Source organism: Sander vitreus, chromosome 1, assembly GCF_031162955.1.
Source record: "Sander vitreus isolate 19-12246 chromosome 1, sanVit1, whole genome shotgun sequence".
In the NCBI taxonomy this organism is placed as follows: Eukaryota; Metazoa; Chordata; class Actinopteri; order Perciformes; family Percidae; genus Sander; species Sander vitreus.
Window position 1 is genome coordinate 16,106,783 of NC_135855.1, and position 106,893 is coordinate 16,213,675.

The 106,893-nt window shown below is 39.1% G+C and overlaps 8 protein-coding genes across 11 annotated transcripts in view; 5 read left to right on the forward strand and 3 right to left on the reverse strand.

The window, feature by feature from the left end:
• nhsb (Nance-Horan syndrome b (congenital cataracts and dental anomalies)) overlaps positions 1-2,533 on the reverse strand; it is a 61,579-nt gene extending 59,046 nt beyond the window's left edge. The window contains exon 1 of the mRNA XM_078257084.1: positions 2,254-2,533. Coding sequence (XP_078113210.1) covers positions 2,254-2,533 — 280 coding nt within the window. The remainder of the gene's footprint in view (positions 1-2,253) is intronic.
• An 8,058-nt stretch (positions 2,534-10,591) lies between these two features.
• ace2 (angiotensin I converting enzyme 2) lies at positions 10,592-29,898 on the forward strand. The gene is made up of 18 exons (XM_078245554.1): positions 10,592-10,780; positions 10,872-11,030; positions 11,188-11,281; positions 12,946-13,089; positions 14,120-14,235; positions 14,364-14,469; positions 15,064-15,161; positions 15,314-15,486; positions 16,217-16,443; positions 18,221-18,365; positions 18,605-18,703; positions 19,381-19,503; positions 19,769-19,947; positions 20,866-20,924; positions 27,598-27,695; positions 27,798-27,914; positions 28,712-28,906; positions 28,999-29,898. The coding sequence occupies exons 1-18, from the start codon at positions 10,592-10,594 to the stop codon at positions 29,102-29,104; spliced, it is 2,427 nt and encodes an 808-aa protein (XP_078101680.1). The 3' UTR covers positions 29,105-29,898.
• On the reverse strand, positions 29,895-35,950 carry LOC144514661 (uncharacterized). The gene is made up of 7 exons (XM_078245620.1): positions 35,843-35,950; positions 35,612-35,730; positions 34,369-34,465; positions 32,901-33,279; positions 32,267-32,392; positions 32,010-32,149; positions 29,895-30,445 (listed from the first exon to the last, which is right to left on the reverse strand). The coding sequence occupies exons 1-7, from the start codon at positions 35,852-35,854 to the stop codon at positions 30,224-30,226; spliced, it is 1,095 nt and encodes a 364-aa protein (XP_078101746.1). The 5' UTR covers positions 35,855-35,950; the 3' UTR covers positions 29,895-30,223.
• A 1,500-nt stretch (positions 35,951-37,450) lies between these two features.
• On the forward strand, positions 37,451-42,929 carry LOC144514534 (uncharacterized). The gene is made up of 10 exons (XM_078245588.1): positions 37,451-37,792; positions 38,380-38,587; positions 40,054-40,247; positions 40,346-40,558; positions 41,038-41,425; positions 41,687-41,820; positions 41,923-42,162; positions 42,281-42,442; positions 42,543-42,632; positions 42,714-42,929. The coding sequence occupies exons 2-10, from the start codon at positions 38,380-38,382 to the stop codon at positions 42,882-42,884; spliced, it is 1,800 nt and encodes a 599-aa protein (XP_078101714.1). The 5' UTR covers positions 37,451-37,792; the 3' UTR covers positions 42,885-42,929.
• A 486-nt stretch (positions 42,930-43,415) lies between these two features.
• Positions 43,416-57,595, forward strand: pir (pirin). 3 transcript variants are annotated; one of them, XM_078245711.1, is made up of 10 exons: positions 43,416-43,576; positions 44,688-44,815; positions 44,922-45,014; positions 47,851-47,931; positions 50,607-50,813; positions 52,346-52,430; positions 54,421-54,465; positions 56,343-56,425; positions 56,779-56,845; positions 56,992-57,595. In XM_078245711.1, the coding sequence occupies exons 2-10, from the start codon at positions 44,696-44,698 to the stop codon at positions 57,108-57,110; spliced, it is 900 nt and encodes a 299-aa protein (XP_078101837.1). In that variant the 5' UTR covers positions 43,416-43,576; positions 44,688-44,695; the 3' UTR covers positions 57,111-57,595. The 3 variants fall into 3 exon arrangements, with proteins under 3 accessions (XP_078101837.1, XP_078101819.1, XP_078101853.1); XM_078245693.1 differs by having other exon boundaries at positions 43,416-43,572; XM_078245727.1 differs by lacking the exon at positions 43,416-43,576 and adding an exon at positions 43,826-44,007.
• A 178-nt stretch (positions 57,596-57,773) lies between these two features.
• On the forward strand, positions 57,774-64,891 carry vegfd (vascular endothelial growth factor D). The gene is made up of 8 exons (XM_078245650.1): positions 57,774-58,808; positions 61,039-61,240; positions 61,327-61,447; positions 61,858-61,927; positions 62,136-62,263; positions 62,353-62,468; positions 62,883-63,048; positions 64,607-64,891. Exons 1-8 carry the CDS (start codon positions 58,698-58,700, stop codon positions 64,623-64,625), a joined length of 933 nt encoding a protein of 310 aa, XP_078101776.1. The 5' UTR covers positions 57,774-58,697; the 3' UTR covers positions 64,626-64,891.
• A 12,663-nt stretch (positions 64,892-77,554) lies between these two features.
• grpr (gastrin-releasing peptide receptor) lies at positions 77,555-90,761 on the reverse strand. The gene is made up of 5 exons (XM_078258430.1): positions 90,739-90,761; positions 85,971-86,339; positions 81,306-81,657; positions 78,336-78,449; positions 77,555-77,836 (listed from the first exon to the last, which is right to left on the reverse strand). The coding sequence occupies exons 1-5, from the start codon at positions 90,759-90,761 to the stop codon at positions 77,555-77,557; spliced, it is 1,140 nt and encodes a 379-aa protein (XP_078114556.1).
• A 4,301-nt stretch (positions 90,762-95,062) lies between these two features.
• On the forward strand, positions 95,063-104,273 carry LOC144515150 (cell surface A33 antigen-like). Of its 2 annotated transcripts, none has more exons than XM_078245749.1 (7): positions 95,063-95,257; positions 96,676-96,845; positions 96,963-97,131; positions 98,006-98,170; positions 100,411-100,527; positions 100,664-100,790; positions 103,007-104,273. In XM_078245749.1, exons 1-7 carry the CDS (start codon positions 95,218-95,220, stop codon positions 103,428-103,430), a joined length of 1,212 nt encoding a protein of 403 aa, XP_078101875.1. In that variant the 5' UTR covers positions 95,063-95,217; the 3' UTR covers positions 103,431-104,273. The 2 variants fall into 2 exon arrangements, with proteins under 2 accessions (XP_078101875.1, XP_078101866.1); XM_078245740.1 differs by having other exon boundaries at positions 95,064-95,257; positions 96,963-97,179.
• Positions 104,274-106,893: the final 2,620 nt, after the last annotated feature.

Below are 106,893 nucleotides of genomic sequence, written 5' to 3' on the forward strand. Positions count from 1 at the left end.
TAGAAGAGGGCAACATAAAATTGCTATTTTTCTAAGGGAGTTTATGGTAAATGTTTAGTAGTAGCGTTTATTCTGAATGGTGTGTCTGTAGATATCTGTCATAGCAGCGGTCACATTGTGAGTTCTAATTTCTGACACTGCCCAGGTTTTTGGTTAGCTGTTGTGTCAACAAAGCTTTAAATTGGCCAATAGTGGACGTGTATGATCTAAGAGCACTTTTTTGACTGACAAGTCTCTCAAGGTTTGTCAACTTTTGTCTAGGACAGCCCAAAATCGCAGTGTAAAGGGTCATTTTTTAAACTGTGATTGTGTCATTGGAATAATATTTAGAGGCCTGAAGGGGAAAAACTGCAGCATTTCACAAAAAAAGAAGTAACAAGTAGAGAAAAATTCTGAAGAATAGACATCATTTTATGTATAAGAAATGTATTTCATTTTCTAATTTCCTATCTGGGAAACCCACTAAAATTATCTCACACGCTCTTGTAAGGGTCCTAACTCCCAGTTTGAGAACCACTGGTCTAGAGGAAAGCGCTCAATCAAAAGGACTCTAAATTGATTGCATGAGCTGCGTGGCATTCTTGGATTTGAGAGTCACAAAACTCTTGGAAAAGCATGTGCTAAGTAATACTTATCGTGTATGTCTTGGCTGGCTGCAGGGATATAGAAGCACAATCAACTCACTCAACAAATCAATATTTCAGAGCACAACAGGTGAAACAGACAGATTTCTGAGTTTAGCGTTGCTAGCAGGTGTAAGGAGTTTAGAATAGAGAGATGTGAGTGTAGTGTTGTGTGTTTGAGACTTTTGGTAGTGTTGTACTGTAGAGCTTCAGCATAGAAATTCAAATGTCTGTCCCTTTCTGCTAGACAGCAATCTTTCTCACACAATTTAATTCCACGAGACTACGTATAGTCTTCGACATCAGAGATCATTCATCCAGATCCACACCAAACAACAGTAAACAGATCAACACAATAAGACTGTTTTATGTAATAAAGACATACTCACTGACACATATGCTCTGATGTGTGTGTGTGTGTGTGTGTGTGTGTGTGTGTGTGTGTGTGTGTGTGTGTGTGTGTGTGTGTGGGGTTAGGAGTTGGTGGAGGGGGGGTAAATCTAAAGAGGGAGTTCATGAGCCTACAGTATCTTTAGGCCCTAAAATGCTCTTTGGTTGTCCCAGATTATGATAACCTACAGTGATGAATCCCACTGCACAGAACTGGAGTCAAACCAATGAACGGATCGTCTAAAATCAAAAGCTTTATAGCTTACTGAAGGGACTGCAGAGGACATAAATAAGCTGCTGTACAGAACACGCTGTTACATTGAATTGCAGAGTTTCTCATTGATGCCAATCAGGCTTTTTTAAGGCTATATGTGATCCATCAACAGCTGAAAACCTGACTATCTATTCATGAACAGTTCATGTTTACCCTGTAACATGGACAACTGGGTTCATTATTGATGCTGTGTTGGTGCCTGCATGTGGAAAGGGTGGGTTTAGCGCACGGGGAGTCGCCTCTGAAAACCCCAACACACACACACACACACACACACACACACACACACACACACACACACACACACACACACACACACACGCACACACACCTCAAACCCCTTTTAACAGATTCTAGACTCTGAACTTGATGTATTTACATCCTGACTGAACGAGGCTTTTTTGTCCCCCAAAACACCGCCAGAACATGCTTCAGGTGTGCGCAACCCGCAGTAACGAGACTGCGATACTGAGCCAATGCAGCGGCAACACACGCCCCTCCGCTCCGTTCCGCGCTGCTTGCCTGTGAACACACACACTCACACACACACACACACACACACACACACACACACACACACACACACACACACACACACACACACACACACACACACACACACACGCCGTCCACCCCCCCTTCCCTTCCTCGTCGACGAACACACGCATCCGCGTCTGGACCGCCAAATGAATGAGCAGTCAACACATACGCTGTGAAAATGCATCTCGATCTTACTGGATGGTCAAATGTGCAAACGCAACCGTGTGACACATTTCAATGGGGGGATGAGAGCGCGGCCGCGGCGGGCGTGCGTGCAGCTGGGTAAAAATATTTTGAGGTGGGCGCCCTTCGAAACATGAAGGCACGCATGTAAGATATGAATGAATAAAATCACACATTGTTTAGGTGTATATCATGAGCTGATTTTTTTTTTTTCAAATAAGCTATACTTGGTGGTTTACTTACGCACTGCCTCCTTTTTAGGGTCTAGGGCACTGGCAGTCTGCTGTATCTGGCCTATTTTGTTCTGGAGGACCCAGACCCGCTGGTTGGTGCTAATGATGTCGTTTTCCAGCTCCTGAAATAAGGAGCAGGCGTGCCGGGCCAGGTCGGACAGCTGTCGCAAGGTCCGGGACAGAACCACGTTACTGATGGCACACAGGTCCTCGAAAAGCAGAGCTTCATCGTTGGGGATCTGGTGCCTGCACAGAAGCTGCGGCTCCACAATCCTTTTGGCGAATGGCATTTTGCACGACAAAAATAATAGTTGTAAGCCAAGTATAAATTCCCAGCGCCTAGAAGAAAAAGGGAAAAGGGGGAAACAGACAACATCCAAATATATAAATCCAAGAGAAACCCGATGAGGTTCAGGCCGACCGCGCGTTATCCCCGGGCGTCAATCCAAAGTTCCCAGATTCTCCTTGAGATCCTCCATCCTGCTGCTGGTTTCTGGGGATCACTCACACTCCCGCTCACGCATGCACACACACACATGCACACACATGCAGGACACAGCTAAGCCCAGGTCAGTGGTGTGAGGATGCGTGTTGAGTCTGCAATCATGGGTTGCCTACGTGCAGCGTCAAATCAGCCAGATTGAAAAGGAAACACCGTTTAAAACTTTCAAAATAAGAACCTGAGTCAAGTAGAATTATAAACAATGATGGAGGAGACTGGGGAGAGCTGAAAAGTTGATAGAAAATACAGAAAACATAGGCGTTGATGAAACATAAAACAACAACATACAGAATATCTTGAAAAAGACCGTCTTTTTATTACACAATAATATATAGTTTCATTCTCAGTCTGCACACCTTAAGCTTTTATTTTTTTAGGTCCGTCCTCGCTTTTCCGGTCTTATTGTGGTTACTTTTCCGGGAATTGATGCAGCCTGTCTCTGTGGCCTGAACAGTGTGCAGGCAGGCTGAGAGGATGAGAGAGAAGACTTAGGTAAAACCCGGAGATGTGGATGTGTGTGGACAGGGAGCGGTCAGGAAAATCAAAATCAAATCAAAATCTACAAGTTTCTCATCGTGACAGGACACAATGACAGAGCAGCATTTAATAACAAGATCTGAGTTTATTCAGACTTTGCTATTTGATCCTGTGGGTGATCCGGTAACACTGGACTAAATATATGAGACAAATGTTCATTATCTTTTTCATTATCAAACCTTTGTACATGATCATTGATCATGATGATGAACAACCTGAATCAATGGGTGTTCAGAACTGTACACAATAGTTGATCTATGGATATAATTTGCTCATAACAGCAGACAAACAAGCTCAACTTCAATGTATGAAATTAAGGTAATTAATAATGAAATGTCCACTATATGACAACAAGTCTATAGGATTTAATTGGTCAGTTTCATCTGGAAACTAATGTGTCTGGCTTCACTAATTAACTTGTTATCAGCATTTAATCAAACAAACATTATTTAATCACCTTAATACTTTATGACTTTTCATCATTTTATGAGAACTGCTTTTAGCCAGCCAGACTCAGACGCCTGGGGCGATATGGTCTGTTTCCCGGAACACGGAACATACAACTTTCTGTTACTGCCATTAGCATCGTTATCAACTGGTGCTGGAGTTTGTACTGGCTGGGTTCGGATTGCTGTAAGTTTATAAGAGTGGCTGGCTGCTGGCTAACTGTGGATGTGTCGTGTCCCCGGGGCTGTTGTCCGCTCTCATCCCGAAAGAACTAGTCTCTTAGCGGCGGGGATTGAGGCAGAAAAAAACAGGTGGGATAGCTGGCTAAATTAGTATTAGATTTGTCTTCTATCTATACAGCTAGCTAACGTTAGCTGGCGAATGTAATCATGGATTAGCCCAGTGCTGTTTAAGGGCAACTTTACCTTGATCAAAACAATTATACTTAAAATAACTTCTTGAACGATGTTGTAACCTTATAACATTCCCCACCGACCATTAGCATGAGCTAACGCTAGCGTTACTTGTCAACGTAGCACATTACGTTAAGCTGGATCAATCGATATTGAAATATATCAATAAATAAGATTGAAATGTATCAATAAATAAGAACAATGCTGTATTACTGTGTTGTAAGTGGCATGTAATCAATGACAAAATGATACTGTGTGGCAGAAAGAAAGCTGTATAACAGTTACTGAGTGTTATTCTTTCTGTGAGATTGTATGATTTACGATTACTCTGAACGTATCATCTGAAACGGACCATGTCATTAAAATAAAATAACAGATTTCTCTGGGTTTGAACGTTGTTGGAAACATTTAGGATAGTGTAAGTACACAACTCAACAAAATATATAACATAGGTATAGTCATTTTTAGACATTTTAATGCAGAAATGTTACATATTGTACCTTTAAAGCAGATCTTTAAAAAGTCCACTCTAGAAAATTATCCCATTCTGTTTTTGTTTTTTTTTAAAGAAAGAAGATTGGATTTGTAGTTTTGTAACAGTTTGTTCATAAGAGGTCATAACAGGGAAACCAATTTAACCTCAAGTATACAGTTTGTAATGTCACTATGTAGGATGACATAGTGTACATTTCTATGTCTGTGAATGACTTTGTCGGGTAGACAACTGGCCGTTTGATTTTTGTTGTAATTTTCAGCCTTAACTGTAACGTTTCGACCTATTCTGACATTTCTGCTGTGCATGCTTTATGTACTGTGTTGCTTTCGCTAGCGTCTTTGATAAACCAACTCAACGTTATGAACAGCGACATCTCAAAACCTAAGTCAACTTCAGTCTCAGTCTTTAGTACAGACAACAAAGGTCTGCTATAAAGTGCCATGGATAGAAGAAACAACCCAGGAAATGGGACAAGATTTGTTTGTCCACCACCTCGTCAGAATGCCCCTCATGGTGCTCGGCAGGACATCTATCGCCCCTAGAAAGGTTACAAACTAGAAATAAGTCGGCTCAAAAAAACGTCTCAAATGTCATTCAGAGCAGGTGCGTCCAGTATCCATGAATGGCCAGGAGTTAGGAATCATGGCAACATTGTTGGACAAAGAGAACACAGAAGTCTCAGAGCTCTTGAGGAAAGAAGCTGTATTCATCCAGAGTCAGAAAGCTTGGCAGGCGATATATACAACGTTCTGGAGGAGAAGTTAAGGAAAGATCTGGCCGAGAAAAAGCAGAGATGGTAGACAAAAGAAAAACAGATGGAGAACGAGAACAACAAGCTGGCCAAGAAACAACAGAGCTGGGAGACAAAAGTAAAACAGTTGGAGAAGGAGGAGAAGAAGAAACTGGAGCTCTATCTAAATATGGAGAAGAACAGGAGAGATTTCTTGGTCCGCAAGAAGAACATCGATGCAAGATAGACAAAGTTGCAGAAAATGAAAAGCAAAATGTATAAGGAGATGAATAAGAAAGCAAACTAGGAGGAGATAAAAGAGATAGAACAAGAGGAGACAGAAATGAAAAAGAAAGCAAAGGAGGAGAAGGCTGAGAAAGAAAAGAAAGAGAAGACGGATAATAAGAAGACAAAGAATCCTGGTCCTAAGGTTCCCTCCCACAATCTAAAATCCAAAGATATGCACTTTAAGTTACTGGAAACTCTAAATGATCTACTTCAATAAATTAAAGCTTAAGTGCGTAACTTTTTTGAAATTAATGAACGTCCGTTACATTCAAGCCATTGCCAAATGAGTTGCTACAAAGCTAATTAAGACTATCAGCTCCACACAACTCTCTCTGTATTTCTCAGTATGGCTGTGTTCAGAAGATTGTGTCATCCGGCGACTTTTCCGCACAGAAGCTGAAGATAATGACCTCTTCTGAAGAGTCCATCATGTTTTTGTAATCCTCCGTGTCCTCCTTGGCTACTAGCAACTGCGTGGAGGAGGAGGGGTGGGGGCTGTGCGTGATCACGGAAGGCTTGTATCATGTGGACACGCCAACAGTGTTGTTGTCATTACTATTAGAATTCCTCATGGGGGCGACAGAAACTACGCACTGTAGCTTTAAATACAATCAATTGGACACTCTAAATTGCTCCCAAATATATTTATTTAATAAAACTTAATTTATAATAAAATAAACCACACAATATACAATCACTCAGGAAAAAAATCAAATACACAATTAATAAAATCAAATCAAATCAAATAAACAATCAGTCATATTTTTCAAACATAGCCTACTAGCTGATTATGGTTTATGTGTTTAATACAACACGTAAACCAGTGGAATACAATGTAGTGCACACTTCCCTGACCAGTATTTATCCTCCTCCTCAAACACTGAGGCTTTAAACTTTCAGATAAGTTCACCTACTGTACAGCAGGAGCCTATACTGTAACGGTTAGCTGAACGATGTCCAGTGAACAGATTTTTTTTGCTGATTGTGAGTTTCCAGGTTACTAAGCCTGGCTGTTGTCTTTCATTCACAGTGATTATCCTATAGCCTCTGGCTCAGTCTGTATATAGACATGCCTGCAGTAAACTTGCTGTTGCAGCAAATTTGAGGCAGCACATATTGACAGTAACCTGTCATGCACTTCACTCCGAGCTGCCGAAAGTGTGACCACAAATTGTAAAATGGTCAACGTTTGCATCCCAGCAAACAATAAACCATGCTGTAATGATTTCTAACGAGACTAAGGGACACTGATGTTAACGGGAACAAACAATAATTGTTGGTTGTTTGAACAGACAGTGTGAAATCCTTCATGCCTTAACATATCCACCATTTGTCTGCTTTATTATGAATATGAAGCATGGTGATCATTGCTTTGAATTCTGTAAATTAAGCATTTTAGATCGAATAAGGCTACTTCCTCCAGATCTAATTATTGTAATTACTTACATCTGCAAACTAAAGCCGCTGCACGCCCACACAGGTGTTTTTAAACACTCTGGCTGATAAGATCTCTAGTAGTAAGAGTGATGAACCAGGTAGTGCAGGCTGTCTCACCCTTATAGGTATTTTTTACATCTCAGAGTAGGAAAAGCACTGGTGTGAATCAAAAAAATTAATAATTCCATTTAGCTGCTTCAGTTTCAGGGTCCTGGTATCGTGTATGCTGACTCACTGTCACACTGTCACACTGTCACGACTTACTGGGACACTTGACTAGACCAGAGCCATCGTTAATGTTATTATGGCGCTTTTCCATTACATGGTTCCTGCTCGACTCGCCTCGACTCTACTCGCCTTTTTTGGTTTTCCATTACGAAACAAAGTACCTTGTACCTGCTAACAGGTACTTTTTTTAGTACCACCTCAGTCCAGGTTCCAAGCGAGCTGAGCCGATACCAAAAGGTGACGTGAAAGAGACAGAGGGGGGTGTCCTGAACAAACCCGCCATTTTTGAATGGCGGGTTTTTTTTAGCCAGCTTTTTTTTTGCTGCCTCCAGCTTCATTTGAAACAAAATGTGTCTTCTGGCTGTGGCAACAACAACACACCTTCGACGTTCTGTGTGTGTGTTGCGTTAGGTCACGGCAGTTTACTCCGGCGCCGCTATGACGACCAGCCACGCTGAGGCGGTACTAAAATCTGCAATGGAAAATGGACACACAGTGCGTCGATTCTAGTCGTGGCGATTAAAGTCGAGACGAGTCGAGCAGGTACCATGTAATGGAAAAGCGCCATTAGGGACACCTGTGTTTTTACTAACAAGTGACAAGTGTCTGCTGTGAAAAGGAACTATAGGTACACCAAAGCCAACAGAAAGGTGAGGGAGATGTCGCTCAAGCACAGTTTGTAAACCCCCAACAACGTAAGTCAAAACACCTATGTGGGTTGAGCCATGTCTGTGCAACATTTTGATACAAAATATACATTTTATGTACAAAATATATGATCACTTTCTAAAATGTGATGCAATATTTATTATTGATAACACTTCCACAGTCTAATAAATAGTTAGAATTTGCTCTACGTAGAACAGCTACAATATTAAAATGCTGCTTGTACTTTAAAGTGCTCATATTATGCTTTTTGGCTTTTTCCCTTTCCTTTATTGTGTTATATATATATTTTTTTTGTGCACGTTATAGGTTTACAAAGTGAAAACGCCCAAAGTCCACCCCAAAGGGACTTACCATCTCCAACAGAAAACACTGTTCACAAACTGCTCCAAACAGCTCTATTGTAGTCCAGCCTTTACTTCTGTGACAAACGTGTGTCACTTTGTAACACACGTTATAATGCTCGGCAATGTGCTAGCGTGGCACGCCCTCATACTCTGCAACTGACAAGCTAGCAGTACTTATTGAGCATGTGCGACTCCCAACAAAGATGGAACAGAAGTGAGATGCCTCACTCTGTAGCTAAAACAGAGAGCTCAACACACAGGGTGAAAAGAGGAGCTGCAGCAATGTGCAGTACGACAAAAATATGGTGTTTTTTTGAAAATTAAACCATGTAAACCTATTCTGATATAACCTCTAAATACAATTATGAACCTGAAGATGAGCATAATATGAACACTTTAACACATTTTTTGTCTCGATGGCTTCCTCTTTTGTGTTTATTTTTGCTCATTCTGCCTCTCTGTCACATTCCCACTTCCCCCAAGCCCCTGTGTCTTTATGTATACCAGCCCCTTTGAAGGCAGGACTTTTACTTTATTATTTTTACCCTGTAATGTTGATACTTTTATGTAAGTAAAGCATCTGAAACTGTCATTTACTCCAGTACTGTACTTATGTACAATTTTAAGTTTCTTGTATTTTACGTAAGTATTTCAATTTTATGGTGCTTTATACTTTTACACAACTACATCTCAGAAGTGAATACTGATGTGACAGCTATAGTTGCTAGTTATTTTGTCACTTAAATTGGAACCACATTAAGTACAGATTGCTTCACAGCTTATATGGACACAAAGATCAATTACAGGGACCAATGAAGATTTACATAGACACATATAGGCAATTATATTATGGGCATGTAAGTGTACATGTTTAACAGTAAGACAGACTCGAGAAAATGTGAACCTAGCCTTTAAATGAACATGATGATACAGACTACATCCACAGCATGGCGATGTTGCACCAAGTGGACGTTCCCAGGGATGTAAAACAGGTTCACTGCTGCTGGTCTGATAGAAACATGATCAGTCAGGATAATGGTACTCCAAAAGCACAAATAAATAAATGGATAAATACAAAAACAAGCCTGAATCTGAGCACTAAGTGTCAAGCTAAGAAATAAAATGGTAGCCTGAGGCCATACTGAGAGATTTTTTGGATACAAAAACAATTCTGATTAATTTTAATGTCTTTATCTCATGTATGTATTACTATGTTATTGATTGATCTGTAGCAGAGAAAGAAAGTATCAAAAAAATATGTTGGTGTTGTTAATAAATAAAAATAAAAAACCTTGCCCCCATGGCTGATGATTTCTTATCAGCATTTAGGGCCTAACAGTGACTTGAAATTATCAGGTGCTGGGAAATCCACCACCAGATAAGAAGGTTGGAGGCTCGTATAACGCTGTTGTTTCCTGTTATCTGGACTTTTCGCTTCAAAGGGTCATGTTTGTTTAAGAAATGACACTTAAAAAAAAGGGAACCCTTGCCCAAGTGCACATGAGCAAACACTTTTTTTCACGTTCTCATAATAATGATAGTGATAATAGTAACTTTATTTATATCAAACCTTTAAAAAACAAGGAAAACAAAGTAAAAACAGTCCAAAAGATAAAACAGCATCAAATAATTAAACAATTACAACAAGGTGAGAAAAAGCCATAAGACATTAAAAATAAGTTATTGTCTTTTATTCTAAAGGAACAGTCAATGGAAACAATTTCTTTCACGGTTTGCTTATCATTTATTATTGTAGTTAAAAATAAACAAATAAATAAAAAATAAAAAAATAAAATAAAATAAAATAAAATAATAAAATAATAAAATAATAATAAAATAAAATATATACTGTGGTCCAGAGTATTTATTTTATTGATGGTAATGTAGACATTGCTCATAACAGGCTTTTAATTTTATGCCAAGAGATTTAGATGTATGTTATCATGTTGACAGGCTGATAAGAAACAGACACCTTATAAAAAGAAAATATTTGCTTACTACACAAAAATAAATATATAATGAGATTATGGGTCTATTTTGTAACTGATAATGTATCTAATATAACACAGACTTGTGCAGTGACATTCACTGTTCCTCTGAAACATCCTATCTGTAAATGAAAACTTAGATACACCCTAAGTTATGGCTCTGCTGTCCAAAGTTCAAGGCAGCACGGAAGGTGATTGAAACTGTATAAGAGAGTACAGTGTCCCTCCTTATTCAGTTTGTGTGTGTGGATGGAGCTGAAGTAGCCAAGATGTCTGCTTGGGTTCTTGTAGCGTTGCTGGCTGTGTCCAGCGCTGTTTCTGCTCAGTCAGATGTGGAGAACAAGGCGAAAGAGTTCCTGCAGATGTTTGATGAGGAGGCCACTCGGGGTATGTACCAGTACTCGCTGGCATCATGGGCCTACAACACCAACATCACAAAGGAGAACTCAGATAAACTGGTAAGCTTTTGGAGACCTTTAAAATACAGATCATAGGTGCTCTAGATTGCTCAAGACGGTATTTTGATGTGTCTGTTTATATCCTCCCCAGACAGAACAGGGGGACATTTGGGGCAAATTCTACACCCAGATGTCAGAAGATTCATTGAAATTCCCCATCGACCAGATCAAGGATCCAGAAATCAAATTACAGCTCATTTTCCTACAAGACAAAGGCTCTGGTGCCCTATCCCCGGATAAAGCTGCACATGTAAGACAATTGCTATATTTCATTCTGTTATATGTGATTAGATGGGTCTTAAGATATGTTCTTTGCAAAGACACATCTTCTGGAAAACTTCCAAAGTGCTTCATCAACCTTAACATTTTCATCCTTGTGTTTTCTTTTTTTAAATGTACTTGTTCAGCTCAGTAAGGTCATGAGTGAGATGAGTACAATCTACAGCACAGCGACAGTGTGTCTCAATGACGACCCCTTTAACTGCCAGACTTTGGAGCCAGGTACGACTCTGTTGGTAAAGAAGTTAAGGCGATGTGGCTGCCTGCTGCTGTCAGTCAAAGTCAGATAAAGCAGTTTATAATTAACATAGTCACTGAGAAAACAAGTTTTATGTTTTTTAACAGAGATTTTACCAAGATACTGTAATCCATTGTGGTAATTGTGTTGTTTTTATACTGTTTAGTTCTTTAATGTTGAACAACAAACACATTTAAAAACAGGATCACACCTGCATGTTTCCAGTGGTGGAAGGTTGCACTTATCCAAATACATTTTTGAGGTACTTGTACTTTTGAGGGTTTCCATATGATGCTACTTCATAATTTGAATATTTTTTGAGCGAACTATTGTACTTTTCACTCTACTACAGTATATTTATCTGACAGCTATAGTTACTAGTTACTTTCAGTTCAAGATTTTACATTTTAAAAAACTATGCAACAAGCTTAAAAAATGCAATTGTTAAAGATTAACTAACTGTATCCCAGTCTTTTTGGCTTTTGACCCGATATGCAGAATCAGTGTCTGGTTAGGACTCCTTGTCACAGTTCTGATGTCTGTGCGTTGTTAGCAGTTCCACCAAAAAAATACCAGATTTCCCCTTTGAAACTTCTCTGATGGTTTAAATTCAATAACTGTTTGAGGCCAAGGCGGTTATATTATCAAATTTTTCACAAAAACAGCAAAGACTACAGAAAAGTCCAAAAAGTAATTTAGAGTTGTGTAACGGAACTTTGTTTTTAATTATATCCTATCCTCTTAAATCATCCCACAACCCCTCAGATGTATCTTGTGACCCTTTGGAGGGGGCTTAGACCCTAGGTTGGGAACCACTGAACTAAACTACCAAACTGTATATAAAGTAGTTAAAACTAGGTGCACATCGACCAAGAGGAAACTGCAGGGTACATACATCAGTATTAACAATCGAATACTGTAATATATAGTAATATATCAGGCACAGGCCATATTTCTGTAGAACAAATACTTTTACTTTTGATACTTTCAGTACATTCTTTTTAGATGTTCACCTTTTGTACATTTACTTCAGTTGGAATTTTGATGATCTTACCTGTAATAGAGTATTTTTAAAATATTATTTAGGTACTTTTACACCCCAGTATCAAACAGTTGTGGAGGAAGTGCTGATGATGCATTCATTCCTGCATTAAATACCACAATAGAAAAATACTCCATTACAAGTAAAATCCTGCATTCAAAATATTACTTAAGTAAAAGTATTGGTACCAAAATATACTGCCAAATGGCTTCATTCAACGTGTTATATTTATCATATATATTATTGGAATACTATCATTGATGTGAGCAGCATTTAACTGATGTCAAGGTGGTGCTCATTTCAAGAACGGTAAACACTGTTGGGAAGTTTAATCTAAAATAATGCATATTTTATAAACTGTTCACGTGCTTAACATACAGCATATAGCTGTGTGATAAATGTGGTAGAATAAAATGTACAATATTTCCCCCCAAGATGTAGTGGAATAGAAGTATCAATTATCATAAAATAGTACAAGTACAGTTCAGTATCACACATCATACTTGTTTTAGTGCAAACCTTTTTTCAGATTAGATAAAAAAGTAAAACATTTATTCATTTGATCAATATACTCTGTCACTGACTTGCGTGCTCTTCTGTGTACAGGCCTGGAACATGTAATGGCCAACAGCAGAGACTACTATGAGCGTCTGCATGTGTGGGAGGGCTGGAGGAGAGTGGTGGGGAAGAGGATGAGGCCTCTGTACGAAGACTATGTGGGTCTGAAGAATGAAGCTGCCAAACTAAATGGTGATACATCTCAAAGAAAATATTCAACTTGATGTAAATGTTTACTTGTGAGGATGTATAATGTTTTCTTTTTTTTTAAAGATTGTTTTGTGGGCTTTTTGGCCTTTATTGATAGGACAGATTAAGACAGGAAAGAGGGTAGAGAGACAAGGGAACGACATGCAGCAAAGGGCCGTGGGTCGGACTTGAACCCGGGCCGCTGCGGTAAGGACTGAGCCTTAGTACACGGGGCACACGCTCAACCAGGTGAGCTACCAGGACGCCCCAGGATGTATAATGTTTTTAATGTGTGAATGACATGCTCTTGTTAATTCTGGATGGAAACTTAATGTAGCTTAAATAATTACTACACAGTGGAAATACCTTGACTAGAAGACTATAAACTTATCAAGCTGATGCTGATTGTGGATAGGATGAACACAGAGCTGATGGTGTTCAGTGATCATACATGACGATTTTCTTGTAACACAGTTAAACAGCTGAGTTTGGCCGAGCATGTTATATCCTCTAAACTCAACTTCCCTAAGGGCCACACTAGAAAATGAGAATCATATCAAGGGCCAGACATAGAGTTTATTGCTTTTATGTCATGGGAAAAGTCAAATATCTTTGACTGTATTATTGCATGTCTCATATAGTCTTCTCACTTACAGTTTGGTCGACAAAAATGTCAAAGAAAATGCCAAAAAACGTTTGGAAAAAGCATCAAAAAGGTCGAAAAAAACGTTGTGAAAAGTGACAAAAATTAGGTGGGCCAAAATGTATTGTGAACCTAAATGTATATAGGGGCCGGATTAAAATTAGCAAGGGGCCGGATTTGGCCCGCGGGCCTTGAGTTTGACACGTGTGCTCTAACTCATGTAATACTAGCAGCGCCATGGCTTACTTCACCATGCAAAACAGAGTCAGCTAAAATTCTACCAAAAAAACTACCAAAAAAAAGCCTCTGGTAGTGACATTCTTTCTAAATTGAAATGTGTCTGCTTTCTATCTCTCTCGATCTGTTCCTCTCTGACACACACTCCTACAGGTTTTGAAGACTATGGAGCTTACTGGCGATATAACTATGAGACCATTGAGGACGAAGTTCAGTACCAGTACACCAGAGATGATCTGATGGAAGATGTCCGTTCTATATACAGTGAGGCACGTCTAATATTAATGGATTGTATGTCTTGTGATTCAGAACGTCTACATTACCCGAGGGTAGGAATGTACAGTTTGTTATTGATTTTGCAAAGTAATTAACAGTATGTTTTTTTTTTTTTTCACAGATCCTGCCCTTATACAAGGAGCTGCATGCCTATGTAAGAGCCAGGCTTATGGAAGTCTACCCAGGACACATTGATTCAGAAGGGCCTCTGCCAGCCCACCTCCTGGGTATGATTTGTCTTGCTTTACCAAAAAAAAAAAAAACAAGCATACAAGGAAAATTGTATAAAAAGAGTCAGTTATTCAGCTGTAGAGCAAATTGTAAACTCCAACATGTAACAGCAAATCTGTACTGTAACTCAGGTGTGCAACAGTAGAATAATATCAGCCAAAATTACAAAATGATCTTACGGTGCATTAAATGTCACAATTTAAAGAATACACCTTCATGTAAGTTTTAAGTCCCAGTCCAGGACTTGTGTACGGCTCCATCTGTTGTCCAGTTGTGACTACCACTACCACTTTGTTTATGTTTGATTGAAGAGGATGGAAAAAGCAGAGTGACAGCTTGCAAAATGAGTTTTACATATGTATTTTAAAGCTTTAAATTGCTTGTGTTGTTGAGATATTGAAAAAGACATAAATCTGACTTTATGGGGAAAAAATGTAGGGATTTGTTTGGTTGTTTAAATGTAACAATACAAAAATAGTAAATAAAGCGGTGTTTAGCTGAAACAGATTGGTGCAGCCTCCGAAAGAACATCTCTGTGTACTTGGAGTACGTGGAGTAGAAAGTAATTACCTTTAGTGTCGATTGTTCAGGTGACATGTGGGGAAGATTCTGGACCAACCTGTATCCTCTATCAATCCCTTACCCTAATAAAGAAGATATTGATGTCAGCAATGCTATGGTGGCTCAGGTGCAGTACAATGTTGTTGAATTTGTTATTTTGTGGTATTAAAACAAGTTTTGAAACATAATGCATTCAGTGGTAAAGAAATGAAACAACCAAGATAATAAAATACTCTATTGGAACTGCAACTGTCTATTAAATGTCAATTTGAATTTCAGGGCTGGAGTGAAGTTAGGCTTTTCAAAGAAGCAGAGAAGTTCTTCATGTCTGTGGGCCTGTACGAGATGTTCCCAAACTTCTGGAATAACTCCATGCTGGTGAAGCCTGATGATGGACGCAAGGTGGTCTGTCACCCCACAGCCTGGGACATGGGGAACAGAGAGGACTTTAGGTAGGATATATCCACAGACATGCACATATCTGCACATGCAAACATATGCAGCCACACTGAAACAAGTATCAGAAAAACAGCTAAATCTATCCAACTCTCTGATAGTTGCTGACTCTTAAACGGAATAAAGTGATCTCCAAAAAGCTTATGTATAAGCAGCTTCAACCAACCTCTAATATGTACAGAGCTATTAATTAAGAGCATACACTGTATATATTGGTATTTAAAAGCCTACATTTGGGACAGGTGACTCAACTCACATAAGCAGCTCTTTTAAAAACGATTTAGAAGGGGTTTTGTGCAGTGTTCTGAGAAATCTTACTGTAGATCAGTACATGAGAGTCATAATTATGAAGTTGCTGAAACAATGATGTTGATTAATCTCTGAGTCATTCTTTCCAGCTGATAAAGCTAACCAAAGTCTTTATGTTGTAAAATATTAATCCATGTAGTTGCTCAAGAGGTTTTAGAGGTTTGACCATTTATAGCAACGTTTTTCCAAATGCAAAACATAACTCTTTCCAAAAGGCAGGCTTCATGACTCACCAGTGCCAATTTGGCTCAATTAAACTGTATTCATTAGACTTTCACATTCACACATCTGACTCTTCAGAAACATGTTATTGCGCAGGCTGTTTTATTGGTATAATATTTCTGATATGGTATCATGCTATGTCTGCCTCACACAATATACCTGCTGACATTAACACTTCTCCTGTGATGTCTCCAGGATCAAAATGTGCACTAAGGTCAACATGGATGACTTCCTCACAGTGCATCATGAAATGGGTCACAACCAGTACCAGATGGCTTACCGTAACCTGTCCTACCTCCTGAGGGACGGAGCCAACGAGGGTTTCCACGAGGCTGTCGGAGAAATCATGTCCCTCTCTGCTGCAACGCCCAAACACCTGCAGAGCCTCAATCTCCTGGCTCCTGACTTCATTTATGATAGTGGTACTATTGATGTAGATGATACTGACAATTAGGGCTGGGCGATATGGAGAAAATCAAATATCACGATATTTTTTACCAAATACCTCAATTTCGATACCGCAACGATATTGTAGTGTTGACTATTGGTGCTTTCACAAAATATTTACACAATGATATTTTTGATAAATAATCATCAGTAATGTGGATATAATGGCTAAGTGGGTAAAGGCAAATAATAGAACAGTTACAGCAGTCTGGTAAGTTCAGAAAATGACATCACTTTACTGTAATGCATCCTTTAAAACCAGGAAAAGACACCACTTATGCCATATTACGATATTACGATATCCAAAATCTAAGACAATATCTTGTCTCATATCGCGATATCGATATAATATCTATATATTGCCCAGCTCTACTGACAATTATCAAACCAAAGAAATATTGGCTCTCCGAAATATTAAACATCCCATAATCAATAGTTTTTTATATTAACAATAGATGAAATGACTGTGGCCCCATTTACTTTTGTCATTTCTTGTATATATGGATAAAATTCAGATGAGATTTAAGACACTTTCATTTACACAAGCTGTTCATGGTCTACATGTAATTCAAGGTCGGCCCTCCTACAGTCCAAAAGGAAGTGGTAATGCACCTGAAGCGATCCGGTAACTTCCAAAAATGAAGAAGAGGAAGAATAAGCTGTGTATTTGTGCAGTTTAGTTACAATAACAGTTTAACTAGATTTAGCTTACAGCTATCCATAACCCAACACAAAGACATCAATGAATCATATTAATGAACTATGAGCGAGACAAAAGTTTAATTGTCTCCACAGGCTCTCATTTACGCCGCTCCCTCACCCACACAGATCGTTCCGTGGATCCGATAAATGCCACAGCAGCTCAGTGCACCTTGTATTTTGTTCGTATGCAGTTGTTTTTCCTTGTTGCTTAAATGAGACAGAATAATAGCTCATTTTAGCTGCCGTTGTCACAAGGACAAAGCAGATATCATTTATTAAGAGAATCATACAAGTTCATATATTTCCACAGCCTGCTTATTGACCTAAATACAGGAGTACAAATTGCGTATGCTCGAGTGAATATTGGGCTTCCATTCATCAAATTGCCAGAGACTTCACTTCAAATGTCTGCTAAGGTTGCTCCACGTCTGCTGGATGTGTAAATAAGCAGCTGTTTGCTAGCAACTATGTTAGCCCTAAAGTATCAACTTAGATAATATGTCAGTGCCAATCTAACACTGCTCCCAAATGGCCAATGGTTATTGCAGGTTTAACTTTTGATAGATTTTCTCTTAACCCATTAAAGGCAATTTTATTTACCTGTCCTAAACCAATATAAATCACCAAACTGGACATATAAAGTTGACACCCGACAGTGGCAAATATATACTGTATGAAGTTCTGAACAAACCAGAGGTACCAGAGCAGGTATGAGTAATAAGTCTCTTGGTTGCTGCCCTCGAACGGCACGTTGGATAAAAATATCTTCAGCACTGTTGGGGCAACAAGACAGACCCATCACAGCTGTATTCACCTGATTACTCTGGTGAAACCACATAATCAAGCATAACATGACCTTGGGCCTTCTGCTGTTATACAAACTGTCACCTACAGTAAATCGTCTGATAGAAGTGTTATGAATAGCATATCAAACGCTGAGTGCTAAACACAACTTCAATTCTAAAAATGATGTTTAGACCAGTAACAGGCTGTCACCTGAAACTTTAAACTTTTCATAGCATAAACTATTTTCTGTTTTTTGCCTTGCAGAAACAGAGATTAACTTCCTGCTGAAACAGGCGCTCACCATCGTGGCTACACTGCCGTTCACCTACATGCTGGAGGAATGGAGGTGGCAGGTGTTTGCAGGGAACATCACCAAGGATATTTGGATGAAGCGCTGGTGGGAGATGAAGTAAGCAGATACCTATATGAAGCTTCTGTTAATAATCCAGTTAATTTGTGCAGTCTGTAAAAAAAAAAATACTGTCCAATATCACTGTAAGCAAGTATGTGCATTACATCAAAAGTGGACATACTGCAGGCCAAGTATCGTTGCTTTTCATGTTGTGTTACCTCAGCGGCTGCTTTACTGCAGGTCTTTGTGGTTCAGCATTGGCGTGCATCAGTGTTGACTCTCTGTTGTCATAACAGGAGGGAGCTGGTTGGGGTGGTGGAGCCAGTGCCAAGAGACGAGACCTACTGTGACCCGCCTGCTCTGTTCCATGTATCTGGAGACTATTCTTTCATCAGGTAACACTCACGCTGTAAAGCTGCACTTCAAGCAAATAAAAGCATAATATCAGCATAACACCTGTATTTTCTCAAAATCAGCTTTGACAAGAGGGTTACTGTATGTTTTTAGTTCTGTCAGGGTTAATCAAACTTTTTTTAACATATTTCAATTACATTTTTTTTGCTATTTTCTGATGAACTACTGCACTCACTGTTTTCTTTTCACTTTTCACATTCATCTGTTAAAATAAATGTTTTTTTGCATGCTAGTTTTCTATTATAGTGATTTCGTCTGCCCAAAAGGGAGCTACAGTGAAACCTGCCTGTTGGTAACATGTCAAACACCCTGTTAAACAGATTAAACCATGTAATGACATGTATACATGACAATGACATTTCATATTTAGAGTATTCATGACCTGCCAGTTCACATTGCACAAGCAACCAAAGCTGGAGGGCAGGGAGTGAACAAGAAGCGCTAAAACATTTACGTCTGTATTTGAGCGTTAGTCTTGGTTGTGCCTGTTAGCTGCATAAGGCCGAAATTAAGAATCACACACACTTGCAAGGAAGATGGAGTAGCTGAGTAGTAAAGCTATGAGAGAGATGATTAAAGATAAATGATTAAAGATAGCCCCAGTTTTGCTTTAAGCCATCACCCATGTGTCTATGTTTGTCGCTGGTTGTAAAAACAGGTACTTCACGAGAACCATCTACCAGTTTCAGTTCCAAAAAGCTCTCTGTGATGCAGCTAATCATCCTGGTCCCTTATCTACATGTGACATCACTAATTCTACAGTAGCAGGAACCAAACTGAGGTACGGACGACTTTCTGTTCCTCTTTAAAGGCTGTCACAGAATCAGATGCAGTTGTTTTGGTTATCTCTATGAAAGACATATATTTTCTCTTTGGATAGCCCATCTAACCATTTGAAATCAAAAGGGAAATAATGTCTCATTCCTGTTTTGTTGTAGCACATTATATATTACAATATTGTGTTACACATGTATAAATGCATTATCATCATCATCATCATCATCACCATCATCATCCTCATCATCATCATCAATGTTTTCTGTTAGGAATATGTTAGAGCTTGGCAGGTCCAAGTCCTGGACCAGGGCTTTACATACGATATCCGGTGATTTTAAGATGGACGCCCGCCCCCTGTTGGACTATTTCCAACCACTCCATGACTGGCTGAAGGCCGAGAACAAGAAACACAACAGGACTGTAGGCTGGAAGACAGCAATAGATCCATGTAAGTACAAAAAGGTTTTCTCACAAAAAACAAAAATGATCATATGATCATAAATGTGATCTCACAGGGGTAAATGGCAAATATGAACCATAAATGATGTATATATCATTGGTAATTGAGATAAAGTAAACATATGTTAAGTATTTTTACATAAATTGTTATGGCTGTATTGATTTAAAAGCCTAATAATGTGGTGGGTCCACCAGACCCGGGAACATTGGCTGTGTAACAAAAATATGAACACCACACAAGGGTTAATAATTGTGACAAAAAAAAACTTGATGTTATGTCTGGTGAAACATTTGCTTGCTAGTTTACAAAAGGGAAAAATCCCTGAGGACATTTTTAAGGAAGTAGAAAAAACACAGTCTTAAGTAACTGCTGTTTTCATGACAAATATGTTAATGACCAAACCACAGAACTTACTTACTAGAATGTGTATTTCCTGAAGATGAGTGTGATTGCAACTTGCTTGAAATTTTACTCTGTACACCATGATTTGTAAATTGTATAAGCCCAAAAAGTGCTTTATAACACTCATGTCCAGGGGGCACTCGCTTACAACATTTGAAAGAACTAAAACATATTCAATTGATAATTTTACTATTGATCCCTCTACTGCATTAAATTGTAGAGATGTGTTCACTGTCCCTGACGGTACGGGTTATCCAGAAATTGGTTGCTATTGGATGATGTGCAGTAACATTAACAACATTTTGTGAACCAATTCTAGACAAAAGGTTGGTGATATCCAAAGACAAATGCATGGGTTGTGTTCATGGGCAGCCAAATGTGTTATGTGCCATATTTTGTGAAGATTTGATGAAATATTGAGAATAAGAAGGGAGAAATGTGTTTAACAAAAAAACCCTAATTTAACTTAATTTATCAAACTATACTCATTATTTTGTTTTACAGATTCATTGAATGCCATTAAAGTGAGGATAAGTTTGAAGGCTGCCATGGGCGATAACGCTGTGAGTTATATTAATCATTATCATTGTTATTGTTGTTGTTGTTAAACTGATCCTGTTACCAATCAGGGGTCCGTTTCAGAAAGCAGGTTTAGTGAAAACTCTGAGTTTGTTAACCCTGAGATGAGGGAAACTCTGGGTTTCAGAAAGGCAAGGCAAGGCAAGGCAAGGCAGCTTTATTTGTATAGCACATTTCAGCAACAGGGCAATTCAAAGTGCTTTACATGAAAACAGATTAAAAAATTAAAAACAGATTTACATGAAAACAGATTAAAAAATTAAAAACAGATAAAATACGAGAAAAACAAAAAAAAAGTTACAGTGCAGTATAAGAAATTAAACATTGAAGAGCAGTTAAAACAGTTAAATATATAAAAGCAGATAAAATAACTTTCCAGGACTCAGTGATCCATTTTTTGGAAAGCCAAAGCTTTTTGACCAATATGACAGATATCTCAAGCAGTCCGGTCCATATTTTCTAACCATCTCACCCACTATAGGTCCAGATACGTTGCACGGTTTTGAGGTTTCATTCCCCATACTTACAGAAGCTTTTCTTGAGTATACTCTTATCATTTTCGATGTGGTCATCACCGCAAAGATTAGTTCTTTTCTTCGGCAAACCTTGTAAAACCCGGTACAGCCCTGCAGACAAAAATCTTTTAATAGCCAAGAACGTGTTCTTAAACTATTTTATTTCTTCTGCAGTCTGTCTCTAAATAGTCAAGAACTCGCTCAGAGTGTTTATAGACTATTTTTTTCTTTTTAGGCCTTCTGCCTAAATTAGTTAGTTACTTCGACTAACTTCTTGACCAGCCCAACGTCTGTCTCTTCTGTCAACTATTGTCATGCCTGCATCAGAGAAATAATCAGAGATATGTCCGTTTCTGCAAAAGAATGTCACCGGAATAATCATAAATTCAATTCTATTATTTGTTTTAGAAATTTCTCTTTATATGCTTATATAGATTGTTATACAGTGTCAACAATGCAGCTTCAGTATAAGAAATGAACAGTTATTTAAAGAAAGGCAACATCAAAAAGATAGGTCTTCAGCCTTGATTTAAAAGAACTGAGAGTTGCAGCAGACCTGCAGTTTTCTGGGAGTTTGTTCCAGATATGTGGAGCATAAAAACTAAACGCTGCTTCCACCTGTTTAGTTCTGACTCTTGGGACAACAAATAGGCCTGTCCCAGACGACCTGAGAGGTCTGGGTGGTTCATAGTGTAGTAGCAGATCAGAAATGTATTTTGGCCCTAAACCGTTTAGTGATTTATAAACCAGCAAAAGTATTTGAAATCAACTGTTTAAAGCACTGGAAGCCAGTGTAGAGACTTCAGAACTGGAGTGATGTGATCCACTCTCTTGGTCTTAGTGAGGACTCGAGCAGCAGCGTTCTGAATCAGCTGCAGCTGTCTGATTGATTTTTTAGGGAGACCTGTAAAGCCACCGTTACAGTAGTTAAGTCTACTGAAGATAAAAGGATGGACAAGTTTTTCCAAATCTTGCTGAGACATAAGTCCTTTAACCCTTGATATATTCTTAAGGTGGTAATAGGCTGACTTTGTAATTGTCTTAATGTGGCTGTTGTTTTTAACATTATCATTTGAAGCTGAGTGCTGACTTTTAATCGTTCCTCCTTTGCTCCAAAAACAACCACCTCAGTTTTTTCATCATTTAATTTAAGAAAGTTCTGGCAATCCAGTCGTTAATTTGTTCAATGCACTTAGTCAGTTGTTGTAGTGGACTATAGTCCCCTGGCAATAAGGTTATATAAATTTGTGTCATCCGCATAACTATGGTAACTTATTTTATTGTTTTCCATAATTTGAGCCAGCGGAAACATGTAGATGTTAAACAGGAGAGGCCCCAGAACGGAGCCTTGGGGAACTCCGCACGTCATATTAGTATGCTCAGATGTATAATTCCCTATAGACACAAAGTAGTCCCTATTCGTTAAATAAGACTCAAACCACTTTAGTACTGAGCCAGAAATGCCAACCTAGTTTTCCAATCGGTCTAGTAATATGTCATGGTCGACCGTATCAAATGCAGCACTGAGATCAAGTAATACCAAGACTGAAATTTTGCCACTATCTATGTTTAAGTGGATGTCATTAAAGACTTTAACAAGAGCTGTCTCAGTGCTGTGGTGTGGTCGAAAACCCGACTGGAAGGCATCAAAACTGTTGTTTAGTGACAAGAAAAGGTTGAGTTGTTGAGAAACCGTTTTTTCAATGATTTTACTTAAAAATGGAAGGTTTGATATCGGCCTATAGTTGCTCATTAGTGACGTGTCTAGATTGTTCTTTTTTAAGAGTGGCTTAATGACTGCAGTTTTCAGGGCCTGTGGGAAGATACCTGAGAGAAGAGATGTGTTTACAATCTGTAGAAGATCTGTAGCCAAACAATTCGAAACATTTTTGAAAAGGCCCTTTGGTAGAATATCAAGGCAGCAGGAGGAGGTTTTCAGATGTTGTATAATGTCCTCCAGGTTTTTACGGTTAATCATATGAAATTGGGTCATATTGGAATTTGTTTTGCCTGGACACTGTGACAACACATACCCTGTACTAAATATGGAAGCACTGATTGTTTGTTTAATTTTCAGAATTTTGTCTTTGAAGAAGGTGGCAAAATCATTGCAGGCCTCGGTGGATAAAAGTTCAGATGCTACTGGTACTGGAGGGTTTGTTAACCTATCGACAGTAGTAAACAAAGCACGTGAGTTATTATTGTTTTTGGCAATAATGTCCGAGAAGAAGGACCGCCTTGCATTCCTCAGTTCCAAATTATAAATGTGTAGTCTCTCTTTATAGGTGTTGTAGTGGACCTGGAGATTAGTTTTTCGCCACCTGCGTTCTGCTTTTCGACACTCTCTTTTTTCTGTTCTTACCAGTATGGCATTTCTCCATGGAGATCTTTTCTTATCAGATACAGTTTTTACCCTAATGGGAGCAATGGCATCAATGACATTTGTAATTTTACAATTGAAATTGTCTACAAGCTCAGTGACTGAGACCCCTGAGAGGGTGGGTGTGGAGGAGAAAAGCTGAATGAATGTTTCACTGGTGTTGTCAGTGATATACCGTTTTCTTATTAACTTTGTTTGGACACTTTTGTGCACAGAGATAGTGCCATTAAAGAAAACACAGGAATGATCCGAGAGAGCAGTCACCACAACCTTGGAAATGTTCAAACCCTTCGAGATAATCAATTCCAGAGTGTGCCCCTTGTTGTGTGTGGGCTCCGTCACATGCTGAGTCAGTCCATAGTTCTCAAAAATACAACACAGTTCTTTGGTCCCTCTATCCTGGGGATTGTCAACATGAATGTTGAAATCATCAGCAATAACTACACAGTCAAAGTTAATACAGATTATAGACAGCAGTTCACTAAAGTCGTCAAAGAAGGATGCACAGTATTTAGGTGGCCTGTAGATAATTAGAAATATAGGTTGAGACGGGGACCTTAGCTGAAGAGCCACATATTCAAAAGAAGCAAAGTTTCCATAAGATATTTGAGTACATTGGAATGAGTCATTAAACAAAATGGCGACTCCACCTCCTTTCTTATTCGCTCTATTCTCACTCATAAAATTGAAGTTAGGGGGAGCTGACTCTATAAGAACAGCATCACTATTATTATAGTCTAACCAGGTTTCAGTTAAAAACATGAGGTCAAGATTGTGCTTAATAATAAAATCATTGATTAAAAATGATTTACCCGCCAGAGACCTGACGTTTAGTAAGGCTAATGTCAGTGTGTTAAAATAATTATCTGTCTCGATTTTTGGGACAGGCTGTGGTTGACAAGGAATGGATGCTAAATTTGCTAAGTTGGCAGTTAAGTGCTTCTTTTTCTTGCTTAGCGGATTCGCCATTCTTTTTCTATTACCTATCACAACATTGATTGACGAAGAATTGAATACACAGGGCCCAGGCTTGTCCTGGAAAGAGTCATGAGTGCCACTAGGCATGCAGCCTGGGCCCAGCACATATCAGTTAAAGCTTGTTGCATTTTGTACACAAGCATACTTATCAGTCTGGTGAGAAGGAGTTCGCTGCCATCCTTGAGGGGGCAGAGGTGCCTGGCGTTTTACTTTCAGCGGTTCAGTCAAAACAGGGTCAGTTTGATGCTGGGGGCGAATGATGGGAGAAGGTAGTGGGGCAAACTTGATTCCAGCATCTACCAGCTGCTCCATCCGGTCAGTGAACCCCAACATGTGGCAGGGGGAAACAGGGGAAAAGGCGGATGGGGAGAGCGATGGATCCGTTATTGGTAAGGGGGTTTGAGGAGTGTTGGATGGGTGAAAAGAGGGGTTGAGATTTCTTGTCTCCGTTCTGTGGTCCTCCATGGTCAAATCTTTGCTCAGGTGGGGGCTGTGGTGGATCACTGCCACACTTTGTTGTGTCTTCCTCTTGTTTTGTTTGTGTTGATTTATCTTGTCTCGTGTCCTTGGCCGAGGGAGTAGATGTGTGGCGCAGAAAGTAAAGTAGGCTAGAGGTAAACAGCTTTACTCCTGGCTTGTTAAGAAAAAGTCCATCTGCTTTAAAAAGATGTCTGCAGTCCCAGAAAATGTTAAAATTGTCAATGAACTGCAGAGAGTGGACGGTACATGCAGTTGAAAGCCATCTGTTCAGTGCCAACAGTCTGATGAATCTCTCAGCTCCTCTTCTGACTGGTGGTATAGGGCCACTGATAAACACTTCTGAGTTTAGGGAGCTGTGTTCAGCAGATTCATAAAGTCACGATTCAGCACTTCAGACTCTTGCTTTACAACATGTGACCCTATATGCAGTATAATGTTCTTCACAGTTGGGTGTGCTGCCATGATATCCGGGATTCTTTGGGCCAAGTCAGACACCATGTCTTTGGGAAAACAGAGTATTTTGGTGTTTTTACTGCTTTTTATGTCTTTTACAGCAGAGTCACCCACAATCAGAGTTTGGTGCCCAGTCGTTAGCTTTCCCTGTAGCTTTTTACTTTTTGAATTGCTCTCAGTCCTTACCCTGCTGTGTGACGATGAGACGCAATCCAGGTCATGTCCAGGGTCCTGCAGCAGAGGAGCAAATCTGTTATCCAGTTGCACACTCAGTTGTTGGGGAGGCATTTTGTTGTTGCCGCTGCTCATAGTTTCTCTCAGAGGAAAAGCAAGATTATCAGCAGAAATATGCAAGCAGAGGCAGGAGCAAGAAGTCAAAGCGTCTGCACTGTAAGAAGCAGGAAGCTAGAAAGAGAGGTTAATCAAACCTGAGAGAGAGGGGTAACTCCAGCCCGTTTCAGAAAGAGAGGTAACTTACCCTCAGAGTCAGTTACTATGGTAACTGAGTCAGTGAACCTAACCTGATCAGGAGCAGGTTTTCTTCAAGAAACCTTGAGTTTCTCTCAGTCTCCTCCCTCTGACACAGCGCTCTCTCATTTCCTCATTCATTCAGTCAGGCGCATTTTAGAGCAGTCTTGTCATCTGCATGAATAAAAAAACTTGTTGGTTTATTAACTATGTTTGGCAGATTATAAAACATTTTTTTCTCGAACATAGCATATCCTTTTGTCGACGATCCCGTTGATGAAGAAGCTGATTTACTTCGCAGGGTGTTACGCATGCGTCGGGACTAGATGTATTTTCATTTCATTTGAGAGGTCTCGTTTTTTTCCACAGTCTCTTCAGATATGTAGATACCTTATCCGTCCTCATATCACTAACGTCACCTATCGTGGACATGCTTTTACATCACAGCAGATTCTATGTCTCGCATTATGTTTTTTGCAAATGGCAAAAAGTGTGCCTCGCTCTGAAACGTTTTTTAATTGTTTTTGTAGTGTTCCCTGGACACAAACCAGTGAGAGCCATTAAAAAGAAATAAATGATTATAAATTATAATTCTGTTAATGACATGGTGCTGCAGCCTCAGAATGGGATTAATAGTAACTTACTTTTTTGCCCGCAGGATTGCACCTAAATGAAATTATAGGTGTAATACCATTCCAGTGTTCACCAGTAATATTATAGGCTACCCGTGATTAAATATGAAATGAATACACTATATTAGAGCTTACGCATTGACTCCAGCAGCAATTTTCTCCCACACCAATTCTCGCTATTTTGCAGCAGCAGCCGTGTTGCTTTAAAAAAAAAGAAAAAGAAAAAAAAAAAAAAGAAAGTTTAACCTCGCTGTATGTGTGCATGAGTAGTTCCAGTTCCAGAGGGGTAAAGTGTGCCGACAGATTTTTCGTGGTTGTTGCCATGGTGAATCGTAGTATCATGGCTCCATTCATGCTGCCTTTTTATAGTGGTGGTGCAGGCGCTTAACTCTGAGTCAACCTACCCTGAGTTGATTGAACCAACTAAAATCAGCTGTTCTGGAACCGAAAACTCAGAGTTTCCCATCTCCGGGTAAATCACCTCAGAGTTCAGGGTTAGACTCAGAGTTTTTTAAACCTCCTTCCTGAAACGGGCGTTTTTCGTATAAAATAAATGTATTGTTATTATTATTACTATTATTATTATTATTATTATTATTATTATTATTATTATTATTATTATCAGAAGTTATTACAGTATTAGGGTTACAATATCTGATTAAACGTAAAGTTAATTTTCCACCTTTAAAGTGAACTTCAGTCTGTTTGATCATCATTATGGCCAATATTAATCAAATAAACTGTGTTTCAGTATTCCTGGGATGCCAATCAGCTGTACCTCTTCAAGGCCAACATTGCGTACGCTTTGAGGCAGTACTACAGCCAAAAGAACAAGACCCTTCAGTTCACGTCAGTAACACCCTGGGACCACAAAATATGGAGCTTTGTTTTCCTTCTTAATATCTTTTTTACAACATTGGTTTGAGAGCTTTTCTTGGTTTGTAACTACAGATCAGAGGACGTCCTTGTGTATAAAGAAACTCCCAGAATCTCCTTCTACATTGTGGTCACCAACCCAGCAAATCCCACCGTATATATCCCAAAGGATGATTTGGAGGCTGCCATACGGTGAGGCACTAGCTTTATTTAATCAACACACATGGGTATTTTGATTACATTTTGATTATTTTGATTTCATTTCTAAAACACTAAGTGCAGTATACTTGTTTTGTGTTAGGAGCTCTACTATTCGAGCTAATAACATTTATTTTGAATGATTTTAAATTACGTTTCCGAGAATTGCGATGTTGGTGTGTCATTCCACTACTTTGGCTTAATGAGATGAACATACCATATGTAAAAGTAATCCCTGTGAGGAAAAACCTCAGATTTCACACTGTTCTGAACTCTCCTTTTTTCAACAGTTTTTTCTACTCACAGCTCAAACTCACGTCAATCGTGCCAGATGTCTTTATATGGTCATTTGCTACAGGCACATTACTGTAGTGTTTACATTACATACACTGCTACATGTAGCTCTTAATCAGAGCAGACTGGGCTTTTTTAGGAGGGGGGCGTTAATAGACAGGGGCTATACCAGAGCTTCTAAGACAGACGGTGAATACAGGTGCGGCAGCCATGGGCAGTATAAGAAAAATAAAGTGGATATTTTTTCTTTACATTAAAGCATGTAAACATGTTCTAGTAGAAACCTAAAATACAAGTATGAACCCGAAAATGAGCATAATAGGTCCCATTGAAAGCCTCACAGAGCTGTAGTCTAGCCTTTATATAATTTCTAACATAAGAATTCCAGTTAAATTGCTTCCTGCTATTATTGATATAATCAACTCTGTGTGACCTTTCCCTATAGAGACAGTAAATAGGTGTGAACAATAATAAACCTATTTCGATATTGATCCCAGGTTAGGTCGAGGCCGAATCAGCCAGGCCTTCCAATTGGATGACAAGACGTTGGAGTTTTTGGGTATCCCAGCAACACTGGCCCCTCCCGTGGAGCAGCCGGTGACGGTGTGGCTGGTGGTGTTTGGGGTTGTCATGGGAGTCGTGGTGCTAGCGGGCGTCTACCTTGTCATCTCTGGTGTCAAAGAGCGCAAGAAGTGAGTGTTTTTGGTCTCGAGAGTGAGACCCATTTTTACCATGTTGGAAAAATGTACTTCCATAACATGTTGTGTTTCTTGTTTGTTTGTAGGAAATCTGCAAAGAGAGACAGCATGGAGAATCCGTACGATACAAACATTGATGGAAAAACTAACAAAGCCTTTGAGGTCAGTGACGATGAACAAACTGGATTCTGAGTCCACTGGAGAACAGAGAAGTTGTCCTCAATGCTTGCCTCTTGTCAAACATCCAATAACTGCGTAATGTGTTTATGTGTGAAAGTTTTAGTGTATAGTTATTTGAAGTATAAAAAAATATACATAATTTTACTTAAGTGTAGTATACTTAATATACTTCCATTTGAATGTACTCAAAAGTGTGCTATTTTTAGACACTAATTACTTAGTGTATTAACAATATAGAAGTAACTTATACACTTGAGTTCCATTTACTGTGCTATTTTAGATGCCATTAAGTTTTAATTAAGTGTGTAAGTATATGTTTTTGTTTTAATGTTTACCTTGTATGTTGTGAACAAATATCAATATACATTAAATATACTGTTGAATGTTGAATTTTCAAAATGATGTGATAATGGATTTCACACTTTTACTTGCTGTAAAATACACAAAATACACAGTTTACCACCAATGCATTCCAAAGATCACCATATGCTAAAAGAAGCGTAAAACTAATATACATAGATTGATACGTGTTGACATTATAATATGATATAATTTCAAGCAAGTCTGGGAAATGTAATCAAAGGGATTTTCCAAACTGTATCTGTATACAGTACACATGTATACAGTAGCCTATATATGATATAACTATCATTATCATTATGAGTCATTCAGAACTCAATTAATGCTTGTGGTAATACATGGAACTCATGTTTATAGTTTATACTATGTGTATTTTTGCTCACAACATCTCTTAATAATGTATATTAGAAAATTGTATAAATAAAGTTATTATCACATCACCTTTATTTTGAATATATGCTTTTTTTAATGAAAGTTACATCCCCTGAACACAGAATATTCATTCATATACAACAAATGTGATTATACACACACCCAAAACATATTTTTAATTAGATATGGTTGTATGATACATATCTACGCACTTCTGCAATAGCAGAATTTGACACAGCGATGTGGGTCTCTGTCACTGGACCAGGTGGGTCACACAAAAATTCTCCTTTCATGTTTTTCTTTTGTTTAATATTAAGTCACAATAGAAATCCACAAGGTAATTTTAAACGGTAACCTTGACTGAGAACTGAGAATACACCTGATGAAAGTGACCAGCCATCACGTCTGAATGAGGAAGAGGAACGATTCATCTCCCGTCCCCCCATCCAGGGTTGCCATATCCACTGACTCGAAACGGTTGTCTATTTGGATGAACCAGCCGCCATGTAGCGCTGACTCAAACTTCCGCCGGCTCGTCCGGTCAGCCTTCATGTAGAAGACGAAGGAGAGGGTGCTCTCGTCACTCATGGAGATCGTCTTCAGCCTCTGCTTCTCGCATGTCTACAACAACAACAAACGTGGATATCCAGCACAGAGAGAACAGGTGGCTGTTCAACATCCTGGCAGTGACTGATGATTAATTTGCTTGCGCGTATCACAATTATCATAATCAACTTGTTAAACTCTCAATGAATTAACAATCTCTAGCGCCATAATCAGGTCAAAAATTTAATTTGTCCATAAATACCTCTTAATATACAGTCTATGCCAAATACCTGCAGAACTAATTAGCTTATTAGCCAAATTTAGCAAATGTTAGCATCCTAACACACTAAGCTAAGATGGTGAATATATTAAACAGTATACCTGGTAAACATCAGCATGTTAGCATTGCCACTCTGCGCAAGTTAGCATGCTAACTGCTGATGTTAGCATTTAGCTTAAACCAGCATTTAGCATTTAGCTTAAACGTAGCAGTGTCCATGAAACGCATCCACTGCATATGTTTCAGAGGTGGGAGCAAGTAATTTTTTTGACAAGTAGCCTAAATCCCACATCCAATTCCCAACCCTACACTTTGGATTTGGGTTTCTAATTTGTCATTAGGCTATCCATCAAAAACACATGATGGATAGCCTTGATAGAGACACATTGGTGTATAAAAATCAAAAAGTGCAAACATAAAATGGGATAAGGACTGTTTTCACGACATTTCAATACCTTGAAAAAGGCAACCATGAGGTGAAATATTTTCAGTGTGTTGCATTCCGAATAATGAAACTCTCATCTGACTGTACTGTAACTACTTCCCTGTTTTCTTCCTTTGACCCTCTCTTTAAACAGATACTGCATAGAGAAACTACATCAAAACAAGTGTTGCTGACCTTAAAGTAGACATATTAAATCGATACTAGCCTAAATATGATGATGTGCTCTATCTGTGAATATGCTGCTTGGCCAACAAAGATTTTTCCACTTAGGTTTGTAGACGAGATATAGTCTTTCAAGTAATAATGTTTATGTCAGAGTCAATCGTTGGTGTAAGAGTAATTGTTTAATTCAGAGTTAATTTTTTAGACACTAAGGCTTCTTGGCTCAATGCATGTTGAGCCCAGGTATTGGTCTGTATGTTCATCAGTCAACAATTTCAATCCAGACCGAAATATCTCAACAACTTTCAAATGAATTACCATTAAAATGACATTCACGGTGCCTTGAGGATGTATCCTTCTGAACTTGGTGGTCCCCTGACTTTTCATCGACAGTAACACCACTGGCGGGTCAAATTTTAACTTATCAAGTGAAATCCAATCTCAACATCTACAAGATGGATTGTCTCACATGTTGTTAATACATTCATGGTTCCCTGATGATAGAAAAAATAAAAAACACAAATGTGAACCTCATGGTGGCGCTAGAGGAAAGGTCAGAGGATCACTAAAGTCAGTAAGATTCATCCTCTGGGGGCCATAAATGCCAAACTTCATGGTAATCCATCTAATTATTAGATGGAATATATAACAGCTATTAGATTCTAATAGCTGTTATACATTTCAAGTCAGGTTGACGCACCTTAAACCTAACTATGTGTACGTGAACTGACTCACTCAGTAACAGTTATTACCTCCACTTGTAGGAACACCCTCTCCCCTTCCTTGCAGCACCTGAGGAAGCAGTTGGTCTTGCTAAAGTTTAGGACCACTGGCATTCCTCTAAAGGAAGTGTTTGTTTGGAAGTACTTGTACAAGTAGATGGTCATCTCCTCTGAACACAAAATAAATGAAAACAAACAATTTCACAAATCAATTGAAAACTAAAATCCAAAAGTCATCTGTGTTTATTGTAAATGAATGTCGCTGTGTGCTGCTCTGAATGACAAACCTGGGTTGGGTGAAGCATAGACGATGTTTTGCGAACAGACAGCTCTCATGTAATAGTGAGAGACCACATGTTCGATTGGACTCTTCAGCGATTTTACCTGTTTGATACTGTCACCTCCTCTTGGAACTGAAAGTGACAAGGAACAATCACACAAACAGCATGTAGTTTATAATTAATACCCTGTTTGTAAGAAAAAAACAGGACAAGGATGATAGATTCCTTGCTATTTTATAGGTTTTACCAAAAGAATGGAGATGTACTACACATTAGTGATCTATATCTCTGCTCTCTAATCTAATTTTAATACATAATGCATGTTTTCTTGATCCGTCTAAGACATGTACTACCAAGGTTCAACTTTTCGTAAGATAAGAAAGAGTGCTGTTTTCAGCACTGTTACAACAGGGCTTTATTGTATAGTTTTTTAATCGTGTAATTTATTCTACATTCTCGTATACATTTATACAGATAGTCTTACTGAGATCTTTTTTTTTTTTTTTTTTTTAAACAAAAAAAACATAATACCGTCCAGTGACAACCATGGATCTCCAAATACTCTCATTTGAAATTTAGAAAAACTGAAGCATTTTCTGAATGGGTTTAGTGCTACTTCTTAAAAACCCAACTTACTTACCAAGCACCACCTTGCTGGATTCAGCCACCAAGACAACATCATTAAAGGTACATCCTGTCCCATGACATCCGTTACAGGGGCTCTCGCTGTTGCAGCCCCTCCCTGTCACCACAGAGATGCTGGTTTTCTTCATGGAAACAATGAGCAGGTCCCCCCTCTCCCCATTCACCTCATTTTCCGCTTGGCAAATGTCCTCCTCTATACCCACGTCCTCCTTTACTTCTCCCTCCTGACCCACTTCATTCTCCAAGTCTGTCTCCCTCCTCATCTCCATGCTGAATCTGAGTATTGTGGATTCTTTGGAGAAGGGATGTAAAGTGTCCTCAGCTGGGAAGGACTGCTCAGTGTGCGCCTTCATCCTGCTGGCCTTGTGCACCGTCTAAAGAGGGGGAATAAAAAAGATGTGGGGTCAGATTGAGTATTGAGTTGTGTGTCTGTTGTTGGCTGTGTGAGAATTCCACCTCAAAACACCTAAACAACCAACTTCTGTCAAAGTTACAATGTTTGTGTCCTTCCTCTGGTGAATACTGAAATGGGAACAGTGTCTTGTGGATTTTCTTAGATTTGTCAATTCAAAGAATCTTCAGGGAGACCGGATGGTGCAATAATAAATCTTTGTTTATTCAAAAGACACTGAGTAAATTTTCGGCAGAAAATTGACTGACCTTCCTTCCTCCAATGTGATGTTATATAAAAACAGTGTTACAGGTCAAGTCTTTGGTGTAGTTTAAACTTCAACAGTTAATGTCATGCCAGCAAAGTTCACCTAGTTTTATTTTCATCCATCCAAATTACTAACAGGATAAAAAAAAACTATTGTTTAAAGACTCAAAGTGGATTTTTTTTTTTTAATGTGTATTCTGACAGCCAAACATGTATATTGGAGAAAATGGCTTATAATATATAATAGGACAGTTTGGCATGGTGGATTATTCGGTTAAAGGAGACATGTCATGCTCATTTTTAGATTCATACTTGTATTTTGGGTTTCTGTTAGGACATGTGTACATGACCTAATCTTACAAAAACATTATTTTTCTCATGTAGGCTTACTTGTATTCACCCTCTCTTATTTTAGCCCCCTTCCTGAAAATCCCAGTCTGCTCTGATTGGCTTGTGAGAAAAATGCACCTTTGCAAAGGTAGTTCTCAAGCTAAAATACTCAAGAAGAGATACGCAGATAGGGGGCGGTATTCTAATGAGCCAGCATGTGATGAAGGGGAGCAAAATCTGAATGGCTTGTTGATTCCCATGTTTTCTGAACTCAGATCAAAAAACTGACTGGGTTGTCTTATTTTCACAGTGTGTTTTTCATAATATGTTCCCTTTAACATAATGAGCAACAACAGAATTGTTTAATGTAACAATTCCAGCCTTCTCCGACTGAAAGACTGAAATAGAATAGAGTCTGAAATAGAAACTCTCTCTTGAAGGTGTTGGGTGCAAGACTGGAAGCCCATGAACTCACCAGCATTGGGTTATCTTTAGCTAACAATTGTGCCAACTCCTCAGGTGTGAGATTCTGCAGGTCCATGCCATTTATCTGCATCAGTTTGTCTCCTTTCCTGAGAAAAAACAGAAACGTATATAAGGCATATACTTCATTAAGGGTTTTCAGTTGTATGACTATATTAATGTTACCAAAATGTGTAATGAGCCAATAATGGGGAAAATCCATCCATTTGACTGGTGTATATCCTCATGTAAAACAGGCTTTTCTGTGTTTGTTGCAGAACTGTTGCTACTGAACATGCTACTACGCCTCTGCGTCCCATATATTATTTTCTAAGACTTGTCTTTTGTCAGTCCAGTTTCATTAAAAGTCAGGAAAACCAATATAATGTACAGTTTGCCTACTTCTAGAAGAGAGCTGCAGTGTCACAATTGTTAGTTCTGTTCTGTTTCCTGTTTTATTTTAAAGTCCGTCTTGTCTCCCTTGTCCTGTCTAGTGTACTTCCTGTCTTTTGTTTTCCCGCCTGTTTGATTGTTCGGCCCTGATTTGTTTCACCTGTTTCTTGTTAGTCCTTGTTAACCTGTGTTGTCTTTGTCTTGTGTGGGAGCATTACGTTTCTGTTGCTGTTCATTCTGTTTGCCGTGCATTCTGTTGCTGTGAGTGTGTTTGTGTCTGGAGTCTATCTTTCGTCTCTGAGTTCCAGTTTTTGAGATCCTGTTCCGTTTGTTCTGGAATTAGTTTTTGCCTGTTGCTTTCTGGACACTTTTGGTATGTACTTCATTTTTGTTTAATAAATCATCTAAACTGCATTTGGGTCCAAGCCATTCCTGACAAACCGTGACATGCAGAGCATCTGGATAAATTATTTTTATTTATTTTTTTTAAAACCGCAGAATTAATGACCTCCTTAGAAAGTGAGAAATACGTGAAATAGTTAGTTACGTTAAATAAAGCCCCTGAAAATGTATTTTCTCTATCAGTTTCTTAATATGAGTAATGGGGTCCTATGTTAATACAGTTTTCTGCCAAAGTTGGAACAGTTTTGGTTATTTCACATTAAACGTGTGTATTTCTTTTTTTTTTTTCTATGCTCTTTTTCACTGGCTTTTGCACGGCTTATTTGAAAAAAAAAAAAGGTGATGTCACATGCTCCATTCTGCAGCACTAACATTTTTTTTATTTATTTTTTATTTTTTTGCTACATTAGTCTGTCAGTCACTGAGTCACTTGAGTGTGCTAAACACTGTCTGATTTATACCTGACAAATGCTTTTCCTCCACCTGCTTGTTTGTACTTCATCACATTTTTCACATCATACTGGTGCTTTCCTTCGTGGAGCTGGTGGGTGATCAACACGCCTCCCTTAACCAGAGAGTCCTGATGTTTAGGAATAAAACAGACTTAACATCAACCAATATACACAATCATGTATTTTAAAAATGTATCTCACATATAGCGGTGTTAGATCTTTAAAGATTTTGTCACCCACCTTCAGATCCATGGTGTCCGTTGCTGATGATGCCAAAGACTGACATCAGTGACAGTGCCGGTCTTTAATAGTGTTCACTGGGTTTGTGCTTCAGCGTTTGCATGATCAGAAGGGGAAGTAGGACTGAGGATCCAATGACACAGCAGTGGATGTCAAAAGAAGAAGTGAATGAAGATTAGTAAATCTTAAATGCACTGGTTAGACTGTATTTAGAAAACAGAACTTGAGGAGAGAGATGTGAGAGTCCCTGAGTTCACACAATTTATTTTGTTGTTATGGATGTTTACTTCCTTAATTTTTTTTTATCAATACCAATACCCTGACAGCTATACTACAGTAACTGCCAAACATAAAACCCGGAACAGAGAGAAAAGGATATGGCAACCGTCTGTTTTACAGCACAGTCACATTTGACATGGGAACTAAGGGAAGAAAATGACTTCCTCTTTAACAGTTAATTGCTCCACAGTGGCTCCAAATGTGTACTGTGTGGTTCAATAATGAACTATCCAACTAGAAACGGAAGTGATAATTAACCGCTCTTCATAATGGTCACTGTCAAAAAATACTTGTACAGCGTTTGTTTTTACTTTATTAAATAACACTGATCTGCTTTTTTGAGTGCACATGTCGAAGAAATGTTTTATTCTGTACACTTAATGGTGGAAGTAAAAGGTCTAATACCACAATGTGAAAAAACTCTACTACAGGTAAAAGTCCTGCATTCAAAACTTTACTTAAATAAAACTGTCTGCATTATCAGCAAATTGTAGGCTATCAAAAGTAAAAGTACTCACTGTGGAGTAAAATGTTCCCTGATAGTGTTTTGTTATATATGATGTTTTTCGATTAATATCCTGCTGCATTAATGTGTTGCATTTTACTGCTGTAGATGTTTCAGCTTGTGCTAATTGTAACTCCTTTATATACTGTATAACCTACAGCAATGTATCAGAATGTGAATCATGCTGCATGCGTTAAATTCGATTTACTTTATTGCCCATCTCAGTTGAGAATTTGTCTGCATGCTTGCATGTGCACGATATGAACAAAACAAGTATCACATTTGTAAAAAGAAAATTGCTCCATAGAACTACTAGGGGTAAAACAAACCAACACAGCGTACATTTAATTGTGCTGCCTCCTCCCACTGAAACATTGACACAGCCAGGAGAGCTCCAGCCAACAGCCAGTTAGCTTAGCACTAAGACTGTAAATGGGGAGACAACTAGCCTGGCTCTGCCCAAAGATAACAAAAATCTGCCTTTCAGCACCTCTGATGACCTCTACCAGCTCACTAATGAACATGTATACTCTTTGTGCATACAAAAACTTAATTGTTTTTTCGGAGGGTTATGAGCTGGACTATTTCTTGGCTTGACTAAGTCTTGTTGTCATAGTAAGTTGGTAGATGTAGCTGCAGGACAGATACTGTATGAGACCGTTATTGATCTTCTCATCAAATTCTCAGCAAAAAACTGAGAAAAAAAAGTTAAAACGAGTATTTCGAAAAATGTCAAACTTTTCCATTAACTAGATGTTAAACTCCTTTCTAGCATATCACAGTTGCCTCGTTGTTTGTGTTTAAGACTTTTTTTTATTTTTATTATCTCAATGAGACTTTTTTTACCTGGTTAAATAAAGGAAAACAAGATAAAGAAAATGGGTTTTGTTACAGTAGTCTGTGTGCAGCAACATTTATTGTTTTCATATTGGGGGAGTTGTTTTACTGAACGTGTATACACACACACACAGAAGCTATTTCCAGCGTTCCCTGTTGAGCCAGTGAAGTCAGCTAAATCTGTAAACGCTGAGGTGGATTGAGTTACATGAGAAGCACACGCCACTGTCGCAAACCTTCAGGTCGCAAACTTTCAGGTCTGCGACTGCACTGCAGCACTGTTTCCAAGGTCTCAGAAGCTGGCACAAGTTGACAATCCAATCAACCAGGTACTGTAATGCACTGAACATCCACTATACTGTATATTCTGTATGATGTGTGTGTCTGACTGCTGAGAAGAAAAAAAAAATCATTGTAGCAGCTGAAGGTGTTGAGTAATGTTGACTTCTGCTGTGCATTCCACTTGTTTTAACACTGGTGTGGGCATTGGATGATAAACAGTTAAAAGTTCAAGTCAGTTCAACTTATCAGATGGAGCTTGGTCACACTGTGTTGTGTGAAATTGAAATCTATAGTTTTGAGTCTTAGGAACAACTTATAGAGAGGAGCCCAAAAATTAGAGAAGCGGACTAATAGCCAGTTCAAATCCCTGCAGATGGCACAAAATCTGGCAAAATGACAGCTGGCAACTGGATGGTTGGCAGAGTCAAGATCAAATGCAAGCCCTTGTCATTGTAAACCATCGTTTAACTATACACTGATCTATAAAAGTAAACCACCATTGAATGAAAGTGACATGTTACAGTTTAAGGAACCAACTCCAGTTACAGAACAGGCTTTGAAAGTACTACTAAGCTTCCCATGCTGGTTTCTAACTGTATGCGGTACAACACTGTTGTGTCTTTGTGTGTTTCAGATGGTGATACTGGATGTGTTAATAATAGGGGCTGGCCCTCATGCCTTGACCCTAGCTAGCTTGCTATCAAACCCTGACTCTGATCCAAATTCAGAACCCAGACATGACTTGCCCCTCTCCCTGTCGGACCCTCCAAGGCCTCAGACAAACCCAGAAACATCCAACAACAAACGCTGCAGTGGCAAGAAGAAGAGGAGGGCGACAGCTGGTACCGTGTGCTTGATTTTATTCACTAAATCATAATTATGAGATACAATTTGATCATTTTGACTGATTATCATATATCATGAAAAACATGTCAAACATCTAGTTTCTAAATTGTGAGTGACTCTAGTAGAGAAGTAACACTTTATTTATATAGCACTTTTAAAACACACACAGTTAGAGACATGCCCAATACATATGAAGAAATAAATAAGAATAAACATGAATTACAAAATACATTTTAAAATACAGCATAAAAGGTGTGTAGCCCTTCACATGAAGGTTAATGTCTAAAGGTGGGTTTTTAAAAAAACGTTTAAAACAGTCCAGAGATTTAGCAGACCTGACAGACTGAAGGAGGAGCTTCCAAAGGGTTGGCGCTAAAATGGCAAAGCTACAATGACGTTACAGTAAATTTACAGTATTTGGGGGTTTTAGATTGTTGATCAGATAAAACAAACTTTTTCAAAGATATTAATTTGGGCTCTTGAAGATTCTGATAAATAGTTTTGTGTTTTTTCACATATCTTTATTGGCCAAACTATTAATTATGTAATTGACAGATTAATCGATAATGAAAATAATCGTTAGGTGAAGCCCTATTTTTAAATTAGTATCTCCTATAAAAAAAGTTATAATTTCATTATCTCATAAACCGAGTCAATTGAAGTCAATTATTATCTCATATCTTGAAGTAAGTCATCATTTCTTATTAGTTTCTCACAACTCAACTCAAATTTGAAACCTACTAATATCGTGGAACGATCATTGACAGCAAACTGACTTTTGAGGCAAACTGTGACGTTGTGTATAAAAAGGGAAACCAGCGATTGTTTTGCCGGAGAAAACTGTCCTCCCTCCACATTGACAGAACCTTGATGACCCTAATTCATCATGCTTTTATTGAATCCATTTTGTCTGGTGTTATGGTTTGGGAGCTTAAAAAAAGGAACCATCTGAATCAAATTGTGAAGTGTTGCAGTAAGCTGATAGGAAAGCCACAGCTCAGCGCACGTAATCTTGATTTAAGTCATCATTTTGATTTCGTATGAAATGCTTAGCATTAGGTATAGTTAGACTGAATGAAACATTGTAATTTCCCTTGCGGGATTAATAAAGTGTAAATTATATTTGTGTGTGTGTGCATACATTATATATATATATATATATATATATATATATATATATATATATATATATATATATATATATATATATATATATATATATATATACATACACACACACACACACTTCTTTCATTCATTAAATTTGAATTGCAGTCTGAGATGGAGGCAGTGAACTAGAGTGCAGAACTAGTTCTGAAACCAGGACCCAAGCTACCTTAACAAAAGAAAACATTGTCTTGTTAGTAGGCCTACTTCTTCATTTTGACATGTATATGACAAACCGCTTTGCTCCCTACAGAATGTGGCCTTACAGTTCAGTTTATATGTGGTCTGTGTGTAGTCTCTGCAGGCCTGACACTGGAGGATCGACTAGCAAAGTCAACAATATCAGAGAGGGTCAATTGCCCCCTGCTGAATCTCCAAGTGGTAGATTCCTATGGTGAGTGGACCACTCTGTGGGAAAGCCAGTTCACAGCTCTGAACATCCCTCATCTGCGCTCACACACACTGGTGCACACAGACCCTCTCAATAAGGTAAACACACCCAACTTCCTCTTATGAAGTAGAAGCAAGGAAAGTGCTTTTACAATGTGATCGTAAATAAGCACGTGCGTGTATGTTTTCTTTGTCAGAAAGCGCTGCAGGAGTTTGTTTTAAAGGCTGGACGTTCAGCGGAGCTTTACAGTCTTCCAGACCAGGTTTATATTCTGGACAAAAATGCATTTTTCAATGATATGAGGCTCGGCAGGAAGGAGAGGAAACGTCTCAACATCACCTCAACACTCAAGAGTTTATCCTTCAGTCTGCCAGGAACCAAACTTAGTGTGGATTTCTTTAAAGATCAGGTGTGTGTGTGTGTGTGTGTGTGTGTGTGTGTGTGGGATGGTATGTTTAATGTTACACTGTTACTTTACTGAATAAAGAGGTACCCAAAAGCATGCAAATCTGCATCTAAATAACCTATGTTGTAGTTGAACTAACTTTGGAGTTGAATATTTAAAAATATAGAACATATAATTACATGCTTGTATTAAAATATATATATATATATATATATATATATATATATATATATATATATATATATATATATATATATATATATATATATATATATATATATATAAATATAAAAAGATGACACAAAAAAAACTAGATCTGTGACTCGTACGAAGGGGATTGTGGCTGAGTACCGCACACAGGGCAGGGAAAGTATTGAGGGATGGACAAACACATGAACTAATGCCAACATTGTCCTTAAAGCAACATGAGCACCTAATTCTGAGCATTGCTATTTCCTGATTTAATGAATCTGAACATGCAGGTGGAGAGATGCAACTTGGACAAGGTGCTGGTGAAGGGAACAGTGGAGCACATCACACCTGTGATTGAGGAAAAGGAAGAGGTGAAAGAAGAGGCTCACTGGATAAAAGAGGGTGAGGCCGTGAGAGGGACTGAAAGGAAGAGAGTGAAGTATTTTCAAGTCCAACTTCAAGATGGCATCATCCTAAAAGCCTGCCAGGTCATTATGGCGACAGGTCCAACCCGTGCCCAGATGGCAAACATCCCTCAATGGGTGAAAAGCATTGCAGAGCGCTACCCAGAGGAGCGTTTGCAACACACAGTGCACCTCATGCACCACCTGCCAACTGCTCGGCAAAAACTTAAAGACACAGATAATCAGCGACAGAAAGAGACTTTTCCCACTCAAGGTGAGTCAGATTTCCTCTAAGGGTTATGTAACATCACAATAATACAGAAAAGCTTTGCAGCAAAACAATGTTTAAGCATTTGTCCAGGAGGATAATTGGTATAAAATGTAATGTCTCATTGCCAGTGTTTTTGTCAGAATATTCAATAATACTTTGCTTTCACCTTCTGTGCTTCTGCAGACTTCAAAAGCTATTTGACTCCCATCCTCACTGCAACACTTTCCTTTACAAGTACTGTACTGTATGCATATGTGTGTGTAGAATTGTGTGTAGTGTGTGAGGCAGGGCAGAGAGTAATGGTAGTTGGTGGAGGTCTGACCAGCGCTCATGTGGTCTCAATTGCCCTGCAGCAAGGTGCCAGCCAGGTGACATGGGTCATGAGGAAGCACCTCCAGGTCTAGTGACAGTGTGAAACTGCATGTAGACCAAACATGACTGTCGACATACCTGTCTGTCTGCCTCCAACAAACAATCCGTCCTCACTGTTTCTTCTGCAGTTAAAGCAGTTTGACGTGGGCGACGTGGAGAGCCTGGTGGGTCGTTACTCCCATGTGGAGCACGGCATTAAGATGGATGGCCAAGCTTACCTGCGGCAGTTCTATAATGAACGGAGTCTCCACAAACGGCTGGCTATGATTCGCCAGGCGAGGAAAGGAGGTGCCATCACCCCGGAGGCCTACATCCACCTACAGCCTTTCATCCTGACTGGACAGGTGGACGTGAAGACATACTGTCAGGTAATGGCGCATGTGCATCCTACAGGGTGTAAGGTTGAGAGTGTAGTGATTGAGATGTGGTGAGGTACGTGAAAGTTGTTGTTTTGTTTTTTTTATCTGAATGCATGCAACTGGACAGGTGAGTGAGGCAAGCTGGTGCTACAGGGGCCAGGCCTGGAGTCTCTCCCTCAGCACAGGGGACCAGTGGACTGGAGATATGATCTGGCTCGCCACTGGCTGCAAACTTGATGTCAAACAGGACCCATTGCTTTCTGAGGTGATGAAGGAATTCCCCATTCAGGTGGGTTGGATATGCAAATGTATACATTTTTCATGATGTAACCTGAACAAGGCGACACTAATAGATGCATAAAATGTGTCCGGCTTGTCCCTCCATGAAGGTGATCGACGGTTGGCCGTGCATATCAGAAAGCTTACAGTGGGCAGAAGGGTGCCCGCTCTACCTGATGGGGCAGTACACCGCTCTTCAAGTAGGTATTTTTTGGGGTGGTTTGGGTTACAAAAATATAGGTCTCAACAACAATCTGTACCATTATTTTCCCCACACACAGGTTGGACCTCATGCAGTCAACCTGGCCGGCGGACAGGCTGCCAGCATGCGAATCGCCAAAGACCTCATGCGCCGTCAGCAACAGGACAATGCAGAGGCTTCTGAACTGAGTGGGGAGAAATCTAAAACTGAAGAATATATTAAACAGATGCAAGGCCTTTTATGGCTTTAACTTTACAATATAGCCCGAAGAACTGAGATGCACGTGTGTGTGTGTGTGTGTGTGTGTGTGAGCAGTCTAATATTCTTGTTGGCCTACTATGTGGGCTTGATTAAATGGATTGCACTTAAATAACTGCAGTGAAACCTGTGAAACAAACTTTTTTGGGGGATAACAACAATTGTATTTTAAATAAACATGTTAATCCCAATCAGTCGTTTTTATTAAGGTAGGTCTATATTCACAAATTAATATGAAATGACACTGGGATATCAGTGTTTACATCATGGCTGATGTAAGCAAATATTGTATGGCATTAAAAAGTACATACTTGAGAGTTAATATATGAATATCTGAAAAAATTGACTGGGAGCTTCATAGTGGGTCACTCTTTGGTTACATTTGGATTGTGGAGTGTCTGTTTAAAATAAGTCAACTTCGGTGTTTTGTAAAAACATATTTGTACGCATGCTCAATTATTTCCAGCTACTCACCTGTCGTTCACACTGTGGAAATATCTTTAGCCACGCCTCCTAACTGACTTCTTCCGCATTGTAGCTAGGCTACCTGTGGTGAAGAGGGCTGCAGTCACAACAACAAACCATATGCTTGAGAATGAAAGTCATTCAGATATCGCTATAAAAACAGTAAAAACAACCAGACCAGTCTCGGGACTTGTTCTTTTATAGGCTACTTTCAGGTAGGTGAGTGTGTTTTACAATGTATTTCAACGTTGGCGGGAATGTTATAACGTGATGCAAGTGTTCGTGTCAGCTGCAGCCAACTGTTAGAGGCTGCGGACTATCCACAATGAAAACATAGCCTAATAAAATAGGCAGATATTACATTTGCACCGTGCAGTAGTGTACCTAAATCCTTAATTTTGAATAGTGTGGACATAGTACACACTCCACAACATAATGAGGAAGTAGACGACTATGATCTGATATCAGGGGTAAGATCGAGGTGAAGTGAACAGATGGATTCCTGCACGCAGAGCGGGGAGCATTCGGGACGGATATGAGCAACATCTTTGAAATGAATGTCGAGAAAGCCGTCATCGTCAGCCCTGAGATCAGCTGACGACCAGCTGATCCGCTCAGCTGATGCACGCGCAGCTGATCGCTGCTGTCAGGTCGGTTGGTCGGCAGTTGAGAGCTTCCGCTATATCAGGAAGAGTATTTTGATACCGAGAAACCACTGTTACAATTTCTGTTACTTTGCGGTATTTGATTTTGAGAATATCCTAACAGGTTTCTCCTCCTTAGTCCAGTTTGGGTCTTTTTCTTTTAATCAATCTTTTACAAGATATAGGCTACTTTTATAAAGAAACAGTTAAAACAACTGTGACAGTTTGAATTGTAATAAAGATGATACGATTTTGCTTTGAGACCAATAACGTGTAGCCTACTTCAATTTGAGATATTTAGGAAATAATAAAGACAATCTTTATGTAACTGGGCACAGGTTAATGTTTCTCTGCCTTTTACCCACTGCATGCTGGGAACCTGTAGGTTGCACTGAATAAGAGTCAGTGAGTGAGAAGGACATTTAATGTGATGTATGACCCATAGTGGATCACCTGTATTAATTCTGCTCTGTATCACAAACTTGTCAAAAGCAGTAATATCAAAAGATATAACATGACATTTCCTCTAGTGTTCAAGATGTTTTAAAGACATTTGATTTTCAGAAGATTTTTTTCTTTTTTTAAAATCTCAAAGAAGAGCTTGTGCACAGGAGAAGAAAAAAAACTGGATATGTTGCCTGAAAACAAACCATTGTTCTTTTATTGACATTAAAGTATATGTTAAGTTTTTGCCATGACTAGTGAATCCTTTCCCGGCACAATGATTCTGAGGAAGGTGGAAAAAACAGTTCTGAGTGTGGAACAGTCGGAGGGAGTCGGCGCTCGTGTCCGCAGGAGCATCGGTAGAAAAGAGGTAAGTTCCTCAACATGTTAATGTCGTTTGACACTGTCATACCTTCTTGCTAAGAACTCAACATAACCACCGTCACTGTAAGCAATACTGTACATATATTTTCCAGCTAAGAAACCTGGATCCTTTCCTGATGTTGGATGAGTTCAGAGTGAGCAAGCCAGCAGGTTTTCCAGACCATCCTCACCGGGGATTTGAGACTGTAAGAATATTTGACTTTAATTTTAGCCTTTCCAAACTATTTAGTGTGGCACCAAATATGAGCTGGAGAAAGTTAAATGCAAAGTTTTGAAGCCAGCAAAATGGGAGGAACACAAATCTTTTTTTTTTTGTCCTTGTAGCAAATGTTCCTCTCTCCTCCAGGACACAAAGTTTTTTTTGTTCACCCTGCCAAACACTTTCAGCTGTCTGGCCTTCATCAGGGTGTGAGGGGAGATTGTTTCTGGTGTCCTTACATACAGTCCACTGATCACTAGTCATGTAAAGTATGTACGCACGTACGTATCAGTATTTAGCATATAAACAACATCATCATTATGAACACCTTTTACAAAATACCACATTCAATTTGAAATGATCCAGAAATGTACAAGATAAATTTAAATTAGCATAAATACAAAAAGTTTAACTACAGCTGAAACAATTAGTCAATAAATCTATTGACAAAAAAATAATCAGCAACTATTTTAGTAATTGATTAATTGTAATTCATTTATAATCAATTTTTTCTCTGTTGAAGAGGTTTTTGGGGGAGTTTTTCCTTCTGAATCGAGGGTCCAAGGATAGCTGGTGTTGTATACTCTACAGCAGGGGTCTTCAACCGTTTTTAGGCCAAGGACCCCTAACCTGAAATAGAGACGAGCAGGGACCCCCCTACTACATTTATATTGTATACACTTTTGTTGCATAATAAACTGGGCCTACAATAACGTGTAGAGTGGCCTAAAGCCTATACAAGTTCCTTTTTATGGTGCCCTACAATACTAAGCTTCTATTTACATATTCATATATCATCATGTTTTAATGTCAAACGTACATGTGGAAGGCACAGTGAATCCAGAAGCTTAACTGTATCTGTGGATGGCTACCATAGTGGATACCTTTCCTGTAGGCCAGTAAGCTTATCATCAATGAAGTTGTTGTTGTTTTTTCACGAATAGGCCAATTTACTGACTGTACCGACTGTATATTTTTAGACATTTTTTAATTTTGGGGGAAGAAAACGTTAAAAGTAGTTAACAATAAATTGGCGGCCTCCCTGCAGTGACTCTGAGGACCCCCGCTGTTGAAGAATTCTGCTCTACAGCAAGGGTGGCCAAACCTTTTGATTGCCGACCATATACAAAAAAGTATATGGGTCAAGGACCAAACAATAGTAAATGTTATAACATTATAATATTTTTATTGTATTATTATTATTATTATTACTGGTTGAAATCGTAGAAGCCCAGGACAATGCCCAGGACCAACAGGCTCACTGAGGGCTGCACTTCCTACTTTGACCACAAGGTGGCGACAGCTGGACAGTGCCCAGAAAGCTACTGTACTACTTTGCCTTCATTAATTAATTAATTACAGAAAGCCAGAGATATAATATCTACTGGTTCTGTTAAGTTCGCCTGAGCTTATATTAAGCCCCGAAAGCTTTGGGTTGAAAAAGTTTAATATGACAACAACAAAATTCCCCTATTTTGAAAGAGAGGATTTTCTTTGATGTGTCTTCTGATGTGTTTTTGTTGAACCGTCCTTGGTTTCGTGGGGTTTTAATCTTCTTGGTATTTGAAATGAATGCATTCTGTCTCCACCAAAGTTGGCTGTCCCTGTTTTCTGAGAACTGAGAGGTTCAATACTCATGCAAGAGCAAAAAATGGTCCTCATATACCAACACAAAATCTCTTCTAGAACTCTCTGCTATTATTGCCACTGCTTTCTCTACGTTTCATGACAATTTAATAAAATAGGCATGGCTTCAGTGTTTTAATTACATATTTAAAACCTAGTAATGCAGTTCAGAACCCAGAGCTTCTAATTTCCCTCCTTTCCTTCCCTGCAGTTTGTCATTTGTTTGCTATCTTTATTTCATATCTGACTTTAGTGTAGTACTGAAAATGAGTAATTGATTATTTAATTGACAGAGATGTAACTGACGACAAGAATGATAATGGAAAGAACCTTTTCATCAAAAAAACCGCTTCTAAATGTGAGATTCAGTCAGAGAAATTGGAGAACTTTAAGACATCATTTTAGGCTTCAGCATTAATTTATAAATCAAAACAATAACAGATACAGCTGCAGCTAGATTTTTCACACCCTTACAATATACACAATGTTTGGAAGCTGGTTGTAACTTATTTATTAAGATCATCTTTACTTTAAAGCTGCTGTAAATAAATAATTAAACAAGGAATTTGTAATTATGGTTAAACTTTGTACTGCATTAGCAGTAATGTGGCAGGTTGTATCAAACTTTAAAAAACCCACATATGTCCTTAGATGGCCAGACATTCTTCCAAGTATATTTGAGTTGGCAGATGCAACTTAAATCTCCCGGTGCGGGTGGACAGTACTAGGCTACACCCAGCATGCCTTTCAACAGGTGTGTTTGCTCACACTCGCATGACTTTGGAAATCACACAGCTGTGGCGACAGATCACAGGCAGCTCACTGCAGGGGCCGGAGATTTCCTCCCATACACAGATGTTCCTCTTTGAACTGGCGACCCATTGTTCAGTAGCCTACTTCTCTTCCTGTTCAGTCTGAGCACTGAGGCGGTGAAACGAGCGCACAGGTGCTTTTAGTGTCGAAAGCAGCACTCGTTTATAAGCTCATGGCCTGAGTTATTGAAACCTGGAACTATATAACTCACTTAATGCAAAGAAAGGTAATTACTTTGTGTCAAATAAGCTGTCAAAATAAGGGTTAAATAAAGTAAAATAAATTTCAGAATTGCCCACATTCTTTACATTATTTCTTTTTGATTCATTAGTATGAGGTAATGTAAGGCTCCTAATGATATGTGTGCGTCTTTCCTCAAACAGGTTACATATGTTTTAGAAGGCATCACGGCCCATGAAGACTTCTGTGGCCATTCAGGACGACTGAAAGCTGGAGATCTACAAGTACTGCATAACTTTATTCTTTGAAAACTTTTTAAAGGTATAGTTCAGCATTTTGGGTTGAGTGATGCTTAGAGTTAGAAGAAAATATTGAAACCGCTCTTTTGTTTGTACAATAAATATAAAGCTATAAACGGTTAGCTAGCTAGGGAAGTTTGGAGTCTCCCGCTGGAGCTGCTGCCCCTGCGACCCGACCCCGGATATCCAGTTGAAGATGGATGGATGGTCGGTTAGCTTAGCACAAAGACTGGAAACGGGGGCAACCGGCTAGCCTGACTCTGTCCAAAGGTAACAAAATCTTCCCACCAGTACCTCTAAAACTTACGAATTATGTCTTGTTTGTTTAATTTGTAAAACAATAGGTAAGTAGAGTGTAAAAACAACAATTTGCCATTTAACATGTGGTTATATGCCTTTTCAACAGAGCCAGGCTAGCTGTTTCCCTGCGTTTCCGACTTTAATACTAAGCTAAGCGAATGCTAAGCTAACCTCCTGCTGGTTGTAGTTTCTCTTCTAATGACAGTAGGGCGCTAAATTGCCAAGCAACCTCTTGGTAACGACAAGACTCCTGGAGGTTGACTGTGCCCGGCAAAAAAAAATATTCCGGCCCATAAAACCGGGTCATTTTGATACTTTGGTTTTAAGATATAACATATTAATTAGTGACCTATCTGTTTCCCCCTGTTTCCAGTCTTTATGCTAAGCTAAGCTAACCGGCTGCTGACTGGAGCTTCATATTTACCACACAGACATGAGAGTGGAATCTATCTTCTCATGTCACACTCAGCCTGAAAGCAAATAAGTGTTTTTCCCAAAATGTCACTTTAAAATAGCTCAATATATAAATAAATATATTCTGTTCTTTCAGATATTAGATAGGCCTACACTAAGATCACTGTGATTTGTCAGTCTAATCCTCCAATAGTAAATGTGGTATAGATTTTAAGCCGGTCATAAACTTGAATCAGAAGCTTTCAGTCCACTTTTTATTAACGTAAATGAAACTACAAGAGCAGAACAAGGCTTAAGGCCTTGCATATGCATTATAATGTTTTGCACTCACACTAATTGGATATCATGCCCTGTGGGTTGTTTCCTGTGTTTTTAAAGTAGTAAAGTCACACACACACACACACACACACACATACACAGGCTGCTGACTCAGCTTCTAACTGCAGCAGAGGTTCAGTCAGTTCAGATGAATTTGCTGTAACCCACCATGTGCACCCTCTGTAGGCTCGGACGTCACGTTAGAGCTGCAGATGCTCAAAAAGCCGCCTGCCTCTCCTTTAGGGAAAGCTCACTCACTGTCTCAGATTAAAGCAGTAAACCAGTTCAAGAATAATTTTTAGCTAATGTTTGCCTTATTTCCAGATATTTATACATTCATTTTAGAAAAGACACAAATCTGACTTACTACATTTTGTTACATCAATATTTTAAAATGACAGATTTTCTGTGCAAAGAAACATGGCTGAAAGAAACAACTGTTGCTTAAAAAGTTACCCATAATGCACTTGGTATAAGCATAATTATATAACGAGCTGTCTCAAAGTTTGAAATGAATGCAGATCTTCATATTTTAATACACAATGTCAATCTTTTATCAATGTATGTACCCAAACTGGCAGCTTGTTTCCAAGTTTCACTATCACATGAGATGTCTAAGATTTTATTTGAACCACTGATTAATCTAATTTCAAACACCACGCAGATTCTAGATATCCTCTGTTGTGTTCTGCATGTTTTATTATCCAGTAGATCACTGACAGTAAATACCAAGCACACAGCAATATGGAAGGATGAATGATCAGCAACCAGTTTCATTAAACCAAAGCTTGAGGGTGGAAATTTACGGCTGAACTAAAGATGAAGCAGAAGCTGTTAAACTAAACTTAATTTCATTCATCCAGTTTGTTTTCGAATCACTACCTGAAACCAGCTCTACATTTTAGAATGTGTTTTTTTTATTATTCTATTCAGAAGCCTATCAAAATGTATCTATACTTTTCTGAAAATCATCTTTTGCCTCGCTCTTTGATGTCCAAACTTCTTTGTTTTTGCATTATAGCAGCCCTACAAATCGCACATGCAGTATACTACTGTTGGACATTTTTCAAAGGATGTTTAAGTGGTTTGCATTTATTTCACCATCTTATGAAAATTGACCTGCAATTTATTCATTTTCAAGTGTTCTGCTGAGGTGCGGTGCGTTTAACTGCTACTAGACTCTGTAATCTCAGTTTTGAAGAGTACAGCATTACATTTAACATTAATGATGCTGTCTGAAGATTAAACCTGGAAGATACAAATAGGCAAACAGTGCAGTAAGAAGGCTAAAGCATATGTGGCAGCTGCTTGCAGTGAAAATGGTGCTGTTCAGCAGCCAACTGTAGTTATATTTCATTATTCATTTAAATATTTATTTATTTATCACTTAAGTGTACACAATATAAAGCTACAATCTGGACCATGCCAGCTGATCCACAGTGCCATTCCTCGTGCCGCGCCACATGCGTGGTTAATAAATCCCTCCCCGCCTCTGGTTATTTAATACAAAAAACAAATACAATGTTATGGACTCAACAAATAGTGATATCTGTTAACACCCTCAGCAAATATGTGTGCCATTTGTGATTATGTCTTTGGTATAATTGAAATGTCTCACTGTCCACCAGTGGATGACTGCAGGAAAGGGGGTGGTCCATGCTGAGATGCCTGTGTCAGAGGAGCCCGTGGTGGGCTTACAGCTGTGGGTGAACCTGCCGAGACGAGACAAGATGGTGGAACCGGCGTACCAGGAGCTTAAAGGCTCCGAGATCCCCAAACCCAGCCAGGGAGGAGTTACAGTTGCTGTGATATCTGGAGAAGCTTTAGGAGCAAAGGTGTGTGTGTGTGTGTGTGTGTGTGTGTGTGTGTGTGTGTGTGTGTGTGTGTGTGTGTGTGTGTGTGTGTGTGTGTGTGTGTGTGTGTGTCTTCATCATTCACCCACAGGGTTGTGATGTCACTGCAGCATCATTAAATCAAGCCACAGACAGAAGATCACTTTGAAACTAAATATGATGTTTACCATGCTAGCTGTTGACCTCATGGTGATTGCTCAATTGCTGGATGCTTGAAAAACCGACAAGTATTGACGTGTGTGTGTGTGTGTGTGTGTGTGTGTGTGTGTGTGTGTGTGTGTGTGCGCAGACAGAGTTACTGCCATAATTGCCATAATTAGTCTGAAACCACTCAGTTAGCCAAGGGGCATTATCAACTAGCCTGGCTTCGCCCTCCTACTTCCTTCCGCTCAATTTTCATTTCCCTTCAGTACTCCGTCTGGGTTTGCAGTATATTCTTAGGTTTTCTCCGGTCAAATATTTGGCGGTCCAATCAGTGAACAGAGGGAGTGGCTGAGAACGATGACGTTGAGGACGTGCAAAGATGCGAGCGAAGCCATTCGGTATATCGAATATCCCGAAGTTAAAGCCCGAGCAATCTTTGCTGAGTTGTGTTGGTGGCCATGATGTTGTGGCCCTCCTCCCCACGGGGTTCGGGAAAAGTTAGATTTTCCAGCTCGCTCCGTTAGTGGTGAAGGAGTTGGCTAAGGCTAACGCTAGCAATGCTAATGCTAAATATAAGCCGATAGTTTTTGTCGGTCTCCCCTCTTGTTGCACATGCGCATGACATACGTCACGACCAAACGTTAGCGATTGGTTATGGCAGATCCAGAGTGGCTCTGGGCAGATCCAATAGTTTTAAACTTCAACAGAGTACCATCCTTCAAGGAAGTTAACACTTGTCAATGGAGAGAGGCCAGACTCTCTGTACAAATGAAATGTACCAGAGTCTGGTAGGACCAGGATAATTATCAACAACCATAGACCAAAATGCTGGATGCAATTAGATAGATTTATAACCAATCGGAGCAAAGAAACTTGACATAGCACTGAGCTTTAAGTTAAAATGTGATTACTAGTAATGAGTTGTGCAAAGGATTACCACAATGTCTTGTTTTCTATTTCTATATGTGCAGCTTTGAAGTTATGTAAAGTCACACTAAGCGGAGATGGGGCATTAACCCAAGTAATGCAAGAGTAATGTAACTTGTTACTTTTGCTGTTAAGTAATTAGTATAGTAGTAAAGTGTAATTACGTTTCAATATGTAACTAAAGTTGCCCAACACTGCACAGTTGTGCAGATAAGTCCTGAAAATAAAGCCCTGTATTTATTGTGTTTTAACAAATGGCAATAATAGTTGCTGCACAAAACAAGAACTAAGAACGCGAAAAAAAAGCATAGGTGCTTTCATTTCCTTAACTTTGCTCACTTTGTCACGCACATTTCCTGTTTGCAAAGCCACAATGTTGAGTGTTTCTTTTTGGTGCGTGCGTGCGTGCGTGTGTGCGCTGACTGTCTTTTTGTTCCCTATAGTCTAAAGTCTACACAAGGATACCGACCTTGTACCTGGACTTCAGACTGCAGACAGGTGCCCTGCATGTGCAGCCAGTCCCCTCAGGTAGGGGAACAGCTTTTCTAAATGCACCATAGTGTGTCTGTAATTGTTTTTTTAATAGCAAAAGTGCCTGTAAATGGTCTGTAAGGATGCTTACACAAAGGTATCTCATAGTTGCATTCGTCTGCTCTTCAGCCATCCCTCATCATTTTTCCTGGAAGTACACAGATGTACTCTGAAGTGTATGAAGTTCATGCCATGAGACAACCCTGTCCTCTTGTGGCAGAAAACAAAACAATGAGTGAATCTTGGGAACATAACAAACAAAACAAAAGAAATTATGAATTAAAGCAGGACTAAATAGAAATCACACTATCTTCACTTTGCAAATGAAACGTTTAATTAATAAAGCAAACCCTTGTTAAATTCAACATACTCAGGGGTTTTGCTGCTACAGCCTTGCTTTGTCTGGTATGAGCAGTAGCTGTTGGTGGCTAAAGTTAGCAAACTTAAAGGTGCACTTTTCTTCTTGTAAACAAACAAAGTTTCAGTTCAGTTTACATTTGGTGTGACTTACCAAAAACTCCGCAATGTACCTTTAAGATAGGTACCCTTATGCTAACGTGTGCTTACATTTCAGTATCTACCATTATCCTGTAATTGTCACGATCACAGTGCCGGTGTTAAAACAGAATTAAATAAAATTTAGAGATACAGTGCGCTCATATTTCACCACACTATTAATAGTAAGAGTACTGTATTGTGCATTTTACAGGTTCCATTCAGAAGGATCTAGGTCCACTAGGTTTGCACTAAGAGAAATGTGTACAGCATTTTATCAGAGAGAGAATGAGAGACTGTTCTCATCTTGTTAAAATGTTTAAAATGATCACCACACACCCATATTATGTTTATACTACATTGGGTGTTTGCAAACAGGGACATGTTTGTGCATTTGTTGTACGGTTTGCAGAGACATACATTTTGGGCAGATGACAACATTTACATCATACACACTTGTGGCCACCCAGATGCACATAGTATAAATTGGACTCAATTAGACTAGTTAGAATGATACCTCTTTCATGTCTTGTGAACGGTACCACAAGCAACCGGTTAGCTTAGCACAAAGCCTGGAAACAGCATAGACAGTATATAAACTGGACCAACAGATCCCGTTGCTCTGGACGGAGACCAGTCAAGGATATTAGAAGCACTTTTCCGGTGATGGCTGAGCATTACTGCGCAGCCTCCAACTGACCTCGAAGACGTAGATGTGACGTGAGCAACCTGTCTGAAAGTTGTAAGTCTTCTGGTAGCTGTGCCAAGAGAAATCTCAAGTCATTCCCAATCTTACAGAGACAGAGAGCGTAGGTAAATGCAAGGAGATAACATAGGCACAGGTTAATTATTCCTAACTAAAATGCTAGTTAACATTAGTAATTAAACTTAAACAGCTAATGTAAGTCGAAACTGCCTGTGAGCTTCTCCTGTACTATACGGTAATTCCTCTACTATGTGACAGTAAGTCGTGTGGTTATGACATAATTGTTAGCCTATTTTTACAAAAAACTACTACGGAGCTATAACATGAGATACAAGGTAATGGAGCCTTTTATACATTGTGATACATTGTATACAATGGACAAATAGAGTATTTAAATGCTTCAGATGTAAAGTTATTCGCTGTCAAAGTGGTGCCAAAATGAATGGCAGTCAATGGGATGCTAACGGGAGGTGATGGCTTGGTAGCATCAAAATGGCGCCATAGGAGCTACGCGTTCCGGGGAGAGGCTTACCCCCTTGAGGAACCGTGGGAAACACAATTAGCTAAACATTTCCCTCAGAAGTTTGTAGAGACCAAAAACAGAGCTATGGTAATGTTTCTCCGTAACTGCTGGATGTGTAAATAAGGTGATGCTATCAGTTATTGTGTTCACAACTTGTTTCTGCCGTCCGCAAGCGGCCAACATTTTTATTGCTGGTTTAAGAGCAGAGAAATGGTTCACCAACTTACACAAATACCTATAAATAATATTTCTGTGTTTGACAGGATGGACTACATTCATCTACACACTCTCAGGATCCATTCATGTTGGTGAGTTTTGTATGGTTAATGTTTTACTAAAAGAAAGGCCCACTGTACACTCTTTATTTCCCTTATGAATACATACAGTACATTACCTGTCTCATATTGTCCAACACTTCAGTTAAATATAAGGAGAAGGATAAATCACTAACAAACGGGGTGATATTAACATTCTTTAGTTGGATATGTGCGCTCTTCCGTGTGTTTAATCACAACCTAACTTACCTTCCTGCTGCCAAATCTATGTTACAAATATGTGTGTGATCTCAATCCAATCGCAACAAAGAACCAACCTCATTGTGCAACTGTGAATAAAATATGACCATCTTAGAGTTTGGCTCCATATCAACCACTAAGCCCACACGTTAAAAGCTACGCCCTGTTGTATCAGTGTTGCTGTTTTACATTATACTGTGAAATACTGCATTTCCTGCTTAATGGACAAACTTCTGTGATCAGGGAATTCTCATTGCATGAGAACAAACCCTTTCAGACAGTGAACTCATTTTCAGAGGCTTTCTTGGTTTGTTGAAACCTGTTGTTTTCAGTCCGAATTCCCCTTTTAAATATTTTTTCATCACATTTCACTATGATTTGATTACTCTACATTGTTACACTGCAGGATCTCTTAGACTGGTTGTAAATGCGGGCAGATGTTTTGATGACACGAGAGGATGAAATTGGCTGCAAAGATTAAAGAAGTTCTTTGAATCCCAAGTCTCCAACTCTACATGGAGTCTGGCCCAATCAGGACCAGCTGACTTCGATGAATGCATCGACCGCAAGTGGTGTCTGGCTTTCTTAGCGTTTAGTGTCAGTTCTGTGTGTCGCAGCGTGCAAAGTGCAGAAAACCGGTCAAAATGTGTGAAATGTGCAGGTGCCTATATTCCTCTTTAATTCGCAGTGTTATGCCACATAGACTTGTGGTAACCTGGAATTATTTGTAAAAAACAATTACTATGATGCACAACAGGTTAACCTCATGTTCCTCCTAATTTACCATCAAGACTATAATCCTACTGTAGAAATGTTTTTTTTGTTTTCTCCGATGAGGCACTCCTACTCCCATAGATTCACATTTCTGTTTTCAGAAATACATCAAAAAGAGCTCAGAGACCATATTAATCCTCCTAATTTATTTTGTGTCTTTTTCCCAACATGACTTAGAATTGAATGTGAAGAACTGTCCCAGCTCAACATTTCACTGTCATAAGAATTAACAGTAATAATGTGCAGTAGTCATGCATGATTGAAGTGGTGGGTTTACAGTTATTTAAAGATGCAGTTGGTAAGCCTTATAAAACTAACTTTCTGTCATATTTGCTGAAACTGACCCTATGTTCGAGTAGAACTACATGAAGCAGGTAATTAAAAAAATCGTCTGGCACCACCTACAGCCTGTAGTGTGATTTGCAAAAATCCACAGCGCCCTGCTGAGATGCACCAATCACGGCCAGGGGGAGGGGGGTGTCTAACTGCGTGTCAATCACTGCTCATGCACACACATTAATTCCCCCTTTGTGGGGGGAGGGGCTTAGGAGACCGTTTTGGGCTTTAGCAGAAAGGGGGGAGGGACTGAGAAGTTGTCGATGTTCAAATTTTTTGGCTAAGTCCTGGATCTTCACAATCCTACCTACAACACCTTTAATGTCACTATGAAGGAAAGATGAAAAAAGACATCCCTGTATCATTAGAAAATCATGGGACTGTCACAATGAACGGTAATGCAGTCCTGTAGAATTTGTAAGTGGTACACAGTCAATGGAAGTCATAATGAAGTAAGTTCAGATTTCAACTGAAACTGAAAAACAGCTAAACAAAAGTGTTAAACGTGAAGAGTTCCAGCTTTGCTTGAAGGACAATACTGAACTTTTCTAAATGTCAAGGCCCAGATGAGGAGCAGCAGAAGGTGGAGCCTCATCACACTGTGGTGTTTGGAGATGGAGACTGCGTCAAAGTTAAAAACGAGGTGAGAAACTTATGTGATGGTTCGGAGTAATTTCACCCTAGGCTGCTTTGCACCTTGACCTCGAGCCAAACAACCCCCCATAAGCTTTTTTCCCTTGTTATAACGTTGGTCGAGTTAGCGTCATCAGCTGGTTAGCTTAGTGCAGTAAGCTAAATTACTCGTAAAATCTCGTAAATTACCCCACTAATAATGCCGGGAATGATACCAAACTTATACAGTAGTACAACTAGTTTCTGTACTTATAAAACGAGGCTGGAAAGTAAAGATAAAACTGATTTTGAAATTACAAATGAAGGTCAGACCACTTCACATACAGACAAAGATGAAAGCACTGCTTTGTATTTCCTCCTCAGGGCTCTGAAGTTTCCCATTTTGTGCTGATCGCTGGAAAACCAATCAAAGAGCCTGTGGTACAGCACGGTACGTCATTTGTGTTATTCCCTCCGAGATGAATACAGAACAAGCCACTGCAAATAAGAAATGCTTAGATGGGTTTAAGAAGTCGCAAACAGAACTTAATCAAGAACTGTAATGTAATACCTTCCAATGTTGTGTGTGCCCTTCAGGTCCGTTTGTAATGACCACAGATGAAGAGATTGGACAGGCTATCAGGGACTACCAGACTGGCAGAAATGGCTTTGAAAGGGCAAAAAACTGGAAATCAAAAATCAGCAACTCTTTCTGAACACTACACGTTGGTAGAAATGTTAGCCTTACTTGTTTGCTGCTATAGAAGCATATTTAAAGATATATTTGTTTTGATGTTTTGAAACGTGGGTATTTTTCACCCACAAAATGTTCTGTACTTGTTTATCGCACATGAACTACTTTCCAGCATCTATTTTAACTTGTTACATGTCCAAGTGCCCCATTGTTTGCCCAGTAGTAGTTAACCCCTTCTCCCTTGTAAAATACAGATTTTAGGGGAAAAGTGTTTCTAACTGCTCTCCACTCCCTTTGTTAAATTTAAACTTTATTACATTTTCCTTCTGTTGTTTGAAATAACACAGTAGCAGAGCTGTTAGGAAATTCTTACGTTGTTATAAACTATTAAGTATAAAGATTTTACAAAACGTTTTAATGTTTGATGACACACTTATGCACCACATTAACCTAATTTATCCTGCTCCCAAAACTTACAAGGAGCACATTAAAATATTGTTAACATTTCTTTTTTTTTTTTTTGCATGTTTCATAATTATTTTAAGCATCGCTTCTGGCAGATTACACCCTTAGGTCAAATGGGCCTGGATGGGCGAGTGGGTGGGGGGTCGGTGGGACAGGGGTGGTGCTGGCATCTGATTTCGCCTCATGTTACGGAAGTCTGGAGCACATTTAAAACACATGTTACTGCTTTTTGGCTGTGTGCGGTTTGGCAACTCCAGAGGAAAAGACACTGATAAGGGATATAACAGGCAGGGGACGTGATCACTTAAGAAATTGACATTTAAAAAAAAAAAAAAGACGGGAACAAAAAAAGCAAATAAAAAGGCGTGCTTTGAGGCAGGAAGACCAGTGGGAGAGACATAAAGGCAGAAGCCAGTCAGACATACTAGTGTCTCACAGCTTCTTCAGAATTAGCCCACATCTTAGTGGAAGGAATTGTGTGGCTGCTTTTGCACCTCAGGGCCTTTTTACACAGACAAACCACAGTAGGATCTGGAGAACTGAGGACTGACCGAAGGGAAGTTTAACATGCAGATATTGTCACCACTAAAATTAAGGGAAGTTACCAGCCTTTTTTCAGGAGGTTGGTATATAAAGAAGAAAAAGAGCAATTTGTTCAGATCGTTTAGCTGAAATATTACTTAAGCCTTCAATCCATTCTGACGTAAGAGAATGTGCTGTTAAGTCCTCAAGGGAATCTTGACTTTTTCTGAGGTAATTTTCAGTTTCTGACTCGTAGTAGCTTCGTTATTTAACTGGACTTAACCTCAGGTTCTGCATCAAAGCTTCTGCTGTAAGAGGTGTCTGTTTTAAAGCATCTTTAACCTTCTTCATTTGGCTCGTGGGCGTCTGGGTTGCTGTGACAGGTTACGTCTGGCTTATACACACACACACACTCGCACTCTTTACTGTGCAGCTGGAGGATCAAGAGTTTGTGTTGCACATACCTGCACTGAGAGGAGTGTGTGTGGTCTGAGGGACTCAGCTGTTCTGGGAAACCGAGTCAGAGAGGCAGCCAGCTCGAAGTGCTTTCTGCCAGAAGGAAAAAGAGATACGTTCATACTGCTGACTGCTTCTCAGAGACCGCAAGCATAGCCAAGGCATAATGATGACGATGAAACAGACTCTGTGCAGAATCTCCTGCTTGGTAACTCTGGTGGTGGAGCTGAGCTGGATAAACGTGAGCCACAGCATGCACAGAGAGGGAGGAAGCAGGGTAAGTGTGGCGTGAAGCCTTATGTCTTCAAGTGCATGTTATTTGTATCAAAGCAACAACGTAAGTAGCTTCTTGCAATTCACTGGTGTTTGTAGATGATGTATAACGACAGATATTGTTCCCCTTTGTACTACAAACAACTTTAATTCATAATCAAACTTTGTCCGGAGAACATAAATCAAATCACTGCCCAGCTTTTATATTCTTGATGCATTCAGGGGTTGATTTCACTCACTTGTACAGTGTTGTGTGGCCTCTTTCTCTTTCCTCTTTCTCTCATAAACCTCACACTTGACCAGTTGCTGCCAGTGCAGTACACTCACATGTGCTCACTGTGTTCTGTCCACAAAACCTTAATTGACAGTAATCATGTGTGCGCTTGCGTGTCGTTTAAAGAGGAAATGCACGCCATAATTGTATCTGCGTCAGAGGGGTTATTGAACCACTTCACTCTTCATTTTTTTTCCATTTTTCTTGTCTCCCCACTCGCTCTCTATTCAAACTCCCCCCATCTTTACCTCCCTTTCAATTCCTGTCATCCCTCTCTCTCAGGCACTCTCCCTCTCTGTTTCTCATTAGTGGGTCTATCCCCTGGTCGAAATTGCAGAGGGAAAACCTCCCTATTTTCTGTTGTTGTTTCTGAGTGGAAGCAGTTAGCCAGTCAGCCAACCTGCCCCACCCTCCGTTCTGCAACACACTGAACACATCAGAGAACACAGATTGTTATAGTTGTCCAGAGGAAATAAGGGAAACAGTGTGTAGACAAGTGCAATATTCCTCTCTGACATTTGTTGACCGGCCATCTGGTATCAGGCTTGGCTTTCCCGCCTCAAAAATGAGCCTCTTCTCTCCCCTATCCTCCTCAGAAAGATCACATCCATCCATATTTAAAGTCTGTTCAAATGCCAAGTTAAAACAAAAATGAAAAAGTAAAAGATAACAATAAAGTAATTACGTAATGGACTCTATTTTTCATAACACGTCTTATCTAAACCTTACTAATCTAATCTGTTCAGCTTCCATTTTGTTCTGCTTTATGTCATCATGGAAACTTTGCACTTCTCATGTAGCCTGACAGGTGGTTTCATGGTTTTCTCCCACCAATGCTGCCTCCTCACAAAGTGCATGATAGTGGTTTGGTTGGCTAAGGCCTATTTTTGTCAGATGTCCCGGGTTTATATCCAGCTGCATATCATCATTCCAGTGAATATGAATGTATACTCTTTTGTAGCGGCTATGAGACTTTAGAATGAGTAGCGTTCAGGGGCAGACCGGAGCAGACACACACATTTTCTGCAGCAGCTGTTGATAATCACACTCTGACTAATGTGTGTGACATCAAGCCAAGTGCTCCAAGTAATAACTCCAGCAAACATCATATCAACTCAGCCCCAGTGTAAGGCACGTTAGCAGAAAATAATGCACATACAGTAATGTAGCTATAAATGCATTTAATTTGACTAAATTCGGTTTTTTAAATCCATATTTAATCATGTCTTTCTTTATACAACTAATGAGTCTGCAGTCTATGTAAGGCTGTACCTGTAGGCACAGTAGAGTTTTGAGCTAAATGCAAACATCGGAATGCTACAGTAATATGCTAATGCTTAGCATGGGATATTAACCAAGGGTGTCTGAAATCACCTGTCATCTTGGTTGCAGATGTTATTAATCACATTTCTGCTGGAACAATCGTGAATGACAATGAACATCATTGTGTAGTTTTTGGTTTAGAAGCCTCTATTGGTGCTTTTTAGGTATAACGTCCTGCTATATGCAGTAGTACAGCGACAGCGAGAGCAGAGCACAGGTCATGGATGTATTATTATAAGAATGGGCACAGATGCGAACAGCTGACCTATCAGAGCAGACTGGACTTTTTCAGGAGGGGGGCTTAAAGAGAAACGTGCTCCAACAGAGCGTCTCAAACAGAGTGCAGCAGCCATGGGCAGTATGAGAAGAATTAAGTGTTTTTTTTAACATTAAATCATGTAAACATGTTCTAGTAGAAACATAAATTAGTCATAAGTCTGAACCTGATAACAGTATATAAAATGTCTTCTTTACATTAAAACAGTCCTCAAATATAACTTAACCATGTCATGTGATGTGCTTCATATACTTAGTACACAACAAACAAATACTGGGACCACTACAGATGAACTTTTAACATCCCAGTTTTTTTTTTATGTTAATGTGAAACATTAAAGGATGACTGTGATCCCTGCAGGTAATAAAGCAGTGGGAGAAGAAGGTGCGGTCAGCCTCCAGCTTAGATGAGCTGCTGATGCTCGCAGACTTTCCTGATTGGAAGTTGTGGAAGTGTCGTCTGAGACTGCAGCAGCCAGAGACCCTCTCTTCTCCACCTTCAGTTGGCTCACACCGCTCTACACGCTACGCTGCCGAATCTTACAGCCTGGAGATTCTTAAAGGTCAGATAAAACATATACTACATGTTACGGGCAAGTCTATGTATTCGTGTTGATGTGGTTATCAACATTGTGTGTCTCTCATTTAGCCATAGATGAAGAATGGCAGCGGACTCAGTGCATGCCGAGGGAAACGTGTGTCGACGTGGCCAAGGAGCTGGGCACCGACCCCTCAATGTTCTTCAAACCACCTTGTGTCTCCGTCCACAGGTTTGTTTGACATTAAACCAGATCCAGAACTTTAACATCAAGCTCAATGCTGTGAGCTGCACCGTCCCTGCATCCTACCTAACACTCAAGCTGACAAAACTTCTCAGCAGTCATTCACATTACATCAAAATGTATTTAGTTGTATTGAATAGATGCTGACATGGAAACAAATGTTAAAACAATGTCCATATTTGACTTCTACAGGCCTGCAGAGGTGCCTTATTTCTGTATCCATATATATTAAATTTGACTTCTGACCAAATATGATCTTTTACATTTCACTAAAATAAAAAAATCCCATAAACATTAAAAGCCCTGACTGCTCAGAGTCAACTACAACAACGTACTGTACGTTTATTTTTCCATGTACATCCCTTTACCCATAATGTTAATTTGTTTCCTACTGACAGATGCAGTGGCTGCTGCAATCAAGAGGGAGTCACCTGCAGAAACACAACTACAGTATATGTGAATAAAACTGTGAGTGACCAAACCTGTGATGATTGGCGGATATCCATTTGACCTTTTTATTTAACATATTTTTAAGGGTCTTTTGCAACCACAGTTCTCACTGGTCAAACCATAACACGTGTGTGTGTGTGTGTGTGTGTGTGTGTGTGTGTGTGTGTGTGTGTGTGTGTGTGTGTGTGTGTGTGTGTGTGTGTGCGCGCGCGCATGTGTTTTTCAGGTCCTTAGTGTCATTCCATTTAACTTTGTACCAGAGCCTGTGCTAATAAAAGTAGCTAATCATACAGAGTGCAGGTGCATGGAGCCCGCCATAATACGACGTAATGCTCAACCTCACAGGAGCAGTGGGTGAGTCCAAAACATCAGTCTTATTTCTCAACGGAATTTGATATGATGATTATTTTTTTCTTCTTCTAATCCATCTGGTTCATTGGCAGCTGCTCTCCAATGGGCCAGCTGTCAGAGGCACAGGACTCCAGAAGACTTTGTGCCAGTGGGTTGATTTGGGATTGTTCAACTGACAGATGCATACCTTACCCTTCCAGTACACCAGGTGTGTGTGTATCTTAACAACTGTTGTATGGATTGGCACGACATTGTGAACAGACATTCGTGGTTTCTTGACGATGTGTCCTAATTACTTTTGGTTTATGAATAAAACTAATACAATTCCAATAATCCTTTAGTTGTCCTTTAAGTCTAGTCTTCGTGACCATGTTAGCATGCTGACTTTAGCAGTAAACTCTAAAACAAGCCCAATACTAACCATATTGTACTCCAAGCTCATGTATATCATATCTAGAAAATGTTTTTCACACTAGTTAATAATTTGGCATGAACATTAAAGTACCGGTAAGTTCATTATGAAAGTATGAACAAACTGATTTAATACGAACATTCAGCTAACAAGGTATTGCACTTATACTGTCTTTGTGACTTAAATTAAACATTATTACCTCCTGCTTAGAGTTTCCACTTAGTTCATGGATGCCCGACTGTGAGATAGACGTCGAGCGCTGTGACTGTCTTCCGAGACCTGGGCCAACGCTGGAACCAAGACCGATCCAACGCTGTCAACTCAACTCCTCCATCTGTGCCCACAGGCATCAACGTTTTGATCAAGCCTCCTGCAGGTAGACCAGAGGGAGGCTTTCATATAATTATCTGTTTCTTTACTGGGGACACTTTCTTTAAATGCTCTAGTCTGGTGATCTTCAACAGGGGGACTGGGACCCCTAGAGGGTTCTCAGAATCAATGCAGGGGGGCCTCCAAATTATTGTTAATTTTTAAATTAAAAAGTCTTAACATGAATCCAACATATTATTAGCAAATATAAATCCACACTGCTCACTGGCCTTTAGGTAAGTTAGTCACTAAGGCCATACACAGATAGAGTTAAACCTAAGGATTCACTGTTCCACATGTATGTTTAACATAACGTGATTATAAGATCATGACAACATTTATTAGGCTATTTTAATGGCTTAGTATTCTATGCAAAAAAAGGTATGTATGAAGGCTTAAGGCCGCCCTACACGTTATTGTAGGCCCAGTTTATTATGCAACTTAATTTTATACAAGTAGTAGAGGGTCCCTGCTCCATCTCTTTTTCAGTTAAGGGATCCTTGGCTTAAAAAACGCTAAAGACCCCTGCTCTAGTCTGTCCTCAAAAGTGACACTAGACATACAAAACTATACCCTACTTCAAACAACTCAAGCTTGACACCGACCACTTCCGGTCTCTGGCCAGCAGACACCGCTGCCATCATCCCATCCAGGCATAAATTCACTTGCTCACCCTTGTGCCTATATATTCTCAATCTGCATAATCCAATTATTTGTCAAAGATCAAAGCATAGGACAGTGTTTCTAAACAGAATAATCTCAGAAATCCAATTGATAATACAGATGTACCTCACTGAATTTAACTCAGATCAGTTCTATCCATAACTAACATGGCCTTACTTAAAGGTGCTGTAGGTACGATTGCGAAGATCCAGGACTTAGCCAAAAAATTTGAACATCGACAACTTCTCAGTCCCTCCCCTTTTCCGCTAAAGACCAAAATGGTCTCCTAAGCCCCTCCCCCCACAAGGGAGAATGAATGTGTGTGCATGAGCAGTGATTGACATGCAGTTAGACATATTTTGTGAGTTTTCAGAACTTTTGTCACTAAGTATAATAGAATAATTATAAATGGTGATTTTAATATCCACGTAAATAATTTATCGTATTATAAAGCCTCAAAATTCCTCAATATCTTGGACAGACTGACCTTTTTTTACTGTCATTTTATTTATTTCTCTGCCTTTTTGTTTGTGTCTTTTATTCTATTTGTATGAACTCATTTATCTTTTGTATGTTGCCTTTTTTCTTTTGTTTTGTTTTTAATGCCATACTGTAGCACTTTGAGCTGCATGTTATGTTTGAAAGGTGCTAAATAAAGTTATTTGGCATGGAATTGATTGAAATATCAAAACAGTATGAAAAAAGTGTAAGAGTATAAAACATAAAAGGATCCAGTTTAAGGTAAATGAAAGTGTATTTCCAGCAGCTACTCAGACATGCAGGATGAATAAACAAAGTAATCAGTTTCTAAAACTCCTGCAGAGTTCAGGTTCATCCAGGCTTTCTGAGCTATATCATGCATATTTTATATTTCTAAATGATACCTTTACTTTTATTCACAGATGCAAATGGCCCAACTAGAACGCTGAGGAAATAAATGACGACAACCTGCTCGCCAAGGATGTTTGGAGGCAGAGAAAAAAGGCTCATAATTTATTTACAGTCCTATTTATGGCGATCACTCTAACTAATTAATATGATATTAACTCACATGACCATGTTAATTGATTTTTTTGTTAACATGCTTACCTTATGTTTCAATCAATGTGTAAAGTTTATGATTTGTACATTGTTCTTTGTGCACTGAATATGTAGTTTATATTAAAAGATTATTTTTATATTTTTAATCTGTGATGAATTTATGGATTATTGATTAACTTCTGATGGAATATTCCACTATATGTTAATCTCCATTTAATCATTTGCTGCTGTTATTCAAAAGAAATTGCGTACAGAACTCACCTGTATGCTTTAAAGGGTGAAAAACACAACTTTGGAAAGGTTTTAAAATTTGTTACACACTTCATGGGCACCACGGCTGCTGAATTCTGTTACAGAACTGCCTCGCGGTCCGCTTGGAAAGAACCAATGAAATGCCTCCTTGCGTCGCTGCGCGTACTCTACCCCACCCGTGTACAAGCCAGAGCTCAATGCGCATCGTCCCCACATTGCTAACTAGTCAGGTTTAAACATTCAGTATGATAATGTTAGGTGTTTGCTTACCGGGGTTTGAGACATGAAGTAAAATTGCCGTCCTTTCTCTTTCGAAAAAGATAGAAAGTAAAGTAAAAACGGATTTCTACAAAATGATTCAATTCATTTTAAAGGTAAAACCTAAGATTTAGGACACTAAATCCTAACTGTACGTACACACTGCCGCCGATTTGAGCTGCAAAGAAGCTCTGGCCGCCCTGTCAAGGACGCTTGTCAAAAAGTACGGGGAAGCTGTTTGACACTTTGGCCGCTCTGACGTAGTAGCATTCTATGTTCGATCATGGAAAAAGCACAAGCAGCCACTGCACAGCCAATACATTGACGCTAGAAACCTTTTATAAATTACATATATAATGACAGAATTTGTATTGGTTGTTGGTCGCAGCGGTGTCTGTTAGCAGTTAACTCGCTCGTTAGCCGCTGAACCGCAGCAGAATGCAGGCAGAGCGAGCAGCTGCCAGCTGTTGATCCGTGCAGGACTTCACCGTGAGCGGACTGTTTAGAGACGATGTGACCGGCAGGTAACGTTAACACGTTCCTATACGCAAATATCATAAATGATAGGGAACCCAGCAACGGCGATGATGAGCTTTTCCTCCTTTTTCTCAGAACTAATGTTTTTGTTGGAACAAAAGTTTACATCGTATGTTTTTCCGGAATCGGCCAGCGCGAAGGACGTCTATATTCCGATTGGTTGCTGGCATTTGCCGCTGCTTGCCGCTGAACCGCGTCATAGCTCATTACCATAAAGTTGACCTACTTTCAACTTTCTGATTGACGCTCTGGTCGCTCAAAACGCGACGCCGACAGAGTTGCCGCTTCTTGCAGCCAAGAGAAGCCAGCTTCCATTGAAAATGAATGACTTCTGGTATCTTTAGAAGCTCAAGTCGGTGGCGGTGTGTACGTACAGTCACTGCTGCAGTCAGTTTGTTTAATAAGTCACATAATTAAATTAAGATCACCTGTGAGTGGTCGAGGGCTTTCAATAGAATATAGTATAAATACACCTGTAATTTAAATCACTTTGTAGTGATCTGTTTTCACTAAGACAAATAATTTCCTCCTGTTGATCATTATCAAAAAGCCACATTAGATTAACTTTTATTCAATAATGTAAGACAATAAAACTACTCCAGACACTGTACAAGCGCTGTTTGCTGACGAGATCTGCTGCATTGCTTTCTATTCAGTATCTGACATTTTCTTTGTTAGCCAGATGGTGGCAGGGAAGGTAGCTATCTATCTCTCCTTACGTCTTGTATTTGAAATATGTTGAGTATTTGAGCTTTCAGGTGAAACGCCATCTGTCGTGATAGTGTTTGAAGAACAGCATCAGCTTTATTGAAGCCGGAGTGGACTGTAAGTACTGCTTCTCATAAAACAGGTGCGTCATTTTTAAATGAGCCTCATTTACAGTTGTTGCTTGGTGACTGTATTGATGTCCAGTGTTGTATTCCTTTTTCCCCGTCCGGCAGTGCTTCTGAAAATGCAATCATTAAATCGTACAGTATGTGTCCTCCCTCCTTTCATTGGCATCTGAATTGATTTTGCAACCATCATAAAATGGCTAGATACCAAAATGCTTTAAAGTGCTCATATTATGCTTTTTGGCTTTTTCCCTTTCCTTTATTGTGTTATATATCTTTTTTGTGCACGTTATAGGTTTACAAAGTGAAAACGCCCAAAGTCCACCCCAAAGGGACTTACCATCTCCAACAGAAAACACTGTTCACAAACTGCTCCAAACAGCTCTATTGTAGTCCAGCCTTTACTTCCGTGACAAACGTGGGTCACTTTGTAACACACGTTATAATGCTCGCCTAGCTGCTAGCGTGGCACGCCCTCATACTCTGCTTCTGACTAGCTAGCAGTGCTGACCTAGCTACTGCGCATGTGCGACTCCCAACAAAGATGGTACAGAAGTGCGATGCCTCACTCTGTAGCTAAAACAGAGAGCTCAACACACAGCAAATGTGCAGTACAACAAAAATATAGTGTTTTTTGAAAATTAAACCACATAAACCCATTCTGGTACAACCTCTAAATACAATTTAAAAACCTGAAAATGAGCATAATATGAGCACTTTAATGTCCTTCTGTCTCATCACTCTGGTGGACACGTTAATAAAGGTGTTTGGGACTGTGACAAGCTTTCCTGTGAGTGCTTGCTCTACCATTAAACATTATCTGTGCTGCTCTGTGACAGTCCCACCCTGGCTTTAGGAGCCATACAAGCTATTACCAAAGTCAGAATGAAAGTGTCATGCAGAAATGACACCGCTTGGCATTACATGGGATTACATATTTCACTCATCCACTGATCCTGCCCTGCCCACAATAAATAAAATATAATACCAAATTTCATACAAAAAATGTTATTAGTATTTTAATGCTGCATATACCGGATTATGTGATGACACAAAATACTAAACAGGCCTGAAGTTACAAAGAGTTTTGTCTCCCCCTTGCTGCATTGTTTGTGTACTTCCATAAAAAGAGAATAATAGTTATGCCTGTGTTTCCCAAATACCAAAGATTAAAGTCCCTACTTAATGCAATTTTTGTAAACAAAATATTTTTACATTGACTCACCAAAACACATTCTGTGTGTCCTTGAGGTCTAACAATCATGTTGAAATCATTTCATTTCCCATAAAACATTTGCAGACATTTTTAAAAATCCTGCATTGTTTACATCTATGTTTATTAGCTTGCAGTCTTCTTCTTCCTTTTGCTGGTGCATTGCTGCTTATCTTGTTGTGTTACTGCCACTAGATCAGTGGAATAGTGTAAAACCATTGGCAGGGATGTGAATTTTAATCCACGTACATGCATGAACGGGAAACCACTCATACAAGAAACTGCTCCATAGTGCTACTAGAGGTCAGAAGCTAAAAAAGTACCTTTAATTGTCAAGATGTTCAAACAACTGAGCATCAACGTATAGACTGAATAGATAAATAGATATACATTTAATGCAGACGACTAAGAAAAGATCACCAACTCAAAAGGAGGACAAATCTCAGTCCAAATCATCCTTCCTCCTGGTCTTGTAGTAAAAGTTATATGTTGTAGTATTTCGGGAAATCGTGGAATGCCCTTCAAGTCTAATAATATAAATACATTGACTACCTTTACTACACACAGGAAAAGTTTTCAATGAATGATGAAGATGATACACTTTATGGCCAAAAGCATGTGGACATGGGAATAATTAACCCCTGTGCATTGCACCCATCTGCTCAACATGTTTCAAACCAAGAGCATTAAAAGAAAGCAAATGTTTGACATTTTGGAAAATGAATATATTCACTTTCTTGCCAAGGTATCTGTCCATTCAATATAAGGCTACAACCAGCAGATGGTTAGTTTTTAGCGTAAATATTGGAAACAGCTAGCCTGGTTTTGTCAAAAGATAACAAAATTGGACTAACACCTCTAAAGCTCACAGATGTACACGTATCTTGTTTGTTTATCAAAAACATCATCAGTGTTAAAATGTCACATGGTTTCAAGAGGGGGTTATGCGTGGGGCAATTTCTTGGACAGGTGCAGTGATTTCCTGGAGTCTTGTCTTCAACTCCTGGAAGTTACCAGGCAAGAATAGTACCCCCTTAAGTTAAAACCAGGTTCATTATGGTGCGATTATATTGATGCGACGTTCTTAGGTGTGAGGTCTGACTACCAGTTGCCACTTCAATTCATCCCAAAGGTGTTGGGATGGGGTTGAGGTCAGGGCTTTGTGCTTAGTCAAGTTCTTTCACACCAAAATCCAAAGACATTTTACCTCAGTTGTCTGTTGAGACAGGAAAGAGCCTTCATAATCAAACTGGGACATACTGGAGCTGAAGTATAAAAAAAAAGGCTGTATCTGATGCCCGTGTCACCAGTTCAGAGGAAAGGTCTGTGCTATATATGGCACTCTGTTGTTCAATCAGAAAGGTTTTCACACAGACATCAATCGTCATCAGGTTTACCTATAAAGTCTCCAAGGTGTCAGACACATCGGGGCAGTGGTGGCCTAAACCGATAGACAGATATAAAGAATCTGGGTGGGGAAAGTGAAAGAGCAGCGCTTGTCCCTCCCTCATTACCACTACTGAGGTGTCCTTGAGCAAGGCCCTTAACCCCAACCGCTCCAGTGGAGCTGCTCAGTGGCCAGCATATCAGACTGTGGTTGTACTGGGCAGCTTCCAGGTATGAATGTGTAACTGTGTGAATGTGATAAGGGCATTCCTGCAAAAGAGAGGTTGCCTCTCAGTGAACCTTCCCTGAATAAAGGTTAAATAAAAATAAAATTAAAAAAAAAACATATCTCACATGTTGCTGTCAAGAACATATAATTGCACATCAAATTGCATGATCATCTTATGTAACTACCCCAATGCAGCACAAATGTACGCTTCATCATGAAACCGTACTTAAACAGTAATATTTTACACAAGAAACCCATTAAAGAAACATGAAAATGCTGGAAGAGCAAGCACTTCAAATCTTCATTTCAACCAAAAGCAAAAATACCTATTAAGTCGGCAGATTGGCAAATTGTAGAAAAGATTACCACTGTAGGTCACAAATACAAAATATCACATATTATTATATCTTATTCACTTTGTATTATTCAAAGCCTGCTACTCTTTATCCTTAATGTGACCATCTCATGTTTGCTACTTTGCAATTAATAGTAACATCATGCATACATACATCAACATTAAAACATTTTTAAAAACATACAAACATTTAAAAATTGAAATCTTAGAATCACTTGAACTGTTGTTTTCATTTATTTCTTGTACAAAAATACATTAGTTACTTACACTGCACTGTAACTTTTAGTTTCTTTATACCTCTTATTCTATTGTAGAATGTGTTAAATAGTTTTTAACTGCTCTTTATTGTTTTATTTAAAGCGCTTTGAATTGCCTTGTTGCTGAAATGTGCTATATAAATAAAGCTGCCTTGCATAGTAGGTAATAAGAAGCGGTTTGAACGTCTTGGAAATCAAATGAAATTGAAATAAAGGTTGATGGATGGATTTAATGTATGCATGAGTGAAGAAATGAATCCTTTACAATGTCAAAGCCACAAAGACATAAACAAGACTAAGATATTAACTTATATATACGTATAATATATGATATATACAATATATAAATCTCAAATAAAAATTAAAACAAAACTATAGGGATGTAAATTTGTTTTATCTGTTGCTCTAAATTTGTATTTGTTTGTCACCACACAAAATTCACTGGCAATTGTATAGGTCTGACGCAAAGAAATAAGACTTGCTTTGTTATTGCCGGTGTTACGAAACGAGATGCTATAACTAGGCCCCCATGTCACCAATTATGACCGTCCTCATCCAGAAAACGGCCGTATAGGGCGATTGTGCAAGCCGCTCATGACTCATATTTATGTTTGTTGTTAAGTGGCTCGTGGGTGTAGTAACAAACACACGACCATTACTCCGGGGTTCGTGTCCCATGTGAAACCAGAAGTTAACTGTGACTTTTTTTTTTTAATTAACCGAGTTTTATGGACCTTAGTCTGAGTTGCAATGATGTCTGTGATGTCACGATACGTCCTAATTTTAGTAGTTTTACATGATTAACTAAATGGATGCTGACGAGGTGAAAAGGAGGCTGGCCTCTGGAAGACTTATTTTATTTATTTGTTCCAACTTCCAAGTGGCCTATAGCCGACGTTAGTCATGAATAAATTATGTTAAAAAAATGTATAAATGACTCATTCTTGAAAAAAAGGCAAAAGAGCTGTGTGCGTGCGCACAATTGAATAATGTCGGGCTGTAACCGGGTTTGGGCTTTTAAAAAGCTGTCAATCAAAATGTACTTGTCGGGCTCAGGCCAAATTCTGTCGGGCTCGGGCCTTGTCGGGCCTAACTTTTAAGGCCCGATTACAGCTCTACCAGGAAGCGCACTCAGCCTTGCAGCCATTTTTTCCAGTGGCCACTCACGGTATTGCAATAAAAAAAAGCCATTACGCTATTATAGGCTATATAACTTTTAATCCTTGCGCATGATGTTCATGACACTTACAAACAATGCCGCGCCCACTAAGGAGACTGGAAGTGTACTGTTTGGAGCAGTGTGAAATGCAGTGTCTTTAGTTAACAATATTTTCCCTAACTAAGTATTCTTGTTGCCTGAAGTTAACTAGTTCCGTTTCACAACATTAACTACGTGCTTAAAAATGTGACCTTAAATAGAAATTTCACGTGATGAAAACTGCCATCGTGCTCACGTGTTACAGCACAAAATGGCCACTGAGCGACTGTATCGCGTATATATGTTATTATTATACATCCATCACATGACACAGTGTTATATAAAACGCTTATATATGTCGTTTTGAGAGTCATTGGAAATCGACCTCTTCTGTTGTTTAGGTGCGTGGTGCACCAATTATAGATTCCGCATGAATTTCCCAGGAGGTGACATTGACATCAACTGTAGAATTAGCATAATGACATTTCAGTCCTCTGACGTCCTTTGACAGTTCTAACACTTTGGTTGAACATGATGAGCAGCAACCTCATATGGATCAATACACTGCTAAGTGACCAGATAAAACACCTACACACAACACTGACCTTTAGAATAACGGAGTGGTTCGGGAGGGCTGGAAGTGTTTTTGCTTTTAATTTCTTTCCTCCTCAAAGCCCTTTCCATACAGAGATGCACAGAGGAAAACTTTCAAGGGTGTTCAAGGTTCAAGGATGGGACTGAAGCATCTAAAGGAGATTCACACCATCAATGAGAGCGAATCCCACCTTACAATATATAGGCTTCATATCCCTTTAGCGAGTTCTTAAAAAAGGAGAGAGAGAAAAGAAAAACATACGTAGTCACACATACGTAAATAACAGATTTGCTGTTTTATTGCTTTAAAAATATGATGTTCTGTTTTGATTTGATCTAATAAAGTTTTAAAGCTACACTTAATAACAAAATGAATGATAAATGTAAACTGCACCTTTTTAAAAAAAATCTGTTTAGTTTTTTTTGTTATAATGATACTATTGAGACTGGCAAATGAAAAAAGCTTGAAGAGGACATCTATTATTACTTTTTTATGTGTGTGACTTAAAAAAAAACATGAATTAGAAATATTAACAAATTGATTTAGAGCTTTTGGGATTTGGATTTTGTTTTGTTATTACATTACACAGAACATTTTATTTTAATGTAGTTTTGTGATTATCTTGTAATTTTAATTGTTAAAGGGACTTTGCTGTAAAACCTAAATATATAAATTAAACAGCGGGCTGGAATTGCCTCCACACGGCTCTCACAGACCGTTGCCCAATACATGAAATATCTTTTTTTCACGGCCACTTGCACTAACATGCACGTGCGGCCAGACCGCCTATCAAAACAAAAAACGAAGAATTCGGATTACACCTCACACAGAGGGAGTGTGACTTTATTCTCTGTTCAGGACGCCATTACTCCACCATATCTTTACATGGAATGTTGAGTACAGCCCCTTTCTTAAATTACTGCCTGTACAATATATTGAACTTTAAAATAAAAATATAATCTAATACTAATCAAAGATATTGTGAAGTCCCTCTCCTTCACTTGGATGTTTGCTCTTCACTTTGAAGAATGTGCACAGTTTGGCACAAGGCGGTCTTAACACTTTTTAAGTATCAAACACAAAATATTATTCAAAGCAGAGTAGATTTGTATGTCTCAAAAAAATGTCTGGAGGGTAAACTTTAAACAATTAATCAACTTGGCTGATTACATTATTATACTAATTAGACATATTTGCTGTAGATGCAAGTATGACAGGTGGCCTTGCAGAATTCCTAAAAAAGTCCTGCATTCTCCTGCAGACTTTTAAAGGATTAAGAAGTGACATTTGCATTTCTCTGCAGAATTCCTGTAAGACATATTCGCTAATGTGCTTTTATTAGTATTGCTTTGAGTTTCTTTCATTCCTTAAATTAAACATATAATAACTAATACCTATTTTCATTCCAGAGTTCCCACCGAATGAACCTGACTATAAAGATGACATGTAAGTAGATGGTTGAGACCATGCAGGACAGAAATTTGGCAAGGCGCTTACAGTACAATCAAACAAACGCTATCCAGACTGAATTATACACCCACTCATCACAACCTGGGCATGATCCTCTGCCTCTGTGAAACACCAAATTAGGACATTGCACTGTGACATGGTGGCTGTAAATTTAGCATGTGACAGTGCGGAATAATCACGTCCAGTGAACACAGTGGTGCAGAAACTATGTGGTGTATACACGGTCAACAGGACTAACACTCTAAACATAACCAAATTACAAAGAGGCACATGTGGATCCACTTTCAATATGTAGAAAGAGACAAAGTGCACACTAATATGACTGCAATTTATATTGATTTATATTATTTTCTTCCATTGTAAAGAGAAATGCACAGTGCAATATTTTTAAGCTAAACACCGACCGTCTGTCAATTTAATTTCCTTAAGAACTGCATGTAAATTGCGTTAACACACACAACCACAAAAATATAAACACACATAGCGTAATCCAATACCAAATGGGATTTCTAACAGATGCATTTACATTCACTGTTAATTTTCACACCGTGTTCACCTCGAGTCACAGCTCAATAAACATTCATGACTAACATTTAAAATACATCTCTGAAGGTACACTTACGATTTCACAGTTATTATCACAGCATAAGACATTTAGAAATATACAAATACAGCAACAGGGTGCAGGCATAATCCTATACATTAATATCCCAGAATATAAAAAAGATACCACATATTACATAGAGCACACTGATCGGACTTTTATCTTTTGGCAAAATTTGAGCAAAAGAATCTTATTTATTATAATAAAAAGTGCCTGTGATTGTGATTCAGGTTATTTTAGTTCATTAAAGGTACTTTGGTACTAACATGATGATAATTGTTCACAAATTTGACTCATGGTGTTAAGTCGTCCTGGGGTTTACAACTCAGCTCGTGAAAATAGTTAATGACTTCTGTGGCTCTGACGGAGCTTTACCAAGTCTAACAAAATACCGCTGAGGATGTCGTCAGGTTTATCTCAGCTTGGGCTTAGAGACTTAAGAGTTATAACAGCCTGTGATACAAACTGGAGGTGTTGAGATTGAAAGATGTGGTCATTTACCAGGTACAGAGGGTATAGCAAAGAGATTCTGTCATATTGCATTATGGGAAAGGTCAACCATGTCCCTTAAAAATTACGTTCCCATACAACAAAACTGCATTCTCAATTAGGTTTCGAAGGGAAAACTATTTTGTTTGCCTAAAGTCGTAGGGAGGAGAAAAGAGTGGATGGATGGGTCAAACAACAAACACAGGGCAACCGCTGTTTGTGTCCCGTGTGAAACCAAAAGTCAAAGTTGACTTGGTTATTTTTTTACTTAACCTACATCACATACGTAACTAAAACTACATAACAAAAACAAACTTCTTTTAACCCTAACCATGATCTTTTACTAAACCTATGCAAGTAGTTTTTTTAAATTCACAGCGTTAAAGCTTTAGTGCGTAACTTTTTGATATTAATGAACGTCTGTTTCATTCAAGCCATTGCCAAATGAGTTTCTACAAAGCTAATTAAGACTATCAGCTCCACACAACTCTCTCAAAAATCAGTATGGCTATGTTCAGAAGATTGTGGCGTCCAGCGACTTTCCCACGCAAAAACTCGAGTGAAGATAATGACCTCTTCTGAAGAGTCCATCATGTTTTATTAATCCTCCGTGTCCTCCTTGAGCTACTAGCAACTGTGTGGAGGTGGGGTGGGTGTATGTGCGCGGTCACAGAAGGCTTGTATCATGTGGACGAGCCGACAGTGATGTTGTCATTACTTCGAATTCCTTATGGGGGCGACAGAAACTACTACGCACTAGCGCCATTTATATAGAGAGTATGGCCAACTCAAATCATGGGCGCCATATTGGATACCAACGTCAGATGACTACAGTGTAACCCTATGGGGCGAATATGCTATCTTGAAATAAATCACTTATTTTCACCATAAACAGGCATATACATATTATTATCAATGTTTGTCAATATGTAAAAGGCCCATATTCCAGTGTATATTTACTTTCTATATTGTAAATGGCCCTCTAAAAAATGCCTAATAAGTCTCTGAGCAGTGTTTACCTTTCTAATGTCCGCTAGCATACAGGCTAACTATAGCTAGCTTTGTGTGTAACGTAACAAAAACCCACCCATCTCAGAGGAGCGAAGCTCAATATTTCATTCAATAAAATGATGGTACAAAAGGAGCACTAACGCCACAGGTCTTATGTTGACAACATGGACGCAGATATAGGAAACTCCGAAGGCAGTTGTAATATTTACCTAGCAGGCTAGGCTAATGCTGTTGCGCTAACGTTAGCAAACATCGTCGTAGCGTTAGCTAGCTGTCTAAACTTATGAAAAGCCGAGCAACATCCCCGTCCAAGCTGTGTTTCACTTTCCCTCCAATATTACTATGAACATAATAAAGACACCTGGACTCGGTTGAGACCAAAAGCCATATGACTATGGCAAGATCACAAGTATTTAGGTACATGGAGTGCTAGCGAAAAAAGCTAACTCTAGCATAAGGCTAACTTCAAACTTCATTCATTTCTAAAGCAGTGTTAGAACTTTTTTGATAGCATGGTACATATTAACGATGGTATTACTATATTTGTCCAATGTAATTTGTTTTCATATCGAAGAGAGAAATTGACATTTACCTCACACAATAATGAGTAGTCACTTAGTTAGCCTCCAGTTTGCTCTTTTCACCTTCAGCTCCCATACTTTTTGCCTTTTTGGTTCACAGTAGGGGTGGTACGGTTCACAAAATCCACAGTTCGGTTCATATCATGGTTTTTAGGGTCACGGTTTTCGGTTCTGCACGGTTCTTGTTATTTTTTCTTTTAATCTTTAACACTCCAGACATATACTTCAGCATATGATATATAGCTAAAATTAGCATATTGAATGCATGTTGCACAATACATGCACACAGTGGCAGTTCTATCTATTGTTTTATTTCCGCTGTCATCATAGGTAACATGAAATCCCAAATGTTTCCACACACCAGACTTATACGACGCTGGCGCATCCTCCAACTCCGGGCAGCCTTCCTTATCTCTCCCACTTGACATTTCTGCATGTGACGTTACCTGCAGCAGCAGCACTCCGCACTCCACACTCTACTTGAGGAGCGGTCGGCTCGGCGCCTCTCAAACTCTGACGAAAATCTTTTAAACTGACCTTTGTCGATCAAAAAAGCAGACAGATTCAGCAACTGTATGGCCTATTTCTCGTTTAAAATGTTTTCAGAAACACTTTTTGGTGAACTATTTTCGTAAAATACGAGATCGTATTCAGAACGAGACGCCATTAGAGTCTGTTTTGGAATTCGGGAGCAAGAACAACGTGACGCGTTCGTCCAATCAGCTGCCATGTGTTGCATTCGTCACGCTCATCCCCATTGTCGTTTCCACTAAGTGTTTTAACATAGGTGTCGAAAGTGGGCACTACGGCAGTAAGTGGTTAGTACACATTAACAGTGTACTGACGAACCACACACGCTCCGAACTGAGACAAGCGAACCAAGCGGTTCGGATGTTTTTTCATGAACCGTACCACCCCTAGTTCACGGGGGAACTTGTGAAATCTTTTGCTGCTTCCCTGTCTTTCAGTGCAGCCAAATGTGCAACAGTTGGGCATTTTTTCCGTGATTTATGCCATTTTTTAAATAATTTATTACATTTTTCCACTATTCCCTGCACTATGTAAATGTGAATCAGATGAATGTGGGTATCCAACATGGAGTCCACAAAACACGTGACGTGACCACCTTGGAACCAATCGCATAACGGGATAGCTCAGAAAATTTGATTCCCTAGTTGGCCAAACTCTCTCTAATATACAGCGTTGCTACGCATTATAGTTTTAACAGTTTCATAACGTTCACCTGTCGCTGGAAGATACGGTTCCCTCGAAATGCACTTCTGTTATATGGGAACATATTTTTTAGGAGACAGGGTTGCTTCACTACTATCATGGCTGTAGACTCTTTGTTTAGGCGCTCACAGAATAAAAAAAAAAAGTATGTTTGTGGAAACATATAGTACGAGTCACTGACTCAAAAGCAAAAAAAACAAAGGATGCACTTAGGTTTTTTTTAAATAATGCTCACACAGCTTGTAAAATAAATAATCAAATATTACTTAAGATATTTTACAAACCGCTATTAAATTATATAAATAAGTTTACACACAATCCTCCTGATAGATCCTTCTGCCATTGATAATGCTTAGACTCGCCATAGAGTGATGTGTGCTGCGGACAGACGTCACATGTGTGTTCAAATGAGTCGGGCTCTGCAAGGAGCATTTCAGGATCACACGACAGCAACAGCTCAGCTGCTGGTTGAACTGCTTCTGGAAGGTCTCGCTCAATAGGTAAAGGGCGAAGGGGTTGAGACAGGAGTTGGTGAAGGCCAGGATACGAGCTATGACGCTGCACACAAAGTGAACAAGAGAAGTGTCCACCTGGCAGGGGAGAGACAGGGTTGGGAAAATGGTTTATAAGATGGACAGACAGACATTAGAGGTGTGCCTATACTAGGGATATACTCAAATACAAATTCATCATTTGGATATGTGCTCTGAACAGATACAAACAGAATCTGAATTTCTGTCCCAATGAGCTACTGTGGTTGTTTTGTTGTCAATGGCTTTCAAATGTTTTATCAGACACTCAAAACCAACTTTAAACTCATCTAGACTTGCTTCCATTATACAAATGCACTACATCAAGTTTTTAAAGAAAGAATCATGCAATATGGCTGAGTGAAATTCTGTATTTCTCACTAATAAAGCCACACATTGGACTATCCATTTCCAACTTGACTATTAATTACACAGCTAATAATTGTAATTTTTAAAATAATTTGGTTACATGGTTAAAATATGTTACAAATGTTGTTGTTGTTGTTTTATTTTTTAGAAATAAACATATTGGAAATTTAGAGAAGTGTCTTTTGTGTACCTGTGAGTAGTGATAGGAGCGGTATAAGTAGATGACGTGACAGGGAAGCCAGCATACCGCAAAGAGACCAACAAAAACCAGCACTGTTTTGGCCAATCGCTTCCTTGATTCAACCTGTTGGGTGTAGAAAATGTTTTTTTCAGAACCATTATATAAATATTAGTGTTTGACATACATTTAAAAAATTATATTTTAGTGTATTTTTGTCAATGGTAGAAGAAGTATTAAAATCTGTAACTTAAAGGTACTCTAAGCAATGTTGGGTGACGTATTTTCAAACAAAACGAGACTAGCTTGCCCCTCCCTCTTCCTCATCCCATCCCCTCCCACTCCCTTCCGTGCTTCTGCACAATAACCCCCACCCCCAACTCCTTCTTGTCGTTATTGGCTGGAACGCTGGAACACTGCTTCGTGGTGCAGGTTGGCACAATTTGTTGTTGTTGCCGTTTGTGGACCCTGGGCTGTCTACAGAGACTGCGTTTTTTTACAGTGTGTTCAGGGGACAGGCAGCTCGCGGATAGTGAGGAGATGTTTGCTGTATGTGACAAAAAATGTTGTAGCCTAAAATACGGGTCACATCGCTTAGAGCCCCTTTAAAGTAGCTATTTGTAATTTTCAGTTAGCGTCGATTCTAGCGGCCGCTTTGGACAAAAGCGATATCGTTATTACTACACCTGCTGTCGTAAAGGTCTTTTCTTTACAGTGCTTTATTGACTGCTGTAGATTAATGAATTAGCGTTACCAGGAGGTCATATAGTTGCGATGAATGTTTTGCTCAGACAGAAAATCCTTCATTTACAATAAAAGAATATGTTACAGATGCATTGTTGCATTTCAAGTGTTGCATACGGTAACTTAGCCTGGATGTATCGTGAGCTATACCGTTTATCACTGTCACTATGTCACAAGCCAAAGCAATAAGAAGTTGTTGTAGCAACCAACATAATAATAACTTAGATTAATATAGCGCATTTCACGAAACCCAAAAAAAGAAAATAGTAAGCCAACACAAACTCGAACTAAAAAGAAATAAAAAGCGGGCGCTACATGTAAATGGAAGGGGGGTGTAATTTAATGTTGGCTACTAACGTACAACCACATCGCGCATTGTTATGAATGAAATACACATAGTATTTATATACCGGAGGCCCAATTCAATATTTTCCTGTGATGGTCCTGCTCCAGTATCAGCCATAACTACTGCAGATAACTTCTAAAATAACATTAAACATACAAAAAACACAGGCTTTTCCGGTGTTACAAAGAAATCTGTAAGGCGTTATTATGGAACCCATGCAACATTTTCATTGAGTTTGACCAGCCGATACCGATTTTAGCTGATTCCGATTTCATTTTTTCTAACCTCTTTACAGCACACACAAATATTTATTTTCTATCTTTTCTTTAATAGAACATTTACCATTTTTCATAGAACATAGAACATTTTTTGAATAGATAATCGATCACTATAAAATAGAACTATATAAATTACTACTGGTGAAATTCACACACATCTAAAGTGCAATGTTATGGAAGAACCATTTCCTTCTTTTCACATCCAATATCCAACTAAAAAAATGTGATATATTTAGCAAACTTCTGTATGTATGAAAACAGGGAAAACAGGTAAGGGCAATAAAATAATATATAAATAACAAATAAAAATTAAATAAATATAGCCTTGCAGTATAAAGTTATTTCTCTAAACACACACACAGGCCTGTTTGAACGTCAACAGTAACGTTACCTGAAAACAGCGTGTAGTTCCTTTTTTAGCAAGTTTGCTTTATTTGTGCATAAATATGAACAATACCGTTGATGTCAACAGGCTTATCTGCTGCTAACATTAGCTACCGGCGGTAGGTTTTTAATGTTGGTTTTGAGCGCTATGCATCCTCACTAACCTGGAATGCATTTTAAACAGTAACGTTAATACAGCGTGTCGGATGAATACAGCGTCTCTTTTTTTTACACAGCAGCCAGCGGGGCGTCAGAGGCAGAGGGACCGTAGCGTTCGCTAACGTTAGCTTCTTGTCTCATCTGGGGTCTGATAAACAGTAAATTCATCAAAGTCAGTGTGCCCAACGCTATTTTCCAAAAAACTGTAGCTGTCATATTTCACGGGACCCGCGTGAGTGCGGTTTTCATGTTCCAGTTTTTCAGCCTCAGAGGGGAGAGAGAGAGCGGCTGACTGTTTGCCTGAGATCAGTAGAGCAGACGACTCTGCAGAGCCGTATATAATTACGACTTTATGACATTTCATAAAAAGCTGATTGAGCGGCAGTGCGCCGCTGTTACATGCATATAGCGGAAACCTTGTATGTGCACGTGTGGTGCTGATGTTGCGCGATGTAAATCATGCGCCTCCCGAGTGAATTTGACCGGCATAAAATCGGCATATGTCAGACTGACCGGCAGGTCGCCGGTTATGGCCGATGACGTGAAAATCGGCCAATTCCGGTCACCAGCCGGTCAATCGGTGCATCTCTAGCATCCATGCTTACGCAAGGTAACGTAACCCGATTTGTTCAGGTCCTATCCCGCTGACCAATCGGCTATCCTAACCTTAACCACTCGAGATCAATGCCTAACCCCAACCAATCGAGCTGCTTCATAGGACGGGACTTGCCTAGAAGTTACGTGGAATCCATAATAACGCATCTGTGAGACATCAGAATGTGTGCTCTGTAGCACCGTGCCATAAATCGTAATGTGACTTTGCGGGAAAAATCGGACCCGGACAGAGGCTTTACTAAAACTATATAAAAAATAGTGTTCTTTTCACTGCCTTGTTTGCTCTTACACGTCATTTATGCTCATTAGATGAAAAATTACACAGTTTCAGAAACCTTAAAAAGTTACATATAGCAACTTTAAGTAAATGTAGCAATAAAACAATGACCTCATGACCTGAGTATGTCCCAAATCTGGCTACGGCCCTGATAATTTGACTTTAGCTTGAACACTGGCCTGTCGTCTTGCATGCACGTTCCCCTCCACAGGTATGTTTGAGGCGCTCCTCATCAGGCTGCGGGCGATGAAGGTGTAGTACACGGATATGACCAGCAGTGGAATGACGTAGAAAATGAGGAAGGAGGCCATTGAGTGGATCTTAGGATGCAGTTCCCCAGATGTGGGATAAGGGGCGCAGGTGACAAAGCTCTCATTAGTGGAGGTGACGTTGAAGGTATGGAGGTCAGAGAATACAGCCTCGGGGATAGCCAGGATCAGGGAGAAGAGCCAGATGAGTGCCGCCCGCAGGACAATGCTGGTAGTGGTGCTTGATGTTTGGATGTCCAGAGGCTTCACGATGGCCCTGTACCTGATAGATAGATAGATAGATAGATAGATAGATAGATAGATAGATAGATAGATAGATAGATAGATAGATAGATAGATAGATTATCAGTAGGTTACGCATCTTACTGTGAGAAGCCACATTTACTCTCACACCACTTTGTGGGCAGCAAATGTTAAAAAAGTACCATAAAAAGTGGTCCCCTTTTAACACTTGAACCATTAAATGGCAACTTATTTCATTTGTAGTGCGGTTGCATGCGTTTAACACTTAAACCAGTGTTAACTGATTTCTTGGCCACTTGGGGGCAGCAAAAACAAGCTGAAAACATAACATTGACATATTATCACCAGTTTAGATGATACGGTGAATGTGTTAGCAAACATTTGCATTCATTTTAAATCGTCTCTGGTGAATTTAAGTTAAAGATTTTGCTCTTTAATGTTCCACTTGCTGCCAGGAAGTGTACAGTTTTACATTTTTTATTTATTTGTTCTGCAGCAAAACAATAAGATGAAAACTGGTATAAAGCTCTGTGGAGCTGAGGGAAACTGCAGAGTTAAAGATGATTCTCTTCACCATCAACGACCCTTTTACATACAAGTAGTCATGTGATCTATTTTTTAATGTAAAACATTGATTATAGTTGGTTTAACAAAGAGAGAACAGTACGGTGGAGTTGAAATGTTTATGGCAGGAGTTTGATATTACGTTCTCAAGTTCAGAAGTTGTTATGGCATTGTTTTAATAAAGACTCAACTTTCACTTCAAGGTGCTTTGTTTTATTAAAATACTTTTGTTTTTCTATTAACATTCAGACTGTCAAATAAACCAATAATAAGCCACCAGCCAAACTAAGGAAATTATGTGCAATTATAAATATTAACTCGGTTTTAACAACAATCCAAATGTTAATAAGTTGTTAATAAATTAAGTTTGGTCCAGGTGTTCTGCAGCTCTTTGTCCAGAAAATATGGGGTCAAATGGTTTGTTGGAGGGGTCATCCTGCATCAATAAAAAGCAAAAGTCAATTACAGCCAAAATGACAAAGCAAATATTATGCTTTAGAATACAAACAAGCCACATGCATTTTTTTTTAGCATTCTGTAAATCAAAAAAGTTGTCCTTCAACATCTCTTAAAACTGATATACTGCATTATGGGTAAAAGCATTACCCCTGTTGAACTTGAGGAAGTAATATAGAAAATGAGGGAATGAAAAACAAGCCTTATGTAGAAGATAACATCCACCTAGTGGTGTTATTAATATTTTGAATGCGTAATGATTATTAAAAGTATTGAACAGGTTTAACCCATGTAAAAGAAACAGAAGGCAGGCAAGTTTATTTAGTTACATCTTGTTTCTATTTCCCCAGACTCGAAACCTAATTTTGTTATGTTCCGGGAAGTTGAGGACCCAAAGGCAGAGAGCAGGCAGGCAGGAGAAAGTTGACGAGGATTTATTGATAAAACACAAAAATAAACTAAGGAAGTCCTGAGCGCAGCAGCAGGCAAAAACCAATACCAAAAATGAAGAAAAAGAGAATCCAAAAAAAAAACCAAGGGAGTACAAAAAAAACTGGAATAAACATGAAGCACAGAAACTGACGGGAGCTGACACTGGGAGATACGACAGGAACACGCAAACGCAAAAACACACAATGATCTGACACAGGACAGGGGGAACACAAAGACTAAATACAGAGGGTAACGAGGTAACAAGAGGCAGGTGACACAAGAGCGGGAAAACACAAGACATGAAGTAAAACCAGACAAGACAAGACAGAAAACCAGACTATCAAAATAAAACAGGAAACAGAACATATAACAGGACAAGACCGAAAATCACACAATCACAAGGAGACAAGACGTGACAGAAAAACAGACTATAATACGACAAGAACAAAACACCAAAACCATAACAAATTTGAAAACACCATTAAATCCAAGGATAATTAATTATACAGTAAATGTTGTGCTCAGTTGAAATCATGACCCTGACACCAACAAAACTGAGCTGAAAGCACTTTGAGTAGCCCACAGGAGGCTGGATTTAGACATGTTTTCTTAGAACTGAACTGCACAACACAACAACAGGCTATTTTTACTCCATTACATTTTTCATTATAGAGAAATATAGTCGTTTTTACTTGAATAAAGAAGGATGCAATGGTTTTATTCTCAACTTTAACTTTTATTGTTGCTTGTGTAGTTATTAATATGAATTTGTATAGAGCAATTTTTTTAATACTGACACATTTTTGTCTTCTGTCTACTTTTGTGATAATCATGCTCCTCTTTGCAAATCTATAGACGTTTATTTGCGATGGACGTCAAAGATGATGATATGGTCGGAAAGTGTAAGTCACACCTAATTTAAATGTGTGCTGACCGTGTTAATAAGCAAGCTAAATCAGTCAATTTACAATAACTTCCTGTGGTTTTACACAGAAAATATATGTAATGACCATCAATTATTTTATGTCAGGTATCCCAAAACTCCCCAAACAAAGATTAGGTATGTACAAAATATGAACCATATCCATGATACTGTGCAGTGTGCTGCCAAATGACAAAGCACAGTGAATTCACTATGCTTTGTCGGAATGGTGAAAGTTTGAAGGAGGAGCAGAACTGATAGACACAGGGGTTTAATTAAATGTGAGTGTGAAGACACATCAACGCTCACCTCTCTAGCTGCCATGTCCAGCACCTTCCTGTTGCTGCAGCATACAATTAGAATTATTGAACACCAACGATACACAGAGAAGCTTGTCCAACCGAACGTGAAGTTAAACCCTCTGAGCCCTGTATCTGATTTCCTTTGCACCTACTCCCATTATTTTACAATGTGATGCAAATTGTAGCTACTTTTAGGTGACAAATACTGTAGCGAATGTATGACAATACCAAGATGTCTTTCTTTGGATGAGTGGCTGTAACGACTAACCTTAAAAGCAAGAGTTTTTATTCCAACCTGTAACTGAAAATGAGGGCCAGGGATTCATTATGGCACATAAGGATAAAGAGAGCTATTGTTTGCAGTTATAGTAAAATTAGTCCATTCTGTGACCTCAGCACTCGTTACTCCTATGAGGTTCATTTTGAAGAAACGTCTGATCGCAAACCATCCAACCAAAATGTCTAAAACAGCTTCTGCAGGAGGAATCAAGGCTCAAATTTGATTATAGCGTGTTCACAGATTCCAGATAGCTGCACTTACATGTATGTCTGTGACAAGTTTGCAGTTTGTATGCAAACTTGAAGCATTTTACAGGTACAGCTGATATTGTTACTAAATTACTGCCTTAGTTTGGCAGCACAGTTTTACAGGGTAATATTATTCTACTGAGGTAAAGTGAAAGAAGCAGCCTCTATTCAGATGTATGAACATAAGCCATAGCTGTAAAAAATGTAAATAGACTCACATGATAATGATAAGCCAAGTGACTTCCATAATGTAAATGACAATCAAGATGGCTGATTTAACCGTTGAATGTTAATCTTGCAGCTCAACAAAGATGTGCATCTATGGCCATGGTCCCAATTCATGTTGAGACTCTAGGAATCATTTATTTGAGTTAAACATTATTATTAGTTACACAAAGCTTAAGGACAAAGATCAATTAACTCACCAAATTCTGTTTTTCACAATATTCTTTTCATCTCCTTTCTCTCCTAAGGTTATTGGTTCATGGCAACAGAAAGGTCTGACAGTGAGGAAGGATAAGGACAGGGCGAGAAAAAATAACGAAGTGGCCTGATGTGGGGAAAAATAATAAGATGAAGATGAAGATTAAGAAGAACTAAAACCATGTGCACGCCCACGCGTACTCGTAAGTGCATAAAACAATATTTCCCACAAGAAGTTATTGTCTGAGTTGATCCAGATTTTTCTCTCTCAGGTTTTACACGGATGATTATACTGTGCTATTTATATTAAAGCATCATTAAGCATATTTTACATGAAACCTTCAACTACACTGTGACAGTGATATTTTTTTGTCACCTTAACAAGCAAAAGTCATCTTTTCAAACGCTTGAAATTACAAAATTGAGAGCAGTATATTTATTTCTTTAGCAATTGATTAGGCTACCGTATGTACAAGCGGGTTGGTACACGTGTCAGCAGCCTTAAACAGAAGCAGCTCTGTTGTGCGTAATACTCTCCACATCAATACACGGTTACATATTTGATTTTTATTATAATAATAAAACATTTAGTTATGGCCTGTAACGACAAAAACAAGAGGACATTTGCATAATTTCGCTGCCAAGTGGCCGTTTTAAAGTGATTATAGGGTCAACAAAATATGATAAACAAAAACCGTAGCCTACCTGTCAGCAGAAAGGGCCGTGAGAGTGAACACAGACACCCCAACCGAGGTGAGCTGAATGAAGGGGATGACTTTACAGCCCACTCTCCCGAACAGCCACTCCTCTGACAGGTAGCGGCTGGCATCCACCGGAGCGCAGGTCACCAGCAGTAAAACATCCCCGAGCGCAAGACTCGACATGAAGAGATTCGGCACATTACGGATGGATTTGGCAGAGCAAAACGTCTTGATGAGCGTGATGTTGCCGATTAGCCCCAAAACGCTTATTACACCGTAAATTGAAGCGATGACCACGCCGGTGAACCACATCGTCCGTGCCGTGCCTTGGAGAGTGACGCTTCGCGATCGCGTTTGGTAACAGATAGTCCATCTCTCCCACCGTTACACCAACTGACCACTCAAGAAATGTTTCAAATTCTGTTTTCGCCTACGGACAGGTCCTTTGGGGTTTCCGAAAGAAAAAAAAAATGCAGTGTTGACAATTTTGTGTCCAACTTTAGAGTTGAGTGCACGTCCTCCTCAGTGTTTGAAAGTGGGGGTCCGCTATAGTGGGGTGTCACCCTGTGCGCTCAACGCGCCATGCACCAACGAAGACGTGCTAAATCCATATGTGTGTATGTGGTATTGCATTTAAGAAAAAAAGATAAGAACATTATAATACAGTTTTTCCCAATCGATTAGGCACACTTACTGAAACAATCTTACAATTGTCAAAGTTCTATTACAATCTAGTAGTAAGTACAATCCTCACATCACGTGGTACATTCAGCACAACACTATGTGATCTGCAAAAGGTGATTACTCAGTCAAAAAGAATTAACCCATTTTTCAAATGTAAATAAATCCATCAATGAATAAATCGTGGTCATGAAAACAAAAGGTTCCTTTATCATTGCTTGGACCAAGACAATCAACATGCAAAGACATCTTGTCAAATGACAGTGTACTCTGAAAAAGTGATAGTTACCCCACTATGTAATATTGTCCAATTGCTTATATATTTAGGCAGCTGAATAGTATTTATGTCAGCCATGGTGCACACTATACTTTCAACAAAACATTGATATCTCATTGTATGTACACACCAGCCAACCGCAAATACATAAAGAAAACTTGTACAGAAAAAAAGTTATACAACAGCAAAATGATCAGGAACTACTGTACAGTATGTGCAAGAAAAACTCTAATTTTTTTGATATTTCCATGTGCCTTTGCCTTTCTTTGGCTCTTCCGTGTCCTCTGTGCTCCCCTCTCCCTCTTCCTCTTGCTCTCCCCCTCACCATACCACCCCTCTCTCTCATGCCCCTTCCTCTTGCATGGGCAGGCTCTTGCCTGCCCATGCAAGGCCCTCTCTCTCTCCTGCATGCTCCATATTCCACAGCTGTAAAATTCCATCTTATCCTTGCAGTATACAGTAAATGTGTTTGAGAGCTGATTGGTTCTGAATTTCACCTGGCAGCTAAATTGGACAGCATTTGCGTTTGGTTGTTCTAAATTGTGAGGAAATTGAATTGTTCCCCATTTGGCCTAAGTCTATCCATTTGACAACTCTTGCAACAATACCACAAAACTGTTATGTACTGTATCTAATGTATGTGTGTGTACGTATGAGAGAAAGTGCTTAAAAGTTTGTAAAGATATCTAATCATGCGTTTCTTTTTTTACCATTGTCATCTATCTATCTATCTATCCATCCATCCATCTATCCATCTATCCATCTATCCATTTATCTATCTATCTATCTATCTATCTATCTATCTATCTATCTATCTATCTATCTATCTATCTATCTATCTATCTATCCATCTATCCATCTATCCATTTATCTATCTATCTATCTATCTATCTATCTATCTATCTATCTATCTATCTATCTATCTATCTATCTATCTATCTATCTACGAAGGGCTGCAGCCTCTTTTGCAGCAGGATACTTTATTACAGTTAAATATTTAGTCACAAGTAGCTTTGAGGGAGGATCATGCACATATGCTGGAATTACAGTACAGTAAGCTAAGCAAATTGGATTTACAGCAAAGATTAGGCTACATCATAAATTATATTTTAACAACACAATTGTAAGTTGTTTCGAAACATGCAGGTTCCCCTTAATTATGTTAGTAGAGAGCCGAGAGGAAATAAGGGCAGAATGATAGGGAATTACATGCAATTAAGGTCATTTTGAATTACATAGCCACTGTCTCAAATCCCCACCAAGCCCCTAAAGTGCATTTTTTGTCAGGGTCAAGAACAGGATCATGGCAGTGCTATATCTTATAATCTTGGAGTTTAATGTATCTAAAACTCAAAATGTTCCCATTGATATGAAATTTGACAGAGATAATGTCATTGATGCTAAGAGAGTTTACATTCAAACACTGTTTGGCAATCAATGACCATGGCATGTAAACACAGAGATGGTTGCCAAGCACAGGAGTGCCCTTCTGAAATGTAATTGCAGTGCAGTTATTGTTAGTGGTTTTAGCAATCTGTTGTTGAGTCATTTGACCTCTTAGCTTTTATGCCGAATGCACAGCATGACTCTGAAAGACAGAAACATTTGGAGAAAGTACTGTGAAAATATGTCTGGAGATTGTTGGAGTGAAAAAGAAAGACTTCTTACGTGAGAAATTGAGTGCATATTGCATATTGAGTCTATCAAAACACACACAGAGTGAATCAGAGCATTGTTATGCTTTACCTGCTGTCAAAAGTAATCATTATTCCAACTGTTTTATTTACTCTGCTATATTTCTGTGTAGCTTCTTTATTCATATCCACTGTTTTGTGTGCTTTTCAGCTGGACCAGCCATACAACATCAATGAGTGTGATGACGTCAGGGTTGGTATTTCCCCATTGTTCAAATAAGGTAAAGTGTGGACAACAGTTAAAGATGATGTAGGTAGGATTGTGAAGACCCAGGACTTAGCAAAAAAAGAAGAAAAGAAGAACTTCTCAGTCCCTCCCCCCTTTCTGCTAAAGCCCAAAACGGTCTCCTAAGCCCCTCCCCCCACAAGGGAGAATGAATGTGTGTGCATGAGCAGTGATTAACACGCAGTTAGACAGTTTTTTTAATTACCTGCATCATGTAGTTCTACTCTAACATAGGGTCAGTTTCAGCAAATATGACAGAAAGTTAGTTTTATAAGTCTCACCTACTGCATCTTTAAATGCTCTGAAAAAATATTTAATAGTGCAGAATCAGGCACACAACGTTTCGGCCCAAAATTTGGCCTTCCTCAGGTGTGAGGGCCGAAACGTTGTGCCTGATTTAACTGTTGTGCTTTACCTTATTTGAACATTTACTTTTTTGTCCTACACCAGCAACTACATGGATGTGCACAACATTGTCTTTTTTTTTATTTCTCCATTGCCCATTACCCTTCGACCTGAAATAGCGTGACACAGGCTCTTACCTCTGCTATTACCCATCCATCAGCTGATTAACTTCCTCAATACACAGTGGATGTTGTTCTTGTTGCTGCTGCCCCCGTTTCAACCACTGCATTGGCTAGCAGCACGGGCAGAGTCGGCTACATGCAGATGAATATTGTAAGCTGCAAGTAGAAATGACCCTGGTAGGGATAAATATTTTTTCAATTGAAAAGAACTGAAGCTTTATTACAGACTGACAACTTGATCAGAGCATACCTCGCCTCTCATCCAATGTGGGTTGCAATAGACTGCAGCCCACTGCCACCCTTAACAGGATAGAGGGGTTTAGAAAATTGATTTATCAAATTGACTGCTGTTACCAAAATTGATTTCGAGACAATACTAAGAGCCTATAGCCATGCCAAGCCATGTTCTGTATGCTGAGGTACGGCGGTGCCTTGAGCTGAATGCTATTGTTAGTATGCTAACATGCTCACAGTGTTGATGTTTAACAGGTAATGTTTAGTGAGTAACACTTTACTTGAAGTTTTCTACATGAGTGACATGACACTGTCATGACAAAGTCATGACACATGAACCCTAACCCTAACTTGTCATGACAAAAACCGAATGACACTTACTAAAAGAAGCATTATGTCATAACCGTTTATGACTTGTTTATAATGTTTTATGACACGTTCATGACAGTGTCATGTCACTCTTATGTAGATACCTTCAAGTAAAGTGTAACCGTTTAGTGTGCTAAGCATCTTAGTTTAGCATGCTAACATTTGCAAATTAACACTAAACACAAAGTACAGCTGAGGCTGATGGAAATGCAGGCACGGTGAAGCAAAATCTTGGACAAATTATAATTTTGATCAGAAGATGGCGGTAGATTACAAGTTAAGGGATCACCAAAGTTCTTGCAATTCATCCTGAGGGGGACATGAATGTGTGAAGTATCCATCCAAAGTCAAAGGTTCAAGTCATTAGGCTTTATCCTCTGGGAATCATAAATGTCTGTAGAATATTTTGTGCCAATCCATCCAGTAGATGTTGAAATATTTGTTCTGGACCAAAGTGGTGGATCGACCTACTGGCACTGTCATCCATAGAGCCACACAGCTTTGCTGTAAATTAAGTTAGCCAAATTAATCATTTAGATTCCTTGAAAGTTTTAACCTGTTTGACGAAGCCTTTTCCCTTGGCCAGTGCTGATTGTGCTCTTACATCTTTTAAAACTGCACGCTCAGTTCAGATCCAGTCATTTAAAACTATGACCCATGTAGTCCGAAAATGATTAAAAGCATTAACCAGATAGTGAGTCATGTTGTGCTCCTGTGAGGGCTATGAGATGTGGTGTTTTCACAGGCTGACTGGTTGAATTTACCTGATCTTCTGCTTGGTCCACATCCTGCAATTACCCAGCGGGTTCCTGTAGAAAGAGATGTCTCTATGGATCCTCAGCGGCCTCAGGATAATACAACTCTTCACAGGTACCAGATATGGAAAAAGGGCTGACAGGCCATCAGCAGGCACTCAAGCTGAGAAATGATCCATGAAAGACCCCTTACAGGTTATCCAATTTACTTCAACAAAGACATTACAGATACAAACAGAGAAACAATGATGACCAGTATCCAGCAGGGTGTAATATGTCCCAGTGAGAGAACATCCTTAATTCCTGTTTATCTCTGTGGTTTGTCAAGAGATGCCAGGCCATTTTACATGCTTTAATTGTATGAGATAAGAAATAAAAGGTGTTGTGGGGTCCGGAGTCATTATGTGGAGGCGAGATAAGACTGCCAGGAGCACAAGACACAAAAATTGGTTTAAGTGTTACAGTACGTAGTGGAGAAGGAGGGGATGAGAAACAGAAAAAGAAACCTGGAGGTGGGAAGGTGGGCTGGGTAAAATACAAACTGTATACACAAAATTATTTACAACAATATATATAAATATTTACAACATTACTGTTCACATATAAGCACACATACACCTGTGCATGGGTAGAAAATGCACAAATCATCATTATTTATTAAGGAAAGGTTACCCTTGAAACACAAAATGTCATGTAAATATCAAGCAAAAGATTAAATGACTACGATCAGAGACTTGCTGCCTAATCTTTCAGCAGATGTTCACAGTTGAACTATCTTTTGTGACAGTGCCCTGACTGTAATGTGGTGTGTCACAAAATGCCATATCGAACCTCTTTTTTAAAGATTTGTTTGTGGCATTTCATGCCTTTGTTAGATAGGACTGCTTTAGACATGAAAGGGGAGAGAGAGAGGGAACATGCAGCAAAGGGCCTCGGGTCAGAATTGAACCCACGACTGCTGCGTCAAGGACTAAGCCTCTGTATAGAGGCACATGCTCTACCAGGTGAGCTACCCAGGAGCCCTGTAGTGAACCTCTTGCACAAAGTTCCACATTATTCTGCAGGATATACAAGCATTTCTTATCTATGTTATCTTAATTTAACAGACCATCGAGGCAGCATGTTACAAAAAAAGAAGCTAATTTGAAAGTTAGTCATATTTAATATCACACTTATGTGATATTAGCTTATATTACGTAAATTAGCTTTTACCTCTGCAATCTGCAAACATTTCTAACAAGCTGTCGGTTGAAGTTTTTATACGGAAACTGTTACAGAAAGTCAAACCACAAACTTTTACCACAACCTTGGGCAAAGAGGCATAATGTTATCGGCACAACCAACTGTCTCAAACTGCACAGATAAATAACATTAATGATGATGACACACATTTTCTTATAGTGTCCCAGTAAGCCATGGCAGTGTGACCGTGAGACACTAATATCGGGACCTTGAAACAGAAGCAGCTAAATGGAATGACAACTTATTTTCACTTGTGTTTTTCCTACTGTGACATGTCAAAAAGTCTTGTGTGAAAAAGGCCTCTTCAGAAGGTTTTCACAGCAGATTTTGTATTTTTTTCTACTTTTCTATAATTAAGTACAAAAGTTGATGTATCATCAAGTTGGGCAGGAACACAATATAATTCTTGCAAAACCTTTCACCTTTCACCAGCTCTAGCCTGCACAAATGTGGCCATCTGGTTTCCAGTGGTTTCAGCTGGCTAATATGCAGAGATGGCAACATTACTCACTTCCCATAGAAGTACAGATACTTGTGTTAAAAAATACTCTGGTAAAGGTAGAAGTACTGATTTAACTTCTTTACTCAAGTAAAAATAACAAAGTACAGGCTTGTAAAGTATTAGTATTAGTAGTATAAGTAAAGTAAAAGTAGCCTTGCGAATGAAAACCATTTTTTATTCAAAGCTACCTGGACCACACAAATGTTACTAGAGTGCAAGCTGAGAAACTTTAGTGGACATGGAAAAAAGGCTCTTTATATGCCATTGCCTACATTTTAAATGGATAGGCCAATAGGCCTGAAAACATCACATATAGGATTATTGTGACAGAGACTGGGATTCCAGGTTAATAAGATGCTGACTGAGTAGCAAGATGTGATTCTGTGAGAATTCACAGATCCAGTTTCTCTTTTTTAATCTTCTCCTTAACATTTAAAGGAATCTACATGTATGTGTGTGTGCTCAAATATGGCTTCTGGAAAGAAAATAACAGATAAAATATGAATTACTAAACAGACATTAATTAAGAGTTAGGCTACAACTAACAACCACTAGATGGCAGCAGCGCATAAGAAATGACCTGACAGCTAGTACATAATAAGTGCTAATAATAATAAATGTAATATGTCACAATTTTTTCAATTGCACACACACAAAAGCACATTCGCCAGGAGTCATTCTCGATGCCTACTATCTCAAACATCTCGCTCAGATAAGGCCAAAAGTTGCGCTTTCAACACAGTCTAATCACCGTTGCTTGCAGTAGCTATGGCGACAACACGTCATGAGTCCAGGAGATCAGATAAGTAAAGTGAGTCGGTACCGCGGCGGCGGTCTAGTCTCTCCTACCCGTGTTGAGCGGGCGAGTTCTCACTGTAGGTTCATGGTGATTTTTTGGTAGTCTTGACTTCTCAAAGCGAGACACGCGATCAGGCACACCGAGGGAGAGACCGACGGAGAGAGAGAGAGAGACACACACACACACACACACACACACACACACACAGCCTGGCTACAATTACCACAGTTTTCCCCACTCATCCTGTCTCTTTCTATCGGAGAGAGAGAGAAAGAGAGCCGAGAGGAGGGATCGCTTTTGTGACAGGCTTGGAGAAATAAGCGTCCGGTATGAATGGCCAGGCGCGTTTACATAGGCTATTGTCCGGTTTCATATTCGTCAGTCAACTTTTCAAAATACATTCGGGGCTATAGGCTACTCAAAACATTCGGGGCTGAAGCCCCGGCAAAATCAGCTGACATGATTTGCCGCGAATGAATGCCGCCGAATCTGTTGAGTCCTCTTCTAGTGGTGCGTCAAGTGTAACGTTTATTCCCATCCAATTAGATTGAATTCGGTATTGATTATTGATGACGCGAACAATAATAATGGTAACTCCACTGAAATTATTTGAAACTAAAGTAAAGAGCCAATTTTGTAAAATGTAAGGAGTAGAAACCCGATATTCGTGTTAAAAATGTAAGGAGTAAAAGTAAAAAGGAGGGGGGGGTGTCTAACTGCGTGTCAATCACTGCTCATGCACAGCATTCATTCTCCCTTGTGGGGGGAGGGGCTTAGGAGACCGTTTTGGGCTTTAGCAGAAAGGGGGGAGGGACTGAGAAGTTGTCAATGTTCAATTTTTTTGGCTAAGTCCTGGATCTTCACAATCCTACCTACGGCACCTTTAAGTTTAGAATGTTACCTTTGGACAGAACCAGGCAAGCTGTTTCCCCCTGTTTCCAGTCTTTGTGCTAAGCTAAGCTAACCTGCTGCTGCTTGTATCATTATATTACAGACTGAGAGTGGTATTGATCTTCTCATCTAACGCCCCACCAGAAAACAAATGTAATAAGCGTAGTTCCCAAAATTTCAAACTATTCCTTTATTCACCAGGGGTTGCTGGAATTTCTGCCACATTCTACCCCTGACTGAGGGCATATTTTTCATTTTTTTTATTTTTTTATTTTGAAAGTAAAGTTGTGGTGCATTTAATCATGCAGGCTTGTCCCATTTGTGTGCAGAAGGACGTACAGTCATTCACATCCACTGAGCAGTGCTGTAGTAGAACACAGTGTCTCAAAGAGCTGAGCCAAACAAATCATGAGGTTCAAAGTTTGTGTGTGTGTGTGTGTGTGTTTGCCTCCAGGTGGTAACTCCTCTCCTCGTCAAACCCGTCTGACAGGACTAAACGCTTCATTTGTTCCAACAGCACAGATCCTTTTTTTTTTTTTTTTTGCTGCACCATCCACACACTGTTAACTGTTTGGTTTTATCAATCCCTAAACACCTCTCCTTTCCCTCTCTTTTGCAACATTAAGCGTTATTGTAAAAAGATAATACATAATGAAAATATATGCTAAATGACACTTGTGTTATGGTTTGGTGACACCCTGAACTATAGAGCTCGAGATTAAAATGTCAGATTGTGACACATTTTTGTTAGATTTGGAAACTGCGTTCCAACGTCTCAGGCAATGATGTCCCTACTCAGGAACAGAGGACAAGCTGTCACACGCCAGGTGGGCGGATGAAAAATATTTTCGGGAACCGCAGGTGCTGCAGTGATTGGCTGGGAGCGCTGTCAGTCATCCAGACTCGGCGGGCGCACCCATCGGTCGCAATTTACAAGTCGCTCTAGGGTTTCGGTGCAAACACGCACCAGGCGGCTGGTTCCCTGTTTCATTTGAAAGAAAATTCAGACACAGAATAATCAGTGAGTTAGTTTAAGAAAATTAAAGTGTTGACCATGGACAGGAGGATTTCTACCTTGACTCTGCTGTCTCTGGGTGAGTAGACCTATTCCTGCGAAAAATAATATTCGCTTCTTTCTTTTTGCGCCTTACTGCCACACCCGTTTACGCACCGACAGGTAGCCTACCAATCTGAAACTGAACAGGCCTAGATAACCTGTTTATGCAGGTTAGTGGAAAAGTTACCCTTTCTTCAAAAAAAAAGAATTTAAGCAAACTAAAATTTAGAAATCATGGACGCTCTTGAAATCAACATCAGCAAAATTGCTTTAGACTCGACCTTTTATTGTTTTCCTTTACGCAACCTTATATAATGGTTTTCTAAAATAAGCATGAGACTTGCTTTAAAATTGATGGTTATAATCATGAAAGACTTACAATAACACAAGTAAGGTTTCAATTAACTATTATTTTTCACTTATTTTCTTGATTACTTAAAGCATTTGGTCTAGAAAATGCCCACTACAGTCGACAGACGGTACAAAATGTAAAGATATCCAAAGGGAATCAGTTTAGAGCCGTAGAAGGCTCTGAATACTCACACAGGTGTTTTGAGTTATTCTCTGTGTGTGTGTGTGTGTGTGTGTGTGTGTGTGTGTGTGTGTGTGTGTGTGTGTGTTGATTTCTTTCAGTTCTAAGCATATGTCATAGCAGATTTGTATTGTCTGTGCTGTGCAGGGGTGGAAGTATTTAGTTAAGTAAACGTACTAATACTACACCGTAAAAAAACTCAGTTACAAGTAAAAGTCCTGCATTGAAAATGTTACTTAATTAAAAGTGTATCATCAGGGAAAATGTAGGCTACTTTAAGTAATAAAAGTACTCAATGCAGAAATGTCTTCGCTCCTGCTAATCATTTCAGCTGTACTTGTAGGCCTATATACGGTTGGGTAGTTCAACTTATAATTGTATTTTATAAGCAATATGGAGCCTTTGTGTGCAGACATTTGACTTACATTTTAAAGTAACTAAAGCTGTCAGATGCAGGCAGTCAGGGATGTCGGACTGGGAGTGGAAATGGGACTGAGTACCCAGGGCCCCCATGTGAGGAGGGCCCAAAAAGATGCTAGAATGCATAGCTGTGGATGCAGGGAAGGGCCCATGGAGAATGCCTTTCTACAGGGTCCAGAATTATGTGCCCTGCCCCTTAATGTAATGGAGTAAAAAGTACAATATTTCTCTCTGAAATGTAGTGGAGTAGAAGTAGAAAGTGCCATGAAAAGACTCAAGTGAAATACAAGTACCTCAAATGTGTACTTAAGTAAATATAGGCTACTTAGTTCCATACCACCACTGCTGCTGTGTGTGTGTGTGTGTGGGTGTCAGGGTAATAAGTTATTTGTGCCGATCTGGTTGAGCTGCTGAATCATTCACAGTGAAGGCACATTTTACACACAGGCTGTCATGCAGTCAGATTAACATTACTTTTATTATTCTCTTTTAAACTGTGACAGTGCTGTCAGGTGTTGGTGCCATCCTTGTGACCATCCCTCAGCCTGTATATGAGGTTGCCAGGGGTAATGGTGTCACACTGCCCTGCAGCATTACATTCCAAGGTACTGGTACCCCCAAACAAACCATCGTCACATGGTCTGCTACGGCTGACACACCGGGCGCTCAAGAGGTCAGACCAAAGTACTACAATGTGTTGATGTGTGTGTATGATTCTCTATTATCTACCAGCTAGGAGAACTTTATCTTCGGTTTCTAATGTTTCACTGATGCTCTCGTTGGGTAACAGGCTGATGTCCTCACTTATTATTCTACTACTAATGGTACTGACATCAGTACGATGTATGAAGGCCGGGTGTCCCTGGATGTAGATGCTGCCACGGCAAATGCCAACCTGAAACTGTTGTCCACCACACTAGATGACAACAAGATGTATCGGTGCCATGCCCTGATTCAAGGTGACATTAAGGGCACGCCGGCCGCCATTACACGTCTGGTAGTTCTAGGTAACATTTAATTTGTTTTAAAAAATTTAATTTAATTGTTTTAAAAGTGGGTGAACAGAGTTGTGTATTCCATGTTGTTTCTGGCTTTCCATTCAGCATAATATCAGGTAGTGTATATAGGCCTACTGTAAATATTTTTCATGTGTAAAGCTCCATCAGTATCATGTTAAGCATTTAAGTGTTTTCTAATGTAAGCTATTGCAATACATCATGCTTATAGCACTGAAGTGCAAAAAAAGGCATGTGGAAGTAGATCATCAAACGTCTCTTCCTGTTTTAACCATTTTGCCTCTACTGTTACCAGGTGGCATAGACATGTTACAACACTCATTCTCTATATTGACACTCTAAAAAGAAAATATGTTGTATTCTTTAGGCATTCATACTTTTTTAATATCTAGATTGACTGTGTAGATCACACGTGTCAAACTCAAGGCCCGCAGGCCAAATCTGGCCCCTTGCTAATTTTGATCGGCCCCTATATACATCTAGGTTCACAATACATTTTAGCCCACCTACTTTTTGTCACTTTTCACAACGTTTTTTCCCGCCATCTTTGACGCTTTTTCCAAACGTTTTTGTCGACCAAACTGTAAGTGAGGAGACTGTATGAGACATGCAATCATTCAGTCAAAGATATTTGACTTTTCCCATGACATAAAAGCAATAAACGTGTAAAAATGTCTGGCCCTTGATGTGATTCTCATTTTCTAGTGTGGCCCTTAGGGAAGTTGAGTTTGACACCCCTGGTGTAGATTGACCGAATTACATTAGACATGTTTTATTGTAATTTTTAAGGACAAATTACACCTTGTTTTCTTTCTAGTGGCTCCATCTACGCCCATCTGTACGACCCAGGGAAAGGCAGAGTATGGCCAGAACATCAACCTGACCTGTTTGTCAGCGGAAGGCTCTCCGCCACCCACTTATTCGTGGCAAAGTCTAGACGTCATGAACAAACCTCGTGTTCTACCCCCCAGATCCACCGTCCGTAAGTATCTTTTTTTTTTTTTTTTTTGTCAGGACTATCAATCCTGGAAAATAAATTGGTCAACTTTAAGAGTATAAAGGTTTACTTAGCCTACCTCTGCAAAAGACCGACCATGGTATACAAGTTGGAAGTTTAACTGCCGTCACGAAGGCTTCTAAGTCAAATCAGTTAAAGAAATTGACCAACAGATCCCGTTGCTCTGGACGGAGTCCACTGAAGTATATTAGAAGCACTTTTCTGGTGATGGCTAAGCGTTACTGCGCAGCCTCCAACTGAGCTTGACTATGTATGCTGCGACGTGAGTGTAGCAGGTGCAGATTGACGACAGAAGGATGAATCTGTTGCCACATATTTTAATAAAAAAAAAAAAACTCTGTAATTAACAGAAGAAAGACAATAGAAGTTGCACTGTAGTTTCCACAAGCCTAATGGCTGCCGACATTAACAGACGCTTGTGCAAAACTAAACTCACGTTCTCATCTTAACACAAAATACACTGCATCATTACAGCTGCCCCAGTTACATACTACACAGTGGTTCTAAACACATCAGTTTAACAGATTATATTCAGATATCCATTTCAAACATCTGGCATTGAATAACAAAAAGAAACCTAATCACAACTGCTCACACACCACGCTCGCCTAACAGACATACACGGACTTAACCAGCTAGCTAACATTAGTGCTAGCGTGTGTGATGCTACCGTTTTTAAACTATTAAACACACGTCAAGAAGGCTATTCGCTAATTTAACAACACTAACATATTATCATGTTTCGATTCATAGTGTTATTTACCTGTAATTAACAGAAGAAAGACAATATAAGTTGCACTGTAGTTTCCACAAGCCTAATGGCTGCCGACATTAACAGACGCTTGTGCAAAACTAAACTCACGTTGCTTCTGCGCCCTAGAGTTCACTCTGCCATTTACTGGTCAATGTTGCCGCCTAGTGGCAAGGAGTGCAACTGACTTAAACACTGCTAGACAGTCTTTCTTGCTGTAACTACATGCATCTTAAAATAACAAAAATAATGAGTAGGCGAGTAACTAAACTGTTCTAAATTGTATGGGGGGTCCTATGGACAGCATATATTCAATATTAACATATTAACCTCAAAACCTGGCGCCACATGAGCAACCTGTCTGAAAGTTGTAAGTCTTCTGGTAGCTGTGCCAAGTCAAATCTCAATCATTCCCATTCTTGCAGAGACGGAGAGCGTAGGTAAATGTAAGGAGAGAACATAGGCACAGGCTAATTATTGCTAACTAAAATGCTAGTTAACATTAGTAATTTAACTAAACAGCTAATGTAAGTCAAAACTGCCTGCGAGCTTCTCCTGTACTATACGGTAATTCCTCTACTATGTGACAGTATGTCGCGTGGTTATGACACAATCATTAGCCTATTTTTACAAAAACGCCTGCTACGGAGCCATAACATGAGATACAAGGAAATGGAGCCTTTTATACATTGTCGTGTTTCTTTAGAAATAAACAGTGGACAAATAAAGTCTTTAAACGCTTGAGATGTAAAGTTATTCGCTGTCAAAATGAAGGGCAGTCAATGGAATGCTAATGGCGGGTGAGAGCCAGGTAGCATCAAAATGGCGTCATAGTAGGTACGGGTTGTGGAGAGAGGCTTACCCTCTTGGTCAAATCTCAGCTTGATGTTCAAAGGTGAACCACATGGTGGTGTGTAGCGCTCACAAATCAAGACATTTATTTAAAACACTGATGTTTTGAGGGTCAACACAGTTCACTATTGATTTTCTGAACACCAACAAAGAGTAAGAAGCAAATTTGGTGATTTACAGTAGAACACCTAGCAGCCCCTAACCTTAACCCTTGAATTTGGTTGTTAAAGAAATGTGACTACTGTCAAAAAACAATCTTCTCAGTCCTCTCTTGTGGACAAAAACATTTCATGAAAATGGGATATACTGTATATGGCATTCCTGTATTGCAAGTTGTTTATCAGCCAACATCTAGGCCGATATCAAAATATCTGTGATAAGCTAAGTCTTGTTTGAAACAGTGTTTTTAAACTGTAATAAGGGTTGGTGTGACACTGCATTGTGGTGCTGGATATCAAAAGAAAAATGCAAACAGCACTGATTATTGATTAAGCGCTCTTGGATTTTTTTTTTTTGAGCAGTAGCACAATAATTTGTAGTCTATAAAATAATAACCTCTTTATAGAAGAGATGTGTGTATGACTGCCTCTCTGTCTTTCAGAGGGAGGCATCCTGTCTCTATACAATATCTCCAAAGATACATCGGGATTCTTCATCTGCACCTCAAAAAACAAGATTGGCTCGGCTTCCTACAACCTCACCCTCGCAGTAATGCCGCGTGAGAAAACTTCTTTTAGCAGCGTTTCCATAACTGTCTGGGAACTTAGTATTCCCACTAAACACATCTTTACAACACTGCATTATAATATGCATCCTTTTCTTCTTCCTCTTCTACCAACTCGTCTTCCTTGTAGCTTCCATGAACGTTGCCTCCACTGCAGGAATCATTGGTGGAGTAATCGCTGCGTTGATCGTGCTCATCATCGTCATCTACTGCTGCTGCTGTCGGAAGAAGAAAAAGGATGAGGAATACGCCATGGGGTAAAGTTTTTCTCCCTTAAAAACACACTCACACTGACTGATGAACAAGATGCTGTGATGTGAACGGGGTGAACATCTGATATGGCCCATTCACAATGCTTAAAGGAATAGTTCAGATTTTTTGAAGTGGGTTATGAGGTACTTATCCATAGTCAGTGTATTACCTACAGTAGATGGCGGTCGGCACGCGCACAGTTTGGAAAAGCAGGCAGGAGGTCAAGCACGGAAGCTAAGCAATGTCTGGCTGTGGACGAGGGCAGCAGCGATGTATTTAAGCCACTTAAAGGTTCAGCTAAAAAATGAATATGTGTGTACGCTATATTTGGAATATTGTCACTGCTTTACCTTGCCATTAGACAGCCCTGTTGAAGTTTACGCGAGAGGGACTGAAGCTGTTATCTATGCTCTCGTCAAAGTCACCAGACACCATTGACAAAAACATTTTTACCTCACAGAACATGGGAGATGCTGGGGTCCGTTTCAGGAAGGAGGTTTAACAAACTGAGTGTAACCCTGATCTCTGAGTTGATTTACCCTGAGATGGAAACTCAGAGTTTTCGGTTTCAGAACAGCTGATATGAGTTGGTTCAATCAACTCAGAGTAGGTTCACGCGTGTGCACCACCACCACAATAAAAAGGCAGCATGAATGGAGCCATGATACTACGATTCACCATGGTAACAACCATGAACAAACGGGTCGGCGGAAATACTCATGCGCACATACAGCGAGTTAAAAAAACAACACAGCGGATGCTGCAAAAGAGAGAATTTGCGGGGGATAAAATTGCTGCTAGAGTAAATATTCCAATATAGTGTATATCATATTTAATCATAAGTATAATATTACTGGTGAAATGGCATTAAACCTATAATCTATTTCATTTAGGTGCAATACTGCGGGCGAAAACGTCCTAGGCCTACTAATTCCACTGAGGCTGCAGCACCATCATTAACAGAATTATAATTCATAATCTTTTATTTCAAAGGGTTTACATCGTTCACCTGTAATCCTGTGGAACATCTTTTTAATGGCTCTTACTGGTTTGTGTCCAGGGAACCCTAGAAAAACATTTAAAACACGTTTCAGAGCGAGTCACATTCTTCTGACGGCGCTACGGTGGCTTTACTAAAATGCTCCGCATCACCAATGTTGTAAAGAAAACTGCCTTTTTTTAATAAAAAAATTATGTGACACAAATAATCTGCTGGAACGTAGAGCATGCCCAAGATGGGTGGCGTTAGTGATATGAGGACGGATAAGGTTATGCAGCCTAGGAAGAAAAACGATACCGCTCAAATAGGAAGTTATCTGAAAATTAAAATGTCGGGGCTTCAATATCATCTCCCGACAACACCCTGCGAAGTAAGCAGCTTCTTCATCAACGGGATTGTCGACAAAAGGAAATGCCATGTTTTTAGAAAAAAAAAAGTATGGTTAATAAACCAACACCATTTTTTTTTTTTTATTCATGCCGATAACAAACTGCGCTAAAATGCGCCTGATACAGACTGAATGAATGAATGAATGAATGACTGACTGAATGAATGAATGAGGAAATGAGAGAGCGCTGTGTCAGAGGGAGGAGACTGAGAGAAACTCAAGGTTTCTTGAAGAAAATCTGCTTCCGACCAGGTTAGGTTCACTGGCTCAGTTACCATAGTAACTGACTCTGAACGGTGAAGTTACCTCCCTTTCTGAAACAGAAAACCCAGAGTTTCCCTCATCTCAGGGTTAACAAACTCAGTTTTCACTAAACCTGCTTTCTGAAATGGACCCCTGGTCTACCGCTGCCTGGTTCAGTTTGTTTGTTTTGTTAGTACCTCAACCTTTAAAACACAAATGTCACACAACGTAAACTAATTACTAACCGATCGAGGCAGGTGGTCGAACATAGGTGTTCGAACATATCGGGGCTTTTAGGTTAATAGACAGAGTACAAGAGTACAACAATAACCTGTCAATATCTGATACCAAATATTAAATGCCCAAATGTTATTTATATAAGACTTGGCTTTGTTTTTGTTTTTCTTACAAGAAAATCTTGTGCTGCCACATTTCTTTAGCAAGAATTGGGAAGCCCAACCAAAACAACACAGCTGAGGTGGTTTCTAGGCAACTATGGTGGAAGCTTTGTTCCAGGTGTTGCCAAGGAAACACAAATGAAGACCGTTCACACACAAACAACAAACATGACTTATGTGTTTACGTTCCAGAGTTCGTGAGGAGGAGGAGGAGGAGGAGGAGGAGAGGGAAACTTTCAAAGAGCCGGTTAGAAACGGTGCGAGTCCCCGTGCCGATGGGCAGTTGGACGCCCGGGGCTCTGACTCCAGTGTGAGGAACCCTGTTGAACTAAGTCAACGCGACTACAAGAACCGCAAGGATCTTGACGACCGCCGCAGCGACTACGACGACCGCCGCAGCGACTACGACGACCGCCGCAGCGACTACGACGACCGCCACAGCGACTATGATGACCGCCGTGAAAGGTACAGTGACCGCAATGAGCGCTATGACGACGATCCTCGCTACGATGACCGCAGAGACCGTCGTATTAATGACGACCGCTATGATGATCGCAATCGTGACAGACCAGCTGTGCCAGCCAATAAGCCACCGAGGAGGAACTACGACGACTAAAGCCTCCAACATGTATCGGCCATCATCTCCATCTTCTGTCTCCTCCATTGACTTTACTCCAATGGCAGCCAGATACATCACACTCAGGGTGTGGCCTGGTTGGCTCAAACAACATTTTTGCCTCCATGGCTCTTGTTTTGAAATAATTGGCTCAAACACCACAACTATACTAGAATTAAGGGGAAGCATAATCCGTGCTTTCCTTTTGAGGAAAGATTAGTTTGTTTTAAAGAGCTGTGTAATACAAAAATTAGGTGGTATTTTAGCTTTATACTCACAATGTTGGCATTGTTACATAAGAATGCAAGGCCTTGTCTGTCTGTTTTGATTTGAGTTGTATTCTGCTGTTGGGTGTAACTAGTGGTAGTTTTTTAGGAAGCTACCTCCACACTAAATAAAAGGGCTTTCATTTTTTGTCTTTTTTACGCTTAATAGGATTATTTCTGTTTGAGTTAGCTAATGTCTATCCTTTTATAGATACAGATATTTAACCAGTTTTAATGTCCTCCATTTGGTTTTTTTTTTTCTTCCTCTGATTGTTGGGATTGATAATTTCACCACAAATCTATTTTTAAATGAATGAATAAATGTCTACATTTGGAATGTAAATCTCCTTTTGCCATGCCACCTTCAAAGATGTTTTATATTGAATTATTTTGTAAAGAGCTTTATGTTGAAATGCAATGGAATTAAACAATATAGCCTACATTACAAATGGTATTTTATCTCAGCAGTAGTAATGTTACCAGTTTTATAATGGGATTTGTGTTGCGAAACATTGTGTGCATTCTAATCATGAAATATGCTGTACAAATAAAGCTGAAATAAAATGAACAAAACTGCTTTTTGCAAATGCATGAATTCTGAACACTAGATGGCAACTTTACAACTGTTCTAATATAATCACGACATTGATAAATGTGGGGTAAAGACAAATATATTATTACTACTAGTACCAGTTGTAGTATTAATTATTGTCATTTGGTGGATTCAGTTCGTCATAAACTTTTATTTGTCGTTAAAAATGTCCTTCCCTCCATCACCGCCACCATCCATCGTCTGGAAAGAGCGTCTCTGCGCCTCCCTCCCTGTTGCGTTACACAATGCAGCTATTGCCTAATATGGGATCATTTCAGACCTCAAAATAAGATTATAACATTTTTAAATACGATAAAGACCGATAGGATACTACCTGTGCTTTATTATTAGGCTAGGCTACTAACAAGTAACTTGCAATGCATTTGTTTCCCCATTCAGACTGAGAAAACTTACACTTCCCCCTCTTATTTAACCGGCAAGCCTTATCAAAACATAGGCTGCAAGCTTTTAGTACAGCAGCACCGGGCAATTCCAACTAGACTATCACTGAGTCTTCCTCTAGGCCTATGTGGTTTCCCAGGCTTCCAGTAGGTGTGGAACGGTACTGAAGTCACGGTTCGGTTCATACCTCGGTTCAGACATCACGGTTCGGTACAATGGAGGGAAAAGCAAAACAAAAATGCAGAAGGCAATTTATTTTATTGTGCATGTCTCAGGCTGTCCACTGAGCTAGCTGTAACAGCTTGAAGTGTACAAAGTAGGATTGTAAACAGTAGGCTTAACAATAAGTAGGCCTACCCTGCATCATATCCAGACTCCATCTGGAACTTGTAAACAAAATAAGACAATCAGTTAGCCTACTAGTGTGATATGGGAGACAAGCGCTGCTCTCATATGTGAATGCACAGAGCAGGGGTGTTTAAAGAGCAGTTTTGGTGTTAGCATTACACGCTAATAGTGAAGCTAACAGCGGAGCTAACGGCGGAGCTAACAGCGGAGCTAAGAGCTAATGGTGGAGCTAACAGCTAATACCGGAGCTTAAATGTTAAATCTAAATGTTATATCTAAATCTAAATGTTAAATTTATATCTAAATGTTATATCTAAATCTAAAATATATATCTATATATATCTAAATGTTAAATCTAAATGTTATATCTAAATCTAAATGTTAAATTTATATCCAAATGTTAAATGTTAAATCTAAATGTTATATCTCAATCTAAATGTTGAATTTATAGCTAAATGTTAAATGTTAAATCTAAATGTTAAATCTAAATGTTAAATCTAAATCTAAATGTTAAATCTATATCTAAATGTTAAATGTTAAATCTAAATGTTATATCTAAATCAAATGTTAAATTTATATCTAAATGTTATATCTCAATCTAAATGTTGAATTTATATCTAAATGTTAAATGTTAAATCTAAATGTTAAATCTAAATGTTAAATCTAAATCTAAATGTTAAATCTATATCTAAATGTTAAATCTAAATGTTATATCTAAATCTAAATGTTAAATTTATATCTAAATGTTATATCTAAATGTTAAATCTAAATGTTATATCCAAATCTAAATGTTAAATTTATATCTAAATGTTAAATGTTAAATCTAAATGTTATATCTAAATCAAATGTTAAATTTATATCTAAATGTTAAATCTCAATCTAAATGTTGAATTTATATCTAAATGTTAAATGTTAAATCTAAATGTTAAATCTAAATCTAAATGTTAAATTTATATCTAAATGTTAAATCTAAATAGTATATCTAAATCTAAATCTTAAATATATATCTAAATGTTAAATGTTAAATCTAAATGTTATATCTAAATGTGTCGCCAAGTGTAAAGCTAAATATTTTGAAAATATTCAAATCCCCAAGGAAACCACGCCCACTGCAGTGGCTTCAAATCGCGCTGCACCCAGTGATGCCCCAGCAAGGGGTATCTCTGCTGTAGCCAATGGGTACTTGGAAAGATTGTGGAGCAGCTTAACTAATCAAAATAATAATTGAATTATGATTGATTTAAAACAATATATCAGCTAAAACAGCTCAACACATATGTTAAAACATATAGCAAAGTAATCAATGGTAGAAAAAAATAGCTAAAAGTGGCCTACTGACTTAAAGTAGACTTTTGAAACATTAACCACACTTCAAGTAAAAGGTCTAGTTAGTAGAATTTCTGACCAAACCAACCTAAATGTTTACAGTTCAATTGCATGAAAATGTAAGAATATTCACTTTAATATGATAAATAGTGTGAACACATTGGGAATTGATAGGGCGGGTTATGTGAGTTTATATGACAGGGCTGTGGGGGAACCTCAGACCAGAAGGTTTGGAAAGCACTGATCTACAGTATTTTATATTATTGACCGACCGGTATATTACATACATGCCTTAATAGTTGTGTTCATCACAATACCGTTGTTTGAATTACATATCTCCGTGTGTGACTAACATCATCCTTCCCAAGCAATCTAACATTAGCCCAGCATGGATAAAGTCCAGCTATGCATCCAACATATTCATCCGAACACAACTAAAATGTCACAATCCAGCCACTTGTAAGAAGTTTGTAATACTGGTTACATAGCTAGTTATTGTGTTTTATTAACCTTAATTCTGTTTGCCAAG

Bases quoted from the DNA above. Each gene is read 5' to 3' on its own strand.
- ace2 (XM_078245554.1), top strand. From the start codon at position 10,592: ATGTCTGCTTGGGTTCTTGTAGCGTTGCTGGCTGTGTCCAGCGCTGTT. The intron at 16,444-18,220 runs GTACTATTGATG...TTTGCCTTGCAG, and splicing joins TGACTTCATTTATGATAGTG to AAACAGAGATTAACTTCCTG. The intron at 27,915-28,711 runs GTGAGGCACTAG...TATTGATCCCAG, and splicing joins GATTTGGAGGCTGCCATACG to GTTAGGTCGAGGCCGAATCA.
- LOC144514661 (XM_078245620.1), bottom strand. The intron at 33,280-34,368 runs GTGAGTTCATGG...CCCCCTCTTTAG, and splicing joins CTAAAGATAACCCAATGCTG to ACGGTGCACAAGGCCAGCAG. The intron at 32,150-32,266 runs GTTTGTCATTCA...TTTTGTGTTCAG, and splicing joins CTATGCTTCACCCAACCCAG to AGGAGATGACCATCTACTTG.
- LOC144514534 (XM_078245588.1), top strand. From the start codon at position 38,380: ATGGTGATACTGGATGTGTTAATAATAGGGGCTGGCCCTCATGCCTTG. The intron at 42,163-42,280 runs GTAATGGCGCAT...GCAACTGGACAG, and splicing joins ACGTGAAGACATACTGTCAG to GTGAGTGAGGCAAGCTGGTG. The intron at 42,443-42,542 runs GTGGGTTGGATA...CCCTCCATGAAG, and splicing joins TGAAGGAATTCCCCATTCAG to GTGATCGACGGTTGGCCGTG.
- pir (XM_078245711.1), top strand. From the start codon at position 44,696: ATGACTAGTGAATCCTTTCCCGGCACAATGATTCTGAGGAAGGTGGAA. The intron at 47,932-50,606 runs GTACTGCATAAC...ACTGTCCACCAG, and splicing joins TGAAAGCTGGAGATCTACAA to TGGATGACTGCAGGAAAGGG. The intron at 52,431-54,420 runs GTAGGGGAACAG...TGTGTTTGACAG, and splicing joins TGTGCAGCCAGTCCCCTCAG to GATGGACTACATTCATCTAC.
- vegfd (XM_078245650.1), top strand. From the start codon at position 58,698: ATGATGACGATGAAACAGACTCTGTGCAGAATCTCCTGCTTGGTAACT. The intron at 61,241-61,326 runs GTCAGATAAAAC...TCTCTCATTTAG, and splicing joins CAGCCTGGAGATTCTTAAAG to CCATAGATGAAGAATGGCAG. The intron at 61,928-62,135 runs GTGAGTGACCAA...TGTGTTTTTCAG, and splicing joins CAGTATATGTGAATAAAACT to GTCCTTAGTGTCATTCCATT.
- grpr (XM_078258430.1), bottom strand. From the start codon at position 90,761: ATGTGGACCAAGCAGAAGATCAG. The intron at 78,450-81,305 runs GCCAGTGTTCAA...TACACCCAACAG, and splicing joins ACGTGCATGCAAGACGACAG to GTTGAATCAAGGAAGCGATT. The intron at 77,837-78,335 runs GTACACAAAAGA...CTCCCCTGCCAG, and splicing joins GCTCCTATCACTACTCACAG to GTGGACACTTCTCTTGTTCA.
- LOC144515150 (XM_078245740.1), top strand. From the start codon at position 95,218: ATGGACAGGAGGATTTCTACCTTGACTCTGCTGTCTCTGG. The intron at 97,180-98,005 runs GTAACATTTAAT...TTTTCTTTCTAG, and splicing joins TACACGTCTGGTAGTTCTAG to TGGCTCCATCTACGCCCATC. The intron at 100,528-100,663 runs GTGAGAAAACTT...TCTTCCTTGTAG, and splicing joins CACCCTCGCAGTAATGCCGC to CTTCCATGAACGTTGCCTCC.